Source organism: Phyllobates terribilis, unplaced genomic scaffold, assembly GCF_046119375.1.
Source record: "Phyllobates terribilis strain yellow unplaced genomic scaffold, ASM4611937v1 Scaffold_1__5_contigs__length_1240528914, whole genome shotgun sequence".
NCBI lineage: Eukaryota > Metazoa > Chordata > Amphibia > Anura > Dendrobatidae > Phyllobates > Phyllobates terribilis.
The window spans coordinates 1,041,016,522-1,041,160,700 of NW_027362761.1; the positions used below are offsets into that span (position 1 = coordinate 1,041,016,522).

The 144,179-nt window shown below is 45.2% G+C and overlaps 1 protein-coding gene across 1 annotated transcript; it reads left to right on the forward strand.

Annotated features, from left to right (window-relative positions):
• Window positions 1-4,036: 4,036 nt before the first annotated feature.
• PLRG1 (pleiotropic regulator 1) lies at window positions 4,037-69,021 on the forward strand. The gene is made up of 15 exons (XM_073645199.1): window positions 4,037-4,185; window positions 32,135-32,241; window positions 33,867-34,000; window positions 43,206-43,259; window positions 47,240-47,333; window positions 47,508-47,598; window positions 47,947-48,045; window positions 48,329-48,421; window positions 50,832-50,981; window positions 51,324-51,425; window positions 51,506-51,608; window positions 56,840-56,948; window positions 63,121-63,260; window positions 63,345-63,538; window positions 68,520-69,021. Exons 1-15 carry the CDS (start codon window positions 4,156-4,158, stop codon window positions 68,577-68,579), a joined length of 1,560 nt encoding a protein of 519 aa, XP_073501300.1. The 5' UTR covers window positions 4,037-4,155; the 3' UTR covers window positions 68,580-69,021.
• The last annotated feature ends 75,158 nt before the right edge of the window (window positions 69,022-144,179 follow it).

A 144,179-nucleotide genomic window follows, 5' to 3' on the forward strand; every position in this document is an offset into this window, starting at 1 on the left:
AAAAAAAATGGCGTAATTTAGATTTTTCTCTATTAAACCCATAAAAATGTAATAAAACTGTAATGCTGAGGCCGTGTTCACACGTAGCGTAAATGCTGCGTTCCTTCTGCTGCTTTTCTTTCTGCAGATGTCCGCACCCGACAACGCAGTAACAATGTTCCCAGATTATGGCGTCTTCGCTGCGTTCCTTTTATGCGTTTTCCTCTTTGTTTGATGCGATTTTGGGGCAGATATGAAGCAGAGTTTTTAACGCTTTTTAACAGTATAGAAAAGCTTTGATTCTTATTGTGGGGTTTGGTGCGGATCCTGCAGAAAACAAAAAACAGAGTATTTCTGCAACGTGTGAACACGGCCTTACAGGCACAAAAATGCCAGATGTCGTATTGTGAAGCTACATAAAGATGAGAAAGTTCTGGCGGCTCCAACTGTGAATGAAGGAACAAAAAATAATCCACAACTAGAGATGAGCAGGACGCACAGAGGACGTCGCGCTGCCCTGGATGATCAAAAGCCGCCAGGGACGCTGGATGGTTAGAGATTCACGACCTCCTGTCCAGACACCAGGTAACACTGAACTGGACGCTGGACCAGAGACCCGGGAATCCATCCGCTCATCTGTAGTCCTAACTGTCTGGGATAAAACGGACAGTCCTGGATTTGGGTCTACACCCTGCAGTCTCGGGAATCCATCCGCTCATCTCTAGTCCTAACTGTCTCGGATACTGCGGACAGTCCTGGATTTAGGTCTACACCCTGCATTCTCGGAAATCCATCCGCTCATCTCTAGTCCTAACTGTCTCGGATACTGCGGACAGTCCTGGATTTGGGTCTACATCCTGCAGTCTCGGGAATCCATCCGCTCATCTCTAGTCCTGTCTCGGATACTGCGGACAGTCCTGGATTTAGGTCTACACCCTGCAGTCTCGGAAGTCCATCCGCTCATCTCTAGTCCTAACTGTCTCGGATACTGCGAACAGTCCTGGATTTAGGTCTACACCCTGCAGTCTCGGGTGTCTGCTGAATGCCCCTTATTACCAGCGCCCCTCTGACAACTCCTCCTGCCTGGGGAGAAAGAAATAGTAAATGGGCGTGGTTTGGAGTGTGGCCAGGGGCGTGGCCAAAATTTACAGTGACGCGCTATGCATGATAGGTCCCTCTTTCTGTTCTTCAAAAGTTGGGAGGTACAGTACAGACCAAAAATTTGGACACACCTTCTCATTTAAAGATATTTTTTTGTATTTTCATGACTATGAAAATTGTAAATTCACACTGAAGGCATCAAAACTATGAATTAACACATGTGGAATTATATACTTAACAAAAAAGTGTGAAACAGCTGAAAATATGTCTTATATTCTAGGTTCTTCAAAGTAGCCACCTTTTGCTTTGATGACTGCTTTGTACACTCTTGGCATTCTCTTGATGAGCTTCAACAGGTAGTCACCGGAAATGGTCTTCCAACAATCTTGAAGGAGTTCCCAGAGATGCTTAGCACTTGTTGGCCCTTTTGCCTTCACTCTGCGGTCCAGCTCACCCCAAACCATCTCGATTGGGTTCAGGTCTGGTGACTGTGGAGGGCAGGTCAACTGGCTTAGCACCCCATCACTCTCCTTCTTGGTCAAATAGCCCTTACACAGCCTGGAGGTGTGTTTGGGGTCATTGTCTTGTTGAAAAATAAATGATGGTCCAACTAAACGCAAACCGGATTGAATAGCATGCCGCTGCAAGATGCTGTGGTAGCCATGCTGGTTCAGTATGCCTTCAATTTTGAATAAATCCCCAACAGTGTCACCAGCAAAGCACCCCCACACCATCACACCTCCTCCTCCATGCTTCACGGTGGGAACCAGGCATGTAGAGACCATCCGTTCACCTTTTCTGCGTCGCACAAAGACATGGTGGTTGGAACCAAAGATCTCAAATTTGGACTCATCAGACCAAAGCACAGATTTCCACTGGTTTAATGTCCGTTCCTTGTGTTCTTTAGCCCAAACAAGTCTCTTCTGCTTGTTGCCTGTCCTTAGCAGTGGTTTCCTAGCAGCTATTTTACCATGAAGGCCTGCTGCACAAAGTCTCTGACGCGCCCCTGGGCCTGTGCTGAGTAGCGTTGCGCACGCGGGAGCCTACCCGGAGCCGGATCTGATAGGGGTAGTAGTCTCGTGGCGGTGACCCGGTCCGTGCCCAGGGAGTCAAGCTGAGTGGCAGTATATTAGCAGTAGATGTAGGACGACTATGCCACCCGTTGAATGCAGCTATGGAGCTGCCGCTGCAGGGCAGACCGCTGAGGCCGGTGGAAGGATGGTGCAGCGTGGATGGTATAACCCCCAACGGGAGGGGTATGGCCTCAGGGCAGCCGACGTGGATGATGGGGGTAGCAGGAACCACTCAGAGATGATGCGGTGTAGTTCAGGGTCTTTACTGGTGACAAAGATAGACCCTCCCGGAGTACTGGCTAGCGGTCGGGGCCTGGTCAGTCCTTGAGCAGATGGGATCCCCCTTGGCCAGGCGGAGTTGTAGGCCTCCCCAACTAATTGTACTCTTCTGGCTTCCTTGCTAGAGGCGGGTAAAGGTAGCCCACGTCCCTGAGTGTACCGTGTGGTGCTCACCCGTATGGCCGGTGACTCGGGGCCTTCTAGTGGCTTCCGCTCCACGACGGCGGTGCTGGTCCCACGCGTGTGACCGTGCCTTCGGGTTTCTTGGCCAGAGGACCTGAAATCCCCTGCCGGTCGGTTTCTGCTGCTGGGTCAGGGTTAATCCCCACAGCCTCGGACTCCGGGTCCGGTGGTAACTCTTCAATCAGGGCGAGCTCTTCAGCTGCCAGCCCCTGATTCCTTTTAGCACTGCTCCCACTGAGCTCCTGATCTTTCTTTCCTAAGCTGCTCCTCTTCTTCTCTCTACTCTTCTCCCTAACCCTGCCTCAGCCCCAGCTTTATATAGGGGAAGTTCTTCCCCTCCCAGGACTGGGCAGGAGGTGTGGCATGCATAGGATTCCTGACCAAGAGACCTCCCACCTGCTCTCAGACATAACATTGCTATTACTGTGGAGACCAGACCCCTGGGGTGCCACATCTCCTCTTAACAGTTGTTGAAGAGATGTGTCTGCTGCTAGAACTCTGTGTGGCATTGACCTGGTCTCTAATCTGAGCTGCTGTTAACCTGTGATTTCTGAGGCTGGTGACTGGGATAAACTTATCCTCAGAAGCAGAGGTGACTCTTGGTCTTTCTTTCCTGGGGCGGTCCTCATGTGAGCCAGTTTCTTTGTAGCGCTTGATGGTTTTTGCAACTGCACTTGGGGACACTTTCAAAGTTTGCCCAATTTTTTGCACTGACTGACCTTCATTTCTTAAAGTAATGATGGCCACTCGTTTTTCTTTACTTAGCTGCTTTTTTCTTGCCATAATACAAATTCTAACAGTCTATTCAGTAGGACTATCAGCTGTGTATCCACCAGACTTCTGCACAACACAACTGATGGTCCCAACCCCATTTATAAGGCAAGAAATCCCACTTATTAAACCTGACAGGGCACACCTGTGAAGTGAAAGCCATTTCCGGTGACTACCTCTTGAAGCTCATCAAGAGAATGCCAAGAGTGTGCAAAGCAGTCATCAAAGCAAAAGGTGGCTACTTTGAAGAACCTAGAATAGAAGACATATTTTCAGTTGTTTCACACTTTTTTGTTAAGTATATAATTCCACATGTGTTAATTCATAGTTTTGATGCCTTCAGTGTGAATGTACAATTTTCATAGTCAAGAAAATACAGAAAAATCTTTAAATGAGAAAGTGTGTCCAAACTTTTGGTCAGTACTGTATGTATCTGTACTATCCAATGTAAAAACACCCACGTTGGTTAACAAATGTTACAAACTTACATGTACAGTCTAATAAAAACCGGTATATTTCACATCCTCCATTTTTCGAGAACGCAACTAAAATGTAAGAAATAAATGAGCCTGTCTGCTGGCACGACGTGTAAGTGCTGGACCGGCGTTGTGCACAGTCCTCCCAGCCGCACGGTGTCGCTACACGAGACACTCACACCTCAAGCCTTGCTCGTTCCGCGCTTTCCGGCTTGGCTGCGTCACTTCCGGTCAGGTTTGTGTTGGAGGAGCGAAGCATCTTTCCATCTGAGCGCTGGTGGCCGCCAGGCGGGATGTCTCAGCGGGAATGGGGCTTAGTGGCGGTAAGTTCAGGGGTATAGATAAAGGAGGGCTGTGTGCGGGGGTGTCAGCACAGCCTGCGCCTCCATACTGGGAGCAGCTGCCTGTCCATGGTGGTGCAAGTGGCTGCAACGTGTCCTCGCTGGTAATGTCACCCAGGAGATGTGCGGTGTCTCCGCCTGTGCCAGGCTGCACGTCCCAGCACCTGATCACATGTGCTACAGGGGCCCAAGAGTCTGTGTCATTCCTCTCCATGTCTAGGACTTATCAGTCAGTATAAGGCTGTACCCACTGCAATCACCTGGAGCAGGCACACGTCTGACGTCTGTGCATCCTGTGTGCCACGCTGTGGTATATGGCAGCCTCCACAGTGAGATGCACTGGCAGACGTGCTTGTAAAGGGGAGTGTGATGAGTGCGGCGCCTACTGTGTATAGAGGCGTCTCGGACTGGCATCTGATAGCAGCTGGCACGTTGGGAATCATTATCTCATGGTGTAAGCGCCGTCCGAAAGCAGCTCATCTCTCATTAATAGAAAATTGCACCCATTACAGGTCATGTTTAAAGGGAAAACCTAAAGGAGATCAGTGCCAGCTTTGCTGGGCATGCACATCGGACTCCCCCCTATAGTAAGTTAGCTCTGCCATGTGGTACGCAGCAGACATCCTTGTGACATACTGCAGTGCTGTGATCTGGGGATTTTCCAGAAATAATCCCAATTAAAACTTGTCTGCCAGTGTTGTGGTTACTAAATTAATGTGCGGTTGCATTTACGCCAAGGCCACCACAGATAGATCTATCTATCTATTATATACACACATACGAACTATACAGCTGCACTCTGCAATCTGTACATAGTAATTAGGGTATGTGCACACGATCCGGAGCCACTGTGGGTTTGACGCTGGGGACTTATGCAGCGTCAAACCCACAGCGGCCAGATGTTACAGCATAGTGGATGGGATTTGTACAAATCCCATGTCCACTATGCGTCTCTGTGCACCCGCGGAAACTGACATGTGGCACGTCTTTCCGGACCGCAGCATGTAAGTTTCTCCTGCAAGTCCGCATTTGGACTTTCCCCATAGACATAATCTCTTTTTGGAAAGTCCATAAGTTTAAAAGAAAAAAGGGGAGCTCATTTGCATATCTGCGCGCGGCTCCTCCACAGCGTCAGGGCCGCAGGCTGGAGATACGTCTGCACATACCCTTTGAGTTTAGGATCCATCAGTACGAGGTCACTGTGGATGACTTATGGTTTTTCTACAAAAGTGTTATCTAAATATCTCATGTTTTTTGTTTAACAGTATAGCAATAGTGAAATCCATGTATGCATTAATATCTCTGTGCTGATACATAGGCCTCATTTCATACGCCAGTCTTAGTAGGGGCATGCAGCAATAAGATCCCCCAAATTCTTTGAGGGGCACATGCCACTTAATGAAGTTGGTGCTTCTTACTCACGAAATATCCAGTCAAAGACTGGAGTAACATTTGTGGTGTAAGAAACACCAGCACTTTTGCTGAATTGGACGGGTAGATGTAACAGTGCCCCTCCCTGCCTCCAAAGCTCCGCCCACTCTGGTCAAGCTTCTTCAAATTGGCGTAAAAACGCCACAAATCGCAGGAATTTTGCACAGCTCCGCCTTGCGTGAAAATTGTACTTCTATTCAAAGTGTTTTATGTCAGTTTTCTGGCTTAAACACTGATGAATTGGCCCATTGTGTGTATATATACTATGGCAATTATCAGACAAGACCGTATTGTGCAACAACACTTTGGCTTCGTGAATTACCGATTTTATTTTTGTTCCCAATGTTTGGGAGCTCTACCCTGTCTTTTGGACTTTCGTATTCAATCATCCTAAGGGGTCAAGAATGTGGATGTTTGCACCCACAGTTTATTGGATTGCTGCTTTTACTTTTTTCTTGTTTTTTATATCTAGTCTGTATGAATTTGAAGTGCACTTGTCAGCTTGATTGTGCTTAGTAAACCACATACACTGCCAAGTGGGCGCCGTTACACTGAGTATAATGATACCTTTGTTGATGAAATCCATCCAGTGGTTCTTTTATAATCTTTATTTTCATTCTGTCATAATGATATGCATGTGCTCTGGTGCTCTCATTATCTATTCATGTATGCCTATCTCTGCCTTGTGACAGGTCCCTGTGCTTTCAGTGACCTGCCTACTATTTTACATTCTGACTTTGTAATTTCTGTGTCACATTGAAATTTACACTCCCCAAGATGGCCGCCAGCGCATGCACAGTAGCATCTCTCGTTTGCCGAGAGATGCTACTGCGCGGGCGCCATTTTGCTTTTGGAAAAAGAATTTGGGTGCAGCAATATGGCACCGCAAATGCGTAGTAGCATCTCAGCAATTGAGAAATTCTACTGCACAAGTGCGGGTGGCGGGGGCCATATTTCTGCAGGTAAATTTCTTTTTCCTACAGCAACATGGCACTGCTAGCTTTTCTTTACTACTGCGCACACGCGGATAGAGGAAAAAGAAATTTGCCTACAGCAACAGGGCTGTGGAGTCGGAGTCGGTGCTCATTTTGGTGTCTGTATAAAATGGACCGACTCCGACTCCTAAAATATATAATAAATTGGGTAAAGTAGTTCAATGCAGGATGTGCTGAATATTTTTTCATAGGAATTTGGGTAAGTTATGAAATGTTCTATTCCTGATCTAAGGCTACATTCACACACAGCGTTTTTGCTGCGTTTTTTGAGGATACATTTTTCAGCTGCAAAAGCAGATCAGCTTTTTAAAAAACCGCATCACCTGAAAGGTTTTCGAGCTCATAGATAATGTTTTCAATAGCAAAAGCAGATTAGAAAAACGCCGCACAAACTGACATTCTCATTCTTTGTGAGGATCCGTTTTTGAGCCCAAAAACGGATCCTCACAAAACGATATGTCTGAATGTCATATCTTGAAATCCATTGACTTTGCTGTGATGCCCAGAGTCACTGCATTTTACTGCAAAAAATGGATCCGAAAAAACGCTGTGTGTGAATCATGGCCGTAGCCAGCGGGGGGCAGGGGAGGCAGCTGCCCCCCTCTAGAAGCAGGGGCACGCACCTATCAAAACTCACTTGTATGCTGCGGTGCTCCCGTCCTGCACCAGCTCCAAACTGCAGGTGGCAATCTCCCCTCCTCTGTCCTGTCTTCTGCTGTCTTCACCAGAGAGAGGAGGGGTGCCTGCCCTGCACAGGATCCAATTCCTGGGCCCCGAGCTGGAGAAAGTGAAAGTACTACTGCTCATCTCTGTCACAGGAAGGTAACTAATGCTAATATTGTAGGTGATTATTATGTGCTCTCTGTACAATGTGTGAACTATATGTGCGATATGTGCAATGTACTATTTGCTGTCTGTAGCTGTCATCTGTCTATCTATCCCTCCATGTATTCATCTATCTATCTATCTATCTATCTATCTATCTATCTATCTATCTATCCTTTCATCTATCCCTCCAGCTATTCTTCCATATGGCTATCTATCATCTATCTATCCATATATTTATCCATCCCTCTATCTATCTATCTATCTCTCCATCCCTCTATTTACCTATCCATCCCTCTATTAATCTTATCTATTCCTCCATCTATCCCACTATCTATCCCTCTATGACTTTATCTATCTATTTAAATATAAGCAGTATATGTGGGAGGTAGAGTCGGTGTAAGAGAAATTGAGGAGTCGGCGTCGCAGGTTTGGCTTACCGCCTCCACAGCCCTGTACAGCAATATGGCCCCTGCGCAGTAGCATTTCTCGATTGGGAGACATGCCCTGGAGGAGGCTTGGGCATTGAGCATGTGGCATGACATTTTTGCTTGAGATTGAAGGGTTCCTTTTAAGGGAATTTTTCACCAGATTTTTCCTACCCCATCTGAGAGCAGAATCATATAGGAACAAATGCTCGAATTCCAGTGATATATCACTTACTAGGCTGGCTGCTGCAGTTTTGATAAAATCTCTATTTTATTTGCTGCAGATCTACCAGTTCTCTGGAAGACTGCAGCAGGTTTACTAGTCCTCTATTGATGATTTGCTGCTGATTAAAACAGTGATTTTATTGAAACTACAGCAAGCAGCCCTGTAAGTGACACATCACTGGAATCAGCGTCTGTCTCTATATCATGCTGCTCTGATACCCTTTAATCTTTGCTATGCAAACCCAAGAATATCAGGAGTCCAATGATAAGCTGCAGACTTTCCTCACTCGTCAGTTGCTGATTGACAGCTTTCTCCATATTACAGTGCATAGGCAGAAATGTAGCTGCAGCTGAAAGGCTTGTTGAGGCATGAACTCAACAAAACCTCTAAAGGTGTCCAGTGTTATGTAGCACAAAGACATTAGCGGCAGAACCTTAATTTTGAAATTTCAAGTCATAGAGACATGTCTACTGTTTATTTGATAGGTGGGCGACACATTGTTGAGACACTGTGAAAATGGAAATATCAGAAACACTGTTTTCCTAGACTACAGTCAGTCTCCTAAAGGCCCCGTCACACATAATGAGATCGCTAGCGAGATCGTTATTACGTCACGGTTTTGGGATCGCTGGGGAGCTGTCAAACATGCAGAACTTCCCAACGATTTCGGCCGCCCCAGTGATCTAACTAACGATCTCGGCGGTCGTTGGGACTCTTTCACACGGCAGCTATTTCAACGATCCACACCTTGATAGTGACTGTACTGTGTCACAAAGGCGTGCATAAAATTACGCAAAATCAGGACTCAGTCGAATGAACGGATATCAACAGCCCGGAGAATTCTGCTGGGATCTGCAATCCAGCACAAGGTCAGAAACAAAGGATGGAATCGCTATTCTGTTGCCTTCTTTATGCAAGGCGGAAAATGAGAATGCTGTAGCGACCACCAATCGGGAACGAGGGGCGCGGAAAAGTCCAATTTATGCACGCCTACGTGTTTCAGTTCTGAATCGCTAACGAGGTCGTTGATAAGGTGTCAAATACAGCGATGCACACTGCCCAGCGGGAGCGCAACGACCCAGGAATGGTCCAGGAAGCTTTGTAACGATAAGCGATCTCACAGCAGGGGCCTGATCATTGCTGCCTGTCAGACATAACGAGATCGCTAGCAAGATCGCTATTGCGTCACAAAAACCGTGACTTATCAACGATCTCGCTAGCGATCTCGTTATGTGTGACGGGGCCTTTAGACTTCCTGTTGAGTGAGTCTTCAACCCCAGAAGTGAGCAGTGCTTAGCTGATTGCTACTGCCTTGTATCAATCATTGAGGTCTCACCAGTAGGACCCCCACCAACCAAAGCTTACTGAAGATTGGGGGGAGCTGTCCTCATGGATCCGACTTGTTTATTCACCACATCCCAAAGATGCTCAGTGGGCTTGAGATTTTGGGAATTTGTTTGCCAAGTCAATATCTTGATCTTTGTCATGTTCCTCAAACCATTCCAGATTGAATTTTTCAGTTTGGCTGGGTCATTATCCTGCTGAATGAGGCCACTGCCATCAGGGAAAACCCAAGAGAAAAACAAAACGAGAAAATACACTGCAGTGAATAAATAGTAGTGCATGAAAATAATATAGGTTACTTGGATAACATATTTTTGATCAAAAAAACGTAAGCCACCCCAACGTGTAACGGTGACCCTATTTGAGACGATCCTAACGTCTAGTATTAAAATCTTAGCACGTGTCTAATGACGTTTGTGTGAATGAGGTTTTTACTGTCCCGAAAAGGGTCACCGTAACGTGGTGTGATGACTTTTACGGGTTTTTTTGATCAAAAATATAGGTTACTTGGTTAACATATTGTTTTCATGCACTGTTGCTATTTATTTACTGCAGGGTATTTGCTCATTTTGTTTTTCTCTTGGCTTTTGTCTGTTCATTGCTTTTGCTCACTGCCATTAGAGCTCTATTTTGGGATTCTGGGGTGCCAGCGGTCATATCACCAGAGATCAGAAACGTATCACTTATCCTGTGGATAGGTAATACTTTATGTATATGGGAATAACCTTTCAAAGGGATAGTACAGTCATATGATATTAATGCCTCATCTTTAGCCAGTTCAGAACCTTGCTATTTTGCCCTATTCCGTCCCTCATGACAGCACACCAGGAGGTAGTACTTCTCATCCTCTAGGGACAGGACACAAAAGAGATTAAAAGCCCCCTCCACCTCACTCTCAGTGTTTTTCCTGTCCCTAGCATGACAGACGCAGAGAGGACACACAAGGATTATCTAGAGGGAGCTCAGGGAGATCGGACGGGATCCATCCTTTCCCTTCCTCCTTTGAATAGGCTCGGGGCTGGTGCCTTGCTGGGAAGGGTCCCTCAGTCTGGGTCAGTAGAGCGGGAAGTAGCTCCTGGCTTTTGCCTCTTGCCTCTGTGAAGGGCTCTCTGCCACACACTGCAGCTTCCCTCAGGTGCACATCCGGTTACATGGGCGGTGATTACAGGGGACGCAGGACACTTTGTCGGCGCGGTGTGCGTTCCAGAGTGCAACACGCTTCCGGTTTCAAGGGGAAGACGCAGAATGATCTGCCAGTGCAGGGGATTATGGACGGTGGTGCTGGGGCGTATACCAGAAGACAAGCTAGGACACTATAAAAGCCTATTGTGGATGGGATTCTGGTGTGCACAGTCTGACCATGGATCTTAATCCTACATGTTCAGAGGGTCTGGTTCTTCCTCCAGGAACAAAACCAGAAGATGTGCGACATGTAACACTAAACTACCAGAGACACATAAAAGAAGCAGTTGTGTGTTGAGTGTATCATGAAAATCCTAAAGGCAGAACAGACCTCCATTTATGGCATACATGAGATCCATGATTAGAGAGGAGATGCAAAGCACTGTCTAGTTCCCCCTCAGGCGATTCAAGGCATGTCCTGTCATAAGAGCCAGATGGGAAATGGAGGGGTCATCGTCAGAAGAAGAGTGTTCCTATTATTCTGACCAAGATCTGGAGAATGAGGATACACCTCAGATCCCCTCAGAGGAAAGGAAGAAGTATTATTTCTTATCTGAGGACACTGATGAGCTATTACGTCTGTATGGAGCACTGAAGATTGAGGAGACGCAGGTGGCTCACTCAGTACAAGATGAGATGTTTGGAGGGCTGAGAACTCGGAGGAACAGTTTTTCCAGTTAACATATCAAAGGCATAATAATGCAAGAGTAGGAATATGCAGAAAAAAGGCTGGTTATCCCCAGAGATTTCAAAATCTGTCCCCCCTTTGAACCAGAGAAGGTTGAGGTTTGGGAAGAAATGCCTAAAATTGACATCTCAATTGCCAGAGTGGCAAGAAAAGACTTCGGTCCATTTGAAGACTCTTCCTGTCTCCGTGATTCAATGGATATGAAAGCAGAGGGGTTGCTAAGAAGGGCCTGGGAGGCCTCATCCACTATCATTAGGGCTAATATAGCCGCCACCACAGTTGATTTGCAGCCAGAAGCAATGTCCTTTCTAACTCGGATATGCGGGCCATCTGGTTAAAAACTTGATCAGGAAATGGCCATTCAAAAAGCAAGCTATGCTCAATCCTCTTTTCAGGGTTACAGGTGTTCAGCCCCATGCTAGACGAGATCCTAGAGAGGGCTTCCGACAGCAAAAAAGGTTTTCAGAGGAAATGCCTAGGAAGATACCCTTCCTTTCGTAGGTCCCATCTGTCCCAGAGACAAGAATTTAAAGGGAAAGGTAAACCAGGAAGATGGATTTACCCAAAGGAGGTAAAGGTAGAGGTGCCCCCATTCAGTTTTGGTCCAAACGTGGGAAGACCTTGCCGGCAGGGTAGTTGGGGGGAGGCTTCTGTTCTTTCTGGAAGGATGGCATGTCATCACACAAAACCAGTGAAATCTGCTGGTTGTAGGAGATGGGTGCAAGATAGAATTTATTCAGCTCCCTCCAGAAAAAGTTTGCCTAACCGTAACTCAGTCTCCAACCTCCCTACAAAGACTCTCAAGGGATATCAGGGATCTGATATCATCCGGAGTGATCATTCTGATACTTCACTCGGAGGTTTACCAAGGCCACTATTTCAGTCTCCTGAGAGGCAGATCTTAATGTGTAAGGGTCTGTTGGTTCTATTGGTCACGACGATGCAGGAAACCGGTGACTTCTGTTATTTATACAAAAATCTGGAAGCAGTTTTGCTTGCATTACGAGGAAACCATTATCCACTTCTCCTGCCCAAACATCCCTAAAATCCTGGATTTCTTACAGCTGGGATTCGAAAAGGGCTTAAGACCAAGCACGCTAAGCGTCCAGAGCTCAGCGAGCTCTAAATGTCTTTTTTGACTATCCGCTAAAGGAATCAGCTGACTAAGACCCACAGTTAGGAAATCAGTGCCCCGTGGGATCTAAACTTGGTACTAAATGCTCTATGCAAGTCTCCTTTTGAACCTCAGGAGGACGTTAACATCAAGTTGCTTTTCATGAAGACTAGTTTCTTGGTAGCGGTCACTTCAGCAAAAAGAGTTGGGGAAATCCAAGCCTCATCAGTGAGCGATCCTTATCGTCGGATACTGGAAGATTGCATTATTCTTAAACTTGACCCAATGTTTCTTCCAAAGGTGGTGTCCAGTGCAAACTTGAACCAGGAGATTATTCTACCCTCCTTTTGCCAGCATCCAAAAAATTAGAAGGAAAAAATGTTTCCTTCACTTAGATGTAAGACAGACAGTTCTACGTTGCGTGGAAGGTTGGAGGCAAGATTGAAACCTCTTTGTCCAGTTCTCAGGGAACAAAGACAAGAAGTCCTCAAAGCAACATCGGCAGATGATCACATCCACCATTTCCCTGGCATACGAATCAGAAGGGAGAGCACCGCCAGAGAGTGCTAGGGTGCATTCAACATGAGCGATCACCGCTTCTTGGACTGAAAGGGCAGGAGCCTCTGTAGACTAGATTTGTAGAGCCGCAACCTGGTCTAGCCTAAATACCGTCTGTAAAGACTACAAGCAGGACATATTATCTGGATAACAGTTGGCCTATGGAAGGAAAGTGGTCCCGCCCTAAAATCCATTCATTTGGTATTTCTCCTGGTGCTGTCATGAGGGACGTCCTTAAAAGTAGGAATTAGTCCTACTGGTAATTGCATTTCCAGGAGTTCATCATGACAGCACCCTTACATTCCCTCCCCTGAATTCCTTGTACTTATGTGCAGTTAACATTTGTGTGAGAGAATTCAATAAAATTAAGTTGCATCTATCCTGGTGTGATTGGTAAAACACTGAGGGTATGGTGGAGGGGGCTTTTAACTTCTCTTGTGTTTCTTGTCCCCTGAGGATGGGAAGGACTACCTCCTGTTGTGCTGTCATGATGGACTCCTGGTAATACAATTACTGGTAGGACTAATTTCTACTTAATTTATTGTACAGTTGCACACATCTGTTTTTCAACAGACATGCGACTAGAAACTGATTTAGACAATGGAGGTGACTTTTTGTTTTAACATGTTAACTTTTTTTTTTTTTTTTATTGCTTTTGTACCCTGTAAGGGTATGTTCACATGGTCGGTATTGGCAGTGCTTTGAACACAGTACTTTATGCTGCGTCCATAGCGCTGCACGCAGGTGAATCCGCATGTGTTCATTGAACCATGCGGATTCACCGCATCATATACATTACACTGATATAATTTCTCTTGCGAAGACTAGCGTCTCCACAAGAAAAATTGACATGCTGCGGTCTGGAAAGACGTGCCACATGTCAGTGTCCGCGGGTGATCTGCAGGACCACTGAGACGCATAGTGGGCATGGAATTTCTTGAAATCCCTTCCACTATGCTCTAACATCTGGCCTCTGCGGATTGCACACAGTACAAGTGCGCTGCTTGTAATCCGCAGCAATTACTGATCGTGTGCACGTACCCTAACTGGGGCGGGTATATTGGTCCCAGTTTCAGTGGAAACTCAGCCTCTTGGCTGCATAATAGAGCTAACTACTAATCTGTATACACAAACACTTGTTCAGCATTGTGTATAGAGCAGTCAGGAAGGTAGAGAGTGTAACAAACTCTGCCTTCACTGTGGGGAATCTGTCTGTGTCTTACATCTGCTCCCTATCACTGCCGTGGTCACAGCAGCTCCCTGGCTTGCTTGCTCGCGGCAGCTCCCCTGGCTTGCTTGCTCGCGGCTAGAATGCTTCAGCCCCCTCTCAAACACTAGTAATTTTTAATACTTGGGACAAATGCCATGGTTAGATAGACAATGCTCTTAAAAACCTTCTGCCTACATATTTGGGTTGTTCTCCATAAGATCTTAACTTAAAAGTTGGCTTATAATGTCACCTGATAGGACTCCTAGGCATTTGCAGTCATTATCTACCTTCACATAGAGTGATAATGCCTCTTAATCCTGCGATCTTAGCCTAGAGTGCATGAATTGAGAGAATGCGATATTATAAACAGCAGTGGAACAGGAAACACATGGTTGCAAATGGCATAAACATAATTTCCCTGGAATGTTCTAAATATGAATTCTGTGGAAAACATGACTGTAAATGCCGCAGAGTATTGTTATTGCTGGCTCCTAATTAGTAACACTTGAATAGTAGTATATTTGTACTTCTTTATTTTCCCAACAGGAACACTATTTGTTTCCTTTATTTAAAAATTCCTGACAACCATTTCATCCTATCATATTGTCTCTAGTTCATATCTTAGATCTACTGCATTTCCTAGCTTGAAGATTATTTGTGTATTCACTTCATGTCCTGCGTCATTCTCTTTTTATTCATTCTGTGTATGTAGAGAACTTGCCCTCTATGGTGATCAATGAGAAAATCCTGCCTGAGGGAGACCAGTAACGCTAGTTGCGGTTTGTTATATTGTTGCTCCCTCCTTAAGCATTCATATAGTAATTCAGATCATGTTCACTTCTAATGTCTGGTGCTGCAGAAATTCTTATATATAGCTCGCCAACTATGATTATGTAAAGACACAAATCTGGTGCTGATGGCACATGGATGTACCTTCACTGTACGGCATGGAGGTCTGTGGAGAGGTTGCATATATGGGGGCAAATACTGTAGTTGATCTGGTTTATCTCTCATCTAGGAAAACCATGAGAGGCTCTTTTTCCCTATTCGCCTCATATTTTTATATTATGGGTAGAATTACAGTGAAATGGGGGAGAAATATTTATTTTCCGACTATAAGACGCACCTACGATTTAGAGGAGGAAAATAGAAAAAAAAAAACTGAAGCAAAAAAATGTGGTCATGATGCCCTGGGAGTCTGCTGCTGACACTGTTATATGGGTAATGTAACCCAATTTTGTACTAATATCCCCTATCATGTTATATGTGAGTCCCATCCCCATCCTGGTATGCATGACGCCCCTCATTCCCCATCATGCTGCACATAAAAAATAAAGGATTCTACTCACCTTCCTTCCCTCTGGTCCTGCTCTGCGTCCTCTTCGGCTGCTAGCAGCTGATCTCATCTTGTGAGCAGCGCATGACGTCACTGCCATGCGCCCTCACATGGTGAGATGAGCTGCCGGAATAGTCACTGCCGGACTGTGAGCATGGGGAGTAGTGACTGTTCATTCTCCTTAACGGCACACACGCTGTAGCCGCAGCCGACTGCTCCCGCAGCCGCTTGGCAATCGCGTGCGCCTGCTATTAAAGAGGATGAATATTCACTACTCCCCATTCCTATGGGAGTGGGGAGTAGTGAATATTCATTCTCTTTCATAGCGGGCACACGTGATCGCCGAGCCACTGCAGGAAGCTCGTGGCTGCGGCTACTGTGTGCGCGCTATTAAGGAGAATGAATATTCAGTGCTCCACATGCCCATGGGCATGTGAAGCATTGAATATTCATTTTCTTTAGCAGCAGGCACAGTGTTGGCTGCAGCAGGCGGCTCCTGCCTCCTGTGCCACGCTACTCCGCCGTAGCCGCTCCCCCCACACACCCTACCATCCACAGCAACAGTATAGTACATTCGGACTATAAGATTCACCCCCCACTTGCCTCCAAAATTTTGGAGGGAAAAAGTGCATCTTTAGGCTATGTGCCCACGATGCAGAAATGAAGCAGAAAATTTCTGCATCTCCCTGGTAGAAAAAACGCATGCAGATTGTGCATGCGTTTTTCCTGCAGAATACATGCGGATTCACATGCGTATCCACATGTTCCGCATGCGGACTGACAAGCACTTTCCAGGCGATAGCATCACTTGGAAAGTGCTTGACAACTCTAGGTCACACTGTATAAATTCATGCAACAGGCATGGATTTATACAGTGTGACCGTAAAAATAAAAAAAATAAAGCTATACTTACCTCCGATGCCGCCGCGTGTGCTTTCTCGCTCCTTCCTGGCTTGCCGGCATCTCACGAGACAGGCTGCGGTCACATGACCGCGACGTCATCTCAGGTCCTGGAAGGAGAAGCGCTGCATGGTCCGCCGGAGAGGTGAATATAAACTTTATTTATTATTTTATTCTTTTTTTTACAGGTACAATGGTACCCAGGTCTGGATGAGAGTCTTCTCTCCTCCAGAACTGGGTACCATCCGCACATTGAAACGCATATTATCCGCTTGTACAAATGTACAGACACGGATTCTATGCGTCTCAATGCAAGTCAATGGCGGCGCTTCCGCAAAATTAATGAACATGCTGCGGATTTATGAGTTCTGCAGAAACGCTGCGGAAAAATCCGCAGCATGTGCATTGACATTGCGGAATGCCATTGGGGACCATGGGGTGCGGATTACCACATGCGCATGAAAAACGCATCGTGTGCACGCAGCATTATAGTTCGAAAAATACGGTACATGTCTTATAGTAATACTGTACTCTTCCCTCATCCTTCCTGGATACAGTGGCTTGCGAAAGGATGCACACCCTTGGCATTTTTCATGTTTTGTTACCTAACAACCTGGAATTTCACTGAATTTTTTCAGGGTATGTATCACTTCTTGTAAAGAACATGCCTAAAATTCTTTACATTTGGTTTTCTTTTTTATTGTGAAGCAAACAACAAATAGGACAAAATGACTGAAAACTTCAGTGTGCATAACTATTCACCCCCTAAAGTCAGTACTTTGTAGAGCCTCCTTTTGTGGCAATTACAGCTGCAAGCCGCTTTGGATAAGTCTCTGAGTTTTCCACATCTTGCCACTTGGATTTTTGCACATTGCTCAAGACAAAACTGCTCCAGCTCCATCAAGTTAGATGGTTTCCTCTGGAGAACAGCAATCTTCAAGTCTGACCACAGATTCATAATTGGATAAAGGTCTGGGCTTTGACTAGGCCACTACAGATCATTTACACGTTTCCCCTTAAACCACTTGAATGTTGCTTTAGCGTTATGCTTTGGGTCATTGTCTTGTTGGAAGATGAACCTCCGACCCAGTCTGAAATCACTGACAGACTGAAACAGGTTTCTCTCAAGAATATCTCTGTATTTCGCACGATCTATCTTCACCTCGACTTGGATGATTTTCCCTGTCCCTGCTGGTATTCTTGGGGTGATGAGCTGTGTTGGTTTGATGCCAGACATGGCGTTTAGCTTGGTGGTCAAAAAGTTAAATTTTGGTCTCATCTGACCACAGCATCTCCCAGCGTCTCCCACATGTATTTTGGCAAACTCAAAACGAGCCTTACAATTTTTTTTCTGCCCCCTCTTTCATAAAGGCCACCTCTATGGAGTGTACGGCTTATTGTGGTCGTAGAGACAAATACTCCAGTCCCTGCTTGGGAACTCTGCAGCTCCTTCAGGGTTATCTTTGGTCTCTGTGCTGCCTCTCTGAGTAATGCCTCCCTGGCTGGGGCTGAGCATTTTGGTTGGCTGCCCTTTCTTGGCAGGTTTGTTGTGGTACCATGTTCTGCCATTTGATGATAATGGATTTGATGGTGCTCCGGGAGATCATCAGATATTGGGATATTTTTTTATAACCCAACTCTGACTTGTACTTCTCAACAACTTTGTCCCTGACTTGTTTGGATATCTCCTTCGTCTTCATGGTGTTGTTTGGTTAGTGGTGCTTCTTGCTTAATGGTGTTGCAGCCTCTGTGGCCTTTCAGAAAAGGTGTATATATACTGACAGTCCATGTGACACTTAGATTGCACACAGGAGGACTTCCTTTCACTAAGCATGTGACTTATGAAGGTGATTACTAGAGGCTTCAAAGCAAAAGGGGTGAATACATATGCGCATGCCAATTTTTAGTTATTTGGTCCCATAAATTTAATTGATGCCTATATTTTTCTCACTTCACTTCACCAACTTAAACTATTTAGTGCTGATGCATCACACACAAATCAGATTACAAAAATATTTAAACACAAGGTGTAATGTAACAAAGTAGGTAAAAAGCCAAGGGTGGTGAATGCTTTCTCAAGCCACTGTACCCACCCCCCATCCTTTATTATTCATCTGTGGCGGTTTTCTTGAGGCCTCATGAGGGACTTAGATTAGGACAGTGACAAATACATTCATCGTAGGATTTATTTTATCCTTTTCCCCCAGGTACATATTGCACACTAAGGGGTTCATGATTCTCTAGGGCAGCCCCCTGATTTGCTATGCATGATAATGCTCTATGGCGCCCATGTTTTGAACTCTGTATATGCGCCAACACGATGACCTATATTGGCTGATGTGGATGACATACGCATATGACTTGGCGCAAGCGGCGGGGTATGCCATCTGATTAGCCACAGGCTGCCATTTTACCGGCTGACGCCCTGGGAGGCTAGACATCTATGCCGGGGAGGACATCTGATTGACTGGCAGCAGCCATCTAGGCGGTGCCCATGTGCACAGATACAGACAATAGAGACAACAGTTTCCAGCCAACTTTTTGCCATATGTCAATATACTCCACTACATTCTTGTGACATTTTTCATCTAGTCCTTTACCTCTTGTGCCTCCAATTTACTTTTGAGAGCATATTTAAATGCGCTCTTTTTAAGACAGACCTGCTCTAATCCAAGCATCATGACTCCAAGAAGCCACTTATCATGGACTACCCCTTAATGCCTCTTGATGAACGAGCATTAAGAAAGGGCAAACACGTCAAAGTTGTGGTATACAACCTGTACCTGGTCTGTGCCTTTTATTAATTCCGTTTACCACATATTGGTTTAATAGTTAACTGTATATCCCTGCAAGAGTCTGGTTTAGCACCAGCAGCACTTTCCTGTATGCACAGACACTTTATTACTCAGTATAAGTTATTTAGTTGTATAAGCACATATAACATTTACTCAGGGATGTAGATATGCTAATTGGCCTTTTTCTGCACCAGAATGGTCATCTTATCACCCAGATTTCTGGATGTCCTGTCTTCCTTATAATGGCCTTTTCATCTATACCAGGGGTTTGTGGATCCAGGACTCCCTAAGGTCAGGTATGGCAAAGCGAAGGTGAGTGAGGGTGGCAAAACTTACGTGCTTTATCTAGGGTGCCAACTTCCACAGTCAGGGCTGTTGATAGGGGGAATTATCTAGGAAAAGTATCTAACCTGTATCAGTCCTGTTCTTGTTTGGCTTATCAACAGATATCAAAACAATTTGGGCCACTATACATAATATTTTGTGAATTATAAGACGCGCACTTTTTTCCCCCCAAATTTGGGAGGAAAAGGGGTGTGCGTCTTATAATACGAGCTTACGGTTTTACCTGGGGGGTGCAGCGTTTGTGGCGGCTGTGGTGGTGGCGGGGCGATGCTGCGGCCCCGTCCTCAGAAGCCGGCAGTGAGCGAAGGAAAGGTTCCCTATCCCGTACATAGCGCTGTGATTCGGTAAAATGGCCGCTGGAGCATATGCCTACCGAGATCTCGTCTCCCGAGATCTCGATCTGTGTATGCTCCGGGGGCCATTTGCCACCACGGGGGCCCGCAGCATCGCCCCGCTACCGCCGCAGCCGCCACCAACCTCCGCTCCCCGCCGGCTTCTGAGGGCGGAGCCGCAGCATCGCCCCATCTCCATCGAGGACCGCAGCATGGTCCTGCAGCCGCCACCAACCTCTGCTCACCGCCGACTTCTGAGGATGGGCCCCGCAGCATCTCCCGGCTCCTGTCTCAGCCGCCAATCTCCAGTATGTTTGACCCCCCCTCTCCACCACAGCTGCCTCCCAGGTGAAAAGGATTATAAGGCGCACCATTTTATTTAAAAAAAAAAAAAAAAAACATTTTCCTGTTTTGCACTCCAAAATTTGGGGTGTATCTTATAATCCGCAAAATTATACTATATGTTGTTTTTCGGGAACTGCTTACGGTTTTCCTTTTTAATTATTAATAAAGTAAGCAATTAAAGGATTTTTACACTTTCACTAAACTATTATCCCCTGACTAGGCGTTAAAAAAAAAAAAAAAAAAAAAAAAAGCCACTGAGCTTTACTTGCCTTCCTGGGACCCTCGATGTGTACTCAGCCCTGTCTTCGTCAGTTTGTCGGCATTGCTGACATCACATTGACATTTTCTGTAGGAAATTGCTGAGCTCAACGACTCTGCCATGGTAGATGGCGCAAGCTGCTGAGCACGGTGATTGGCTGGAGCGCTGTCAACATGTTGTCAGTGCTGCAGACATACAGCCACTGTCAGCGATGGAGACTAAGCTCTGGACCTGGGGAGAATAAATAAAGCTCTTTTTTTTTTTTTGCATTTTATTTACACAACTGCACCTGGGGACAAAAGTTTACTGAAACCAGAAAATCTTTTTAAAGGGATTGTCCACTACTTTGTCATTGATGCCCTATCCGTAGCAATCTCTGATGCCACATCAGCAATCTCCCGTCCAGAGTTCACAGATGTCTTGAGGGCGAAACTTTTCATCTTTTTACTCCTAATGTTGAAGAATAGATTAGCGGTACTCATTATGTGAAGAAAAACCGTATTCCTTTATTCGAGTCCTGTAAAAAAAAACATGGTAGCATCAGGAAAACCCGCTGAAGCATACACAGTGAGGCGAGAGGAAGCGCAATGAGGCGTGAAACGGCTGTTGTCTGTTTGCTGCACCTTATCTCTCCCTGATGCTAGGTTGTGTGTTTTTACAGGACTTGAATAAAGGAATACTGTTTTACTTAACATGGTGAGTGCCACTAATCTATTCTAATGATTTACCTGCAAACTTTTTCTGCTTGGGACTTTTTAGCAGAGCACCCCCCATTCTAATGGTCTCCATACACAGAGGACTACAATCACAAGTTTCCCATCTGAATTTTCATTGATAGTGCTGAGCCTATTCCTCCCTGCTTCTTTGAATTTGAAGGATTGAAATTCAACATGCCTAATCTTTCTTTCCTTTGACATTAATCGGGAGGCTCGTATGCATAAGATGGTTTCCCAGTCCCCCTAAAATTGGTGGTTTCTGTCAACATTTCTCCTAAGTGTATCTATTCCATCATAACCTGCCCAATTTGCCATTCTGTTGTAAGTTATGATCAAACATACCGGCCCATGTTGTCTTCTGACCTACAACTAAAATGAAAAGTTACTTGCTGAAAAAGACCTTAAAGGGAACCTGTCATGTCGCTTCTATAAGGGTTTTTTGCCCGCGATGCGTTTTTCAAGTGTTTTTGCTTCGGAATTTTTGCAGCGTAAACGCTTGGGAAACGCTTGGTAATCCTTCTCCCATAGTCACCAATGTAAATCCGCAATTTCAATGCCCATGCTGCGGAATTTTCCGCAGCGTTTTTGATGTCCATTATTTGTGCGTTTACGCATGCGGAATTGCCATCTACAATGCAGTAGAAACCGCAAGGCAATTCCGCATGTGCAAAACGCGCGAAAAACGCATGTCAAATTCCGCACGCGTTTTTCCGGGCAAGGACAATCAGAAATGAAGCGGAAAATTTTCCGCTTCATTTCTGCATTGTGGGCACCAGGGCTGTGAAGTCGGAGTCGTGGAGTCGGAGTTAGTTTTGGTTGGAGTCGGAGTCGGTAGAAATGTTCCGACTCAAGCTTTAAAAAAAAAAATGTATTAATATTTCATAATTGAACTTTCATATGAATTTTATAAATGTTACTCAAATATATATGTTCTATCAAACTATGAACAACAGTGATAAGCAGTTCTGCTGGAGATAGAGACATTTCTTACTTCTTGTGTGTCACTGTTCTCCACTGCCCTTATCTAATCTTATACTTGGTTAACCTCATGCTGCCCCAACCCCCCTACTCACAATTTATGAAACTGAAAGTGAAAATGTGTTGCAAATTCTTAGTAGTAAAGCTCCTCCTCTAGACTAGATGTTTACTAGGTGTGCGTCTTCCAAGCATCTCACAGCTGCTACTCAGAAGAGGAAGACTGTAAGAAGTATTATCCTTTCAACAAACTTTGCATCAGTTAACTGTGAGTACATGAGGAATAACAGTATTACTGACCACTATATCAGTTGTACGACCTGGCAATAATTTTGAACAATTGTTTTTAGGAAAAACAATTGTCATTTGGATTGTGAATGCAGAATTAAAAACCTGAGAATGTCAAAGAAGCGTCACATTAAATCAGCTGTATTTAAACATTTCACCATCACTCAAGATAGGAAACATTATGTCTGTCAGTGTATGACAAATGATCCTGATGAAAACAAATGCTGTGAAGCCAAGATCAGTGCATATTCAGGCAAAGATAAAAATGCTCCTACCAGAGCTTCTAAATCTAAAGAGACATTTACAGCGCTTTCATCCAGAAGTACTGAAAGCAGTGGATGAGAAAGACTGCATCCAAACCAATGAACCAGTGCCCAGCTCTTCCAGCCAAACAAAGGAGCAGAGAACTTTGCAGCCATCAGTTGCAAGATATTTTGTCAGTGACAAAGTTACTGTGACAATGACAGTAGATACATTTAAAAAACAGATCATAGAGCTTGTTGTAAAGGATAGTGTGCCTATTTCATTATTTTCACGACCAGCTTTTATGTGTCTGAATGGGGAAATGGCCCGCAAGCTTGGTGTTTCTCTGGAGAGAGAGAGTATTAGAAAATTAGTTATCGAAGAAGCTTTTAAACAAAAGGAAGAACTTAAAAAAACTCTCAAGGGACGCTTTCTGTTTCTTAAAATGGATGCCTGCACACGTCACAGAGTGAACTATTTTGCCATCAATGTCCGATTTGTTTGTGACAAAAATGAAATAGTTACCAAGATATTGGCAGTAAAAGACACCAAAGCTCATCACACCAGTGAGTTTCTCCAGGTCTTGGTGGAAAAGGTTCTGCAAGACTATGAACTTAAAAAAGAGCAAGTTCTTTCTGTTGTAACTGACAATGCTTCAAATATGATAAGTACTATTAAGCTAATGAATGAGAGTAATGATGGTGACCAGCAGCTAGAAGAACATTCTGGGTCCACAGACACAGAAATGTTTGAAATAGAGGAACACAGTATTGTAACTGAGGAGCAAACTGAAGTTGCTTCAGATGAACAGCAACATGATAGTTTCAACAAGATCATCTAAACTGTCAATCCGTTCTTTCATTCATCACATGCGCTGTGTTATGCATACGCTACAGCTGGCTATAAGAGACAGTCTGCAAGAAGGACATGCTGCTGCACTGATTGGCAAGGTGAGAAAATTGGCTACTGTTGCCAGAACCCATAAAGTTGACTCAATTTTGAAGAGACGTGCTGGAAAAGGGGCAATTATTGATCAAGCCACACGATGGGGCAGTACTTAATGATTCAGCGCTTGGTTGAACTGAAAACCTTTCTTGTAGACATGGCTAACCCTCAACTGACGCTAAATGAAAGTCAGTGGAATCAGGTGACTGAGCTGGAAAAATTGCTAGAGCACCCATTTACAGTGACTAAAAAATTACAAGCAGAGGACTTAGCTCCAGGTATTTTCTTAAAGGAGTGGAAGAACCTGATGTTTCGCCTGTCCCAAAGAGGAGGGTTAATTGCAAGTGGCATTGCTACATCAATGAAATGGAGAGAGGAGCTACTATTACAAAATAACATTATTTTGGCAGCTGTTTATGTAGACCCAATGCATTGGATTCTTCTAGATGATCAACAGCTAACTAAAGGAAAAGAAGCTCTGTTTGAAATAGCAGTAAGGATGAAAGGGTTGCAGAACAGTCAGGAGGAACAAGAAGAATTTGGTCGTCCTGCCACATCTTCCCCCTCATCATCAACTGATGAAGAATTTAATTTCGAAAAATATTTGGATCACAAGGACCGTGCAAAGCGTTCCCGCATAGAAGAAGAGTCATCCCCATCAAAGAACACAGCCAGTACATTTCAGCAGAATTTTTCATGTGCACTAAAAGAAATTGAGAAATTTGACCGTTCATCAAAAATAACAGTGCAACAAGCGATTCCTCTGTATCCAGACATTGTCAGAGATGTTGCCCGAGTGGTTACTGCTTTGCCACCAACCCAAGTTAGTGTAGAGAGGTTGTTCTCTGCTCTCAAAATAATTAGATCAGATTTGAGGGCATCCATGAAGGAGGATCTGACAGAGGCAATACTTTTTCTGAGGACAAATTTATAGATTTCTTCTTATGCATAACAGTGTTTATTGCATATTTACTTACAAGAGTTTATAAAAGTTTATAAAAGTTATTTGCTATATTCTAATTGTATTCTAATAAATATAGTTTTTGTTCTAAGTGGTCTGATTACTTATATGATGGTGAGAAACTGAATAAGCACGATGTTAATATTTTACAACAGTAAATTTATTGTTACGAATTGGCCATTTATGAAGGAGCCGGAGTCTGAGTCGGAACCTGATAAAATTCAGGAGTCGGAGTCGCAACTGTGGCTTACCGACTCCACAGCCCTGGTGGGCACATAGCCTTAAGTGTAACTGTCCCCAGGTTGTTGTTAGTGATGCAATGTGCATTACTAACATGCTTTTTCTATGCAAATCACTGCTACACTCACTTGCTGAAATCACTTTATATACTTATAACTTACTTGCTCGTTCAGTCATAGGGGATTTTCTTTCTATATTTAGTCATCCTGGTTGCCGCCCACTCAATGTGAATCTTGCGCACTTTCAGTCTTTTTCTTCCATTGCCAAGCGCAGGCAATGTGTAATGCGCTTGCACATTGTGAATGGGGTCCCCCTGCGTGCGCAGTGAAGCGGTGTTGCCTTCACGGCTTCATTGTGTGCATGCGCGGGGACTCCATTCACAATGTGCAAGCGCATTACACATTGCCTGCGCTTGGCAATGGAAGAAAAAGACTGAAAGTGCGCAAGATTCACATTGAGTGGGCGGCGACCAGGATGTCTAAATATAGAAAGAAACACCCCTATGACTGAACGAGCAAGTAAGTTATAAGTATATAAAGTGATTTCAGCAAGTGAGTGTAGCAGTGATTTGCATAGAAAAAGCATGTTAGTAATGCACATTGCATCACTAACATGGACCTGGGGACAGTGTAAGTTATAGAAGTGACATGACAGGTTCCCTTTAAATTAAAAAAAAAATTACAGAAAAAAAAAAAGCAGCCGTATTCGCCAATACCTGATCACCATATTAATGCACTGCAGGATGCAGCAGGCCTCCATGATAAAGTCGGAGGAAGCACAGATAGAAAATACCGGCCTTAATATGCTAAAATGTCACTTGGCATTGGCCATATAATCCTTTATGAATATGTACTTATTTTCTGGTTTCTTGTCTCCATCTTCTCATGGATGCCAAGCCGAGCTACATGTTTATGGGGAGATTGGGGGAGATAGCTGCTAGATAAACTCTCATTCACCTACATCTATAATTGTGTGTATGACTGCTTTTACTGTCAGACACCTTTTTATGTGGAGGTGTGGGGATCTCCAAGGACACAGAAGAATTTCCCAGTTTTCATTGCAATATGTGTGGGAGAAGAGAATATTAAAGGGATTATTGAAATCAGTTGCCTATTGCTAGGCTTAGGATATGAATATGAGATTGGACAGTTACACTCGGCACTTTGCTGATCACCTGATCTTAGGTGGCACGGTTCTCATGTGAGTGTTGCGGCCTCCTCAGTGAATACATAGACTTGTAGGTCAGTACATAGTTTCCTGCTCTATATAATTCTTAGGAGCAGTGTAAGGTATTGCAGCGTTGTCCCCTTAAATCAAACCTGTCATGTAAAAAAACAACAACTATTAACATGCAGGGTTAGGCTGTGTGCCCACGTAGCATTTTTCAAGCATATATGCTGCGGAATTTCCGCTGCGTAAACGCTTGAAAAACGCATGTATATCCGCACCCCATGGTCCCCAATGGGATTCCGCAAGTTCTATGCACATGCTGCGGATTTTTCCGCAGCGTTTATGCCGCGTTCAAAAATCCGCAGCATGTCATTTCATTTTGCGTTTCCGCAAGCGGAATTGCCTTTGTCCAATGCATAAAAAACGCAAGGCAATTCCGCATGTGGAAAACGCGTGATAAACGCGCGAAAAATGCGCGATAAACGCGTGCGGAATTCCGCATGCGTTTTTCCGGGAGAGGACTTGCATTTATGCAGCAGAAATTTTCTGCTTCATAAATGCAACGTGGGCACATAGCCTAAGGGTTGATCTGCAGGTTAATAGTGTTATGAAGCCGTGCAGCCGCTGCGCTGAGAGCCCTGCTGCCGGGAGGAAATTAACTTTATTCCTCACAGCAGCCTCAGGCTTTCAGTCATAGGGGTGCGCCCAGCTCGGCTTCAGTCACCACTCAGTACACTCAGTGCCCCAGCACTGACTGACAGCCGGCTCAGGTTAATAGCGATTTTTTTTTTTTTTAACATGTCAGGGTGCCTTTACTTACTATTTATGGTATTACAGTATGAGCCAGCCTGGAAACCGATGTGAACATTGGAGAGGCTGCAGCACTCGCATGAATGACGCTTTTAACAGCGAACACCTGATTCACATCCATACTGAGCTCTATGCTGCACTTCAGCAGGTTTCCTTCTAAATCCCTGAAAAACAGATTCAGCTTGAACCCCTGACAGAACCATTTGCTATAATGTATATGACAGTCCGTCCGTACTCACTCGCCTGTAATCTACCAGGGTTTTCTGGAGGCCCAAAAGAGACTGACCTATCTGGAGCAGAGCCAGAGTACAAAGTGACTCTGTCGTCATTACCACACTAGATGGCTCCATTGAGGTTCCATCTGAATCCTGTGTTTTTGGAGGTTTAGGGCTCTCACTCATCTACATTTATAAAATCGAACCGATGTTCTTTCTGGATAGTCGGACGAGTGTCATGCGAGTGGAACGCGATTTTTATCAAAAAGCATCTGTATGAAATGCGTTTTCAACATTAGCTTTTACATATAGTAATTCTCAGTCATTTAAAGATAGCTTTCTAAGCAAAGAATCTTAAATACATGGATAGAAATATGTGAGTGAGATGTATAATCATTGCTTTGCATGTGTAGCTTACTGTACATGTATTTAAGTAATAAATTAAAGAAAATAATGGCGTGGGCTCCCCCATATTTTTGTTAACCAGCTGAGGGAAAGCAGACAGCTGGGAACGGATATTTATAGTCTGGGATGGGGGTGATAAACATGGATCTTCCCAGGCGATTAATATCTCACAGCTGTATACTTGGCCTTTACTGGTTATCGATAAGGGTGGATCCCACACAAAAAAAAAAAAGACGTGGTGTCCTCCTCCAATTTTTAATAACCAGCAAAGCCTAGGCAGGCATTAATAGGCTAGGAAGGGGCCATGGATAAGACAATCAGCCGTCCCAGCCTTCCATCAGCGCTTAGCCTCCGCACTATCCCTGATGCGGTGGCAAGTGGGGTAATAGTTGTGCGGTTGATATCAGCGATTTTATGGCTGCTGTTCTATGCAGCATTTCTGCCCCTGAAGGAACATGGTCAAACATACTGAGAAAATATAGTGCGCCTCTGTCACTCTTCCCCTCTGTCTATACTTTTACAAAAAAGTAAAATCTTCCATGTATCTGGGGTAGGGATCATTCTGTCATTTCTAGACTACATGCTGTGACTTGCATCCATTAATACTCAGGTGCAGTCCTGTCTCTGCGTCTGCCATGCTGCTGAATATTAATCTCCGCTGTGTGGCACTGGGACTGGCATGCGATCTAGTAGAACACGCTGGTAATGCCGCTGATAGTGTGCAGAATTTAATTAAGCTCTTAGTATTCTGTACCTGCCAGCACACCAACTGAATACATATAAGCCTGTAATAAAATACAGTAATTGGAGCTCCACAGATACTGCCTCATATCTTTCACCTTAAAGAGAACTTTTCAGCAATTTCAAGCTATCAGAACGGGCAGCATGAAACCAGGGCAGAAACCATTATTTCAGAGCACTATATCTAAAGGGACTGTTAGCATAGAATGACTGGTCTAACTAAGTCAATATGCTTAGTGCTTCACGATGGACCCAATCATTTATAGACGCCTTACCACCTGCTTGCTTTCCATCTATCTCTGCCGTTCCCTGGCTCTATGAAGCCAGAACTGTCAATCAAAAAAGGCGTAGGGCTGAGATTGAGGAAAAACACGCAGGTGGGAAGGTGTATTTAAATCATTGTCGTCACCCCCATGAAGCACTGAGCAGCAGGACTTAGCTTGAACAGTCATTCTGTGTTGACAGAGTCCCTATAATTGTGAAATGCTGAAGCTTTTCAAATCTAAACAAGCCAGACATGGGAAGAGTCTGCTCAGTCTCCCTCTAGCTTTTCCCCATGTTGGCTTCATTAAAGGTTGTGCCCACAATCAGGCTATTACAGCGCTTTGGACACAGTGTATTTTCGCTGCGTCCAAAGCGCTGCAACCGATCCCACATGTAAATCTGCATGTGTTCATTGAACACATGCGGAGTTACCGCACCCTATCCATTCTATTGTGGAAATTTCTGCTGCGGAGACTAGTGTCTCCACCAGGGCTGTGAAGTCTGGAAGCCAAACCTCCGACTCCTCAATTTCCATGACACCAACTCCACGACTCCCTCATACATGGCTCATGTTTAAGTGATAAATTTACTGTAGCACAGATTCATCTCAGCTAAAAGTCTAGACCCTTAGATCAGGAATAGGACAGACATTTATAGGACATTTCATAACTTTCCCAAATTCTTAGGAAAAAATATTCCCCACAAACTGCATTGAACTACTGTACCCAATTTATTACATAATTTAGGAGTCGGAGTTGGTCCATTTTATACCGACTCTGACTCCACCAAAATGGGCTCTGACTCCACGACTCCGACTCCACAGCCCTGGTCTCCACAACAGAAATTGGCCTGCTGAGGCTTGTAAAGCTGCGCCGCTGGTGAGTTTACAAAGCGTCAAATAGAAGCACAGTGGGCGTAAGATTTCTATAAATCCATCCACTGTGCTTCTACTGTACAGCGCAGTGGTTTGGATGCAGCGCAGGTGAGCTGTGTCCAAACCGCTGACACTACGGATCATGGGCACATACCCTAACAGTTTTCCCCTTATCTGAGTATATGGAAGATCGAGCTATTAATCAGAGCTGGGTGGGGAAAAGGTAGAGGGGACTGCCCAGTGTACTTCTCTCCCCATGCATAGGTCTTTCCTCGAGCCACCTAGCCCTCAGTTTTGAGGTGATCTCCCAAGGGACATGAAGGCTTAAAGATTAGTGTTATTGTCCAAAATCCCAAAAATAATCCTTTGTGAACCAAAATGTGATCTAATATTTGCATCACACTCTCTGCCTTCTATTCACCATTACTCTTATTCCCTTCCCTCCCGTGCAAATTTTAGTTTTTGCACATCATTTTTTCCTTCTTTTTTTCCCAAAAACATTTTGCGGGACTACGGTACTTACGGTAGTTTTGAATAACTCCATTCAATTTACCTTACCGATAATGGGGGAAAAATTCCAGTGTAATGAAACGTTTGCTGTGTTAATTGAGTGGTAATAATAACCTGGCAATATTATTTTCCAGATTAATGCAATTATGGCGATGGAAAACTTGTGTTTTTTTTTTTTTTAATTAAATAAATTTATTTAAAAAAATGGTTGGTGTTTGAATGTTTCGAGACCTGTAACTTTTCCATTGGTTGAGTTGTGTGAAACCTTTCTTGTTGCATGGTGGGCTAATGTTTATATTGATGCCATTTTGCGGTACATACGATTTTGATTGCCTTTTATAGGGAGGTGTTTTGATCCAAACCCATAATTTTTGGCGATTCAATTTTCCGTCTTTACCCTCAGTGAGAGATCAGAAAAATAGAGAATGAATGGAGCGGTGGTAAGATGTCTGACTTTCTGCTTCATTTTGTAACTGATAAAAGTTCCCATTGGGAATAAATCTTACCCATTTATCGATTTGGTGGGGACCCCATCGGTCAGCAAGTTATCACCTATCTTGTGGATAGGTAATAAGTGGCTTCCATCTGATAACGCTTTTAAACCGTAAGAGGCCCTGTCAGCTCTTAGTAAAAACTCCTAGAATAGCAAAGCTGGCACACCTTACCTCAGAACTGTGCATTGTGCCATTCCTGTGTTATCACTCCTAATGAATGAATTGACAACTGGGTGTTGCCATTTTCCAGGCCATGGTGACTTGAATACAATTTTTGGCCTCCATGTGGCATCATACCCTGCATCACCGGGGAAATGTTAACACCTGTGTATGTATAAATAAATTCATACATTTCTGTTAATAATAACAGAAGAACAATAAAATAGTCATGAGAAGATAAGCTCAGGAATATTATTGTATGGGACATGCAAGTAATTACTTAGAGAACTATGTCAGGAGAGCAGTAGGACATCTTTATAGTAGAATGTATATGACCTGTCAAGAAATCTCACGTTTGCCATTTAAACTAGCAAATATCAGTTATTCTCATGTTATAAAATTTGGTATATCTAGACAGTATAGTTACACAGCGTGGAAATTAGACCGTTTTCAATTGACTTTTCTATCTGCTTTCATTCTCCTTCAAAGACCTCTTTTATGTTTATATAGTGTACAACGCCAGGTGGACCACAAGAGCCTGGCCACATTTGTGCAGTTGCTACAGTCCAGGCTGAGGAGTTAACTCCTAATATACCTGCCACATCCTTCCAGCCCATTGATTGCTAGAAAACAGTTAGCTGCTCATTTCCCTTCTTCTCCCTGCCAGCCCCTGACCTTTTTGTCAGCCTTGCAAATCACAACACCCTCCCAATATTGAGCAGTTCTCATAGTCACTGTTGGTTCGTTCAAAGGCCATGTTATGTCTGTATGCAATTATCAGCGCAAGCGCTGACAAGTCCATTAATGTGGCACAGTAGTATAAGCTCAGCAGTAGGATGAAGCTACTGAACCAGAACTGTCACTTAAGGAGGAGTGCCCGCCCCCAAGAACAGAGAAGTGAAGGAGACTGGAGAGCTGTGTGCTGCTTAGGACACAACTGAATATTTTTCTACAACATAAATTGGCAGAAATTTGTTAAACAGTTTAGAAAACTTTGCAAGGTTTGACATTTGTTTTTATTATAAAGTTTACAATTTATTTTTCTTGCCACTTTTAAAAAGTTGATTGCATTGGGCAAGCAGGGCATGTCTACACGAAGTCTAATTAATTTGCTATATTTTATGCCAGAAATTGGTGTAAATTATAGCGTAAATTTACCCCTTGTCGTAACCAGCAGAATTTTAACTTCTGGTGTATAGATAAAGATATGCTAAATTTATTAAGAGGCTTGTCAGTTACTCAGACAAACCCTTGTAGTACCTGGGCAGGGAGCGAGCGCAGTGCTTACAAGATCTTTTCAATATAGCTTGCATGTGCTGCTCTCTAAATCGCAGTCTACAGAGAGTTCTCCTTTGTTTTCTTGTTATGTTGTAAATAAACTCACTGAAAAACTTCTACCACAATTACAAAAATAGGGTTTCCAAGTATTTGTTCTGAAATGAACTTTTTGAAGACCTTTTGAGCATGTAGATCACAACTGAAGATGATTACAAGTTAGATGCCAGTAGCAACTATTGAGATGCTGGGATGGTCCAGACTCCAGCCTAACATTTGGTCTTATTACATCTTTGATCTGCAGGTTACATATCACTTAATTTTCTTTTGCAGGACGTGCAGAAACACTCGGTCCACACACTGGTGTTCAGATCTCTAAAGAGGACTCATGATATGTTTGTGGCGGACAATGCCAAGCCGATCCCAATAGATGACGAAAGGTAAGATGTATGTCTTATGCTATGTCTGTCATTCTTTGTAATGGGCTTTAAAGAGTAACCGGCATTTTAATTTCATAAATCAGAAAAATAAGCAACTTGTGTATCTTATCAGAGAAACCTGCCTCTTTCTTCTCCAGGACTGATCATTACTTTTCTGAATTCTCAATTCATGAGTAAAATCTGTATTCAGAGAAGACAGATTTTTACACTACTAAGATACGAGCTGACGGTGCTTTTATAATTTTGTATAGAGGGGAGGACAGAGGAGCTGTGTCTCTAGCTCCTCTTCTCTGCTCCTCTGTGTAGAAGGTGGCAGTTGCTACTAATAAGATTCTATTTCAGGAATGTAAAAATCCGTCTTCATTGTATACAGATTTTACCTATGAATTGAGAATTTTGAAAATAAATGATCAGTCCTGGAGGAGAAAGAAGCAGATCTCTAAGATATGTCAGAGTTTCTAATTTTGATGTGAAATATTGATCTCTGAAATAAAAATGTAAAACGATGGTTACTTTTTAAAGCGGTTGTCCACTAGAATAAATAATCCCCCCCATTGATTGAAGCAAAGTATTTTTGTAAATACCTCTTGTTGCCATTCTTGCCTGTGAGTGGCGCTATCGCTGACTGGGCATCACGTGACCCCGGCTGCAGCCTGCTCTGACATCCGCTGAGGTCACGTCAAGTTCTGGGAACCCAGAAGTGTAATCCAGTGATGCGCACCCCCCTGATTTATGAGCTGTGGACGGCGATTCACTGCACGTCACAGCTCAGCATCCAGAGCGCGCTTTCCCTATATCTCTCCTCTGCATTCATTGGCCGCAAGGGCGCGCTGAGTGCTGGGCTGTGACGTGCAGTGAAACGCCGTCCACAGCCCAGTCAATCAGGGGGGTGCGTGTCACTGGGTCATGCCTCTGGATTCCCGGAACTTGACGTGACATCAGTGGATGTGTGAGCAGACTGCAGCCGGGGTCACGTGATGCCCAGTCAGCGATAGCGCAGCTCACAGGCAAGAATGGCAACAAGAGGTATTTACAAAAATACTTCTTTCCAATGTTTCAATCATTGGGGGCATTATTTATTCTAGTGGACAACCACTTTAAGTAAATCTCCAGTTAGATGGAGCTGATGGTCCATAGCTTCTGCAGAATAGATTTTAATGCCAGGAGAGCTGCTGAAGGGATTCACAATTAAGACCCTACCGATTGCATCTGAAGGCTTCCTCACACAGTGGGGAATTCAATTATCTAAGTCCTGCCAGCTTCTAAGATCTAGTAAAATAAATAATGCAGAAAACAGTTAACATTGTACCTGCTGATCAGATTCAGAGAAGGATTTTCAGTACATACGTGTAAGTTAAATAAGGCCATCTTGCCCATAATTAAATCTTGGGCTCGGTAGAAGCATGTCAATCTAGCTCTAAAAAGAGAAAGTTTCATCCTGTCTATATGTACTTCTTATCACAGTAGCTTTGGCATACATGTATCTTGTGCATTTTTTCATTTGATGGACAAACATTTGGAGACCTAAAGTGAATCTTTTGTTTTGCTGCGTTTCAGCCATAGAAAACACATGCAGCGGCAAGGCGGCAGATAATTCTATATACTTTTAATTTTTTCCTTTTTAGCCATAAGTTGAAGATGGCTGTAAAATTACGCACAGAATATGGGCCTGTGTTACACCTGCCCACTGTGAAAGAAAATCGTGAAAAGGGACACGGTGTATTGGGGGATCCATATGAACATTATCCGAGTATCCAAGGTTAGTACAACCCCACTTGTGATTGTTGAGATGAAAGTGTGGATTCTTTGTTTTGTGTAAAATTGCAGTTTGGACACACCTGTTCATGCTATGTTTTTTTTTGTTTTGCTCCAACTGGAATGTGCGTATTTTAGAATCACACTTGAAAATAGAGTAAAGGAACATGTATGAAACAAACCAGAATGTATTTTAAAACTTGGATAATATAAAGTACTCATGCCCCTGTTTTACTCTTGATGACAGCTTGTCTTCTGCAGAGGCCTTGTTGGTACACAATTCTCTACACCAGTGATTTTCAACCTTTTTTGAGCCGCGGCACACTTTTTATACTTAGAAAATCCTGGGGCACACCACCAACCAAAATAGCACAAAATGACACTAAAACAGTCATATTATACATATAGTTAATAATATAGATTCTAAATTTATTTTACTCACTCAGTGTGAAACCTGGGCCTGTTTCGATAAACACAAAAGGGATATCCTGGCAGGAATGGTGGAAAGACACACACGAAGCTCTTCCTCAACAGTTCTCAGTTTCTCCCTGTTTTTAGTTTTTATCGCAGTCAAGCTTGAGAAGCCCAGCTCACATAGATATGTGGTTGAAAATGGGAGCAATGTCAAAATAGCTTTGTTGGCCAGAATGGGGAACTCCTTGGCAACAGATAACCCAAAACTGTCCAAAGGAAGATCAGCAAACTTTAGCTTTAAACCGCGATCTTGCTTCAGTTCAACGAGTTCCTCTTGCTCTTTTAAAGTCATGTCCTTTCCAGCAACGGATAATGAGCTGTATGGGTCCCTAACCCAGTCAAGGCATTCTGTGAAGGCTGAAGAGAAATAGAACGATAACTTCTCCTCAAGAGTTTTCAAATGTCTGCCAATCTCTTTGCACATTGCAGCAGTATTGTCATCATGCAGTTTCTCGGTGAGTGGGAACATCTGAAGGTTGCCACCCTGCACATGTTGTTGCCAGAGCTGCACCTTTAAACGGAATCCGTTCATTTTATCAGTGCTTGTAAGCAGGTTTTCATTTCGACCTTGCATCCGTGTTTTTAGTTCGTTCAGATATTGAAATATATCAGCCAGGTATGCCAGCTTTGCACACCACTCATCACTTGCAAGCAGCTTTGAATAATCGGACCTCTCGTTTGTAAGAAATATTTTAAGTTCCTCTCGCAACTCATACACACGGGCCAGCACTTAGCCGCGTGACAGCCACCTGACCTCCATGTGGAGCAATAAGATTTTATGTTCCGCTCCCATTTCTGTACACAAAGACGCAAATAAGCGACATCTCAAAGGTCGCGTCTTCACAAAGTTCACTATGCGCACAACATCATCCAACACAGGAGCTAGATCTGCTGGTAAGGTCTTTGCAACGAGGGCCTCACGGTGCAAGAAACAGTGGGTAGCAAGAACATCTGGGTTTCTTTCTTTAACACTACTTACAAAGCCTTTGATGCGCCCGACCATGGCTGCGGCTCCATCAGTGCAGACACCTGTGCAGTTTTCCCATGTAAGTCCACTTTTATCAAGATATTCCGATGTGACTTGGAATATTGCCTCTCCTGTTGATTTTTCTGTCAGTGCCTTGCAAAATAGGAAGTTTTCTCTAATGGCTTCACCATCCACAAAACGCACATTGGCCAACAACTGAAAATGTCCACTGATATCCATCGACTCATCAAGTTGCAAGGCAAATTTCTTACTGATGCGCACCTTTTCCAAAACAACTGTTTAAATGTCCGCAGACAAGTCATCAATCCGTCTGGCAATTGTGTTATCAGAGAGAGGCACTTTAGCTATCTCTTTAGCTGCTTCAGGGCCAAGCATCTCATTTACAATAGCTTTACAAGCTGGTAGTATTAATGTTTCTGCCACAGTGTGGGACTTTTTTGATTTAGCTATGAGTTCAGCAACAAGGTAGCTAGCTTTGAGGGCTCTCTCATTTACCTTTGTGCTTTTTCTCAAAAAAGTTGCCCCTTTCTCATTGTTTGTACGTAAGCGTACAAAATACTCCATCGGTTTATTTTGAACGGAAGGGTGTTTCGTTTGGAGATGGCGTTTAAGTTTGCTTGGCACCGTAGCGCTATTGGAAAGCTTCTCACCACACACCAAGCACAGTGGTGTTGGTGCTGTCGCATCCCCAGTGGAAGTAAATCCAAATGAAAGATAGCTTTCACTGTATTGCCTTGAGCTCACCGTCTTGTCTTTTTTTCTTTTGTCGAACTCTCATACTAGGGCCTTCATTTGGGTTAGAATTGTGTCCAGGGTCCTGTTCGGCATTTGCCTTTTCCATTCTCAAATACTTCTCCATCACTGCTGAGATAGTGTGCGCAGCCACACACTAAAATAGAAGAGTATTACATTATCTGCCACACTTAAAGGACCTCTGCTAGGCATATTTCATTCCTGAGGGCTTAAAAAGCAGCTCTCGTGGTGACAAGAAGCTGATTTAAACCCCCCAAGAGTGAACTTCGCGAGAGCTGTATGTGTGTGATAATAACTTATATTACTACGGTCTGCATTTCCTGCTTGAATTGACACTAGTGACCTAGCACTCAGCTTTCTCTATAAGTAGAATAGAGCCGGCTGCCAAGTGCTACGCCACTAGAGTCAATTCAAGCAGGACATGACTGCTGAAGAACGGTACTAATATCATTTATTATTCCATACATACAACTCTCACGGAGTTCACTCTTGGGGGTTTTAAATCCGCTTCTTACCACCACAAGAGCTACTTTTTTAGCCCTCAAGAGTGAAATATGCCTGGCAGAGGTCCTTTCAATAAATTATTTATTTTAAAAAAGTGAAATAAAAAAGGATAACCCCTTCATATATTCAATCCCATGTAACCTCATAAATACAGTCCCACGTATATGAGCACATGATTATCAGCATCATATACTGTGGTGATGTGCACTGTACAGCGCCACAGTATATGGTGCTGATTATTATGTGGCTCATATACTGCAATATAAAGGGGTACAATGAGAAGTACTATGGCCATGAGGCCAGAGTACAAGTGCCAAGTGTTGTGGTCCTGGTGTGCGGCATTGCCGTGGGAGTGCTCGGCCATTTTGCGGGCGGGAGGTTGCAGCCAATCACTGGGCTATATGTTTCTCTCCAGTCAACAGCCGTGTTCCTCCTGGCCTATCAGTGGCAGTGCGTCAGCACTCCTGGTTCCCAACCTTCTGGCTCCAGCATGGCACTTTGAAATGGTATGGGGCACAGAAGCACCTCGGCATCTTCCTCCTCGTGGGATAGTAAACACACCGGGGAGACAGATTCCTGCATCGTGGATTTGGTAGGCTTTTGGCTACTGGGGGCTGATTCTAGACACTCTAACAGTTTTTGAGTCACTGTTTAATGGAGTCTTCTATTTTTTCTTTCTGTCTTTTCTCTTTCACTCATAATGTCGTGAGTCTAGAGAGGACCTTGCATGCCCATTAGTGAAGTCTGCACTTGTCACTTTGTCACCATGCTTGTGTGATTTGTAATAGTAAGTTTTCCACCTGTCAATCTGTGGCCTATTGTACCACCTGTACACCTCCTGCTTCCTTGCTGGCAGCTGCACAGGGGACCTCTGAAAGCTGAGGAGCAGGTGGCCCCTCCTACCTAGGCTTGTGATTTAGCTCAGTCTGTAGCTGAACTAACCAGGGTATCCAGGACACTGGTTACTGTTGTGGTATGATTGCCAGGGACTACTACCACCCCAGGAACTCCCAATAGTCGCTGTGAGTGGGTTGGATCCTGCATCCACCCTGTACCAATTTGGCCGGTCTTGAAAGCGGTCCAGACGGCCACGGGATTCTTCCTCGTCCCGGTCACATTCACAGGGAAGGTGCTCAGATTCATTTTCCCCCTTCTCATGGGATTCTCTCCCCTCAGTAGTTCATAATCTGTCCTGGATCCATATCCGTTGGGAAAACTAAGGGAAATGATGGCTAGTTTGGTGTCGGCTGTGGACGCCTCTCTGGGAGAGACAGCTGTGCCGCCTTCGCCCGTTAACAAAGCTTGTTTCTTTAGGAGGGGTAAGCACGTGGCTAGATCCTTTTCTAACCATGTGGAGTTTACTGAAGTGTTGCAAGAAAGCTTAGGAACATCCAGACGGACTCTTTTCAGAAGCATAGCCGTATGGATGTTTTATATCCCATCCCAGCAGAGCTGCTGGCTGCTTGGTCTACTCCACTTTAGATACTCCGGTATATCGCTTATCTAAGGTGACCACTGTACCTCTTGCCGAGATTGCTACGCTTAAGTATCTCTTGGACAGGCGTATAGAGTCTGTGGCGAGGTCTGGTTTTGAGGCTGCAGGTTTGGCCTTTGTCCAGCCTTTCCTGCTACTTCTGTTTCCAAAGCTGTAACGGCATGGGCCAGAGTTTGTTGGCTGGTTCCAAGGATCTGGGATTAGCTGAGATCGCTGATCAGATTGCACAGACAGGGAAGTATCTCTGTTTAGCATACTTGGATGCGGCGGAGTGCTCTGCTTAGGCAGCAAGTAATTGCGATGCAATTCGCTGCATGCTGTGGCTCAAGGTATAGAGGTCGGACTTGGCTTCAAAGAAATCCTTAGGTCTACCTAAAGGTCTACCTTTCCAAGGGTCTTGCTTATTTCCTCAATGCAGGGCAAGCCGTTCCTTTCGGAGGCGTGGGGCATTGCAGGTCCGTCCCTTTCGCCAGTTTCCTTTACCGAACGAGTCAGGTCAGCAGTTAGACTGAAGGTCTCTCAGAAGCCCAGGAGAGCTACCTTTAGAGCGACACCCACCAGTTGCCCCTCTGTGTCATGAGCTAGGCCCTCTGGGTCCATAGGTTGTGGGAAGGTCCATACTTGGACCAGGCAATAGCAGGGGCTATTGTACGTGTCCCCAAGGGTTTTATTCAAACCTATTTTTATCCCCAAAAAGGCGGCTCACTGCTGCCTATTTTAGATTTAAGGCACCTGAATAGTTGGGTCCGGCTTTGTCACTGCAAGTCGCTCCGGTCAGTGGTCTCATCCATGGAAACCGGTAGAGTTTCTTTCTTCAGTAGATATACAAGATGCTTATCTGCATGTGCCATTCTTTCCGTCCCATCAGCAATTTTCTTTGCTTTTTGGTCGATCAAGATCAAAATCAGTTCAGGGCTCTTCCATTCGGGCTGGCCACAGCACCCATGGTTATTTACAAAGCTCCTGCCCCCGGTTATGGCATTACTATGTTCCAGGGGAATAATTGTCTTTCCCTATCTGGGCAACATTCTTGTCAAAGCGACATCCTTTGCGCAAAATCTAGAGAGCCTATAGATCGTTCTTCAGACCCTGGAGCGTTTCGGTTGGATTGTCAACAGGACAAAGTCTGTTCCATAGTTCCAACACAGCTGCATCCGTTTAGGGGAATGGTGCTCAACACCATTCAGTCATCGATATTTCTTCCAGAGAACAGATTATCTCTTCAGTCTTGAAAATGACCAGTCAGACATTCCCTTCATTTTTGCATGATGGTCCTGGGAAAGATGGTCGGTATGTAAGAGGAGGTACTGTTTGCTTAGTTTCGGTCAATGCCTCTACAGAACATGCTCCTAGCCTCTTGGACAGATAGATACAGTCCCTGGATTGGCCTATTTGTCTTCCCCTTCACTGCCGCCAGTCTCTCAGGTGGTGGGTAACATCACCCGTGTTAAAGGCTTTCTTGCAAAGGATTCTTTAAGTGCTCAGGTAGTAGATGCAATGTCTGCGTTTGTGGCAGACAAGAAAAAATCTTTTGCATTGCCGCATGGTGTGGATCACGATATTAAATCCTTAATCAATTATGATTCCCACCATGTGGTCTACTGCATTGAATGTGGCTCGTGTAATATGCGATATGTTGGATGCACAGCACGTAAACTAAAAAAAAAGGCATTGCAGAGCATATAGCCAACATACATAGTAACATCAGCACGTATTCTGGAGCGGTGAACCATTGTTACAATTTCTATTCCGTGATTTGGAGAAAGTGACATGTCCATCCAGAGGGGGTAACTGGCAAAGACAGCTAGCACTTCGAGAGGCATTCTGGATTTTAAGGCTGTGTGCCCACGATGCATTTTCTAAGCGTTTCCGCAGCGGGAATAACTTTCTCTCCCTTCCGCGCCCCCCCCCCTTTTTCTACCCCACCTTCCCTCCTTTCCATACACATATTCCCCGGAACCTCCCTTTATAGTAAGGAAGGCAGTATGTTACAGTATATGATAGTATGTGCAGTATCTTTGTCGCCCCATTATGTGAACACTGTTTTTAGAAGTAACTACAAGCTAGTATATCCATGGCTACACTGGATAAGAGCAAATAGAATTTTTTGGGCATGGAATCAAGTATCCTACTGAATTATGTATTCCACTACATGAATATCTGTGTTTAATTGTCCATTTTGGGAGATTGTTTATATCTTCCCTCTATTGGTCAGTGCTGCACTGTAGAACACATTGGTATACATATACGCCTCTATGTGCGGCTTTGCTGGCCTCGGGCGGGTCACTGTGCACACATTACTGATCTGGCGGAGGGATCCCCTCCTCCTCCCCCGGGTGCATCATTACACTCCGGGTTGGGGTGCACATGCTGTCAAACCGGCGGAGGGATCCCCTCCTCCGGCTTCCTATGCTCCTTATCAATTACGCAGCCTCACTGGCGTGCGCCTCGCTCTGCGGCGCACGCATCATTAGAGGGCGGTGCCTCCCTGCGCTCCAGCGTGGAACGCATTCATCACTTCTGGCACGGCACGCCGGTTTTTATGCAGGGAGAGTTAAGCCTCTTGTGCTGATATACAGGACATGCGCACTTCGTCTCCTGGGGACAGGGGAGCCTATTGACACATGGATAAGCTCTCTCTTAGGTATAGCATTCCCCCACGCCCCTATCAACAAGGGGAATATTTAAACCTGGCCTTTGGCATAGCTCTTAGAGCCAGCCATCCTGCAGCTGCTTTTATCATGCAGCTCCAGCTTTCATGATTCTATAATACCTACATCGGCCTCCTGGTGTACCAGATACAGTTGGGGAAACGCGTTGAGGCGCTAATATGATACAAGATAAGTCTATCAATTTTCTTTTTGTCAAAATGTCTATCAATATCTCCTGTATACTTTGATTAGAAATGGGAGCAACTCTGTATTAGACCAGGCAGTCACCTTATTACCCTCTTTAGATCACCTGATAGGCATTAACAGGGAGAGACAGGGACAGCCATCGCTGAGTGGGGGCGCCAAATATGCAATTTTAGGGTGCTAACCTCCACGCTAGGCAGGATTTAATTAGTGGCATATCAGGGTTTGTCGAGGCCATCATATCACTTTGGGAGCCTTTATTGTCTTCTAATAAGACAGCAAGATATTTTAATACATGGGATTTTTTGGTGTGTTTTTTTTTTTTTTTTTAGTCAACTAAATAAAATCTACTGTTTTAGAGGGAATATATGTTCACCTATTAGCAGTCCCCTCATACATATTGAATACGTTTCTTCATTCCAATAACAAGGAAAACATTTCATGAACAGGCATGTCTAAACTTTTGTTACTGTACGATAGTCTTCCACAAGAGAATAAATGATACAACTAAGTTTAGCTGATCTGTGACAGGGACAGTGTAGCTAAAGATGTTGTCTGGTTTCCCAAATAATATTGCAAAATGTCTACTAACTAATCCCATTGTTATGGGTGTCCCCATCTTTTCATTTTGGTTGATAACCTGGTTCATGATGTCCCTCAGCCTTCATATGATGTCCCCCAAATAAGCATCACTTCCATCTGAGTTCTCTGCTTCGGCATGTCGCGCCCCTCCATAAACTACAAATCCCAGCATCGTTTTCCAGCATTTGTTCCTCCCACTTCTCCGCCCTGAGTCTGGTTATCAAATTCTGCTCCTCCCCTGCCACTGTCATGTATTGATTTTTTCCAGCCCACTGCTTTAATGCTTTTATTGAATGGTGCCGGCATGCAGGCGCTCTCAGGAAGCAATGGACACATGCTCACTGGCGTGATGTGTGCATAGTACCCAAAACTTAAAGGGGTATTCCCATCTACAAGATCCTGTCCCAAAATGTAGTAGGTGTAGTAATAATATTAGCAAACACCTCCAATATTTAATGTAGTATAGTTTTATTTATTCTGTCTCTTTCATCATGTGCAGGCATTGCAGGACCTTAGGTGTCCATGGTTACAACCACTAGCAACTAGCTAACTGTCACTTTATCAGTGGATGTAACCAGGGATACCTAAGGTCCTGCAATGCCTGCACATGAGGAAAGAGACATAGCAAATCAGAAAGAAATATACTACATTTCTAATTGGAGGTATTTGCTAATATTATTATTATTACACCTACTACATATTGGGATAGGATCTTGGAGATGGGAATACTCCTTTAAGGTAGAGGAGGGCAAGTGACTCCGCCGTGATGGCATTTAGCCAAGATCAGGCTTGAATAATGAACTTAAATGAAGCTAAGCTTCAAAGCTGCAGCATCCCAGATAGGACAGGGAGCGATGAGGAGCAGCTTCTGTTAGGTGATGTGACGTCACTAGAAGATCCTAGAACTACTCAACTTCCAGACAGACATAAGTAATATATGATATTCAAAACTGCTGTCTTGCAGCTGGATTTGAAGGCAATGGCTTTATTATCTCCCTATTGCAAACACTTCCAGATCTCTTCTCATAACAGCATTTAGTGTGGGCCGAACTGACAGTTGTGAGAGGAGAGCTGCAGTTGCAGATGTGTTTATAATTCTACTCAACTGTGCTGTATTCTCCCACACTGACTGCCATGGAGAGAAGATCTGGAAGTATTTGTAATCACACTCAACTCTGTCCAATACTACACAGTAACTGCAGAGATCATGGCTAAGAGCAGGACTGTTTATCATTACATCTTACAGCAGAAAGAATGTTCTTTGGACCATCTGAGGAAGTGTCCTTTTTTCTTGCATGACACCTCCTGCTTATGCTTGGTCAACGTCATGCAGGGGACAAAGTACATGCCCCTAGAGAAGACTGTCTAGTAATGCCCACTTGGACTTAACGTAAATGATTACCTAAACTTTAGACGCTAAGATCTCCACAACCGAGAACAAAAATGAAAAAATAAAAACTGTTTTACTGTGCTCTGCAAGCAATATTCCATGTTGTGGCTAGTTTAACATGTTCAAACTGGTGAAAGGTATTATTTTTATTTCTTAATTTTTTTTTAGGTCTTGAATCTGAATACTTGGTAACTGGAACGCACCCATACCCTTCAGGACCAGGTACAGTGTATGAAACATTTGTGTTATACTAAGTGTCCTTAATGCCATTTATTTGTGGGGTATACATTTTAAACATGTATGTTAAAGGGGCTGTCTAACAACTCTATTCTGTGAGCCAGAACCAAAGACCTGTTATGTAAGAGTAGCTCCCCTGTGGCAGACCCGGCCTGAATTCATCCTGATCATTTACAACAGGCATAGTAGCACTGATCATTACAAGAGAGCTCTGAAAAACAGATGTTTTCTTAGAAACACTTCAGCATTTAAAATAAAAATATACATGACTGCAATTGCGTGGCCCGCTCTGATTCATTCTGCCCGTGGTTCTGGCAGCATGAATCTAGTGACAGACCCCATTTAACCTATTCAGGACCCAGACATTTTTTATCTTTGCGGTTTCAACTCCTCATACTACTCTCTTACGATCCGTAATTTTTATTTTTCTAATGTCGTAGCTTTACAAGGGTTGCTTTTCACTGGGATGAGTGGTAGCTATGAATGGCACAATTTTACTATATAGAAAAGGGGGGCCAGCTCACCGTATGTAGGGATCCATAATGCGCGGATAACACTCTGACTAGCGTGGAACACAAGACAATAAAGTAAGATTCCAGCTTCTGGTTGATTTGTTAAAAAGTATTCCAAATTTATTCAAATGTTAAAAGTTTTTTTATGTTGTACAAACAGGGAGCCGGGAAACACATGGCAACGCGTTTTGAACGCAAGCGGCATTCTTCCTCAAAGCCTGATGATCCACTACTAATTTAACCCTCTTTCATTTGTCCTAACTCTTCCTAACTAACACTTTTCTAATATACTTTTATTACCTGTCCTGCTCATGCAAGCTCAACTCTCTGTGGCTCATATATCCTTCTGTTTTGATCAGAGTTCACTCTTTTCTCTGCCTGAATCCTCCTTTGAAGTGCAGTTCATTGAACTGACTAGCCCTGCAATATTCTGATCATTAGAAAGTATATCACAGGCATAGGCGGATTATAATGAGGGCAATCCGGGCTGCCACCTGGGGCCCCGAACCTCCAGGGGGCCCGGGGCTCCGGGATGTCTATGGCCAGATTGCCCTCATTATATGTGCGGCGTCGCGGCACATACCGGCAGACAGTGGCGGGGGGGGGCCCCCGGACCGCTCCCCCAGCAGCGGCGCACGGCCGCTGCTTCTTCTTCGGCCGAGCCAGCACTGCAGCAGTTAACTTCCCTGTGCTGGCCCGGCCGCGTCACTGCTAGGAGACACGGCCCTGTGCGCGGCCGTGTCTCCTAGCTGTGACGTCACGCAGTGCGCACCCGGCCTGCAGTGCTGCACCGGAAAAGAGCAGGAGGACTGGAGCCGAGCCGGGGGATAGTGTGTGTGTGTGTGTGTGTGTGTGTGTGTGTGTGTGTGTGTGTGTGGGTAGGCAGATATCATTGTGTGATGTCTGTTTATATGTATTTTTGTATTTCAAATGTGTTTATGCGTGTATGTATATGTTTGTGTGTGTGTGCGTGACTGCGTGCGGCCTCCTGCTGACTATAGATGGCGCCGTGCGGCCTCCTGTTGTCTCTGGGGGGGGGGGCGCCGTGCGGCCCCCTGCGGTGTATAGATGGCGCCGTGCGGCCTCCCGCTGTGTATAGATGCCATCGTGCGGCCCCCCCGCTGTGTATAGATGGCGCCGTGCGGCCTCCCGCTGTGTATAGATGGCGCCGTGCGGCCTCCCGCTGCGTATAGATGGCGCCGTGCGGCCTCCTGCTGCGTATAGATAGCGCCGTGCGGCCTCCCGCTGCGTATAGATGGCGCCGTGCGGCCTCCCGCTGCGTATAGATGGCGCCGTGCGGCCTCCCGCTGCGTATAGATGGCGCCGTGCGGCCTCCCGCTTCGTATAGATGGCGCCGTGCGGCCTCCCGCTGCGTATAGATGGCGCCGTGCGGCCTCCCGCTGCGTATAGATGGCGCCGTGCGGCCTCCCGCTGCGTATAGATGGCGCCGTGCGGCCTCCCGCTGCGTATAGATGGCGCCGTGCGGCCTCCCGCTGCGTATAGATGGCGCCGTGCGGCCTCCCGCTGCGTATAGATGGCGCCGTGCGGCCTCCCGCTGCGTATAGATGGCGCCGTGCGGCCTCCCGCTGCGTATAGATGGCGCCGTGCGGCCTCCCGCTGCGTATAGATGGCGCCGTGCGGCCTCCCGCTGCGTATAGATGGCGCCGTGCGGCCTCCCGCTGCGTATAGATGGCGCCGTGCGGCCTCCCGCTGCGTACAGATGGCTACGTGCGGCCTCCCGCTGCGTACAGGTGGCGCCGTGCGGCCTCCCGCTGCGTACAGGTGGCGCCGTGCGGCCTCCCGCTGCGTACAGGTGGCTACGTGCGGCCTCCCGCTGCGTACAGATGGCTACGTGCGGCCTCCCGCTGCGTACAGGTGGCGCCGTGCGGCCTCCCGCTGCGTATAGGTGGCGCCGTGCGGCCTCCCGCTGCGTATAGATGGCAACTTGCGGCCTCCTGCTGTGTATAGATGGCTACGTGTGCTCAATATTGAGTCATACAATTAATGTAAGGCTATGTGCCCACGATGCAGAAATGCTCCAGATTTTTTTTGAGCGTTTCTGCATCTCCCTGGCAGAAAAAACGCATGCGGATTGTACATGCGTTTTTCCTGCCAGGGACATGCGGTTGTGAAGCGTTCTTCACATGCATTTATGCATGCGGGTTATCAAGCGCTTTCCAAGCGATTTTAGCATCACTTGGAAAGTGCTTGACAACTTGGTCACACTATATAAATCCATGCAACAGTGTGACCGTAAAAGAATGGTAAAAAATAAATATATAATTACCTTCTGATGGTCTGCCGACGTCAGCGGTCGCGTGACCCGTCACATGACTAAATGACGTCACGGCAGGTCCTTTTCAGACCATCGCGAGCTGCTGGCAAGCCAGGACGCATCGGATAAAGACACCGGGGGCCATCAGAAGGTAAGTATAATATTTATTTTTTATTTTATTCTTTTTTTACAGGTACTATGGTACCCGGGTCCGGAGGAGAGTCTCCTCTCCTCCACACCTGGGTACCATCCGCTCATTGAAACGCATGGATTCTGCATGTACAGATGCAGTGATGCGGATTCCATGCGTTCCAATGCAAGTCAATGGCGGCGAAAATACAGCTCTTCTGCAAAATAATTGGTAGTGCTGCGTTTTTTTCCGCAATGATAATCCGCAGCGGAAATTTCCGCAGCATGTGCACAGCACATGCTTATTATCATTGGGGAACATGGCAGACCTTCTACCAAGCGTTTTTTAAGTGTTTCTGCAGCGTAATTGCCGCTGCGGAAACGCTTAAAAAACGTATAGTGGGCACACAGCCTAAAAAAAATTATAATAATTAATATTGTGCCAAATTAATTTCACGTGAACTATCACATGACCTATCACAGGGGATCATGTGACATGTCACGTCATACATCAGGTGTGTGTGGGGGGGTGGGCCCCCCACGCCTTCTAAACTGCCCGGGGCCCTTGCTACTCTTAATCCACCCCGCTTGTCTGCTAAAGGCAGGGCACTTCAAAGCAGCATTCAGGCAGAGGAGAGTGCAGACTGATTCTGATGTGTGGTGCTCCCTTGAATAATTGACAATTTTGACCAATTGCATTGTCACGCTGCTGGCCCATACTTTGCACAGTCCCATGCTGCAAGCAGAGACAGCTTTCCTCTGCAGCATGGAAGGAGCTCAGGGACACCAAAGAATCCGCCAGCTTTACAGCAGCTCTTGCAGGTGTGTGCAATTTGCATCGGAGACTGACCACGTCTGAGATTGTAGTTGTGTTAGGTAACCTAGACAGCGAGCTGTAAACCACGACATTAAAAATCCCTCCGTTTTTGAGAATCGATAGAACATTCTTATAAGAGGTCAATTGGAAAGTTGCTTCTTTTTTTTTTTTTCTTTCAACTTTACCCATTTATGATGAGGAGAAAACCTCTTTAATAACCTTTATTTTCTAGGTGTTGCTCTGACAGCTGACACCCAGATCCAAAGGATGCCAAGTGAATCGGCAGCACAATCTTTGGCACTGGCACTTCCACCGTCACAGGCAAGGTAACCACTACTAAACTGGACACTATTCTACATGTTTTTCTATAACGACACATGCCGGGTTGTAGTTCTTTTTAAATTTGTAACACAGATGTGTAGCAGACTTGTGAATATAACGCATGCATATAAAGGATACTCTTGATGTAACAGTAACCTGTATTTTTCATCTATCACCAGAATGGACGCTCATCGCACGGCTCCTGGTATTGGAGATATTTACAGACAGGCTGGACATCCTGAGCGTTCGCAGCCCCCCGGCTTGTCAATGGTGAGATCACTTTGTTATCCTATCCTTTCATAATGAAAGACCGTTTTCATTATTATCCCCACATAGTTTAGTGCCAATATATTACACTCCCATACAATACATGCAGTCTGCTTTTAGAGGTTTAGTTCTGTGGCCCGAAGAAGATTTTAGCCTTGAGAATGTAACTTTCATACATGTCATCGGCTAGTCTCTGATGTCTGCTTCCTCGTGTTATCAGGCCTGCCCCCATCTTTATAATGGTCAAACAGTCCCTCACTCACCTTTTCAAAATGTATCTATTCTTCAGTGATGGGGAGTGCTCACCTCTTCCAATGTCTCTACGCGACAAGTTATATTTTCTTGTTTTAGTCTATGGAGTCCGGTGGAATGAAGAACTCTTCATTAATGGCAAAGAAAGCACCAACCATGCCAAAACCACAGTGGCATCCCCCTTGGAAACTCTACAGAGTGAGTCTTACCTTTTACTCTTTTATATTGATCACATGGCGTCCATCTACATGTTCAGCTTATCTTAACACTGTCCACAGGCTATTTTTCACTGTGCCATAATTTGTGTATCCTGTAGCAGTAGTTGTCTTAATTTGTATTTTTTTTTATCTTCTATATTGTATAGATCTCCTGTGAGTATGCTGGCCTTTTTCCGTAAAGCTTAGTGTTCAGCTCTCCATACCCAGACATAATGTGCTTTTTCGCCCCTTTCTGCATTATAAGTGTCTGTACGTTCTCACAGGTCATCAGTGGTCATCTCGGGTGGGTGCGTTGTATAGCGGTGGAACCTGGGAACCAGTGGTTTGTCACAGGCTCAGCAGATAGAACAATTAAGGTAAGAAGCCTTAGCTAAGGAAGCTTTTCTTTTGTGATTCCGAGTGCTTAAGGGTATAATTTTCAGTGCTCCTGTCGGGTCTTTGTAATTTTCTTCATGCCGGCTTCAGCAGCTTTTCAGCGCAGTGGAGGAAAAACAATTTTCTTTTCCATGTTGGGATAGTTAGAAGCTGAAAGCAATGCAATACCGAGTAAATTGCTGAAATCTAAAGTCCTTTCTGAACCCAAAACTCATCCTTTACATAATTATACGGCATAGTTAGTGCTCTTCTTCCTTCCCTTTTAGGAGATTCGGTCCTTTTCCTTTTTCTTTTCTTCTTGCATGTTACCTGGATATTTTTTTTTTATGCTTAACTTTTTAATGACCAAAACATTTTTTGTTTTTGTGCTTTCCTTTTTTACTCCCTTTGGAGGTTTTTCTACTCATGTGAGGGCTTGTTTTTGGTAGAGCAAGTTGTAGTTTTGATTAACACCACTAACTTACAATATAATGTAATGAAGAACAGTAAAAAAAATTACAAAAATTCACAACCCCCCCCCACACACACACACCCAAAAAAACGCTATTCCATTGTTTTTTGTTTTTTATTTTTAAGGCATTCATGGTGTGGTAAAAATGACCTAGCAACACGATTCTCGAGATCAGTACAATTACAGCAATACCAAATGTGTCCAGTTTTGTTATTATTTTAGTAGTAAAAAAATAATAATCTAGAATTTGTAAAAAAAAAAAAAAAATTAAAAAAATTGGCTTATGTTGCCATATTCTGAGACCCGGAACTTTTATATTTCTGTTGATGACACTATGTGAAGTCTTGTTTTTTGCACTGTAAGATGATTCTTTTATTTGGAAAGTTTTGGGGTACATATGACCTTTTAATTGCTTTTTAGTGCATTTTGTTGGGAAAGTTCAACAACCTAAAAATATGCATTTTTGGCTACCAATATATATATATTTTTCCTTGTTTAACATACTGTGTAAATTTTTATTTTTTTATAGTTAGCATGGTTTTGCCCACGACAGTGCCAAATATGTTTTTTTTTATTTAATTACTATATTTTTAAAGGGGGAAAGGGTGTGATTTAAACTTTTTAAAATATTTGTGTTGTACGGTATATAGTAAAATCCCAGTTTTTGTGTTAAGCCCGGCCTTGTTCCCGAATATCTGCTTTTTGATGCCTGTGTGGTTGTTAAACTGATGTTCGCACTGATTCCATAGTTTTCTATAGTATTGTTCCAGGTTTTCAGGGCATTGCTTTTTATTCTGGACTAGTCCAAGAGCAGGATTTATATAAAAAAAAAACGAAATATTGCCCGCGATGTTGTTGTTTTTTTTTTATCTGCGCATTGATGCCGGATAGGTGCACAACTTTTATCATTTGTGTTCTGCTCAGGCATAAAACAACTTGCTAGACACAAGTGATATATGAGAATGCAGCCAAAGCAACACATTGCTATAATCACAGTATATGTCCCTTTCTGCTGCCTTTTGATATGCGACAGTTTGGACAGACTGTTTGGAGGCCTGGCACCCACTAGTGAGTAATTATTAAATGGTGCTGTTTTCAATATATATTATTTATTTATATCTAATTTTAAATGCCATCAATTACTTTAAAAACATATTAAAGGAAATGATGTTTTCTGTTACCAATCCCTTGTTCCTCTCTCACCAGTGCTTACCCAGTGCCTGCCGTTTTGTGCTTTACACACTAAATAATGACAATAACACCTGCATCATCAGGCACTTTATGTGCGTCAAGGACAGGATCAGGAAGCACAGATCAGTATGTTCCGGGTTAGGGATGGGACAGGATCTGTAGGGGATTGATGAGGACAAGTATCCTTTCTTTCTGAGGCTTTTAGAAAACTATTATATTCCCTTGAACATCCCTTTAAGAGATCTATGGAGCCGGTTTATTTCTGCTCTTGGATAAGCTGCTGTCTTTCCCACATTGATACCAATGAGCTCATGTAAATGTAAAAGAGCAATGTGTGACTGAAAATCGTAAATTCCCATTCCCTCAAATTGCACATGCCGCGCCTGTGGTCACACAACAGGACACCTTCGGGGAAGCTGGAGTTGGGGAAAGTGGTTGTGGCCATTGGTGTCCAGTTTCACGTTCCTGAGCGGTTACTGTACTCTGGCAGGGATCTCTGATGTAATAGACAACACGAGCTACAACCTAGAGACGGTTGTAGCTCGCGTTGTCTAGTACATCAGAGATCCTTTGGTTTCTGCGCCTGTTATTGGACCCAAGAGGAATCTCCTCTTAACATGAAGCACAACTCCAGCGTGATTTTCATGCCATTGTTTTAATAAGGTTCTTGCTTTATGGCGAGTATTTGTGTCATGCAGTATTAATGATGTGCTGCTCTAAGTTTCACTTCATTTCTCCCTTCTCTCGAGATCTGGGATCTGGCAAGTGGTAAATTAAAGCTGTCCTTGACAGGACACATAAGCACTGTCCGGGGAGTGATTGTGAGTGCCAGGAGCCCATATTTGTTTTCTTGTGGTGAGGACAAGCAGGTGAAATGCTGGGATCTGGAATATAATAAGGTATGCCTTACATCCATGTAAAGCTTATCCCAGGGAAAGTCCTGTTCATCAGTTTTGTCTTTTCCAGAATGTTTTTATCCATACGAGTTCTACAAAATGTTCTGTTCTGTTTTCCTTGGCCTTTTTGCTCATTGCTAGCTATTGCACCTGAAAATACCTTGCGTGATCTGTGGAACAGTCTGTGCTGTTAGTTTGTGCTTTTCTTTACAAGTCGCAATGCCATCAGCTTTTAACTCTGCATGATCTCTTATGAAGTGTGTGCAGTACATCCATACAGCCATGGAAGAAATAACACTGAATTAAATACAAGCATGAATATGTCGTTCCTTGTTCCCTGACCAGGTGATAAGGCATTACCACGGTCATTTAAGTGCAGTCTATGGGTTAGATTTGCATCCCACCATTGATGTGCTGGTGACCTGCAGCAGAGATTCCACGTCCCGGGTAAGTAATGACAGTGAGCCCCTGCCATCTGCCACTGACTGAGTCAGTGTAGTTTTATACATGGTCTTTTTTTTTCATAGATCTGGGATATAAGAACAAAAGCTGGTGTACATACACTTGTTGGACACACCAACGCTGTGGCAACAGTACGATGCCAGGCTGCCGAGCCCCAGATTATAACAGGTACACCTCCATGCATATTTAAACCTGTTATTCAAGTGTTAAAGGGATACTGTCACCAGGTTTTTGCTACCTCATATGAGAGCAGCATAATGTAGGCAAAGAGACCCTTATTCCAGTGATGTATCACTCAGTTTACTGGGTGCAGCAGTTCTGACACAATCAGAGCTTTTAGATTAAGAATGAAGCAGAGCTGAGGAAGCTAACCCCGCCCACACCAGGCTCTCTATGTACAATGTCTATAGACAGTGATGTGCTTATCACAGGAGGGGGCGTGTGGGACCAGTGCTCACAGTGCTATGATTAGTTCCTGGTGCTAAAGCAAACAAAACCTCAGAGCTTGATAAAGGGAGACATCACTAAAATTGTGTTTTAACCCCTACATCATGCTATCTTCAGATTACATACCAAAAACCTGCTGACAGTTTCCCTTTAAGAAATATATGGCTACCTTGGGCTGACGTCACATCTCTATTGTGAATTCTGTTTTTCTATTTAGTCATAGGAGCAAAAAAATAGAATTAAGACCGTGATGGCTGCGTCCCATGATGGACAACAGTGCCCATTTGCTCCATTTATTTATAATAGGGTATCTTGGAACCAGCCAAGGGGTGTACGTCAGTTGATTGACAGAAGTTAGTGTTTTTCTTCAAATTTGACTATAATCTCTGATAAAGCCTCGAACAAGTAAAAAAAAAAAAAAGCCCACCTCTCCTGGTTTCTCAAAGAAAATGCTCAATTGCCAGAAGTGACAGGTACACTTTAACCTGTTAACATTCAATTCCTCTGTGGATGTGATCATAGATTTTTCTAGTTCTGTCCATGCAATATTACAACTGTTAAAGGGAGTGTGTTCCTTTTTTGCAAGAACAGTACAGAAATGTTCAGTGTTCAGACATTGTATTGAACAAGTCCCAAGAATGGAGAGATCAATGAGACCCACTCAATAGTTTGGAGATGCCTCGTAGTATGTGAATGGTTCAGTCACCTTTTCCAACTATGCTCCATGCAATTCTGATAAATGTGAGTAAGGCTCTGTTCACACAAGATTCATAGTGGATTTTTTGTTCCTCCAGAGATTTGTTGGATTTATTTGAATTAATTTTGTAAGTTAACCCCTTAAGCCCCGAGGGTGGTTTGCACGTTAATGACCAGGCCAATTTTTACAATTCTGACCACTGTCACTTTATGAAGTAATTACTCTGGAACGCTTCAGCGGATCCCCCTGATTCTGAGATTGTTTTTTCGGGACATATTGTACTTCATGATTGTAGTAAAATTTCTTCGATATCACTTGCGTTTATTTGTGAAAAAAACGGAAATTTGGCGAAATTTTTATGCCCTTAAATCAGAGAGATATGTCACACAAAAGAGTTAATAAATAACATTTCCCACATGTCTACTTTACATCAGCACAATTTTGGAACCAAAATTTTTTTTTGTTAGGGAGCTATAAGGGTTAAAAGTTGACCAGCAATTTCTCATTTTTCCAACAAAATTTACAAAACCATTTTTTTAGGGACCACATCACATTTGAAGTCACTTTGAGAGGTCTTAATGACAGAAAATACCCAAAAGTGACACCATTCTAAAAGCTGCACCCCTCAAGGTGCTGAAAACCACATTCAAGAACTTTATTAACCCTTCAAGTGCTTCACAGGAATTTTTTGAATGTGAAAGAAAAAAATAAACATTTAACTTTTTTAGACCCAATTTTTTTTATTTTCACAGGGGTAACAAGAAAAAATAGACCCCAAAATTTGTTGTGCAATTTCCCCTGGGCATGCAGATACCCAATATGTGGGGAAAAAACACTGTTTGGGCGCACGGCAGGGCTCGGAAGGGAAGGAGCGCCATTTGACTTTTTGATTGTAAAATTTGCTTGAATAATTAGCGGACACCATGTTGTGTTTGGAGAGCCCCTGTGTGCCTAAACATTGGAGCTCCCCCACAAGTGACCCCATTTTGGAAACTAGACCCCCCAAGGCACCTCTCTAGATGCATAGTAAGCACTTGGAACCCCCAGGTGCTTCACAAATTGATTCGTAAAAATTAAAAAGTGAAGAAAAAAAAACACTTTTTCATTTTTATGAATCAATTTGTGAAGCACCTGGGGGTTCCAAGTGCTCACTATGCATCTAGATAGGTGCCTTGGGGGGTCTAGTTTCCAAAATGGGGTCACTTGTGGGGGAGCTCCAATGTTTGGGCACGATGTAGCTCTCCAAACGCAACATGGCGTCCTCTAACAATTTGAGCCGATTTTCCATTCAATTTGTTAGCGGACACCATGTCTCGTTTGGAGAGCCCGTGATGTGCCTAAACAGTGGAGCTCCCCCACAAGTGACCCCATTTTGGAAACTATACCCCTCAAGGATTTTATTAAAGTGTATAGTGAACATTTTGAACCCAGAGGTACGACACAGAATTTGTTTACATTAGGTCATCATATTGAATAAGTTGTCATTAGTCTTGAGCGCAAGTGCTCGCTACTTGAGTTTGCATCGGGTACTCAGGTATGCACCATGTACAGCGTGTGCTCGAGTGACATGCTCGAGTCCCTGCTCCGCATGTTTCACGGTTATTAGACACCCAAAAAAGAACATGCGGGGATCGCTCGTGCATGGCGGGCAATCCCCGTAAAGTTTTTTGGCCGTGAAGCATATGGGGCAGAGACTCGAGCCTGTCACTCAAATACCCACGATACTCAATGCATACCAGAGCACCCGATGCAAACTCAAGTAGCAAGCACTTGCGCTCAACACTAGTCGCCATATCGTCATCTTTTTTTCTTACTTTTGAAAAAAATCCCAACCCCATCACAACCCTAACCCCAGCCCTAACCCTAGCGCAGCCCTAACCCTAGCGCAGCCCTAACCCTAGCGCAACCCTAACCCTAGCGCAGCCCTAACCCTAGCGCAGCCCTAACCCTAGCGCAGCCCTAACCCTAGCGCAGCCCTAACCCTAGCGCAGCCCTAACCCTAGCGCAGCCCTAACCCTAGCGCAGCCCTAACCCTAGCGCAGCCGTTTATTTTTTACGCCATTCCTCGTGCGGTATAAGTGATTAGACAGCCTTATTCTTCGGGTCGGTGTGATTACAGCAATACCAGAATCATATGGGGTTTTTATGACTGACAGCTGTCACACACTAAAAGATGCATTTTTTGTAAAATCTAGTTTTTGCATCGCCATATTTTGAGAGCTATAATTTTTCCAGATTTTGGCAGACAGTCATGTGACGGCTCGTTTTTTGCGGGATGAGTTGACGTTGTTATTGGTGCCATTTTCAGGCACGTGACATTTTTTGATCGCTTTCTATTCCGATTTTTGGGAGGCAGAATAAACAAAAAACAACAATTCAGGAATTGTTTTTTTTTTATTCTGTTCCGCGTGTGGTAAAATTGATAAGGCAGCTTTATTCTTCGGGTCAGTACGTTTACAGCGGTACCACATTTATATCGTTTTTCTATGTTTTGCACTTTTACATAATAAAAGCAATTTTATAGAAAAAAATATTTTTTAGAATAGCTTTAATCTGAGAGCTATAACTTTTTTATTTTTCGGCTGATGGAGCAGTATGTTGGCTTGTTTTTTGCGGGACGAGATGACGTTTTCAGCGGTACCATTTTTATTTATATTTGTCTTTTTGATCGCGTGTTATTCCATTTTTTGTTTGGCGGTATGGTGATAAAGGATTGTTTTTTGCTTCGTTTTTTTTTTTATTATTTTTTACAGTGTTCACTGAAGGGGTTAACTAGTGGGACAGTTTTATAGGTCAGGTTGTTCTGGACGCGGCGATACCAAATATGTGTACTTTTATTGTTTTTTTTTTTGTTTGTTTTTTTTATAATAATATTTATTGATGGGTACATTATATTTTTTATTTTTGGTGGATTATTTTTTTCATTTTTTTTTTTATATTTTTTTTATTTTTTATTTTTTTTCACTTTCTGAAAGTTTATATACTTTATTACTTTGTCCCACTCTGGTACTTTCACTTTTTTTTCCTCTGATCGCCTGCATGGCACAGGAATGCAGCACCATCCCTGTGTCATGCAGGCTGTCAGCGCTGGACAAGGAGAAGATTGTTTGGAGATGCACTGCGCATGTCCAAACAATCTTCCTGCTGTCTGGTGACCCGGATGTTGTCATGACGACATCGGGTCATCATGGCAACACCCGGGAAGCTTTTGCAGACAGCGCTGGAAGCCGGAAGAGGAGGTGAGTATCTGCGATCACCTCCCCTTGCCCCCGCAATGCTGCGATCGACTTCGATCGCAGCATCGCGGGGGTTAATGTGCTGGGAGCTGTGCAGGATCGCTCCCTGCACATAGTATCGGGTGTCAGCTGTGACAATCAGCTGACACTCGGCGGCGATCGCGCCCGCACAGCCTGTGTGCGCGCGCGATCGCCATGACTCGTGTTAGTACGTCAGATGTTAAGGGGTTAATGACCTTTGATAGGATGCTGTGTCTTACATCGATCTTGTTGTCAGAAGTGTGAACGGAGGCTAACTTGCGGGCTTTTATGTCACTTTTTTAGTTTTTTTCTATAAAGGACCTGGTAAAACAGGCCAGTTTTTAATCACTGCTCCGCTAAGTATTCTGCATTTTGTTTTTCTAACCTCCTCGATATTGATTTATCATCTGGTATATTGCTAGTTTTTATAGTATTTGCCAAGGGGACGTTACTCACAGTGTAATAAGCAGAGCAGCCTAAAAAAACACCACCAGAGAATTCTGTGAACCCCTTTGTAAAAACCATAAAAGCAGCACTAAGTAAAAAGGCCCATACCTCTGGCCCCGTATAGTGGATTTACCAAACAACAAAATACAGAATCAATCGGAGACAGTAGGAGTGAAATAAAATATGATAAAATAAAACCTGGCTACTTTTGACTTGGTGATCGGTCCTTTTTAAATTTGTTCATTGCATATAGCTCTACAGAAGCACGCTTTCCATTATTCTTGTCGTCGAAATGACCGAAACCTCAGGAAGTCGAATTAATGTCAATATGGCCCAACAGCAGTCTGCTCTAAACTAAAGCCATGTCACTGGTGTGAACAGAGCCTAGCTGTCAGTCCCGCTTTGTCCGCTCAATCCCTGTTCAGGTGTTTGGCTCTGCCTAATATTCGTGTGTTGTCAATTGGGAGAGTGAGTAAAGCCACTGCCAGACAAGAGAACAAAAACACCGGGCATTTGTGTTCCTTATGATTACATTTTTTTTTCTTCTCCAGGAAGCCATGACACCACAATAAGGCTTTGGGACATGGTGGGTGGAAAGACTCGCGTCACACTGACAAATCATAAGAAGTCGGTCAGATCCGTTGTATTACATCCACGACAGTAAGAGCATTTCCATTATCATCTTCTGTAGTAGTGATTTTATGTGTGTGTATCTATCTGTTTGTCTAGATTAGATATATATAGATGGATCTATATATAGATGTGGTGTCTGTGTGGATATATATATATTATATTTTATTATACACATAAAGCTTAATCTTTTACTTAACTTTGTTTGAAGGGGTTGTCACCTTCCATAAGATCTTGGTCTCAAGGTGTAATTTGTTATGAAAACAAACTGTGCTTTATTCACCTCCCATGGGACCAATTGCTCCTGGTGTCCAGTAATGGCTGCCACGCTGACGTGACAGTGCAGTAGCCAATCAAGGAGCTCAGCGCTTGCCCATGTACAGTCCTGATCAGAGATGCTGAGCTCCCTGATTGGTTGCCAAGCCAATACTTGGCATTGGGAGCAGCAGCAGAGACTGGGCACTGAACCCAGGGACAATAAGTAAAGCTTAGTTTCCTTTTCTCTTCAAACTACCCTTGGCCACCAAGAATTTCTGAAAGAAGACAACCCTTTTAAGTCTTCAAGTAGCTGTGTCGTCTCTAGGTGTCTTTAACCAGTCAGTTCCTAGAGTTTTGTAACATGAGCCCTCTGAGTGTATCTGATGATTCCCATATAGCAGAAGACTCATGTCCACTCCTTAATCCATCAGCATGATTGCTACTGTAGCTAGGCGATTGCTGAAGGCCGCATGGTTGCCATGCTGCTACTTTTGTGAAGCAGTGACCACGAATTTAACGATGTGCTACAATACTTTTGGTTTGGTGTTGCAGTATATAGAAAAGGCGATGAAATGATATCAGGTTCAAGTTCGCTAAAAGGACTTACAATGTTTAAAAAAAGAAAAAAAGTTTTAACCCTTTAAATGTCATTGCATGACCGCTGCATTGTAAAGGTAATAAACAAAGTGGCTGTACATTTTGGCCCCCATGCGATGCAATTAGGAGTTGCCATGGCAGCCAGGGATTACTGAAGACCCCTGTGTTTGCCTTGTTAGTACACCTATGAGGAAGATCAAGCCCCCTAACGGGATTAATGAAAACGTAAAAAAATTTGTGTATATTTATTAATATTAATAATAATACATATACAGGGTGGTCCAAAAGTAGGTGGCCAGAAAATAATAACATTTATTTTGATTTATATCTAAAATTATATTTACTAACACAAGCATAACATTGACAATTACATTTTACTCTGAACAATAATACAAAAGCCCTTAAATTTTATCAGCGCAGGCGCTCAAACTGTTTTCCATTACAATTTGCACAGCTTTGAAGTCGCCTCTTACGCTTCGACAAACTTTTTTGCACAAGTTTCTTTGGGTATTAATTCCTTGAAATGCATCTCTTATGTAATTTTTCAAATCACTGACACTTTTTGGTTTTCGACTATAAACTTTGTCCTTGAGTACTCCCCAAAAGAAAAAATCCATTGGAGTTTCACTTTACACCATGTTTGATAAATCTCCCCCTTCATAACCTTATTACACTTTCTGTTCACCTACTTTTGGACCACCCTGTATATATATTTTTTTACATCACTGCCTGCATAATTACACTAATAATTAAAATATCAAAGTATTTATCCCATATGTTAATTGCCAAAAATTAAATAATTGAAATGTCAGAATCCTGTTTTTGTTAATTCCATCATTTTTTTTAGCTCAAGTAAAGAGATTAAACAAGCAAACCTCCCCCAAAAAATCATATCCAGCTTTTTAGGGAACCCCCCCCCCCCCCACAGAAAACAGCTATGTTGGTAGGATAAAAAAAAAGTTATGAATCTTGAAAGAAGGGGAAAAAAAACAATGGCTGTATCTAATTTGAGGGTTATAGCCTAAGTATTATAAGGTACTGTAAAGTAATCATCATTAGTTCAAGCAGAATGCAAAACTTTCTAAAAGTGAAATTTTGTTGCCCATAGCAACCACATTTTGGTGCAGCTTTCATTTTACAAGACTTGTATTTGTTTCTATGGTCCAAAAAGACCAGCTTGGGTTTCTAGACAGCTTTAATAAATGAAACCCATAGGGGCCAACTCATTAAGACTGGCATTGCACCTGCCAGTTTTAATATAGGGCATACTGGAGTACAATGCACCAGGTTAATTAAGAAGTGCATGCCATGCCATGAATTTGGCGCATTTTCTTAGTGGTGGGTGTCTCACCAGAAATGCCAGCAAATTGCTGAATTTGACGGTGGGCGTAGCGATGCCTCTGTCCCAACTCCTCTTCAGCTCTGCCAAAAGTCGCAACGTTTTTACGCAACTCCCCTTGCTCAAAAATGTTGTGACTTTTAAAAGTGTTTATCAAGGGTTATGTTGTATGTATATGTATATCATGCAGGCTAGTAACGCTTATATTACGGTTGAATATTTAAAGCTTGGTTGGATGCACTGGACACAAGTCTTTTGTACGCTTACAGCGTAAATGGGTGTTCCCATTTGAATCCTGTTCTCGAGATATGAGTTCCACCAGAAGGACCTGCATTTATGTTGAGAACTCGCCTGAATTACTTTTGGGAATAGAGTTGTCCTCACATGCTCTGCTTTCTTCATTCATTTCTGTAAGTGCTCAGTATATTGGGCTTGCGCAGCAATTTTTGAAGTTCCAAAAGAATGGAGTGCAGAGCGCTGAGCATGTGCGGATACCTCTCCATTCTTTGCAGCAAGTCAGGGCCATTGGCAACATAAATGCAGGTCCCAATGGATAGTGGTCTCTCGGACATTTATGGCCAATGATATTTGTTTGCCATAAATGTACCAGATGGAAACACCCCTTCAATGTGGATCTGTCCGTAGCCGGATATCCTTTCCAATATATGCTGTGGGCAGCATATGTTGGAGAGGATGTGGCTTGACACAGTAGTAATACAGCACAGCTTACATACTCATGGTGTTCCAGACTGGTCCATAGCATAGTCCATCTTCCCTCCCTTGTGAATCGCGGATTGATGGTTTTCTTTGTTATACACACTCATGCAGATAAACCTGTTAATCATCGCGTTCTTACCAGGGCTGTGGAGTCGATATCCATTTTGGTGGAGTTGGTATAAAATGATCCGATTCCTAAAATATCTAATAAATAGGGTACAATGCAGGATGTGCTGTAATTTTTTTTTTTAGAAGACTTTCGGAAAGTTATAAAATGTCTTTATAAATGTCTGCTCTATTCCTGATCTTAGGATCTCTGCTTTTAGTTGAGCTGTATCTGTGCTGCACTTTATGTACATGCTCAGTAGTGAGATGAATCTGTGCTGCACTTTATGTACATGCTCAGTAGTGAGATGAATCTGTGCTGCACTTTATGTACATGCTCAGTAGTGCGATGAATCTGTGCTGCACTTTATGTACATGCTCAGTAGTGAGATGAATCTGTGCTGCCCTTTATGTACATGCTCAGTAGTGAGATGAATCTGTGCAGCCCTTTATGTACATGCTCAGTAGTGAGATGAATCTGTGCTGCACTTTATGTACATGCTCAGTAGTGAGATGAATCTGTGCTGCACTTTATGTACATGCTCAGTAGTGAGATGAATCTGTGCTGCCCTTTATGTACACGCTCAGTAGTGAGATGAATCTGTGCTGCACTTTATGTACACGCTCAGTAGTGAGATGAATCTGTGCTGCACTTTATGTACATGCTCAGTAGTGAGATGAATCTGTGCTGCTCTTTATGTACATGCTCAGTAGTGAGATGAATCTGTGCTGCACTTTATGTACATGCTCAGTAGTGAGATGAATCTGTGCTGCCCTTTATGTACACGCTCAGTAGTGAGATGAATCTGTGCTGCCCTTTATGTACACGCTCAGTAGTGAGATGAATCTGTGCTGCCCTTTATGTACATGCTCAGTAGTGAGATGAATCTGTGCTGCACTTTATGTACATGCTCAGTAGTGAGATGAATCTGTGCTCCCCTTTATGTACATGCTCAGTAGTGAGATGAATCTGTGCTCCCCTTTATGTACATGCTCAGTAGTGAGATGAATCTGTGCTGCCCTTTATGTACACGCTCAGTAGTGAGATGAATCTGTGCTGCCCTTTATGTACATGCTCAGTAGTGAGATGAATCTGTGCTGCACTTTATGTACATGCTCAGTAGTGAGATGAATCTGTGCTGTACTTTATGTACATGCTCAGTAGTGAGATGAATCTGTGCTGCATTTTATGTACATGCTCAGTAGTGAGATGAATCTGTGCTGCACTTTATGTACATGCTCAGTAGTGAGATGAATCTGTGCTGCACTTTATGTACACGCTCAGTAGTGAGATGAATCTGTGCTCCCCTTTATGTACACGCTCAGTAGTGAGATGAATCTGTGCTGCATTTTATGTACATGCTCAGTAGTGAGATGAATCTGTGCTGCACTTTATGTACATGCTCAGTAGTGAGATGAATCTGTGCTGCCCTTTATGTACATGCTCAGTAGTGAGATGAATCTGTGCTGCCCTTTATGTACATGCTCAGTAGTGAGATGAATCTGTGCTGCCCTTTATGTACATGCTCAGTAGTGAGATGAATCTGTGCTGCACTTTATGTACACGCTCAGTAGTGAGATGAATCTGTGCTGCATTTTATGTACATGCTCAGTAGTGAGATGAATCTGTGCTGCACTTTATGTACACGCTCAGTAGTGAGATGAATCTGTGCTGCACTTTATGTACATGCTCAGTAGTGAGATGAATCTGTGCTGCACTTTATGTACACGCTCAGTAGTGAGATGAATCTGTGCTGCATTTTATGTACACGCTCAGTAGTGAGATGAATCTGTGCTGCACTTTATGTACACGCTCAGTAGTGAGATGAATCTGTGCTGCACTTTATGTACACGCTCAGTAGTGAGATGAATCTGTGCTGCACTTTATGTACATGCTCAGTAGTGAGATGAATCTGTGCTGCCCTTTATGTACACGCTCAGTAGTGAGATGAATCTGTGCTGCACTTTATGTACATGCTCAGTAGTGAGATGAATCTGTGCTGCACTTTATGTACATGCTCAGTAGTGAGATGAATCTGTGCTGCACTTTATGTACATGCTCAGTAGTGAGATGAATCTGTGCTGCACTTTATGTACATGCTCAGTAGTGAGATGAATCTGTGCTGCACTTTATGTACATGCTCAGTAGTGAGATGAATCTGTGCTGCACTTTATGTACATGCTCAGTAGTGAGGTGAATCTGTGCTCCCCTTTATGTACATGCTCAGTAGTGAGGTGAATCTGTGCTCCCCTTTATGTACATGCTCAGTAGTGAGATGAATCTGTGCTGCCCTTTATGTACATGCTCAGTAGTGAGATGAATCTGTGCTGCACTTTATGTACATGCTCAGTAGTGAGATGAATCTGTGCTGCCCTTTATGTACATGCTCAGTAGTGAGATGAATCTGTGCTGCATTTTATGTACATGCTCAGTAGTGAGATGAATCTGTGCTGCCCTTTATGTACATGCTCAGTAGTGAGATGAATCTGTGCTGCCCTTTATGTACATGCTCAGTAGTGAGATGAATCTGTGCTGCCCTTTATGTACATGCTCAGTAGTGAGATGAATCTGTGCTGCCCTTTATGTACATGCTCAGTAGTGAGATGAATCTGTGCAGCCCTTTATGTACATGCTCAGTAGTGAGATGAATCTGTGCTGCCCTTTATGTACATGCTCAGTAGTGAGATGAATCTGTGCTGCACTTTATGTACATGCTCAGTAGTGAGATGAATCTGTGCTGCACTTTATGTACATGCTCAGTAGTGACCAGTGCTGTGGAGTTGGAGGTTTGGCTTACTGACTCAACAGTCCTGGTTCTTACATCATACAATGCATATAACCCCTGGAAAATGTTTCCCATGGGGAAAAAGGCCGGAGTTAGTTATAACTCTTTGCTTTAGGAAACCCATTAGACTAGTGGTGGCTGGGAAGTGTGACTACAGAACAGAAGAGGGCAGGGAATGGTTGGGTATAGTTATCTTTATGAATACATTTTTCTGCAGGATCTCAGCCAGCTGTATTGAGAGAAAGCGGAAATAGCATTAGATGCAGCGGCGCTCACCGTGTGACACAATAAGTGCTACTCTGCAGTTCTTCACTTGGGGAATAGTCAGCACAAATCATATTGTGTAACTGTATTTTCCAAAATTATCCTCTTTCCTCCATAATCGTTTTTTTTCTTCTAGGTACACATTTGCATCTGGGTCACCAGATAATATTAAGCAGTGGAAATTTCCTGATGGCAGCTTCATCCAGAACCTGTCTGGTCACAATGCTATAATCAACACGTTGGCCGTTAACTCTGATGGAGTGCTGGTGTCCGGAGGTACTACATTTTACTCATTTTCTTATGACAATGGCCTGAATGGTAAGGGTACTGCTTCTGACACTTTCTGATTGTGTCTTTCAGCTGATAATGGAACAATGCACCTATGGGACTGGCGGACAGGGTACAATTTCCAGAGAATTCATGCTGCCGTTCAGCCAGGCTCACTAGACAGTGAATCTGGTATATTTGCATGCAACTTTGACCAATCAGAGAGCAGATTAATCACGGCCGAAGCCGATAAAACTGTTAAAGTCTACAGAGAAGATGATACTGCGGTATGTATCCTTTTATTCTGTGTGAATATAGGAAAACACATGTAGAAAAGTTTTGGTTTTTTTTTTCTTTTTTTTAAATATTTCGGTTGTTGTAATGTAGCAGTACACACGTTGCACCAAAACTTCGGAACACATTATAGTATGTTGTCATTCACATATAGTAGAAAAATTGTGCAATTCTGATTTGTCGGTGTGCTGCAGATCTTCAGATGAAATGTGTGCTCCACACACCAATCCACAGCAGATGTTTCCAGCTAGGCCTGGACATGGTTCTCACATGTGCTTCTTGTAGCCCATTGTCCAAATCCTTTAGATTTCGCTTTTGCCCCCAGTTACTACAATTTAAAAAACTATGGCCTAGAATTAGACCTCATACAGACTTATGATTTGCAGATTGATTTACCCAATTGTGTAACCCCTTCCAGGCCACCAACTCTTCTTTGTCGGCTAGTGGTGTCTCCAGACTGCAGCCTAGGTCTTTTGACATTGCTGGATTAACGCTCCTACTACTTAGCAGGAGCAGGCCAGGTTTTTGGCTGTCAGACACAGCCTGGGGATCCCAATGAGAATTTGAAAGCATTTTTTTCACTGAGCACTGTGTAGTGAATAGAAATCAGGGTTTCTCTTGGAAGAGGTGAGGACATTAGGTGGTGAACAGCAGGTGCCAACGTAGTCTTAACCTATTACTAAGATAATAGTGGCATTTCTCACTACTAAACTAATGTGGGAACCCAGAACTCAAGCCAAAATTTCAATGCAGCTCTGAAACTGTAATGCAGTGTTCCCCAACTCCAGTCCTCAAGAGCCACCAACAGGTCATGTTTTCAGGATTTCCTTAGTATTGTACAGGTGATAATTACATCATCTGCACAGGCAATAATTACATCACCTGTGTAATACTAGGAAAATCCTGAAAACATGACCGGTTGGGGAACACTTCTGTAATGGCTCAGAGGACATCCCCCCTTTTAATACACTTAGAAGAAGGTCACCTTCCGATGGGCATATCATGGAGGACATTGAGTGCCCATGCTGTGCTGCGGATGCAAGTCCTGGCTTAGTTGCAGGTATTAGAACCTGATCTGACAACGTCATTGGCATTTTTGAATCTGTAATTTCAGACTCCTAGATACTCGTCTAAATTTTACTTTTGGGTTTCAATCCTTAATCCGTTTGATGCTGGTATACATGTTGAGACATTTGAGCCTCACACAATAGGGACATTAGTGTTACACAGAGTTATTGTGGTCCTCCCTATTAGTAAAGACTTGGGATTCAGCAGACATGTATTGAATGCCAACATTCATAGATTTTATTTTAGACCAGGTACCCTCATTTTTCTTTCATAATTTTGCCCATTACTTGTCTGCAGGCCTCTAATGAGACTCCGCTCAGCAGTCCTTCTTTTTAATTAGATTTGTGAAGGGCTCCTGTCACTACATAGAAAGATCACATTGAGACGTTTTTTGATATGAGTAGCCAGATAAATTATTGAAGCTGCTGAATAAATGATTTATCTGTAGCATTATGAAAGCCTATTTATGACAGATGGTTCAGTGGGAGTCTACATGACCTTTCAGTTTTTTAGAATATCACGGACCTGGTTAATGTGTCAATTCAACAGAATCATGAACCATTATTGACGGAGGAACAGAACGGTAATGTATATATTAAAAAACGAAATACAACCAGATGGGAACACTTGGTATCAAGGGGTTAGGAAATTCTTTTGAAATTTTGGTCATTTTATTTATAGGTAAAAATATTGTAGCATTGAATAAGAATAACTAGCCAAAGTGTTGACATAAATAGTCCATTTTGCATTTTGAAATCTGAAAATTCATGTGATTTCATTGTTAACTCCTGGTAATTGCATGATTTTGTGTTTTTTCATGGGGGTCACCAGTATGATATAACTGCATGGACTGTACCGCAAAGGTTCTCTACAAGGGGAAAAGAAACTCATCCCAGTTACTGATAATTAGGGCAGGTTCACACCACCGTATAAGAAATCGTTCAGAGTTTCATCCAGAAAAGTGGGATGATTTTTTTTTTTCCATTTGTCACCCGTGTGCTGTCCGTATGCAATCTTTTTTTTTTGCAGCAGCAGCTATTAATCATTTACAGTTTCCTATGATACAGAATTTAATATATCTGTAAAAATCAGATGCTATATACTGTGGCTTCGTAAGTACGTACGTACTGTGGCTTCATACACTTGAATGGGTGACTCTTATCCAATTTACGGATGAATATAGTGCATGCTAGGTTGTTGTTTTTTTGTTTTTTTTTCCACATGCCGATTCAGTCAGTGAAAATAAACGCTCATCTGCACTGCCTCCTTGTATAACATTGGTCCGAGTGCTCTCTGTTTTTTTCGCTGATGGCACTCGGACCAAAAATGCGGTCATGTGCGCGAGCCCATGCCACATTTTTAAGATGAGCATGCCTGTTATTTATTTTAAGAGGCGCATGCTTGTTGTTTATTTTTTAGATGTGCATGCTTGTTATTTATTTTTTAGAGGAGCATGTACAGTACAGACCAAAAGTTTGGACACACCTTCTCATTTAAAGATTTCTCTGTATTTTCATGACTATGAAAATTGTACATTCACACTGAAGGCATCAAAACTATGAATTAACACATGTGGAATTATGTAGTTAATAAAAAAGTGTGAAACAACTGAAAATATGTCTTATATTCTAGGTTCTTCAAAGTAGCCACCTTTTGCTTTGATGACTGCTTTGCACACTCTTGGCATTCTCTTGATGAGCTTCAAGAGGTAGTCACCGGAAATGGTATTCCTACAATCTTGAAGGAGTTCCCAGAGATGCTTAGCACTTGTTGGCCCTTTTGCCTTCACTCTGCGGTCCAGCTCACCCCAAACCATCTCGATTGGGTTCAGGTTTGGTGACTGTGGAGGCCAGGTCATCTGGCGTAGCACCCCATCACTCTCTTTCTTGGTCAAATAGTCCTTACACAGCCGGGAAGTGTGTTTGGGGTCATTGTCCTGTTGAAAAATAAATGATGATCCAACTAAACGCAAACCGGATGGAATAGCATGCCGCTGCAAGATGCTGTGGTAGCCATGCTGGTTCAGTATGCCTTCAATTTTGAATAAATCCCCAACAGTGTCACCAGCAAAGCACCCCCACACCATCACACCACCTCCTCCATGCTTCACGGTGGGAACCAGGCATGTAGAGTCCATCCGTTCACCTTTTCTGCGTCGCACAAAGACACGGTGGTTGGAACCAGAGATCTCAAATTTGGACTCATCAGACCAAAGCACAGATTTCCACTGGTCTAATGTTCATGCATTGTGTTCTTTAGCCCAAACAAGTCTCTTCTGCTTGTTGCCTGTCCTTAGCAGTGGTTTCCTAGCAGCTATTTTACCATGAAGGCCTGCTGCACAAAGTCTCCTCTTAACAGTTGTTGAAGAGATGTGTCTGCTGCTAGAACTCTGTGTGGCATTGACCTGGTCTCTAATCTGAGCTGCTGTTAACCTGCGATTTCTGAGGCTGGTGACTCGGATAAACTTATTCTCAGAAGCAGAGGTGACTCTTGGTCTTCCTTTCCTGGGGCGGTCATCATGTGAGCCAGTTTCTTTGTAGCGCTTGATGGTTTTTGCAACTGCACTTGGGGACACTTTCAAAGTTTGCCCAATTTCTCGGACTGACTGACCTTCATTTCTTAAAGTAATGATGGCCACTTGTTTTTCTTTACTTAGCTGCTTTTTTCTTGCCATAATACAAATTCTAACAGTCTATTCTGTAGGTCTATCAGCTGGGTCTATTACACATTTATAAGGCAAGAAATCCCACTTATTAAACCTGACACGGCACACCTGTGAAGTGAAAACCATTTCCGGTGACTACCTCTTGACGCTCATCAAGAGAATGCCAAGAGTGTGCAAAGCAGTCATCAAAGCAAAAGGTGGCTACTTTGAAGAACCTAGAATATAAGACATATTTTCAGTTGTTTCACACTTTTTTGTTAAGTATATAATTCCACATGTGTTAATTCATAGTTTTGATGCCTTCAGTGTGAATGTACAATTTTCATAGTCATGAAAATACAGAAAAATCTTTAAATGAGAAGGTGTGTCCAAAGTTTTGGTCTGTACTGTTATTTATTTTTTAGATGAGCATGCTTATTTATATTTTAGAGGAGCATGCCTGTTATTTATTTTTAAGAGGAGCATGCTTGTTGCTATTTTTTTGTTTAGAGGAGCATGCCTTTTAGTCAGTTTTGCAAATATTTGGGCAGTCATGTGCCACATAAAGAAATGCCATCAATGAGCTTAATAGATTTACTAATATTTTTGATAATTTCTGGTGCAACTAATGGTTGCTCAGAATTAGTGATTTGCAACTCTCATACACTAGGAAGCTGACAAATGCTTTAATAAATACTCCTCTCAAGTAGTAGAATTGAGGGGTGGAAAATCACAGTTTCCCCAGCAGGCAGAGATGGCATTGGCTGTAGCTGATCATGTAATGCTTTGCTGTTGCACCATGAGATCTATAATACAACATAAAAGAGAAAAAAGTATGGTGAAACTGGAGGCAGACAGGAGGCTGATCTACATGGAAGTGAATACAATATACATAAAAAGTGCTGAGCGTGAGAGCCATCTGATGTATGGTGCAGTGAGGGAGAAGAATGGCTAGAATGCTTCTTTTCCTCTTCATCTTGCAATACATGACGGCCAATTCTTGCAGTATTTGTAACTGTGGAGACACATAAGGTGCATTGGAGCTGTATACTCAAAATAGGAGATTGTCAAGGCTATTCACAGTTGCTTCATGTTGTTCTATGCATTATAGTGATGGCTTTATTGTAGTCTCTTATGTATCTTTTAGATCAGTGGATAAATTGTAAGTGTTAATTGACAAATTCTGGGTATAGAAAATGCCATACCATGTTTAGCTAGTATGATATTGCTGGTAACCTTTTTCCCATGTTTCACTTTTTCAGACTGAAGAAACCCATCCAATCAACTGGAAACCTGAAATTATCAAAAGGAAAAGATTTTAATACGCCACATCTGTAAAATTTTTTTGTTACAATTTGTTTATCACAGTTTGACATAGCATGGATTCTGTTTCAGACATTAAGCCTAACATTGGCCGCGGCCTTTGTCTTTCATCATTGTATTGAAATACATCCTGTTATGTCTATTTCTTCTGCGCTCCCTGGAAGCTGTCACACTTCAGAAAAAAAAAAGAATCCTATTAAAGGCCGAGGCTTCTCAATGTAGGCAACAAACCTCTACGACCCAAGCATGTTGTGAGCCTTATATGTATATATAGGTAGTCCAGTCATTTTTGAGAATTTTGCCCTTAAATACAGAACTTTTGTCTTTTATTAAAAATGGATTTAAATTTTATCTGCAGCCATCAATACTTTTTTTTTTCCCAGAAATTGATATATGGTAGTTATTCTTTTGCCCCAATAAAACCTATGCCTGAGTCTACAACTTGTATTATGCTGGTGAGTTAATGAGCTGTTTGGAAAGAGGAGATGCTGATTTTCTAGCTTATGAAGTGATGTGCTTGTTAAAAAAGAGTGGATAAATGTATCATTTAGTCTGTGTGCCCAAAATTGGGAGCTGTTTAGGTAAGATGTAAGCTATTATCAAGGCAGAAGAGACAATGCTTGGTAGGAACGTGCCAGGATTGTCAGATTACATCTTTAAGTCATAACACAGGAAACAATCAATGATTTCCATTTTTTGGATCCAAAGCTGCGGTGGTAGAAAAATGGCAATGATGTAACCGGGAATGTGGTAAAGCTTTATAACTTTATCTAAATAAAACAGCTTCTTTCTAAAAAAAAAAAAAAACGCTAATTCTGTGCAGTAGTCCAGGAAGGATATTTACAGCTTATGCATTTGAATAGATTAAGTCTGAGGTCTGCGAACCATGAACATCAATGGCAATATCAAAAGTCAAATTATACTTCATCAGCCAAATGAAAGAATGTGGCAGCGGATGCCAGGGAAAGCCGCACAACCAGAACCTTGCAAAACTGGCACATGGTCTTCATTATAGCCATCCTCACACAAAATCTCACTTCTATCATTATACTGTAAGACTTCATATACGTTTTAATGTTTTAGAACCAATCTTATATGAGCCATTATACACCGTAAAGAGACTTTCTCCTTCCCCCATGACGGCACCACGGAGAGAGGGGATCCACCCTTCAAGGACAGGAAACTTACAGATAAAAGGGCGGTGCCTCTCTCCCGCATCAGTTGGTTTCTTGTCCTTGACGGGATCCTACAGTCCGGAGGAGGCATACCTGTGGGGTGCCAGAGGATGGACGTCGTGGGATGCCAGGCCAGGCCCGGCCAGTCCGATCCAGGCAGCGGGAGTCCCCTGCCTCGGCTGGTGCTGTGTCTTGATGCGCCACCGCTGGGGTCAGTGGGCCCTTAGGGTGTGCGGAGGGGGGTCCGGACGAAGAGGCGGGGCCGTCAAGGACTATGCTGGACCCCCCCCTGGTTGCGGAGGTGAGAGCGCGGCGCGGCCCGGCGGCATTTGAACTTCCAGGTCTGCCATGCGGGGCGCCCCTGGATGACGCGGCGCCGCAATGCATGACTGGGTAGCCAGTCTGCGCAGGCGTCCTCCCCCCGCACGTGTGCCGGGCGCCCCTGAATGACTCAACGCCACAAAGCATGACTGGGTAGCCAGTCTGCGCGAGCATCCTGCAGGTGCAGGGGAGGAGGGGGCGTCTGGTCACTACAGGCACTATGGGAGGGACTCGCAGTGCCTTAAAAGACAGCGAAGGACGCCAGTAGTTGCTCATCAGAGCTCTGGCATGCTGTGAAAAAAAAAATATATGTATATGTGACCAGGAGCTACCTGAGGAGCAAGAGCTACATCCTCAGTCGCCACCGCCAACCCAACGAAAGAAGAGACGGGGCACCAGGACCGGAACAGTGGAAGCGGGCGCTCCGGCAGATCGTCGCAGCGCAGCAAGGACTCCACCTCATCATCTTCCAGGAGGACTCCGTCTACAAAGATGGCTCCACCTCCTGAACCGGTACCCGCTCTTCCGTCTGGTTGGTAAGTGAGCTTCGTGAAAGTCCACTTTGTAACTAGGGGCCCTTGCTCTCTCTCTTTTGTCTCCTATAGGGAAAAAAGAGTTCAGGGAAAACAAAAAATAGGACTTGTGCACTATGCACTGAAACCTTGCCCACTACTTGGGATAAGAGACTCTGCAGCTCCTGCATTGAGCAGACTATTTGCGAGGGAACCCCGAGATTTGCCTCTGAACTTAGAGACCTAATTAAATCGCAGGTCGAAAACACCATTAAATCTTTTCAGGGGGCAAAAGGTTAAGGAAAACTTAAAACATATCCCCCGAGTCCAGGTCTAGCAGTTCTGAGGATGGCGGAGATTCGAACACTTCCACCTCTTCCTCGTCTACAGATAGAGGAGAACGGAGCTGTTTCCCTATCGAGGAAACAGCCTCCTCAAGGCTGTCAGGTCTACCATGGGATTAACAGATCCCCGACCCAAAAAATCCATACAAGACGTGATGTTCAGTGGTCTAGAACAAAAAAAGAGGAGATCTTTTCCACTCAACGAACATGTTCACTCGCTGATTAAGAAAGAGTGGAAAAGACCCCTAAACGAAAGTACCCGTTTGAGGACCCAGCATGTTCCTTTTGGGAGAAAGCTCCAAAACTGGATGTCACCATAGCCAAGGCCTCAAAGAAATACTCCCTTCCATTTGAAGACATGGGCGTCTTAAAAGACCCCATGGATAAAAAGGCAGACACCTTCCTAAAGAGTTCCTGGGAAGCCGCTGGGGGGGGGGTTAAAACCTGCGGTAGCTGCCACGTGTACGGCCAGGTCACTAATGGTCTGGCTGGATCAGCTTGAATCACAACTGAGGCAAAAAACATTGAGAGACACAATCCTTGAATCTATCCCGATAATGAAAGGGGCAGCAGCCTTCCTGGCTTACGCCTCGGCGGACTCCGTCAGGTTAGGTGCTAGAGCAGCAGGGCTTGCTAACGCGGCTAGACGAGCCCTCTGGCTCAAATGTTGGCCCGGGGATCTGCAGACTAAATCTAGGTTGTGCTCCATCCCCTGTGAGGGCGAGTTTCTATTTGGGCCCGCCCTTGATGACATCTTGGATAAGGCAGTGGACAATAAGAAACGGTTCCCTATCCTGTCTAACACTACTTACAGGAAACCTTTTCGGAGTAGAAGGTTTATACGTAGGAAGCCCCCTAAAGAACAGGATAGGTGGGAAGACAGGAGAAGGAAGACCAAGGGATTCCTATTTAACAAGCCCTCCAGTGATAACAGAAAGCCCCCCCCCCCCCAGTGAAGATTTGCCCCGGTGGGGGGAAGGCTATCACGTTTTCTCCCAGCCTGGGAGCTATTATCCAACAGCTCATGGATTCTGAGCCTAATACAATTGGGCCTGAAACTCCAGTTCCTCAAATTCCCTCAGCAAAACTTTGTTATAACCCCCGAAAGATCTTCAAACGAGGAGCAACTGGCCTTGGAGCAGGAAATCCAGGGACTGGTAGGGAAGGCAGTCCTTCAGGAGGTCCCGGGGGGAGGGGGGGAGGAAGGGCATGGTCTTCTATTCTCCATTATTCCTGAGAAAAAAAACAGATGGGACATACAGGACGATTGTGAATCTAAAAAAACTGAACAAACTGTTGAAGGTGGAAGCCTTCAAAATGGAAACAATAAAATCTTCAGTAAAAATGCTGTTTCCCGGTTGTTTCATGGCCGTCCTGGACTTAAAAGACGCTTATTATCACGTCCCGATACACAAAGACTACCGGAGGTTCCTCAGGGTAGCAGTTCCTATGGGTGGAGTGGTCAAACACTACCAATATACAGCCCTCCCATTCGGCATCGCCATAGCCCCAAGGGTCTTCACCAAAGTTGTTGCAGAGGTGATGGCTCATCTAAGGGAACAGAACACCCTGGTCGTCCCATACCTAGATGACTTCCTGATAATAGGCAGCTCCCTCCTAGACTGCAAATCCCATCTGAAAAAGGTCATGGATTCCTTTACTCGCTTAGGATGGCTTTTGAATCTGGAAAAGTCCAAAACAGAACCATGCCAAATACAGGAATATCTAGGCATCGTGCTGGATTCAAAAGGTCAGGAGTGTTGTCTCCCCGAAGGGAAAATTCAAAAAATCTTAGACCAGATATCATTGTCAAAGTCCCACCCGTCTATGTCCCTTTGGAAAGCCATGTCCCTTCTAGGTTCCCTGACAGCATGCTTTCCGGTCATCCAATGGGCTCAAATACATACCAGAACCCTTCAGTGGGAAATCCTAGAGGCAGAAAAAGCCCTAAAAGGGCGTTTAGAAGGGCTATTAACGCTATCTGCAAAAACCACACTTTCCCTAGAGTGGTGGGGGAACATAGACAATATAGCCCGGGGTATTCCTTGGACAATCCCAACACCGCAAATCTTGACCACAGATGCAAGTCCCGGGGGCTGGGGGGCTCACCTCAACAACCTGGTAGCTCAGGGGGTCTGGACAGAACGCCTAAAACTAATGTCCTCAAACATGAAGGAGCTCCTAGCAGTAGAGCGGGCACTCTGGGAATTCATGCATGCACTACAAGGACATCACGTGATGGTCTTTTCAGACAACCGAGTAGTAGTGGCGTACCTGAACCACCAGGGGGGTACACGGTCCCATTCCCTAATGCAGACGACAGAGATCATCTTTCGCTTAGCCGAGGAGAACTTACAATCCCTATCCGCTCTACACATAAAAGGGATAGAAAATCGCACCGCAGACTGAGTTGGACACAGCTGGAACAGGATGAGTGGGAATTAAGTCAGGTCGTTTTTCGGCAGATTGTACAAAGGTGGGGCCGGCCCTCCATAGATCTGTTCGCCAACAATCAGAACAAAAAAACACGCTTTTTGCTCCCTAGATCCCAAAAGGGAACCCCGTAGCCGTGGATGCCTTCATGATCCCATGGAATTACCCTCTAGCTTACGCTTTTCCTCCGACCGATCTGATTCCAGCTGTTCTGAGGAAAATCAGAGAAGAGGAAGCGAGGGTAATCTTGATAGCCCCCTTTTGGCCAAAGAGGGCATGGTTTTCATGGCTGAGGAGGTTATCAATCTCCGACCCATGGGTTCTTCCGGAGCTCCCGGACCTTCTTTCTCAGGGTCCGGACCTCCATCCTCAGGCGTCAAGCTTATACTCCCTGACAGAAGTTATGTCGCTTATCCATGTTATGTAAATAAAAGCTTATAACCTGACGTTAAATTCATCCATTGGTTTTATAAATTACTCTTTTGAAAGCTGAAACCCTCCCAAATTTGGTTTCGGTTAAGAAAATAAATTGGCATCAATGCTGAAATATTGATCATTTAATGAACACAGAATGGTCACATTTTGGCAAGACAAAAGTTTTGTCGCCCACAGAAAGTAATGTGATATTCAAACAAATAATTATCTTAAAATACAAATACAGTTATATGAAAAAGTTTGGGCACCCCTATTAATCTTAAGCTTAAGGTTTTATAAAAATTGGTGTTTTTGCAACAGCTATTTCAGTTTGATATATGTAATAACTGTTGGACACAGTAATGTTTCTGCCTTGAAATGAGGTTTATTGTACTAACAGAAAATGTGCAATCTGCATTCAAACAAAATTTGACAGGTGCATAAGTATGGGCACCTCACCAGAAAAGTGACATTAATATTTAGTAGATCCTCCTTTTGCAAAAATAACAGCCTCTAGTCGCTTCCTGTAGCTTTTAATGATTTCCTGGATCCTGGATGAAGGTATTTTTGACCATTCCTCTTTACAAAACAATTCCAGTTCAGTTAAGTTTGATGGTCGCCGAGCATGGACAGCCCTCTTCAAATGATCCCACAGATGTTCAATGATATTCAGGTCTGGGGACTGGGATGGCCATTCCAGAACATTGTAATTGTTCCTCTGCATGAATGCCTGAGTAGATTTGGAGCGGTGTTTTGGATCATTGTCTTGCTGAAAGATCCATCCCCTGCGTAACTTCAACTTTGTCACTGATTCTTGAACATTATTGTCAAGAATCTGCTGATACTGAGTGGAATCCATGCGTCCCTCAACTTTAACAAGATTCCCGGTGCCGGCATTGGCCACACAGCCCCAAAGCATGATGAAACCTCCACCAAATTTTACTGTGGGTAGCAAGTGTTTTTCTTGGAATGCTGTGTTTTTTTGCCACCAACGCCTTTTTGTATGACCAAACAACTCAATCTTGGTTTCATCAGTCTACAGGACCTTCTTCCAAAAAGAAATTGGCTTCTCCAAATGTGCTTTTGCATACCTCAGCCGACTGTTTGTGGCGTGCTTGCAGAAACGGCTTCTTTCGCATCATTCTCCCATACAGCTTCTCCTTGTGCAAAGTGCGTTGTATAGTTGACCGATGCACAGTGACACCATCTGCAGCAAGTTGATGCTGCAGCTCTCTGGAGGTGGTCTGAGGATTGTCCTTGACTGATCTCACCATTCTTCTTCTCTGCCTTTCTGATGTTTTTCTTGGCCTGCCACTTCTGGCCTTAACAAGAACTGTCCCTGTGTTCTTCCATTTCCTTACTATGTTCCTCACAGTGGAAACTGACAGGTTAAATCTCTGAGACAGCTTTTTGTATCCTTCCCCTGAACAACTATGTTGAATAATCTTTGTTTTCAGATCATTGGACAGTTGTTTTGAGGAGCCCATGATGCCACTCTTCAAAGATGATTCAAACAGGAGAGCAACTTGCAAGTGGCCACTTTTAGTAGTTTTTGTCATGATTGCATACACCTGGCTATGAAGTTCAAAGCTCAATGAGGTTACAAAACCAAAAAAAGTGCTTTAGTAAGTCAGTAAAAAGTAGGTAGGAGTATTTAAAACAAGAAAATGATAAGGGTGCCCATACTTATGCACCTGTCAAATTTTGTTTGAATGCAGATTGCACATTTTCTGTTAGTACAATAAACCTCATTTCAAGGCTGAAACATTACTGTGTCCAACAGTTATTACATATATCAAACTGAAATAGCTGTTGCAAAAACACCAATTTTTATAAAACATTAAGCTTAAGATTAATAGGGGTGCCCAAACTTTTTCATATAACTGTATATGTTGCATAACATTGGTGAATGAAGTTGTGGTGCTATTAGTCATATTTAATGTTTTGTGTGACTTCCATGAGCTTGAAGGACTGCATCCATGCGGTTCAACAATGATTCATACAATTTATTAATGAAGTCATCAGGAATAGCAAATAATGCAGTCTTACATGCCTCCCAGAGTTCATCTAGATTCTTTGGTTTTGTCTTCCAAGCTTCCTCTTTCTTCCTACATCAAACATGCTCAATGATGTTCATGTTTGGTGACTGGGCTGGCCAGTCCTTGAGCACCTTGATCTTTTTTGCCTGGAGGAACTTTGTAGAGATGTAAGTATGAGATGGAGCACCATCCTGCTGCAGAATTTGACCCCTTTTATGATTTGTAATGTAAGAGGTAGCTAATACTTCTTGATATTTTAGGCTATTGATATTGCCTTCCACCTTGCAAATGTTTCGCACACCCCATACTGAATGTAACCCCCGACCATGATCTTTCCACCACCAAATCTAACTGTTTTTTGGGTGTATTTTGGATCCATACTTGCTCCAGAAGGTCTGCAGTATTTGCGGTGGCTGTGATGTAATTCTACTGAAGATTCATCAGAGAAATCCACCTTCTGCCACTTTTCCAGCGTCCATCTGTTTAGCAAGCTGTGGGACTTTGCAAATGCCACACGCTTTTTTTATTTGCCTTTTGTTTAGTGCTGGCTTCTGGGCACTGATTCGACCATGGAGGCCATTTCGAGACAGAATCCTACAAACTGTTCTAGTTGACACAGGGACTTGAGGTGACTAGGCCTGTTGGAGCTCTGCTGCAGTGGAAGAGGGGCTTGCTTTGGATTTTCTAACCAACAAACGTTCCTCTTGAGCAGTTGTTTTGGGGGGTCTGCCGGACCTGGGCTTGTCAAACACATCTCCAGTCTCTTCAAATCTTTTTTTTAACTCTTTGTACTTGACGCTAAGACACATTAAAGGTGCCAGCCACCTCTGCAGTGGATCCGATCTTCAGCCTCTTGAAAATCAAGGCTTTGGTCGCAGGGTGGATTTTTGGCATGTTGTCAGAGGTCAAGTTGCAGTTCAAGTGAAGGTCTGGGGTGCTGGGTTTCTTTTTATACACACCCACTAATTAACTGATCATTTACTGAGCACTGGTGAGGATGTAAACTAGGATTGGGTGCATTATATGACCAGGCAACAAAACTTTTGTCTTGCCAAAATCTGACCATTCTGTGTTCATTAAATGATCAATATTTCAACATTGATGCCAATTTATTTTCTTAACCTAAACCAAATCTGGGAGGGTTTCAGCTTTCAAGAGTAATTTATAAAACCAATGGATGAATTTAACGTCAGGTCATAAGCTTTCATTTACATAACATGGATAAGCGACATAACTTCTGTCAGGGAGTGTACACTTGACAGCCTGGAATTTGAGAGGGCTCTTCTGAAAGACAAAGGTTTCTCCCCAAATCATATCACCATACTACTTCAAAGTAGAAAACCAGTCACCACCAAACTGTACGGGAAAACCTGGAAGAAATTCCTTTCAGTCTCAGGTTCCTGGTTAGGTGGGGAGGTTCCATTGACAGCCATCCTGGAATTTTTACAGAGGGGGTTGGAGCAGGGCCTGGCCACAAGTACCTTAAAAGTTCAAGTTGCGGCCCTGGGAGCGCTCTATAATTTTGACCTGGCTAGGGATAGATGGGTATCTAGGTTTATTATGGCATCAGCTAGATCCCGACCCATCCCATCCCGAAATACTACACCCTGGGATTTAAACTTGGTCCTTTCAGCTTTAACGGAGGCCCCTTTTGAACCCCTGTCAGAAGCATCCCTAAAATTTCTGTCCCTAAAGACAGCACTCTTTGTAGCTCTCATATCCGCACTTGGGGTTAGTGATATTCAGGCTCTATCGGCAGGCTCCCCCTTCACACAAATCTTGGAGGATAGGGTTATTCTGAAAACCGACCCTGCCTATCTACCAAAAGTGGCATCAAGATTTCACAGGTCCCAGGAAATCACCCTTCCTTCTTTCTGCCCTAACCCTAGGAACACGAAAGAGAAGGTCTTGCATACACTAGACGTCCGAAGGTACCTAATCCAATATCTAGAGGCGACACAAGAGTGTAGGCAGTATAGTTCTCTTTGTTTGCTTTCAGGGCCCTCGTAAGGGGAAGAAAGCTTCTAAGAGCACGCTGGCCAGATGGGTAAGGGAGGCCATCACACTATCTTACTCCTCACGGGGAGAAGCTGGCCCGGAGAAACTGAAGGCCCACTCAACAAGAGCGGTGGCAGCCTCCTGGGCGGAGAAGGCCGGTGCTACGATAGAACAGATATGTAGAGCGGCAACCTGGTCTTCCCCCTCTACCCTCTTTAATCACTACCGGCCAGACTTAACCTCTTCTTCGGACCTTACTTTCGGGAGAAGGGTTCTGGAAGCTGTGGTCCTCCTCCCCCTAATGAGTCACTTCTCTGTAATTCTCTCCGTGGTGTCGTCATGGGGGAAGGAGAAAGACGTAATTACTTACCGGTAACGGGATTTCTCAGAGCCCATGACGGCACCCGTACATTCCCTCCCTTCACGTGTGGGTGCGCACACTTATTAGTTACTTGTTGTAGCCACGTGGTGTGTCTGACGAGGTCTTAAATTGTAAAATTTCATGTAACTAACCTGGTGGTCCTCTCATGCTCTGTAAACAACTGATGCGGGAGAGAGGCACCGCCCTTTTATCTGTAGGTTTCCTGTCCTTGAAGGGCGGATCCCCTTTCTCGGTGGTGCCGTCATGGGCTCTGAGAAATCCCGTTACCGGTAAGTAACTGCGTCTTTTTTGCATAGACATTAGATCCTTCGGGCCACTATTAATGTATTGTTTTCACCATTTTGCTTTTGTCTTGCATTTGCCCCGTACAAAGAGAGAGAGAAATGGACATGAGCTTGCAGCATTAGATAACACACGATTGACATTTGATAGGCAAGCAGAGGACAAATGTTTTTAATAGATGAGAAAAACCCGAAAGTCCACAGCTCTTGTATTGGTTTCTGTTGACCTCCAAGCAGTAGGACAAATATAAGGACTTTTCCGTGTCAGGTTATCAGTGTTTCTGCAACCTCCTTGTGGGATGCTGAATGGTTTTCATGACAGCGAGTAGATTTAAAAGGGCTCTCAGGTCTTCCTGCTTTATATGACTTTTAGGCTCTTGACAGTTTTGCATTGACAGACATAGGAAACTGCAGTATGGGCAGCATGGTGGGTCAGTGGTTAGCACTGTTGCTTTAGAGTGCTTGGTTCCTGGGTTTAAAGAGCTTGTCCACTACTTATACTTTGATGCCCTATCCATGGCCAATCAGCTGTTATAGGTGTCGGCATCCGGAAGTACAGGGTGGGCCATTTATATGGATACGCCTAAATTAAATTGGAATGGCTGGTGATATAAACTTCCTGTTTGTGGCACATTAGTATATGGGAGGGGGAAAACTTTTCCAGATGGGTGGTGACCATGGTGGTCATTTTGAAGTCGGCCATTTTGGATTCAACTTTATTTTTTTCAATAGGAAGAGGGTCATGTGACACATCAGACTTATTGAGAATTTCATAAGAAAAACAATGGTGTGCTTGGTTTTAACGTAACTTTATGCTTTTTTTTACAAGTTTATGACCACTTATAAAATGTGTTCAAAGTGCTGCCCGTTGTGTTGGATTGTCAATGCAACACTCTTCTCCCACTCTTGACACACTGATAGCAACACCACAGAAGAAATGCTAGCACAGGCTTCCAGTATCCGTTGTTTCAGATGCTGCACATCTCGTATCTTGATTGTATGGTGTGGTATATGGGGTACAAAGATAGTGGGGCAATTCTTCATCAGTGGAAACCTCAATGCCCATGGATATCTGAAATTGCTACATGATGTGTTGCCCTCTTTATGCACTAAAGATAGCACGTTTCCTGAGTTTTTCCAATAAGATGGTGCACCACCACATTATGGGTGTCAGGTCCGAGCATTCCTACATGAACAGTTTCCTAGAAAGTGGATTGGTCGTCGTGGGACAGTTGAATGGCCACCAAGGTCTCCTGATCTGATCCCTTAGACTATTATCTTTTGGGTTCTTCTGAAGGCAGTTGTCTATGCTGTGAAGATACAAGATGTGCAGCATCTGAAACAACGGATACTTGAAGCCTGTGCTAGCATTTCTTCTGCGGTGTTGCTATCAGTGTGTCAAGAGTGGGAGAAGAGGGTTGAATTGACAATCCAACACAATGGGCAGCACTTTGAACACATTTTATAAGTGGTCATAAACTTGTAAAAAACTCATGAAATAATAGTTACATTGAAACCAAGCACACCATTGTTTTTCTCATGAAATTCTCAATAAGTTTGATGTCACATGACCCTCTTCCCATTGAAAAAAATAAAGTTGGATCCAAAATGGCCGACTTCAAAATGGCCACCATAGTCACCACCCATCTGGAATAGTTTTCCCCCTCCCATATACTAATGTGCCACAATCAGGAAGTGGATATCACCAACCATTCCCATTTAATTTAGGTGTATCCATATAAATGGCCCACCCTGTACTTACTTGCTGAGGTTTTGGTCATTTAGTTGTAGTGGCTGCCGCGGGGTACTACACATCTGCCTCCCACTGTATTGAATAGGAGATGGATGTGTAGTACCCCGTGGCGGCCACTACAACTAGACAGCCTAGCAAGTAAGTATTTCTGGTCGGCGTCTGCCAACACAGGTGACAGCTGATTGGCCAGGGTCCAGCACTTTTGCCGATCGGACTTTTATGCCCTATCATACGGATAGGAGATCAATGTATAAGTAGTGGACGACCTCTTTAAATCCTACCTGAGACAATACTTTCAAGGGGTTTTACTTTTCAATTCAGTTGATTACCTATTGGTTTACGGTTCTCACTACACCCTTAGATGAATTCTTCAAGGGTTTCCAAAATTAGGTCACTTTTGGGGGAGGTTTATGCTATCTTGGCATCTCAGGTTATCTCCTAATGTGACATGGCGTCTGCAATGTATTTTAGGAAAAATTGTGCTCCAAAAGTCAAATAGCGCTCCTCCCCTTTCGTTTGCCCAAACAGTTTGTTGAGCTCATATCTTCGTACTCAGGAGAAATTGCACAACAAACTGTAGTACATTTTCTCCTTTTACTCTTGTGAAAATGAAAATTTTGTGGTTAAAGCTACATTTCATGTAAAATTCATGGCATTTCATTTTGACTGCCCAATATTATAAAATTCTGTGAATCAGAATTCTGTGTGGGGTCACTTTTCTGGGATTTTGCTTTTTTGGCACTTCAGAGTCTCTGCAAATGTGACACGGTGTTTGCAATTTATTCCAGCCAAATTTGCACTACAAAAAACAATTTCGACCACGTAACGGGCATCAGTGTACTCAGAAGAAATTGTGCATGCAATTGTGTGGTTTATTTTCTCCTGTTAACCACCTTGTGAAAAATGAGACATCCTGGGCTTAAGCAATATTGCTGTGGAAAAAAACCTGAGTTTTAATTTTCACTGCCCAGTGTTATAAAATTGTACAAATCACCTTTTTGATTTAAAATGCTCACTAGAAGGGGATGTAGTTTCTAAAATAGGGCCACATGTGGGGTTTTTTGGCACATCAGAGCATTACCAAGGGCGACAAGATGTCTGCAATCTGTTTCAGCACAAATTGTGCTCCAAAAAACAAGTGGTGCTCTATCTTATATGAACCATGATGAGTGCCCAAACAGTATTTTCTGACCACAGGTGGGGTATCTGTGTATTCAGGAGAAATTAGACCCCACAATCTATTGTACAATTTAGCTCTTTACTCTCGTGGAATTGTGAATTTTTGGGCTAAAGCAACATTTTTGTGGCAAAAAAAGTAATATTTAATTTTCATGACTCAATATTGTAAAATTCTGTTAAGCACTTGTAAGATGGTCATCACAACCGTCTATGAATTTCTTGATGGGTGTAGTTTCCCAAATGTGGTCCCTCGTGGGGGGGTTTCTGTTGTTTTGGTACCTCGGGGGTTCTGCAAAAGCAACATGGCATCTACAATCTATTCCAGCCAAATTTGCGCTCCAGAAATCTCATGGTTCTACCTGTTTTCCAAGCCCTTCACTCTGACCAAATAATGGTTTCCAACTACATGTAGACTTATCTGTGCATCCAGTAGAAATTTTGTAACAAATTGAGGGGGCAGTTTTCTCAGTTTACCCTTGTGAAAATGAAAAATTTGGGGCTAAAGCAACATTAAACAGTAAAAATAAAAGTTACTATGTTGTTTTGAATATGATAAGGGGTACAGATTATAAAATGGGGTCTTGTTTGTAGGTTTTCTGACTTAAAGACCTCTCAAAATCACTTTAAAAGTGAAGTGGTCTCTAAAAATATAGCTTTTGTAAATTTCATTGAAAAAATGAAAAACTGCTGCTAAACTTTCAACCTTTGTCTTAACAAAAAAGAAAGCTCTTTCTAGAAAGATGCTTATGTAAAGTGGACATGTGGTGTGTTACTTATTAGTTATTTTGTGTGATATGACTTATCTATTTTAAAGGCCTAAAACATCAAAATTTGAAAATTGCATGTTTTTTGAAATTTTTGTCACCTTTTATATATGATTTGCATTTATGGAGATATCAACCTAAATTTACTACTACCATGATGTACCTTGTGCCACAAAATCTCAAAATTCCAGATATGTGGCAGCGTTCCAGAGTTTTTACCATATGTCAGATTTGAATAATTCGGCATGGTCGGGAAGGTGAAAACAGGCTTCAGTGTTAAGGGGTTAATGATTGACTTTTTAAATTGCTTAATGGAAAACCAACATTTAAAATTCTTTTAATATTGAAATAGTTGCTTAAAGTGAATCTGTCAGAACGATCAAATCCCCAAGTCCACTTATTCATTCCGGTTGCGGCGCTGCCTGGGAAATGTTGGTCAAGGAGGGGAATAGAGCAGTGGAGGCAGAGGCTGGGAAATGCTCTGATCACACCCACAGCACTTAACCCTTATTTGCATATGAATTGAAACTGATTTTCCCCTTCTCCCATGAGGGCACTACCTGAGAGAGGGTATCCAGCAATCAAGGACAGGAAACCTACTGAATAAAAGGGCGGTACCTCTCCTCCGCATCAGTTTGGTTTCCTGTCATTGAGGGAACCTAGCAGTGAGCTGTACATTTGGACTTGCCCTGGTCTGGAGGATGTCCGTGGATCCAGGTTGCCATCCCATCTGGAGATGCCACTGCCGGCCAGGAGGTCGGGGTTTGCAGCACCGTGCAGGAGGAGACCTCTTTGCCAAGTCTCCTGTCGACACAATGTTCCAGGTCTGCACCTGCCAGGGTCTGCTGGTTGGCGTGCTGAGTGCGCCGGAGACATGCTGCCGGGTTTGCGCACTGGTCGTGCTAGTGGATAATCCAGCGCGCCTTGGTGACTAAGCGCACCGGAAAGCAATTGCCATCCGGTCTGCATACGTGAGGTGCGCTAATGGAGATGTCCGGCGTGCCCTGATGACGCAGCACACCGGAAAGTGAGCGGTGACCCAGGTCTGAGCATGCGCAGGGCCGGCCGAGGCTCCCTGCACACAGCGCGCCGGTATAGCAAGTCTTACCCCGGTATTCTGGGGGAGGGGCTGGATCGGATGTGTGGTTGTGGTGTCCTTCTGGTATGTAGTGGAAGGATGGCCACAGGATAGTGGAGATCTGCAGTTTTTCATCCTGATAATGGATGTACTTGAGGAACAGCAACAGCCACCATAGCAGCGTCATCGTCAGGGACGCAGCAGTGGCAGCCAAACGAGTAACAGCAAGACCAGCCAGAGGAACAGGGCAAGTCGTGAGTCCACCACCTCCAGGGTAGAACGATCATGTGAACTAATCCAGCCTCCATCTCAGGTACCCTAGACTGAACAGCAGAGTGGTGATTGATCTTCGTGAAAGATCACCATGTTAAATAGGTCCCTTTCTCTCTATTCTTTACTAGGAAAGGTCCAAGAAGTGTAGCTCCAACCTAGAAAATGTGCACTGTGCGGGGATAACCTACCCAGCATGTATATGAAAAGACTGCCCTGATTGTATTCAGAAGACCATCTCTGAAGAAACCCCCAACTTTGCCATGGATTTAAAATCCATTATTAAGGCAGAAATTAAATACTCCCTTAAATCTCTGATTCAGCAGGAAAGGGGTAAAAAGGAGAAAACCCAAATGGCAGGCAGCTGATTCAGAGGATAGAGGCTAATCAGACTCTTCTTCTTCCTCGGATACTGATACAGTGGAAGACACGGGTAAATTGATAAAAGCGGTCAGAACAACCATGGGCATATCGCATACTAAAACCCCTAGAACAGTCTAGGACATTATGTTCGGGGGTTTGGAACAAAAAAAAGAGACGCACATTCCCTGTTGATGAGAAAATTAAAATGCTCATTATAGGGAATGGAAAAAGCCTGAGATAAAGGGGCCACTGCCATCATCATCTAAAAGGAGGTATCCATTTGATGAAGAAGTGGCCATGTAGAACAAAACCCCTAAGACTGACATGGTGGTGGCAAAGTCTTCCAAAAAGTCTACCTTGCCCTACGAAGATCTGGGCACACTTAAGGATCCTCTGGATAAAAGCATGACATGGGAGTTCTCAGCCGGGGCATTAAAACCAGCAGTTGCTGCAACCTGCACGGCCAGATCGATGATGATTTGGTTGCAGCAATTAGAGGATCAGGTTAAGAACAACATCCCTAAGGATAAGATCCTCGTCAATCTCCCATTAATTCAGGGAGCTGCTGCCTTCCTCACGGATGCTTCGGCGGACTCGGTGAGATTGGCTGCCAGGTCGACAGATATATTGAATGCTGCCCGTAGAGCACTATGCTCAAGAGGGGGGATGTCCAGTCCAAGACCAAGCTATGCTTGATTCCATGCGGGGGAGAGTTTTTCTTCGGACGAGCACTAGGTGATAAACTAGACAAAGTGGCAGACAGGAAGAAAGGATTTCCCAGTGTGTCCATGCCACAGTTTAGGAATTCCTTTAGTAAAAGAAGATATAACCGAAACCAATCCACAAGGAGAGAACGGGAAATAGAAGGAGAGGAAACCAAAAAGTGGAGGCTTCTAGTGATGAGCGAGTATGTTTTGTTAACCCTTTCACCGAGTATACTCGGGTGAGCACCAAATATTTACAGCGTGCTCTGTGATTTGTTTGAATCACTACCATGTGCATGATTTGCGACTGACAGCTTTAATACATGTGAGGAATGTCTGCTTCTTACACATTTCTCACATGTATTAAAGCTGTCAAACAGTTGCAAATCATGCACACGGGAGCGATTCAAACATATCATCGAGCACGCTGTAAATACTCTGTGCTCGCCCGAGTGTACTCAGCGAAAGGGTTAACAAAACATACTTGCTCATCACTACAGGCTTCATGTTCGGTGGCCCTTCCTCTGAGGATAGAAAGCCTTCCAAGTGACAGCCTTCCCCAGGTAGCAGGAAGACTGTCCCACTTTCTGCCTGCCTGTGAGAAGATTTCATCTAACACCTGGATTCTGGGAATAATACGATCAGTGCTAAAACTGGAGTTCAAATCTGTTCTCCCGTACACCTTCAGAATATCATCTCACAGGGAACAATTCGCTCTGGAGACAGAAGCGTTAAATCTGATGCAGAACCAAGTCCTGACGGAGGTGCCAGTACAGGAGCAAGGGGAGGGATTATATTCTCCCCTATTCATAATAATAAAAAAAAAATGGCACCTTCACAACCATAGTGAACCGGAAAGGGCTGAACAAATTTCTTGTCTACAGACCCTTCAAGATGGAGTCTATAAAGTTGGTCATAAAGATGCTGTTTCCAGAATGTTATGAGTCTGCTAGGCCTGAAGGATGACTATTACCATGTCCCAATCCATGTGGAAGATCAAAAATTCTTGAGTGGCCTTATATGTAAACAAATACGGCACTTCCAGTACAAAGCTCTACCCTTTGTCCTATTTATGGCTCCGCTCCGAGGGTATTTACAAAAATCATTCTGGAAGTTGCAGTGCATCTTTGGGAACAGAATACCCTAATAAAACTGTATTTGGATGATTTTCTAGTGGTCAACAGGTCAATAGAGCACTGCAGTTGTCAACTAATAAGATTCAGAACCAGCCTGACCAAGCTGGGATAGCTGCTAAACTTGGAAAAGTCAAAACTGGAACCGTGGAGGGTTCAGCCTTTCTTGGGGCTTATCTTAAAGACAAGAGAGCAGACTTGTCTACTGCCAGAAGAAAAAAATAACAAAGTCATGGCCTTAGTCCCAGCAGCAGTAAAAAAAAAAAAAAAAAAAAACAGTTATACGCTTAGAAGGGCAATGTCACTACTAGAGACAATGACTTCCTTTATTCCAGCAGTCCAATGGGCCCAGATGCAGATGCACTCCAGACATTTGCAGCAGGACATTCTAAAAGGAGAAAAAAGACTCAAGGGATGCTTAGAAGGAAAGATGACCCTTTCCCCGGTGACTGTCTCTTGTTCATATCAGATCAGGGATATAATGGGCAGCATGGTGGCTCAGTGGTTAGCACTGCAGCCTTGCAACACTGGGATCCTGAGTTCAAATCCCACCAAAGACAACATCTGCAAAGAGTTTGTATGTTCTCCCCGTGTTTGCGTGGGTTTCCTCCAGGTTCTCAGGTTTCCTCCCACACTCCAAAAACATACTGATAGGGTATCTAGATTGTGAGCTCCAATGGGGACAGTGCCTATAATGTCTGTAAAGCGCTGTGGAATTAATGGTGCTTTATAAGTGAGTAAAATAAATTCAATAAAAAAGAAATAATCACGACAGATGCGAGCTCAGATGGATGGGGGAGCATATCTGAGGGATTGTGTAGTCCAGGGAGTCTGCTCAAAGACTGAGAGGGGTTATTCCTCAAATATGAAAGAGTTGTTGGCAGAAAGAAATGCAGTGATAAATTTCCTTTCCCTCCTGCAAGACCATCATGTTCGCATCATGTCAGAGAACCGGACAACCGCTTACATCAACCATCAAGGGGGCACGAGATCCCACTCCCTAATGTTGGTGACAGAAGTGATCTTTCGGTTTGCAGAGCAACATCAGTTGATACTGACAGCACTTCACATAAAAGGGAAGGAAAACGAAAGAGCAGACTTCCGGAGTCGCAACACTCTAGAGTGGAACGGGAGCTAAATCCATCAATATTCCAACAGATTGTGGATCGGTGGGGACAGCCAGATAAAGGTCTGTTTGCAAACAAGCAAAATTGGAAAACAGAAAACGTCTGCTCCCTGAATCCAAGAGCGAGACCCTATGCAGTGGATGCGCAGCAGATTCCCTGGGACTTCAACCTGGTCTACGCCTCATTGACGTTGCTTCCTACAGTACTGAGGAAAGTCAGGGAGGAGCAAGCAAGGATTATTCTGATTGCTCCATCCTGGCCCAAGAGATCATGTTTCGCATGGATAAGGATGATGCCAATCCATGGATTCTACCAGATGTTCTGGATATCCTCAGTCAGTGTTCAGTTTTCCATCCAAAAAGGTCGGGCCTTCATTTGACGGCCTGGAGTTTGAAATTATTATTATTTATTATTATAGCGCCATTTATTCCATGGCACTTTACATGTGAAAAAGGGGTATACATACAAGAACAATTACAATAATCTTGAACACAATGTGACAGAGACTGGTACAGGAGGAGCAAGGACCCTGCCCGCAAGGGCTCACAATCTACAAGGGATGGGTGAGGATACAGTAGGTGAGGGAAGAGCTGGTCGTGCAGCGGTGGTTACTGCAGGTTGTAGGCTTGTCGGAAGAGGTGGGTCTTCAGGCTTCTTTTGAAGGTTTCCACGGTCGACGAGAGTCTGATGTTTGGGTAGAGAGTTCCAGAGTAGGGGAGAAGCACGGGAGAAATCTTGTATTCGATTGTGGGAGGAGGAGATAAGAGGGGAGTAGAGAAGGAGATCTTGTGAGGATCGGAGGTTGCGTGCGGCTATGTAACGGGAGACTAGATCGGAGATATATGAAGGAGACAGGTTGTGAATGGCTTTGTATGCCATGGTTAGGGTTTTGAACTGGAGTCTCTGAGCAATGGGGAGCCAGTGAAGAGATTGACAGAGAGGAGAGGCCGGGGAATAGCGGGGGTACAGGTGGATTAGTTGGGCAGCAGAGTTTAGGATGGATTGGAGGGGTGCGAGAGTGTTGGAAGGGAGGCCACAGAGCAGGAGGTTGCAGTAGTCAAGGCTGGAGATGATGAGGGCATGTACTAGTGTTTTTGCAGATTCATGGTTGAGGAATGTGCGGATTCGGGAGATATTTTTGAGTTGGAGTCGGCAGGAAGTGGAAAGAGCTTGGATATGTGGTTCAGAGGAGAGTTCAGAGTCCAGGGTTACCCCAAGGCAGCGAGCTTGAGGGACTGGGGAGAGTGGACAGCCATTGACGTTGATAGGTCAGTTGGGGGGAGGTGAATGAGATGGCGGAAAGATGATGAATTCTGTTTTGTCCATGTTAAGTCTTAGAAATCTAGCAGAGAAGAAGGATGAAATAGCGGACAGACATTGTGGGATTTTAGTTAGTAAGGAGGTGATATCGGGTCCAGAGAGGTAGATCTGTGTGTCATCAGCGTAGAGGTGATAATGAAAGCCATGAGACTCTATGAGCTGTCCCAGGCCTAAGGAGTAGATGGAGAAGAGTAGGGGTCCTAGAACTGAACCTTGGGGGACACCGACAGATAGGGGGCGAGATGAGGAGGTGGTGTGTGAGTGGGAGACACTGAATGTCCTGTCTGTTAGGTATGAGGAGATCCAGGATAGGGCCAAGCCTGTGATGCCGAGAGATGAGAGAGTTTGTAGTAAGAGGGAATGGTCCACTGTGTCGAAGGCAGATGACAGATCTAGGAGGAGGAGGACAGAGTAGTTTCGCTTAGATTTGGCGGTTAGTAGGTCGTTGGTGACTTTAGTGCAGTTTCAGTAGAATGGTGCAGTCGGAAACCAGATTGTAGGCGGTCAAAGAGGGAGCAGGAGGAGAGGTGGGAGGACAGCTCAGAATAGACGTGTGGGGAGATAGCTAGTCAGAGAGGATGGGTCAAGGGAGGGATTTTTGAGGATGGGTGTGATTGAGGCATGTTTGAAGCATGAGGGGAAGACACCAGTTGTTAGTGACAGGTTGAAGAGGTGGGCTAGGGGTGGGATGAAGATAGTGGTAAGGTTTGCGATGAGGTGGGAAGGGATTGGGTCAAGTTTACAGGTGGTGAGGTGTGATTTGGAGAGTAAAGAGGAAAGTTGATCTTCCGTAATGGTGGAGAAGGTGGTTTTGGAGGAGAAGGGTTGAGTAGGTGTAGGGAGGGGCTGTGGGGGCTTTAGGCAAAAGCTTTATCTGATGGTGTCAATCTTCTGCTTGAAGAATGAGGCAAAGTCTTCGGCTGAAATAAGAGGAGAGGGAGGAGGCACTGGGGGACGGAGGAGAGAATTGAAGGTGTTGAATAGGTGAAATGGCGTTATTGATCTGGAAAGGGTTTTCCTGAACTTAGTCTCTACTCTGCTGAAAAGCAGAAAACCAGTAACTACTAGGTAGAACATATGGTAGAACGTGGGCAAAGTTCTTGGCTAGTTCGGGGCAATCCTTGAAAGGTAAAATACCAATAAGTGCCATATTGAAATTCCTCCAGAAGGGTATAAAAATGAGCTCATCTACTAGCACTTTTAAAGTGCAGGTGTTGGTCCTAGGGGCCTTATAGAACTATAATTTGGCGGCTGATAGGTGGATTATTATATTCATCAAGGCGTGTGACAGATCCTGGCCAATTCCTACCCCAAGAATACCTCCCTGGGATCTAAATCTGGTCAAGGAAGCATTAACTAAAGCCCCTTTTGAACCTCTAAAGGGATTACCAGTTAAGGCACTTACCTTAAAAACAGTGATATTGCTAGCACTGAAGTCGGCCCGTAGAATCCGCACCATACAGGTAACATAGTAACATAGTTTGTAAAGCCGAATAAAGACTTGCGTCCATCAAGTTCGACCTGTTAATTTTGTAATTCCTAAAGTTGATCCAGAGGAGGGCAAAAACCCCAAATGATTTAGCCAATCTTCACCTGTGGAAAAATTCCCTTCCGACTCTGAAACCAGCAGTCAGAATAAATCCCTGTATCAACATACTATTTTATTCTATTTCTAAGTATATGCTGAAATCTGCCTGGTATCTAGAAATGCATCCAGTCCCCGCTTGAACTGGTTTAGTGAATCCGACATTACCGTCTCCTCACTCAGTGAATTCCATATTCTCACTGCTCTTACCGTAAAGAACCCCTTCCTATGCTGGTGCTGAAACCTTTTCTCTTCTAGTTTTAGTGAATGCCCTCTTGTTACCGTAATATCCCTCCTTTTGAACAAATCCCTGGCAAGGTCTCTATACTGTCCCCTAACATATTTGTACACATTTATTATGTCCCCCCTCAACCTTCTCTTTTCCAGGCTGAATAGTCCTAGTTTTGCCAACCTCTCTGGGTATTGCAGTCCCTCCATTCCCTTTATTAATTTTGTTATCAGTTAACCACCCATTTACGCAGGTCACTGAGGATAGAGTTCTATTAAGACCAGACCCAGCCTATCTTCAGAAAGTAGCCTCCAAATTCCATAGAAACCAGGAAATTGTTCTCCGTTCCTTTTTTAATAAACCTAAAAATGCAGAGGAGCAGATCACACTCTAGATGTTAGACGAGTCATGGTAGAGTATTTGGCTGTAACAAAACAGTGGAGGAAGAATGACGCCTTGTTCGTTTCCTTCTAAGGGGTTAGGAAAGGCATCAAGGTGACAAAGAGACGCCATTCTAGGTAGATGCATCAGGGATGCCATTAGCTTAGCCTACTCCTCTAGTAATGTGTCAGTTCCTCAGAACTTGAAGGCTCATTCCACCAGGACTGTGGCAACTTCCTAGGCTGAGAAAGCTGAAGTGTCTATCAACAAGACATGTAAGACAGTGACATGGTCATCTCCTTCCACCTTCTATAAACATTATCGACTTGATCTGTCTTCCTTTGCTGATCTATCCTTTTCGGAGAAAAGTGTGACAGGCAGTGATCCCTCCTTAAGGTGTTTGTTCTATATTAATCTCTCAGGTGATGCTGTCATGTGAGAAGGGGAAAAATCTTAGTTACTTACCGGTAATGGGATTTTACAGAGCCCATGACAGCACCCTTTTATTCCCACCCTTTTATCACTGGTTGGTGTGCATTATGTTATGAGGTGTATAGTAAGAAACGATTGGTTGGTGATAGTAGTATTAATAACTGTCTGGAGGTCCTCTCATGCTCTGAAACCCAACTGATGCCGAGGAGAGGTACTGCCCTTTTATTCAGTAGTTTTCCTGTCCTTGATGGGCGGAAACCCTCTCTCAGGATTTTACAGAGCCCATGACAACACCACCTGTTACCGGTAAGTAACGAAGATTTTTTTCAGCCAAGGAGCAACAGATTGCATCAGTAAATGTATGGATGACATTGTCTTTCAGAGAGCTACATAACCACATTAACAGTTTGTGATGTGGAGTCGTTCTGAATTACCTTTTAGAAAGCTGCATCTTTGGGCCATTTTCCATGTAGGCAGTAACAATAATTACAAAACTGAGCTAAGAAGTTCAGCATAAATTCCCCCAATCCAAAAGTTACTGTTGCCCCGTGTTTGTTAAAGGGGTAAGAATTATTTCAGCATTAGAAGACATAGCGTAGTGAGCTCATAATCCCCCCTCTCTCTTAGACCTGTAGTATCGTTTTTCTGATTCGCCATGGATACCTAAGGTCCTGCGATGCCTGTACATGAGGAAAAAGAAAAACTATACATTTCTAATTGGAGATATTTGCTATTATTATTATTACATCTAATACATATTGGGATAGGATCTTGGAGATGGGAATAAACCTTTAAGTATATTCTATGAAATCTAAGCCGGAAATCTGCTTTCCTTAATCAGACTTCTTTTTATCCTATTAGGGGATGGGTTTTGGTAGTACTCCACTTCCTTTCCTTGTACTGTACTTTGGTCTGGAATCCATAGCTGGATTTTTACAGCCAGAATGCTGTGAGTCTCCTATATTTTGCAGAACTTGTACATTGGTGGTCACCTTACCAGCAGCCAGATTGCTTAGACTTTACCAGAGAATAAGAGGTGATCGCTATTAATTATTATTATTTTTTTTTAATATCTGCTCATCAGGTAAAGAGAAGATAAAAATTGTTTGCGTATCCACAAGCTTCAGGGGTTCTGAAAAGCAGTATGTTATTCCAACCTCTGACTAACCTCCCTCATCCAGTAACATGATGAAATAATTCTTGCTATTTTGCATTAAAAAATTAAAGCCCAAAGCTCTGCCACTTTTATGCTGGCTGTAGTGACTACATGAAAACCAAAGTATAATTTATTATCTGCTTATTGCATCAAGCTATCAATGTTCTCAGAGCTATAAACTTTCTTTGTAACATGACATCATGTAATGTAGGAAGCTTTTCATATATATGGTTACAATATTCCCGTACTTCATACATTACGTATCTACATCTGGTTCATGCCTTGGTCTTGGCAATGATTACTTCTTGTGATTTAAAGGGGTTTTCCGTGCTGAAAAGAAAAGTCTGTATGAGTAAAGACTGCCAAATTGTGACAGTCATTCACACACTGTCACGATTCAACTTTATTCACAGCATGAGTGGGCGGTCATGTGGCTACATGCATGTGATTTGCATACTTGTGGTCACATGCCAACTAGATTCTCAGTACCCCATTAGTGACTGACAACTCTTTTTTCAGCATATATTCCCAATCAAATAAGATATATGGAGCATCTTTTTTGGGGGGTTATATAGCTGTTCTTCTATTATTTGTCCTCGAAATTTATGAAAAAATTGACAATTGGGTGTTTCCTTGATAGGGCGTTGATCCAGGGAACTAGTGTGATTGTCGTATGGAGTCGGGAAGGAATGTTTTTCCCCAATGTGGAGCTTAGTGTTTGCCACATGTTTTTTTTTTGCCTTCCTCTGGATCAACATGTTAGGCTATGGGTTGAACTAGATGCACTTAGTCTTCCTTCTACCTTAAAAAAAACAAAAAAACCTGTTACTATGTTTCTATTCCTCTAGTCAAAAGAGTGTGCCCGGCACAGTCTGACAGAGGTAGCCCTGATTAGACAGTGCAACATCCCCCTCAACTGTTATAATTCAGAATGTTCTAGGAGGAGTAAACGAGCACAACACAAAGTTCTAATTTTGTTACAGGTGCATCTCACTAAATTAGAATATCATCAAAAAGTTAAATTTATTTCAGTTCTTCAATACAAAAAGTAAAACTCATATTATATAGAGTCATTACAAACAGAGTGATCTATTTCAAGTGTTTATTTCTTTTAATGTTGATGATTATGGCTTACAGACAATGAAAACACAAAAGTCATTATCTCAGTAAATTAGAATACTTTATAACAACAGCTTGAAAAATGTTTTTAAAATCCGAAATGTTGGCCTACTGAGATATATGTTCAGTAAATGCACTCAACTCTTGGTTGGGGCTCCTTTTGCTTCAATTACTGCATCAATGCGGCGTGGCATGGAGGCGATCAGCCTGTGGCACTGCTGAGGTGTTATGGAAGCCCAGGTTGCTTTCATAGCAGCCTTCAGCTCATCTGCATTGTTGGGTTTGGTGTCTCTCATCTTCCTCTTGACAATACCCCATAGAATCTCTATGGGGTTATGGTCAGGTGAGTTTGCTGGCCAATCAAGCACAGTGATACTTTTTTCTTTAAACCAGGTATTGGTACTTTTGGCAGTGTGGACAGGCGCCAAGTCCTGCTGGAGAATGAAATTTCCATCTCCAAAAAGCTTGTCAGCACAGGGAAACATGAAGTGCTCTAAAATTTCCTGGTAGACGGCTGCGCTGATTTTGGTCTTGATAAAACACAGTGGACCTACACCCGTAGATGACATGGCTCCCCAAACCATCACTGATTGTGGAAACTTCACACTATACCTCAAGCAGCTTGGATTGTGGCCTCTCCACTCTTCCTCCAGACTCTGGGACCTTAATTTCCAAATGAAATGCAAAATTTACTTTGCATTTACTTAGTGTGTCAATGACTGCCTTCTGGACATCTGTCAAGTCAGCAGTCTTCCCCGTGATTGTGGAGTCTATAATCATTAACAGAAATAAACACTTGAAATAGATCACTCTGTTTGTAATGACTCTATATAATATGAGTTTCACTTTTTATATTGAAGAACTGAAATAAATTAAGTTTTTGGTGATATTCTAATTTAATGAGATGCACTTGTATATTATGAGAAATCGGTGGTGGAAATATAGCTATTAGTGTTGAGCGAACATGCTCGACACTGCTCGGTACTCGCCCGAGCATCACGCTACTCGGGATGTTCGGCGAGCACCGAGCATTTCCGGGTTACTCGGGCGGGAGCTCGGGTCTCCGCCCTGCATGTTTGGCGCTCTTTACAGAGCCAATGAACATGCAGGGATTGCCAGCCAGTCACTGTAATGCTGCAGCCATGTTGGTTGTGGGCATTACAGTGATTGGCTGGCCGCACAGCGTCACCTCGAGTATTTAAAACGGGGCGCCGCCATCTTGGACACAGTCGCTCCGGATTAGACAGTGTAGGGACAGCGCTGCTGATTTAGGGAGAGATATAAACTGCAAAATAGTTAGTGTAGGGTCTGTCAGAACAAACAGTCCTTTTCAGGACTAATATCCATCCCAGATACCAGGCAGGCAGGCTGTATGGGAGACACAGTGGTTATACCAGCAAACACTGCATTACAGTCCTGTGTGCTCCTGTTGCTGAAATTGCTGGACTTAGCACCAGGTGTCGGGGGCCAGGAAAAATCCTTTTTTTTCATCTAAATCCTCCTTTTTTTTTCCTCCTTCACACTGTACAAATACCCGGCTTATTAACCTTTTGTGTGTCTCTGATTTTTCAGACACAAATATAACTGTTGAAAATAGTCTGGTGTAGGCTAGAGAAACAGAAGTGTTGTTTTGCACTTCCACGGTTCAAACCTCTGTATTATCCATTTTGGGCCATTTGTATCTAAAAAAAAAAAACAGTTTGAGTGTGTCGCTCACTGTTCAGCCGCAAATATCTCTATTTAAAAAAGTGTGGTATACCCCAGTAAACAATAACTGTGGTTTTGCCATCCCATGGTAAAAAATCTCTATTATTCAGCTTTTGGTAGTTTTTTCCGTAAAGAAAAACAGTAGTGTCTCCTGACTGTTGTGACGCAAAAATATATCTGTTGAAAATAGTCTTGTGTAGGCCCGACATCCCAGTGTGGTTTCGCAGTTCCACGGGTCAAATCGCTGTACTTTCCAGTTTTGGGCCTTTGGTATCTAAAAAAAAAAAGCAGTTTGAGTGTGTCGCTCACTGTTCAGCCACAAATATCTCTATTTAAAAAAGTGTGGTATACCCCAGTAAACAATAACTGTGGTTTTCCTCTTCCACGGTTCTAATCTACTCTTTATTACCCTTTTTCCATTGATAGTGCAAGTGTAAGCTATTTTACTTCCTTTACAATGGGCAAGGCGCGTGGCAAGGGATGTGGAAGTGGACGTTCTGGTGATGGTTCGTGCAGAGGACGGGGCCGTGGCCAAGGTGAAAATGTGCCACAACCAACAGCCACATCTTCTCACTCCCACTTCTTGACCGAATTACTAGGGAAGCACAGAACAGCACCAGTATTGAGAACTGATCAGTGTGAGCAGGTTATTAATTGGATAGCAGATAATACTTCCAGTTACCTGGGCACCACCACCTCCGGTCTGTCTTCCACACGGTCAACTCTTAGTAGCCGTGAGTCTCGACCGCATACTCCTCCTCACCCTGATGCTCCTTCCTCCCACCATGCCGAGTGTCGTCAGACAGCAAGTGATCCCACACTTGGACACTCTGAAGAGCTGTTCACTGGTCCATTTCCATATTTGGGCCCCTCGCCTGATACGCTTGAAGTGGTGGAAGAGGAGATCCCATGTTGCGATGCCCAAATATTTGAACAGCCACGGCCACAGGAAGTCGACGTTGGCAATCTGTCACAAGAGGTGGACAATGACGAGACACAATTGCCAGGAAGTGAGGAGGAGGATCGTGGTGCGCAAGTGGAAGAGGAGGAGGTGGTGGATGATCTAGTAACTGACCCAACGTGGAAGGAGGACATGGGGAGGGAGGCAGAGTACCCCAACAGGCAGGAAGAAGCAGTGTGGTGGCCGCAGACAGAAGGCAGGCAACCGTTCCCCGTAACACAAACACGAGGGACGTTGCCAGTACAAGCGGTAGATCTTCCAGAGTCTGGAATTTTTTTAAAGACTCTGCTGATAACCCCAAAAAGGCCATATGTTCCACCTGCCATGCCAGCATCAGCAGGGGTGACAAAACTACCAGCCTGACCACCACCAGCATGATCAGGCACATGGCAGCAAAGCACCCGACTTTGTGGGGCGAAACCCAGGGTCCACGACCAGTGTCAGCTTGTGTCACCACTGCTTCTTCCACTGTTGTGCGTGCAATAGAACCCCCTGTTGTGTGTGCAAGGCAATCCCCTGTCCATACTGCATGTAAAGATGCCCCCTCCTCTCAGTCTTCACTTGTTATGGCAGTTTCTCAAGAAACAGCATCCACGTCCCACCGCAGCGTTCAATTGTCCATATCCCAGACCTTTGAATGAAAGCGGAAATTCGCAGCTAATGCCACACAGGCCACAGTCCTAAATTCGCACATTTCACAACTGCTTGCATTGGAAATGCTGCCTTTTAGGCTGGTGGAGACGGAATCCTTCCGCAATCTTATGGCGGTGGCCGTCCCTCGGTACTCGGTCCCCAGCCGACACTATTTTGCCCGGTGTGCCATCCCCGCACTACACAAGCACGTGTCCCAAAGCATCTGCCGTGCCCTCAACAACGTAGTTACTGGGAGAGTCCACCTGACAACGGACACGTGGACAAGTGCTTGTGGCCAGGGACGGTACATCTCTCTGACGGCACACTGGGTAAACATAGTGGAAGCCAGGACTCAGTCGGACCTTGGGACAGAACACATCCTCCCCACACCGAGGATTGCGGGCCCTATGTCAGTCAGAGTTGCCCCCACACTGTACAGCTCCTGCGCATCCTCCTCCTCCTCATGTTCAGCCTCCATCTCAGATATCACCACATCAGTTACAAGCTGGAAGCATTGCAGTACTGCCTCCGCCAAGCGGCAACAGGCTGTGCTGAAACTCATAAGCTTAGGTGATAAACCTCACACTGCTTGTGAGTTGTGGACAGCTGTGAAAGAGCAGGCAGATCTGTGGCTGAGACCGCTGAACCTACATCCCGGCATGGTCGTGTGTGACAATGGCCGTAACCTGGTGGCGGGTCTGAGGCGAGGTGAGATTACACACGTACCATGCCTGGCTCATGTGCTTAACCTCGTGGTTCAGCGGTTTCTTAAATCGTACCCCGAGTTGCCAGATCTGCTCGTGAAAGTACGCCGCCTGTCAGCTCATTTTCGCAAGTCGGCTACAGCTTCCGCCACCCTTGCTGTGTTGCAGCAGCGTTTGCAGCTTCCGGCACACCGACTGGTGTGTGATGTCCCCACACGTTGGAACTCTACCCTCCACATGTTGCAAAGGATTTGTGAGCAGAAGAGAGCAGTTGTGGAGTACCAGCTGCAACAAGGCCGTCGATATTCAGGTCAGACTCCACACATAAGACCTCAGGAGTGGACCTGGATGTCTGACATATGTACCATCCTGACAAACTTTGAGGAGGCCACCAAGATGGTGAGTGGCGATGACGCCATCATTAGTGTCAGCATCCCACTTGTCTGTCTTTTGCAACGCTCTCTGCAGAGAATTAAAGAGGAGGCATTGCAGCCAGAGTATGATGAGATGGATCAAGAAGCCATAGCGGGCGATTACACAGCCCAGCCTCATCTCATCCCAACGTGCATTGGGGGACAATGAGGGAGAGGAGGAGGAGGAGGAGGAAGAACAGGAGCTGCTATCATGCGTTTTAGACGGTAGTACCTGTACAAGTGTCATACCGTCGGTTCAGTGTGGGTGGCCTGAGGACAGGGGGGAGGAGGAAGAGGAGGAGAGCATGGTCAGTCGTCATCTTGGTGAGGTCACGGAAATCTTGCCCGTTACCAGTCTGGCACGCATGGCTGACTTTGTTACGCTGCCTTAACTGTGACCCTCGCGTTGTCAAAATGTTGGGTGACAGTCATTACTGGTTGGTGACACTTGTAGACCCCCGCTACAAGGAGAATTTTCACTCTCTTATTCCTGAGGTGGAGAGGTCTACAAAAATGGGGCAATACTAGAAGGCCCTTGCTGCAGAACTCTTAAAAAAATTCCCATCTGAACACGCTAGCGGCAGAGGTCACAGTTCGTTGCCCAACCAAGGCGTACAGGCGAGAGAGATGCAACTCCAATCCATCAGAGGCAGCGGAACACTGTCAACGTTCTGGGACAGTTTTCTGACACCCGCCCAGCTTACAGGCCCTGAGGCACGGGGTACTCTCACAAGGAGTGGAAAGTTTCAAAAGATGGTGAGGGAGTACCTTGCCGATCGTACCAGTGTCCTCCGTGATTCCTCTGTGCCTTTTAATTATTGGGTATCCAAGCTGGACACTTGGAATGAACTCGCTCTGTGCGCCTTGGAGGTCCTGGCCTGCCCTGCCACTAGCGTGTTATCGGAGCGTGTTTTTAGTGCCGCTGGGGGAATTATAACTGATAAGCACACTCGCCTGTCAACTGACAATGCTGACAAGCTGACCCTTATCAAAATGAACAAGGGCTGGATTGGGTCAGACTTCTCATCACCACCAAATGACAGCAGAGTAACATAAAGTCAAATCCACTGTGTTATTTCGGGAGGTGTATTCACATGCACCGCTTCACACCCACACATGGGTATACGCTTCCTCGTTTCGGCTGTTTAATCTTTTTCTCCTCCTCCTCAGCCTCCACCACCACTATACCACCAGGGTGCCAGCATTGCAAGTTCCTCCGTCCTTATTTTTGGCAGCTTTTGCTTGCAAGGCATAAGCAAATACTATGGGACACCCACTCCCCAATAATGGAACTTATGTTTGTAATATGCTGTACTGCATGGCTCTTGTAAGGGGCATTGCAAGTTGCTCCGTCCTAATTTTTGGCAGCTTTTGCTGGGAAAGCATAAGCCAATACTATGGGACACCCACTCCCCAATAATGGGACTTATGTTTGTAATATGCTGTACTGCATGGCTCTTGTAAGGGGCATTGCAAGTTGCACCGTCCTAATTTTTGGCAGCTTTTGCTTGGAAAGCATAAGCAAATATTATGGGACACCCACTTCCCAATAATGGGACTTATGTTTGTAATATGCTGTACTGCATGGCTCTTGTAAGGGGCATTGCAAGTTGCTCCGTCCTAATTTTTGGCAGCTTTTGCTTGGAAAGCATAAGTAAATACTATGGGACACCCACTCCCCAATAATGGGACTTATGTTTGTAATATGCTGTACTGCATGTGATGCGCCCCCTGGGCCGTGTGTACACGTATGTGGGATACCCGGTGCCGGGTCTCTGGGATCTGTAGTCTCCGTGGCGGTGACCCGGTCCCGTGGCTCAGGCTGGTCAAACCAGTGGCAGTCTTTCTTAGGTTTTGAGGTTAATTGTCCGACTGCGTCACCCGTGGATTGCGGTCATGGAGTACCACCGCTGCGAGGCAGACCGCTGAGGCTGGTGTTGTGTGCGCAGCATAGAATGGGATAACTCCCCTCGGGAGGAGTATAGCCTCAGGGCAGTGAGTGTGGATGATGGGGGTGATGGTGCACGAGCGCAGCAGGAATGACTCAGAGTCTTTGCAGTGCAGTTCAGGGTCTATACTGATGATTATAAGGTAGACCCTCCCGGGAGTACTGGCTAGCATAAGTGGCCTGGTCAGTCTGTGAGCAAGCAGGAGTTCCCCTGGCCAGGTGGAGTTGTAGGCCTCCCCGTCTGTCTGCACTCTTCCTGGCTACCTTGCTGTAAGCGGGTAGACGTAGCCCACGTCCCTGAGTGTACCGTATAGTGCTCACCCATATGGCTGGTGACTTGGGGCCTTCTGTTAGCCTCCGCTCCACGACGGCGGTGCTGGTCCCTTGCTTGTGACTGAGCCTCCGGGCTTCTATGGCCAGAGGACCTGAAATCCCCTGCCGGCTGGTTTCTGCTGCTGGATATATAAGTCCTCACAGCTTCGGACTCCTGTGTCCGGTTCCTATTGTCTTCTGCCAGGGCGAGCTCTGCTCAGCTTCCAGCCCCTGGTCTTTAGCTCCTAGCTCCTACAGAGCTCCTTGCTGTTACTTTCCCTTGCTCTCACTCTGACTCTGACTGTTCTCTGACTCACTCAACCCCGCCCCAGATCCAGTTTATAAGGGCAGAATTCTCCCCTCCCAGGATTGGGGCAGGAGGATGTTGCATGTTTAAGGGATCCTGACCAGGAAACCTCCCACTTGCTCTCCGACGTAATATCTCTCTTACTGTGGTGACCAGACCCCTGGGATGCCACACATGGCTCTTGTAAGGGGCATTTCAGTTCCTCATAATTTTTGGAAAGCCTTCCATTCACTGCTTAGGCCAACAGTGCACGGGAGACTAAGTTGCTATAAATGGAAAAAAAGGTTTAGTTAACGCCCTCTGACCTCCATGTCATTTCCAAGGGGCATTGGAGTGGCTCGAAATTTTTGGTAGGCATTGCACTCACTGTATGCCCTATAACTGTGTAGCCGAACCGCTCCTTTTGTTACAGAAACATATCCTACAAGACATATCTGGTTGACTGGCCTGATATTGATGTGAATGGTTCCTGTTCCTCCTGCTCTTTCTCCTTTGCCACTACCTCATCCATCATTTATCACCTGAAGCTTTGTTTTAACGGGAGTCATAGAACTTGGATAGTAGCAGGAAAACATCCAGCAATCCTCGGAGGAGGTAGGATATGCACCAAAACGCTGACCACCTCAGGCCTAGCTGCTACTACATACATGCGCTTGCATTACAACAAAACAAAGCAGATGCTAACTTCTATCATCCTCATCATGCTCCTCACCTTGGCACTCTCAACTCCCCTGATGGAGAAGCCAGGGCCCACCGGAGGAGTCTGATAGTCCGGTGGGCTCGGCAAATGCTGCCCTAAAGCAGGCCAGGCTAAGAAAAGTGTGGGAAAGGTTACCGGTACAAATAGGGGTGGCTGGGGACCGAGTATGGACACCCGGCCACCCCCTGGAGGCTGGGGAGCAAGCGGGGACACCTGGCCACCAGGCGGCTGGGGACTGAGTATGGATACCAGGCCGCCGACACAGCCATGGCGTGGTGGCCAGATTCCGCCTCCACATGCCTAAAAGGCCCAATTTCAAGTGCAAGCAAGCAGTATGGTATTGCAGCCTGGGGGTGGGTGGCAGGCTGCATACTTGCACTTGCATTGCAAGGAATGGGAGAGGTACAATTGAACACTGCCCTGGGACAAGGACTTGAACGGGGATAGTTGCAAGTCTGCAAGGACAGGTGCAGGGTGGGAGGCATCTTCGCATGTACCATGAACAGGGGTTTGGCATGCACACACTACAGCGGAATAGGCTGTCCTTCACACTAAATGCACTGGGGAGGGCACAGGTAATGTTTTGGTATGCGCACTTAATCTTCTGTATAAGGCACACCAGGACAAATATGGGCGGCTGGGGACTGAGTATGGATACCTCGCTGCCGAAGCAGCCATGAGGTAGTGGCCAGCTTCGGCCTCCTCCAAACTAAAAGGCTCCATTTCAAGTGCAAGCTAGCAGTATGGAATTGCAGTCTGGGGGTGGGTGGGTGGCAGGCTGCACACTTACAATTGCATTAAAAGAAAACATAGCAGATGCTAACTTCTGTCATCATCATCATGCTCCTCACCTTGGCACTCTCAACTCCACCGATGGAGAAGTCAGGGCCCACCGGAGGAGTCTGGTTCTCTGGTGGGCTCGTCCAATGCTTCCTAAAGCAGGCCGGGCTAAGAAAAGTGTGTGGGGGGATGTTCCAAGGAGAAATAGGGGCGGCTGGGGACCGTTTATGGACACCCGGCTGCCCCCAGGCGGCTGGGGACCGTGTGTGGACACCCGGCCACGGAGCGGCTGGGGACCGAGTATGGACACCCGGCCGCCGGGCGGCTGGGGACTGAGTATGGATTCCAGGCCGCCAACACAGCCATGACGTGGTGGCCAGATTCCGCCTCCACATGCCTAAAAGGCCCAATTTCAAGTTCAAGCAAGCAAGCAGTTTGGTATTTCAGCCTGGGGGTGGGTGGGTGGCAGGCTGCATACTTGAGCTTGTATTGCAAGGAATGGGGGAGGTACAATTGAACACTGCCCTGGGACTAGAACTTGCATGGGGATAGTTGCAAGTCTGCATCTTCTGATGCGGTAAGGATCACTTATGATGGGCACACTTTTAGACAGTGACCTGGGAGTCAGAGATGCTTCCAGGGGTCTTCCCCATGCTGTTCCCTTGTCTTTTAAGCACTTTATGCATGTGTCACACAGCACATGGCCAGATAAGGTTGTAAAATGTTAAAATGACATTTCCCGGTGAATGCATCTGTCATAGTTGAAAGCAATACAAAAGTGCAAAAACGCATAAAAAATGCTACTTGTGAGCATAGCCAAAGGTGTGGAGGAGTATTTTTGTTTTTGGTCATTTATTTTAATTTATACACAAGTCTTTACCCTGGAAAGGATGTTCCTTAACATATTTCACAGGAAAAAAGTTTCACTTTCGTTTTTGAACGTTTTATTGTGAGCCTATAAAAGTGGCTTAATACCTCTGACCACGTTGTTGACAGCAGTGACCTGGGGGTCAGAAATGCTTCCTGGGGCGATCCCCATGCTGTCCCCATGTCATTTGAGCACTGTCACTATCGTTTTTGGCACTTGTTAGGCTTTTAAAAGACTGCCGGGGGTGCCACCGCAAAAATGCTCGAGTCTCCCGTAGACTAACATTGGGCTCGTTGCTCGGGTCGAGCACCCGAGTATCACGGCGAGCTCGGCCCGAGCTTCGAGCTCCCGAGCATTTTAGTGCTCGCTCAACACTAATAGCTATGGCTGCAAACGGGAGCGTGGCAACAGAGGGGAGCAAGATGCCATGCGTAGAGAGAGCTACACATGTCTCTTCCTTCCGGACACTGATCAGTACAAGAGCAAAAGCTGAATAGGGCCTGCAAGTTGAAATTGTGGGGATGATATGAAGACAACTTTACACCCGATAGCAAGGTACACATGAATGAAATTAATGTAGGGTGCAAAACCACGGAGGAACACATATGGAATCAAGGAGTAAAGAAACGTGTGAAACAAACCAGAATATGCATTATACTTTAGATTCATTAAAGTACCATCCTTTTTATGCTGATAACCGCTTTATACCCTATCTCCACCAACCACCTAAAGTAGCAGAAACATCTCAACATCAACTTTCCAGAGGAGACTGTGACAAGCAGCAGGCCTTTATGGTCGAATTGCTGAAAAGAACTATTGAGGACTGATAACCTCAAGAAAAGACTTCTTTGGGCCAAACTACACAAGTACTCGATATTAGATTGGTGGAAATTTCTACTGTGGCCCCTTGAATCAAAATTGAAGAATTCTGGTACCAATCGCCATACTTGTGATGCCCACTATGAAGCATGGAGGGTTGGTGAGGGAGTGCTTTGCTGGTGACACTATTGATGATTTATTTTAAATTCAAGGCACCCTTACCCAGCATGGTTACCACAGCATTCTACAATGACATGACATCCTGACTGGTTTCCACTTAATGAGACCATCATTTTATTGCAATCTCTAGGCTATGTAAAGGATATGTGACTAAGAAGGAGAGGGATGGAGTTGGAGTTGGACCAGAGTGACTGTAAAGCAGCCAAGTGCTCAGCACTAGAGATGAGCAAACCTGAACTTAATAGTTCGGTGTTCATACCGGACAGTTAGTGTCCGGTGCTAAATGCCAGACATGGACGAGATTTTTTTCAGCAAAGTTGGATCCCCATTGTTTTCAATGGGGTTCTAGTTCAAGTTCGGGTACAGTTATGGCATCCGAACTGAACTTTGGAATAAAGTTCGGGTCGGGTGCCAAACCCAAACTTCCACGGGTCCACTCATCCTTACCCAGCACGTCTGTGAACTCCTTCAACACTGTTGGAAAGCCATTGGAGATGACTGCCTAATTAAACTGCTTGAGAAAATGCTAAGGTGGTGATTTCATATGTGCCCCTTTGTGATTTTGCCTTCAGTGTGAATCTACAATGTGTACATTCCAATAGGAAAAGGAAAGCCATTACATGAACAGGTGTGTCCAAGCTTTTGACTGGTACTATATATGCAGCAGAAGTGTGTGCAGCAGCGCTGTGCTTGTATATCTACTGTTCGGGCAGTAGAGCTGTGTGTTCATCTCTGCATACAGAAATGCTATGTGTATGTGTGCATAGCAGAGGTGATTTTTTTTATGATGCATTCAAACACTAACAGGAGCTTACTATTAACTATTACCTCCCTATTCTAACTGAAAAGTACGAAAATTAACTATTCACTGTCCACTTATTTAAAAATGAAAACTCAACTAAGAGCGCAAGATCATGAGACTAAGAAATTTAATACATTTGTTGACAATAGCAACAATTATGACTCCCTTCAATTCTTTTTTAATTCTTGTTCAAAAAATAAAAGTTGCAACCTGCTCCACATTTCTATTGAACCGGTTTCAATAAATATTTGAAATAAGTTAAGTCTAAGGGTTCATTGACTGGTCAGTCCATAGATATATAAAATCTGAAAAATCAAATGTCTTGTGAAACACATCGGGTTTAGAACCTGAAGATTTAGTGAGAGATCAAGTTCTTTATTGAGAACAACTATTCATCTTTGCCTGACATCTGATTCTTCTCAGTTAGGGCTCATGCAGACGTCCGTGGGTCTTGGTCCAATCATGGACCGCAATGCTCAGACTGGTTGCTGGTCTTCCAACCAGAGAATCACAGCTTCATATATTTCTATGAGGCTGTCCCGTTCAGGTCGGGAGATGCGCAACCAGTCCATGATCGGACGAGATCCATGAACATATGCATGATCTCTTAGGGCTCTTTCAGACGTAAGTGATTTTTCTCGTACACAAAAAAACTGTCTGCCTTTCATTAGTTTTTATTAGATTTTCAGCAGTGTTACCATCAGAGTTTTATTAGTTCTCTTATGGAACAAAAAACTTTATCCAGCTTCTATCAAATAGTCCATGAAAACGGACAGCACACACAACATCCGAGTGATGTCCCATTTTATTCACTGACCCATAGGCGAGTTTCATCCATCACTCAGATCAAAAGCGGATAAGTCTCTAACAAATTTTACATGTACATGTGAACAGGCCCATAGACTATAATAGGTACACGGATAGAAATTGCACGTGACATGGTGACATCTGAACAAGCTCTTCTTAGCCCTTAGGGAAAGCCATAAATAATAAAATTTCAGTTTGCTAAAAAAAAATAGTTCACAAAAAAAACTTTACAATTTCTAGTGTGCATCAGATATTGTATAGAGTGAGTTAGGGCTCCTACATCCAAAGATTTGATGCCTCAATAAGCCTTATTTCTCTACTAAACTGTATCTACAATAGGTCTGGGTCTAGTGCAGAGAAAATTGTGTTGCATGGAATGAAGAACCTTATAGATACAAGAGAAAATAAGATAAAGTGGATTTGTGTGCATTGAGTGTGTGTAAATTCAGGACAAAAAAAAATAGCTATGAACAGAGACTTATCTTGGATATAGGAAAACATCTAAAATTATACATTATGATCCAGTGGATCAGAAGATTGTACTTGATATAAACCCTGAGTTTCTTACTGTGGCTTATTGGAATGCATTCATTTAGTGACTGTATCTCCTGAAGTCCTCGCAGGACTTAATGTGTTAGTAAGTGTAACCTGAACTAGACTTTATATGTGAACAGAAGGCTTGATGGCTCTGTAAATAAAATTTCCTTTTCTTTATTGCGGATGTGCCTGGATTTTCATCTGTCTTGCCATATCCTGGATATCCTTGCCATCTCTCAATGATCTTTCCACACAAAACACTATGTTACTGGATACTTTTTCCCCTCTGCTTCTGTAAAGATACAGGCTGAGTACATACAGATGCAGAAGAAGAGATTGGGATTCATTTACCAACCTGACAATCACAGTTTATAGATCATAAAAAGACATAATCCGGCTCCAATCTCTGGAAACTACTGATGTTTGAAAGACTGTGATGCTTCTCTCCTGAGATGGATGCATTGGGTTCTGCGTGCAGCAATTATGTTGTAGCCAAACTAATTACTATAATACAAGCAATGGTGAACAGCAGATAAAACGCCCATGACAGGCGCTGATCGACGATATACTCTATCAGCACTTGTTTAGTTGCATTCTTTTTACCATAATTGTGAGTTCTTTTGTAAATAACCATTGCTCATCAAATTGATTTGTTTTCCCTGTTTCCCTTAAGAGTAAAAGGCAGATTACATCGGGGATGTGCTGATAAGAAATTATGTTTTCTATGGCATTTTAAAAAATATGAACAGCAATTGTGTGAATAGTCTTTCGCCGTTCTTTAGCTGGAAATATTTTGACTTTGTAATGATTATGAAAGATTTCAGGGGGATTATCTCGTTGTGTAAAAGGCCTTTAAATTTCAGTCTGCAACCACAGATTATCCACTTAGCATGACTAAGATTATCACAATGGGCAGAAGAGAATTCTCACAATGCGAGCTCAAAAACAACGTGTTTTTCACAAAAAATATTTCATGTACGGCCCGACATACTCAATACTAAGGACATGTTTGGTATCCCATAAATGTATCAACCATGCAAAGCAACATGATAGACCTTAGTTTCCGAGACTATTGTGAACATATTAATGGCCAGATTCACATCGTGGATTATATGTGCCCCCTACGATGCACTTATAATTAATATAAGGGTTTACATACAAGGCAGGATGGTTGCTCGTGACCTCACAGTAGTGTTCAAAATAATAGCAGTGTGTTGAAAAACATGAGTTAAAGCACAAAATCTTTATACTAGTTTTTATTTCCATGCATTGGGAACATTGCACACTGTTTTCTAATTCAAAACATGAAAAGTGAATGTATATAATTTTTAGCTACTTCATACAAAAAATAACAAAAAATGAACATTGGGCTGTTCTAAAAAAAATAGTGTCTGTATTTGTCTTTACAAACTCACAATATGTACTTTTTTTGAGGATTTAGCATTCCTGTGAATCACTAACCTAATATTTAGTTGTACACGCACAGTTTTTTAGAACTGCTTCATATCTATGTTGCATAGAGTCAACCAACTTCTGGCACCTGTCAACTGTTATTCCAGCCCAGGATGCTTTGACGACATCCCACAATTTTTTGGCATTTGTTGGCGTTGCCTCAGAAACGGCATTTTTGATGTCACCCCACAAGTGTTCTATCGGATTAAGGTCCAGGATTGGGAACCAAGATTTTGCTCGTTTACTAGTGTGTTTAGGGTCGTTTTCGTGTTGAAACACCCATTTCAAGGGCATGTCCTCTTCAGCGTAAGGCAACATGACCTCTTAAAGTATTTTAATATATGCAAACTGGTCCATGATCCTTGGTATGCGGTAAATAGGTCCGGCACCATAGTAATAGAAACATGCCCATATCATGATGCTTGCACCACCATGTTTCACTGTCTTCAGAGTACTGTGACTTGAATGCAGAGTTTGGGGGTCGTCTGATGAACGGTCTGTGGCACTTGGACCCAAAAAGAACAATTTTACTGTGATCAGTACACAAAATGTTTCTCCATTTCTCTTTAGGCCAGTTGATGTGTTCTTTGGCAAATTGTATCTGCTTCAGTACATGTCTTTTTTAACAGTGGGACTTTGCGGCGACTTCTTGCTAAGAGATTAGATTCACACAGGCGTCTTCTAACTGTCACAGTACTTACAGGTACCTTGAGACTGTCTTTGATCATCCTGGAGCTGATCATTGGCTGAACCTTTGCCATTCTGGCTATTTTTAGATCCATTCCAATGGTAGTCTTCTGTTTTCTTCCATGTCTCTCTTTTTTCTTTCCATTTTAAAGCATTGGAGATCATTTAACTAAACAGCCTATCATTGTCTGCACTTCTTTAGAAGTTTTACACTCTCCAATCAACTTTTTAATTAAAGTATGCTGTTCTTCTGAACAATGTCTCAAATGACCCATATTTCTCAGGCTTTCAAGGAGAAATGCATATACAACATGTGCTGGCTTCACCCTTAAATAAAGGCCACCTGATTCACACCTGATTCTTCAGAGAATGATTGACCCCACTAATTGAACCCCACACTGCTATTATTTTGAACACACCCCCTTTCAATTAATTATTCAAATACACAGACTCAAAAACATGCAGATCATGAATGCTGAGTCTGGTGGTTTTCTTAGAATTTACTGCACCAACTGGTAAATTGTTTGACATGTGGTAATATAATTTATACCAAAAACAGTGATTAATCTGGTTAGTCATATTGGACTGCTATTATTTTGAACACTACTGTACATGTTAAGCTTCCACTATTGGAATATCGTTCTTGTTTTTTTTCTAATAATGCTACATCACAGTTTGATTTATATACCCAAGTGACGTCTGGGATTGTCATCTAGCACTGGTATAGCAGGGATTAGATGTGATTACTTTTTCACATTGCTGTATATTGGTATTCTAGAAATAGGATGCAATCTTGGAATTCCCCTTTTTTGCACTTATTTAAATGCAACCTGACATCAGGATTTACCCCTAGAAAGTATTAAGAGCGCTTTATCAACCTTCTAATACACTCTTTAATGCTGCCGGCATTATCCATAAATCTCAGGACTGCTGTCAATCAATTCTGCTGTGTGGTGGGAGTACGCCCACAGCAATGTATCTGACATCTCATCTTGTGTGGGAGGCGGAGAAGAGGGATGATGACTTCTCCTCCCTGCTCTTCCCACACGCCCCAGAAAGTTAATCCTATGACCACAGGCAGGGAGAGCAGAGATGATCAAACATCATTTTTACACACTTAAATTTAGAGTTCAGGGATAATACAGGCATCATTAAAGAGGATAAACCATAAAGAGACCAATCAGTTCACTCGATCAAACGTAATTGATTATCTTGCTGGGTGCGGTGCACAGACAAAAGCTCTGGGCCGATTCCAAAAGGAAAAGCAGGCACATATAGGATAGGATAGCTCTATTTTTGTCTCCTCACTGCTGTGATGTTTTAAATATTTTGGAACAAAGATTGGATTTTTACAAGGATCACTATGGTGCATCGGATAGCTTTGGATGTGCTGCTGTTTTTGGACCTAGTGGCAGGCGCTGCCGAGTAGCACATACTCATCAATGGTGCATGGGAATTCTACTGTATAAAATTCAATTTACTTTACTTGCTCTAAAGTAGAAAAGATAAAAAAAAGTTTAAAACACTTAGTCTACATGTTACCACCATATATTAATCATAGTGCTGTAATAGTGTAAGTAAACCACTTAAAAAGGTATGTCCCAGAATAACACATCCGAGCCGAAAGTACAGTCCATAACTTACGTCAACCAATCATTGTCACCATACTAGTATTATATACAGCAAAAAAAATAATGTAATACTTAATAAAGTAAGGACCTTATGATATAAGGTTATGTTATGTTAATAATATAAGAAATCAGTTCTATAATTCAGTACATCCAGGGCTCCAATCTCCACACGTAATAGCCAGAAAGCCCCATGGGGCAACAAAAGAGTGGACCAATCCCCTCCCCTTGGAGGACGAGATCTTTATTCGACGTCATCATACTCCTGCTGTTTTATCTTTTTTTTTTAATGATAATGACATGAATATTCGGTTTACTTCCAAACTAAAATAAGAGTCCACTCCTTTCTTGGATGTGTTATTAACAGGGAATGTCTTTGTTGCCACGATTGTCACACAGCTATATAGGAAACCTATTGCAGGTAGTAAGTTATTACATGCCACGAGTTGTCTCCACGGCACTAAACACCTGCCAGTAGGTGAGTTCACCCGGGCAATGATGGGCTTGCTCGGATGATTCTACATATCAAATACAATGTACATATATTAGACATAGACTTCAACGAGGTTATACTCGGGTATATCTAAATAGAGCAGTATTCATTACATCTGCTAGTACGAGATGTGAAACAAAAATAGCTACCTGCTTCACTTGCATCTGTCTTCTATATCACCTGTTACTTTTTCTACTTTGTATACTATTGATTATCCTCAAATAGTCGCACTAACTAAAAACAATCTACCTATGTTATAACAGGACAGGAAATTGTGTAAGATTCTTGATGCAGGAGTTAGATATGTGGTGAAGAAATCTAGATTATTAGCTAACATACTGTCTCCTAGCTTTTATCAAAATTGCAATATGCCAGTATTTAAAGGGCATGGCTTTCTAGAAAATGTTATATTACATGGGGTATTTCATGTTGTGCTTTATGAAAATACATTGGGAAATCGAACTATTTTGCATCTAATACTGCTAATTTACCTAGTAAGTCATTCATTAATTGCATTACCACTAGTGTTGAGCGATGCCTTCCGATATCGGGAAATATCGGATCGGATTGGATCGGACCGATACCGAAAAAGTATCGGATATCGCCGATTCCGATACCGGAAACCAATGCAAGTCAATGGGACAGAAATATCGGAATGAAAATAAACCCTTTCTTTCCTTGTAGGTTAATTCTACATGAAGGAAAACAACTAAGAATAATGTAGAATGTATTGGGGGAGGTGGGGGAGACAATAAAGGCATAGAGGTTTAGCCCAATCAAATGGAATAGCAGGAATTAATTTTTTTTTTTTAAGACGTTCTGAGTTACGGAAATATTGACTATGTTAAGTATTTTTATATTTTGTCAGATATTTATGTTTCACTACTTCCATGCTCTTCACCTTCTTTTTTACTTCTCCCACACTTTCTCCTTCATCATCCTCAGCATCTTTTTCATCCACTTCTTCTTCACCTTCTTCATCTTCTTCTTCTTCACCTTCTTCGTATTATTCTTTTTTTTTACATTCTTCATATTCTACTTCTTCATCTTCTTCATCTTCTTCTTCATCATATTCTTATTTGTGGCAGGCATTCCTGTAGTTATCTATAAAAGGTTGGACATTACACCTTTCGTTCTGCCCGTCACAAAAGATTTACAACAGGATTTGTCCGCGTTCAGTTTGGCCTGCAGTAGCAGGTCTTTTCCAGGGGCACCACGAGGAGGAACGGACTCACCCCCATACACTGCTTAGTCATCTTCTGCTTATAATTTAGATATTATCTTTTGCTCTGATTTTTAGTCTTATGCTTAATGTTCTTCCGCTTTTTGTTCTGCAGCTTCTTGTATTTCTGCTTCTTGGTTTTCTGTCTCTTGTTCTTCTGTATCTTGGTGCTTGTCTTCTCTTCTTTGTCCTCTTGGTCAACTTCTTCAGGGTCATCTTCTTGGTCTTCTTCGGGGTGGTCTTCAGGGTCGTTGTCTTCGGAGGTCCTCGTCTTCGGGGTCCTCGTCTTCTTCGGGTTGGTCTTCTGGGTCCTCGTCTTCGGGGTCCTCGTCTTCTTCGGGGTGGTCTTCAGGGTCCTCGTCTTCTTCGGGGTGGTCTTCAGGGTCCTCGTCTTCTTCGGGGTGGTCTTCAGGGTCGTCGTCTTCGGGGTCCTCGTCTTCTTAGGGTTGGTCTTCAGGGTCCTCATCTTCAGGGTCCTCGTCAGAGAGATCTAGAGGGATTACCAAGAACCATTTCAAAAAGCTTGAACTTGGAAATGTAGCAGAAGGTACAAGAAAGCTGAGGAACTACCGAGGACCAGCTGACGGTACTGGAACCCGGATGGGTAGCAGAAGGTACAAGAGCCAATGGAAGTGCCGAAGACCAGCTGACGGTACTGGAACTCGGTTACTAAGCATGGGGTACCTGTGCCAGAAAGCACTACCAAGGACCAGCAGACATTGGTGGAACTTGGATACCGAGAAGGAGGCACCTAATCCAAAGGCACTGCCGAGAACCAGCTGACGGTACTGGAACCCGGATGGGTAGCAGAAGGTACCCATGTAAAAAAAAGTTCAAGGCCGTGAGCCGGCCGCAGTTACCAAAACCCACAGTCCTACAGGGGGTGCTTGTCCTATTGGCACTATGGAACCAGCCTTCATTGCCAGATCCCGCAGCCCACATAGGAGTCACCTAAACTGCAGGCACCATAGAGTCGGCTAACCCGACCGCAACATGACAGGACAACGCATTGGAGGCAAAGTGACGTTGACACTACCCGGAAACAGCTGGCGTGCTGGAACCAGGCTGGGCAGGAGGGAGTACCCGTGCCAAAGTCACTGCCGAGAACCGGCTGACGGTACTGGAACCCGGATGGGTAGTAGAAGGTACAAGAGCAAATGGAACTACCGAGAACCAGCTGGCGGTGCTGGAACCCAGGGTAAATACTAAAAACAGAGTGGAGCCAGAGGTGTAATTGGAGCAAGTTTTAAATCCGTAGTACAGTGGATGTGGACAAAGCAGGAGAATTTGCCGGACACACAGCTGGGGATCAGCTGACGTTACTGAACCCCAATAACACTGGAGCAAGCGTTGACTGTGCAGACGGCACTTCTGAGCAGCAACTAGCGGTATTGGAGCCCAGGGTAAATACTAAAAACAGAGGAGCCAGAGGTGTGTTTGAAGGAGGTTTTAAATCCGTAGTACAGTGGATGTGGACAAAGCAGGAGAATTTGCCGGACACACAGCTGGGGATCAGCTGACGTTACTGGAGCAAGCGTTGACTGTGCAGACGGCACTTCTGAGCAGCAACTAGCGGTATTGGAGCCCAGGGTAAATACTAAAAACAGAGGAGCCAGAGGTGTATTTGGAGGAGGTTTTAAATCCATAGTACAGTGGATGTGGACAAAGCAGGAGAATTTGCCGGACACACAGCTGGGGATCAGCTGACGTTACTGAACCCCAATAACACTGGAGCAAGCGTTGACTGTGCAGATGGCACTTCTGAGCAGCAACTAACGGTATTGGAGCCCAGGGTAAATACTAAAAACAGAGGAGCCAGAGGTGTATTTGGAGGAGGTTTTAAATCCGTAGTACAGTGGATGTGGACAAAGCAGGAGAATTTGCCGGACACACAGCTGGGGATCAGCTGACGTTACTGAACCCCAATAACACTGGAGCAAGCGTTGACTGTGCAGACGGCACTTCTGAGCAGCAACTAGCGGTATTGGAGCCCAGGGTAAATACTAAAAACAGAGGAGCCAGAGGTGTATTTGGAGGAGGCTTTAAATCCGTAGTACAGTGGATGTGGACAAAGCAGGAGAATTTGCCGGACACACAGCTGGGGATCAGCTGACGTTACTGAACCCCAATAACATGGCAGCAAGTGTTGACTGTGCAGACGGCACTTCCGAGCGCCAACTGGCGGTGTTGGAGCTCAGGGATAATACTGAAAACAGAGGAGCCAGAGGTGTAATTGGAGCAACTTTCAAATCTGTAGTAGTGAGAATGTGGACAGAGCAGGAGAAATTGCCGTCCGCACAGCAGGGGAACAGCTGACGTTACTGAACCCCAATAACACGGCAGCAAGTGTTGACTGTGCAGACGGCACTTCCAAGCGCCAACTGGCGGTGTTGGAGCTCAGGGATAATACTGAAAACAGAGGAGCCAGAGGTGTAATTGGAGCAACTTTAAAATCTGTAGTAGTGAGAATGTGGACAGAGCAGGAGAAATTGCCGTCCGCACAGCAGGGGAACAGCTGACGTTACTGAACCCCAATAACACGGCAGCAAGTGTTGACTGTGCAGACGGCACTTCCGAGCGCCAACTGGCGGTGTTGGAGCTCAGGGATAATACTGAAAACAGAAGAGCCAGAGGTGTAATTGGAGCAACTTTAAAATCTGTAGTAGTGAGAATGTGGACAGAGCAGGAGAAATTGCCGTCCGCACAGCAGGGGAACAGCTGACGTTACTGAACCCCAATAACACGGCAGCAAGTGTTGACTGTGCAGACGGCACTTCCAAGTGCCAACTGGCGGTGTTGGAGCTCAGGGATTACAGTTCAGGTGGTAGAAACATGAGCACAACAGGAGACCTGGATACTGTTGCCAACCAATTATTTATTCTGGAAGAGGACTGGCAAATTCATGAGAGATCCAGGCCTTGTTCATTTTGAGAAAAGTAAGCCGGTCAACGTTATCGGAGGATAGTCGCATGCGACGGTCTGTTAGTACACCACCTGCGGCACTAAAGACGCGTTCCGATAATACAATAGCAGCAGGGCAAGCTAGCACCTCCAATGCATACTGACTAAGCTCTGGCCATGTATCCAGCTTACAGACCCAAAACTTGAAGGGAGAAGAGCCGTCTGGGAGTACACTAAGAGGGCAAGACATGTAGTCTGTCACCATCTGACGGAAACGTTGCCTCCTGCTGACTGGAGCCGTCTGTGATGGTGTAGACATTTGTGGCGGCGGGGACACAAAACTTTGCCACATTTCGGCCATACTGGTCTTGCCTTGTGCTGAGGCGCTGCTTCTGCTCCCTCTTTGTGCAGAGCTTACTCCACTGCCTCGACGCACTGAGCTGCTTTGTAAAGCACTAGCAGCACTGCTCTCGGTTGGAATGGAGAACATGATGGAATGCACCAGTGCGTCTTGGTACTCCCGCATTTTACGCTCCCGGTTCAACGGTGTTGTGAGGCTTTGTAAGTTGTCCCGGTAGCGAGGATCTAGGAGGGTGGACACCCAATAATCAGCCGTGTTGAGAATGTGGGCGATGCGGCGGTCGTTTCTCAGGCACTGCAGCATGAAATCAACCATGTGCTGCAGACTGCCAACTGGCCAAGAAACGCTGTCCCCTGCTTGAGGCGTGATCTCTGCCTGCTCTGCATCACCCCACCCTCGCTCTAGATACTGACTACTAGAGCATTGTGTACCTCCCTCCTCTGGACAGATGTCTTCCTCATCCATTGACTCCTCCTCATCCTCCTCACAAAGTGTCCCCTGCCTAGGCCTTTGTGAGGAACCACATTGCGCAGACTGTAGAGAAGCAGATGGCATTTGTGACTCCTCATCCTCCACATCTTCCAAAACCTCGTCCCTTAGTGCTTGCAGTGTTTTTTCAAGCAGGCAGATAAGGGGGATAGTCATGCTGACTAGTGCATCATCTGCACTCGCCATCCGCGTGGAATAATCGAAGGCACGCAAAACGTGGCAAATGTCCTTCATAGAGGCCCACTCAGTGGTGGTGAAGTGTGAACGGCGCGCACTGCGACTTGTTTGCGCCTGCTGCAGCTGGTACTCCATTACTGCTGCCTGCTGCTCACACAACCTCTCCAACATATGTAACGTTGAATTCCACCTGGTGGGTAGGTCACATATGATGCGATGTTCCGGAAGACGTAATCGGCGCTGCAGAGCTGCAATGCGTGATCTTGCATTGCTGGAACGCCGCAAGTGAGCGCACTCTATGCAGACCTTGTGAAGCAGTGCATCAAGATCCGGATAGTCCCTCAAAAAACTCTGCACGACCAAGTTGAGCACATGTGCCAGACATGGGATGTGAGTGAGGTTGCCTAGGCCCAGAGCTGCCACCAGATTTCGGCCATTGTCACACACTACCATGCCTGGCTGGAGATTCGCTGGCACAAACCACACGTCGCTCTGCTGCTTGATGGCATTCCAGAGCTCCTGCGCTGTGTGGCTTCGATTCCCCAAAGAAATTAATTTTAATACGGCCTGTTGACGTTTGGCCACGGCTGTGCTCATATTGGTCACCATAACAGGTAACCGGGTCGATGTGGAGGTAGACCGTGACGGCTCCTGCAGCGCTGATTCAGAGGAACTGGAGTATGAGGAGGAGTCAATGTGTACAGACTGGATTCCTGCAATCCTTGGAGTTGGCAGAACACGTACAGCGCCACTCTCAAGATCTGTACCCGGCTCCACAACATTTACCCAATGGGCAGTGAGGGAAAGGTATCGTTCCTGTCCATGCTTACTGGTCCACGCATCTGTGGTCAGGTGGACCTTGCTACTGACGGCGTTTTGTAGCGCATGTTTAATTTTTCCCTCCACATGATGTTGCAGGGCAGGGACGGCTTGCCTGCTGAAATAAAATCGGCTGGGCACGTTGTATTGTGGGACTGCCAATGCCATAAAGTTACGGAATGTGTCAGTCTCCACCAGCCTGAATGATAGCATTTCAAGGGCCAGTAGTTTAGCAATGCCAGCATTCAGAGCCTGTGCTCGGGGGTGGTTTGCCGAGTATGGGCGCCTTTTCTCCCATGCCTGTGCTATCGATGGCTGTAGACTGGCCTGGGAGTGTGAGGATGACTGGGAAAGTGGTGCTGTGGGTGGAATTACACTGTGTCTCTGTACAACAGTGCCAGAGATTCTTCCATGGCGATCCTGTGAGGAAGCCGAACCAGCTGTGTGTGAGCTGGAGGAAGAGGCTACAACACGAGCTGAAGAGGTGGTAGGTGGCGCTGTAGGTTGGCCTAGGTCTTCAGTGTGTTTTTGTAACTCCACCACGTGCTTGGTCCGCACATGTTTCCACATATTTGTGGTATTGAGGTTGCTGACACTTTTCCCTCTTTTCACCTTCTGATTACACAGCTTGCATTTGACAAAGCAAATGTCATCTGCAACTGTGTCAAAAAAGGACCAGGCACTGCAAGTCTTGGGAGCGCCCGCTTTGGATTTTGGAAGAGTCATGCTCCTAATGGGTGCCGAAGTGGAGGCTACAGGCAACCAAGTCTGCCCCCTCCCTCTCCCTCCTTTTTGGGCTGTTCGGGGAATCTCTTCCTCAGAGCTGCTCCCACCACCTTCCTGTCCCTCACGCCATGATGGGTCAAGGACCTCATCATCTACACCACCCTCTTCAAACAACTGCTTCTCCTGGGTAGTCTCGACAGCACAGTATGCACCAGAAAGTGGCACCTGAGTCTCATCATCAGATGCGTACTGAGGTGTGCTGCTGACCATAGGCACTGGCCCACCCGTCTCTTCAGATTCAGAGAGACAAAACGGTTGCGCATCACTGCATACTACCTCTTCTTCAAATTCTCGAATTCTGCTTGGCTGGCCCCCTCTTTCCAAGCCAAGAGATTCAGAGAACAGAAGTAGAGATGGCTCCTGTCCAGGGCTCTCTGACTGCCTGGGCAATTTGGCAGGTGGTGAAGAGACAGATGGGTGCTCTTCAGTGCTCAGGACCTGAGAGGATCTGGAACTAATTGAAGTCGATGCGTTAGCTGCCATCCATCCGACAACGGCTTCAATTTGGTCCTCGCGCAGCAGTGGGGTACGGCTAGCTCCTACAAAGCTGCGCATAAAGGACTGTTCCCTGGTAAAACTGGGGGATGCTGAGTCACTGGTGCCCGCAGCAGGCACAGAATCCCCACGTCCTCTCCCTGCAGGCACAGAATCCTCACGTCCTCTCCCTGCAGAAACTCCACGCCCACGCCCACGACCACATGCCTTACTCCCTGCCTTCTTCATCTTGGTAGACTGATAAAGATAGGCAGAAAAGTACTAAGGGCTTAGTGTGCTTATTCCTGAACAGCTGCTAACAGGTATAAGAAACACTAATTTTATAAAGTGTGGACTAGACTTTAATATGAGCTAATGTGGCCTACACAACTGTAAAGTGGAGTGTTTGGTGAACTTTATTTAGGTTTTTTTTGTCACAAAAAGACACTGGATGTGCCTAAAGATGTAATAACGATAGTATCACAAACTTTTTGTAGCTATTACAATGTAGGAAGGTAACCTACAATGCAATAGATGAGGCTGCAAAAAATAGGCTAATACTAATCTGGCTGGGGCTGCAGGGCCCAATGCTGCAGAAAGGCTCCTCTAACTACTCCTATATAGTGTGTTTGGAACCAATTTAACTGAATACGGATGGAACCACCACACTAATAGGAGAAATCAGGAAAAATTATGAATTGGCAAAAAAGGACAATGTATGAGGCAGTGACACACACTGAGTGCACTACAACCAGACGGGGTTGAAGCACACACTACAGGGTGAGCTGCACTCACACACCAGACCTTGCAGACAGCGGTGAACAGTACAGATGCAGAGCACTGTGCACTAGCGCTGCAAGACCAAAAAAATTTCTCTATCTACTCCTATATAGTGTGTTTGGAACCACCACACTAATAGGAGATATCAGGAAAAATTATGAATTGGCAAAAAAGGACAATGTATGAGGCAGTGACACACACTGAGTGCACTACAACCAGACGTGGTTGAAGCACACACTACAGGGTGAGCTGCACTCACACACAGAGACCTTGCAGAAAGCGGTGAACAGCACAGAGAACTGTGCACTAGCACTGCAAGGCACAGCAATTTATAAAGTAGCTTGGGTAAAGCAGAATAGACCAAATAGGTAGCTAAAACTGTCCCTCAGAACAACAGCGTCCTATCCCTAACTGAATTCACAGCAGAGTGAGCTCAAAATGGCGGCGGCGGCTTTTATGGTGCATCATGACATCATTTCAGCAGCCAATCACAGCCATGCCATTAGTTAAGATGCCTACATGCCTAACAGGATGTGCCCACACTTCTTAGGATCCTCATTGGCTGAATAAAATGAAAATGGCTCATTGCATTATGGGAACTTCCGATTCCGGTATACGATATTGCAAAAGTATCGGAATTAAGTATCGGAATTCCGATACCGCGAATATCGGCCGATACTCGATATTTCAGTATCGGAATGCTCAACACTAATTACCACTCATGTCATTTATTTAGTAATCTGTAAATCATGTATATTGCAACACATTGGCTGCCACACTTGAAAATCCATATTTCGAAGCATATCAATGGAGCGACGCTTGATCCAAATAAAACTAAATGTTCTTTTTAGAGAACGTTTGGCTTGATATATAGAATGGATTTATTATATTATTATTAACATATTATAAAATATCATACTTACTTTATTTAGTGTTACATTATTCTTTTCTTTCTTTGCTGTATATTATGCTAGTATAGTGCCGATGATCTGTTGACATAAGTTATGGGCTGTACTATGCAGTGACTCAGATTTCTGTCACTCTAGGACATAACTATTCACATGATTTACATATAATGTCACTGTGCTATGATTAAGGGACATATACAGCTCGAAATGCATAGGCCAAGTATTTCAAACCTTTTTATCTTATTTTAGAGAAAGTACAATCAATGGAATTTTAACCCCTTACCACTGAAGCCTGTTTTCACCTGTATGAGCCGGCCAAATTTTACAATTCTGAGGTTATTATAAGGTAATAATTCTGGAACGCTTCAACCGATCCCACTGATTCTGAGATTGTTTTTTTCATGACATATTGTACTTCATGATAGTGGTAAAATTAGGTTGATATGATTTTTTTTTTAAAAATGGGTAATTTGATGAAAATTATGAAAAATATTTATGCCCTTAATGGCTCGCTCACACTGGCGTATAATAGGAAAACATCGCATTGGACTCTGACCAATGTTATTCAATGAGGCAGTGCTCATCTGCATATTTTCATGTCTAATCAGCGCCAGGAAACAATCGCCACATGCTGCGACTGACGGCGTATATCCGACAAGACTTGCTAATGCAAATCAATGTGAGCGCACACGGACCATCCATCTGACGTCCGATTTTTACTCACACATCTCAAAGGAACCATGAAATTTCATCAGTCAAGTACAGTAAATTCACAGCCAGAACCCTCAGAATAGATAAAATAGATACAGTTGAAACCAGAAGTTTACATACACTATATAAAAAGACACATATGCATGTTTTTCTCAATACCTGCCATGAAATTAAAATAAACCTTTCCATGCCAGAATAATGAGAGAGAGAGAATGTTTTAAGGCATTTTTATTACTTACTGCAAAGTCAAAAGTTTACATACATTTCATTACATTTGGTACCATTGCCCTTAAACTGAATGACTTTGATAAAATGTTTGGGATATCCTTCCACAAGCTTCTCACAATAGTTGGTCAAAATTTGGGCCCGTTCCTCCTGACAAAACTGGTGTAATTCCTCAAGTGGTGTAGTTTCCAAATTGGGTTAAATTGTGGGGGATTTCTGCTGTTTTGCAAGTTAGGGGCTTTTCAATTGTGCCATGGCATCCGCAATCAATTCCAGCCAAAATGGCGCTCCAAAAATCAAGTAGCTCTTTCTTCCTCCTGAGCCTTTTTGTGTGCCCAAACAGTAGTTTGCGACCACATATAGGGTATCGTCGTCCTCAAGAGAAATTGTACAACAAATTGTGCTGTACAATTTTTTCCAGCTACTCTTGTGAAAATGAAAAATTGGGGACTAAAGCAACATTTTTGTGCAAAAAATGTAAGTTTTCATTTTCACAGCCCAATGTTCTATAATTCCATGAAAAACCTCCAGGTTCAAGATGCTCACTGCACCCATAGATTAATTCTTTGAGCGTGTAGTTTCCAAAATGGTGTCAGATAAGGGGGGTTTCTGCTGTTTTGGCAAGGCAGGGGCTCTTCAATTGCAACATGACGTTCGCAATCTATTACAGGGAAAATGGTGCTCCATAATTCAAATGGTGCCCATTCCCTTCCGAGGCCTGCCATGCACCCAAACAGTAGTTTGTGACCACATATGGGGTATCATCGTAATAAGAAGAAATTGCACAACAAATAGCACAGTGCATTTTCTCCCTCTACTTTTGGGAAAATTAAAAGTTTGTGGCTTGAGCAACAATTTTGTAGGAAAAATGTATTTTTTTCATTTTCACATCACAATGTTATAATGTTATACTTCTGTGAAGCAGAAGTGGGTCCTAGATGCTCACAATTCCCATACATGAATTGCTTGTGGACTGTTGTTTCCAAAATGGGGTCACTTGTGTGAGGTTTCTGCTGTTTTGGCATGATAGAGGTGCTTCAAATTCAATATGGCATCCACAATCTATTCCAGTAGTTTCTGACCACATTTGGGATATTGCCGTATTCAGGAGAAATGGCACAACAAATTGTGAGGTCCATTTTATTCTGTTACTCTTGTGAAGATGAAAATGTTAGGGATAAAGCAACATTTTTGCAGAGAAAATTAAATTTTTAATTTTCACGTCCCAATGTTATAGAATTCTGTGACGCACCCGTGAGTCCAAGATGATCACCACACACCTTGTTGTTGAGTTCCTTAAGGGAGTGTAGTTTCCAAAATAAGGTGTTTTTTGGGAGTTTTACTGTTTTGGTACCTTTGGGATATGGTGTCCGCAATTTGTTCCAGTCAAAGTAGTGCTCCAAAATTCAAATAGCGCTCTTTCCTTTCCGACCCCTGTCGTACGCCCAAACAGATTTCCCCTACATATGGGGTATCATCTTGCCATCAAATTGTATGGTCCATTTTCTCCTGTTAACCTTGTGAAAATAAAACATTTGGAGCTAAAGCAACTTTTTTTGTAGAAAATAACACATTTTTCATTCTTTGCTTCAACTTTGTTTTAATTCTTTTGAAGCACTTGAAAGGTTAACAAACTTCCTAAATGTGGTTTTGAATAATTTGAAGGGTGCAGTTTTTAAAATGGGGTCACTTTTGGGGGTTTGACATATAAGCCTCCAAAAGTCATTTCAAATGTGACATGGTCCCTAATACAATAGGTTTTGTGAATTTTGTTGGAAAAATGAAAAATTGTTGCTAAACTTTTAACCCTTCTATATTTCTAACAAAAAAAATGTTTAAAAAATAATGCTGATGTAAAGTAGACAGGTGGCAAATGTTAGTCATATTAATAAAAATAATTAATAAATAGCTGTTTTAGGCCTCGCTCACATTCTCGTATAAAAAATCTGTCTGATTCCAATCCTGAAAAGTTGGACGAGTGGAATTCGTATGGTAATTAACAAACTATGAGGAAAACAATGGCTTGGGAGGGGTATATTGATAATGTATTTACAAAATGGGGAGAACCCCAAAAGAGACCCCTCTCTAGCAAGCCATAAAACTTAGCTTTTATTTCAGATTTGATTAAAAACGCCTAGGTGTATATAAAACTTTGTCCCTAATCTGCCTTTAGTATTTAATAGTGGTTTTCGTATTTCTACACACACTTCGTGGCACCCCGGGGTGACTTCATTCAAACGGCAGAATAGCACAAACTGTACTCATAGCACAGTCCTCCCAACATATTTCACCGCATGTGCGGCATCATCAGGGGATGGGACACTGGGTTTTTTTTGCCACAATTTACTAATAGTGATGAGCGAGCCTGCTCGCCACTGCTCGGTACTCGCTTGAGCATCACTGTGCTCAACATGCTCGGCACTTGGCAAGTATTTCTGGGTTGATCGGATGGGAGCACGGGTCCCCGCCCTGCATGTTTGGCGCTCTTTAGAGAGGCAATGAACATTCAGGGATTGCCTGTCATGCACTGTAATGCCGTAGCCAGCCATGTTGGTTGTGGCATTACAGTGATTGGCTGGCCGCATAGCGTCATCGGGTCTATATAAGACCAGGTGCCCCTATGCTCGTCACAGTCTAACCCGGAAAGAGGCAGAGTAAGGAGAGCTGCTGCTGAGTGAGGGAGAGATTTGCTTGTTTATTAGTTAGTATAGGTATTTGACAACATATCTATATATACATCTGAACTAACAGTCCTTCTGAGGACTAATGAGGCTGAATATATTCAGTGGTGATAACAGGAGTTAGGCAGGCAAGCAGGGTTTGTGGCAGTGTATACAGCACAAGAGGGTCCATTGCACGTTCTGTCTGCCGCTACTCTTACAGATATCCATAGACATAGCCCCAGATATGAGGGGCCAGTGCTAATTTTTTTTTATCTTAATCCTGATTATTTGCTTAAACTGCAATCCAGAGTATACCATTTTAGTGCTCCATTTGCTTGTTAGCACTGCAGAATACAGCCAGATCTTTTCCATCATCAGTAGTGTTGAGCGAGCACTAAAATGCTCGGGTGCTCGAAGCTCGGGCCAAGCTCGCCGTGATACTCGGGTGCTCGACCCGAGCAACGAGCCCAATGTTAGTCTATGGGAGACCCGAGCATTTTTGCGGCGGCACCCCCGGCAGTCTGTAGAAAGCCTAACAAGTGCCCAAAACGATAGTGACAGTGCTCAAATGACATGGGGACAGCATGGGACAGCAGGAAGCATTTCTGACCCCCAGGTCACTGCTGTCAACAACGTGGTCAGAGGTATTAGGCCACTTTTAAGGGCTCACAATAAAACGTTCAAAAATGAAACTGAAACTGCTTTCCTGTGAAATATGTTAAGGAAGTTCCTTTCCAGGGTAAAGACTTGTGTATAAGGTAAAATAAATAACCCCCCCCAAAAAATACTCCTCCACACCTTGGGTTATGTTCACAATTAGCATTTTTTATGCTTTTTTGCACTTTGTATTGCTTTCAACCGTGACAAATGCATTCACCGGGAAATGTCATTTTAACATTTTACAAGCTTATCTGGCCATGTGCTGTGTGACACATTCATACAGTGCTGAAAAAACATGGGAACAGCATGGGGAAGACCCCTGGAAGCATATCTGACACCCACGTCACTGCCTAAAAGTGTGCCCATCAGAAGTCATCCTTGCCGCATCAGAAGATGCAGACTTGCAACTATCCCCGTGCAAGTTCTTGTCCCAGGGCAGTGTTCAATTGTACCTCCCCCATTCCTTGCAATGCTAGCGCAAATATGCAGCCAACCACCCACCCCCAGGCTGCAATACCATACTGCTTGCTTGCACTTGAAATTGGGCCTTTTAGGCATGTGGAGGTGGAATCTGGCCACCACGTCATGGCTGCGTTGGCGGCCTGGTATCCATAATCAGTCCCCAGCCGCCCGGCGGCCGGGTGTCCACACTCGGTCCCCAGCCGCCCGGGGCCGGGTGTCGACACACGGTCCCCAGCCGCCTGGGGGCAGCCGGGTGTCCATAAATGGTCCCCAGCCACCCCTATTTCTCCTTGGAACATCCCCCCACACTTTTCTTAGCCCGGCTTGCTTTAAGGCAGCATTGGACGAGCCCACCAGAGAACCAGACTCCTCCGGTGGGCCCTGGCTTCTCCATCAGGGGAGTTGACAGTGCCAAGGTGAGGACCATGATGATGATACAAGTTAGCATCTGCTTTGTTTTCTTGGAATGCAAGCGTAAGTGTGCCGCCTGCCACCCACCCACCCCCAGGCTGCAATGCCATACTGCTAGCTTGTACTTGAAATGGGGCCTTTTAGTTTGGAGGAGGCCGAAGCTGGCCACTACCTCATGGCTGCTTCGGCAGCGAGGTATCCATACTCAGTCCCCAGCCGCCCCTATTTGTCCCGGGGTGCCTTATACATAAGATTAAGCGCGCATACCAAAACATTACCTGTGCCCTCCCCAGTGCATTTAGTGTGAAGGACAGTCTATTCCGCTGTAGTGTGTGCATGCCAAACCCCTGTTCATGGTACATGCGAAGATGCCTCCCACCCTTCACCTGTCGTTGCAGACTTGCAACTATCCCCGTTCAAGTCCTTGTCCCAGGGCAGTGTTCAATTGTACCTCTCCCATTCCTTGCAATGCAGGTGCAAGTATGCAGCCTGCCACCCACCCACCCACCCTCAGGCTGCAATACCATACTGCTTGCTTGCTTGCACTTGAAATTGGGCCTTTTAGGCATGTGGAGGCGGAATCTGGCCACAACGTCATGGCTGCGTTGGCCGCCTGGAATCCATTCTCAGTCCACAGCCGCCCGGCGGCCGGGTGTCCACACTCGGTCCCCAGCTGCCAGGGGGCGGCCGGGTGTCCATACTCGGTCCCCAGCCACCCCGCGGCCGGGTGTCCACACACGGTCCCCAGCTGCCTGGGGGCAGCCGGGTGTCCATAAACGGTCCCCAGCCGCCCCTATTTCTCCTTGGAACATCCCCCCACACACTTTTTAGCCCGGCCTGCTTTAGGGCAGCATTGGACGAGCCCACCAGAGAACCAGACTCCTCCGGTGGGCCCTGGCTTCTCCATCAGGGGAGTTTACAGTGCCAAGGTGAGGACCATGATGATGATGATACAAGTTAGCACCTGCTTTGTTTTCTTGGAATGCAAGTGCATGTATGTAGTAGCGGCTAGGCCTGAGGTGGTCAGCGTTTTGTCGCATATCCTACCTCCTCCGAGGATTTCTGGATGTTTTCCTGCTACTATCCCAGTTCTATGACTCCCGTTAAAACAAAGCTTCAGGTGATAAATGATGGATGAGGTAGTGGCAAAGGAGAATGAGCAGGAGGAACAGGGACCATTCACATCAATATCAGGCCAGTCAACCACATATGTCTGGATTCCCAGGCGTCTGTCTCCGTGGTGTCGGCGCTACCCCGGATTCTGCTCCCCTGCACTTCCGGGTTTGCGCCGACGTCATGACGGTCGTTCTGGGGGCGGGACGGTTTGAGGATCCCCGCGCATGTGCCGCTCACGCCTTCCGATTGGCGGCCATTTCCTTCCGGTCACAAACGTGCACATGTGACCTTGTGTGGGGGGATATTTAAAAAGACGCCGGCTCCTTTTACTGTGACGCCTCTTGATAAAGCGAATTTGCGAAACGCACGTCGAGGCCCGCAGGTCCCACACCGGTCTGCTCCTGCCTTGTCCCCTGGCCCCCTCCTTGAGCGTCCCTTGGTGACTTCATTGGTGAGTGTATCTGACATTATGGATTATATCCACTCTGGCCCCATTAGGGGGATTAATGGGATATGCATCCACCATTACTTGAAGTACTGATATCCTTTTGCATATACCTCCCCTATCCTGTCATTTATTAGCACATGCTATTTAGGGTCGCTCTTCCCTCTCTCCCCCCCCCCCTTTTCCACACTATCCTGCTACATTGGTTAGCTGTGGGTAAATGCTACGTACTTCCGTGGTTCTGTATCGTCTCCCTATCTGTATTTATTCACTATATATGTAATATGATGTATTTATACTTCTACTAATAAAGTCTTTTCTATATGCTGTACACTCAGTTTTTTCTTGTGTTTTTATACCTATCTTGAGTTGGCAATCTTTTGTGCGACTATGGGGTGCGAGTTGTGGCTCTTCCGCACTCCATCCTCGTGATTTTCATTATGCTGGCCGAAGTGTTTATCAACCACATATGTCTTGTAGGATATGTTTCTGTAACAAAAGGAGCGGTTCGGCTACACAGTTATAGGGCATACAGTGAGTGCAATGCCTAGCAAAAATTTTGAGGCACTCCAATGCCCCTTGGAAATGACATGGAGATCAGAGGGCCTTAACTAAATCGTTTTTTCCACTTATAGCAACTGGGTCTCCTGTACACTGTTGGCCTAAGCAGTGAATGGAAGGCTTTCCAAAAATTATGAGGAACTGCAATGCCCCTTGAAACAGACGTGGATTACAGCATACTAAAAACCTTCTACCCATTATTGGGGAGTGGGATTCCCTTAGTTTTCGCCTTTGCATTGAAAAGCAAAAGCTGAATAAAATTAGGAGGAAATGCAATGCCCGTTAGAAGAGTCGTGGAGGTTAGAGGTAATTAAAAACATTTCAATGCCCCTTGGAAGAGCTGTGAAGTTCAGAGTGGCTTAAGAAGACGCTTTTAATGCCCCTTTGAAGAGACATGGAGGTCACAGTAGCTTAACAAGATGGTTTTAATGCCCCTCGGAAAAGACGTGGAGGTCACAGTAGCTTAACAAGACGGTTTGAATGCCCCTTGGAAGAGACGTGGAGGTCACATTAGCTTAACAAGACGGTTTTAATGCCCCTCGGAAAAGTGGTGGAGGTCGCAGTAGCTTAGCAAGATGCTATTAATGCCCCTTCCAAGAGCCATACAGTACAGCATATTACAAACATTATTCCCATTATTGGGGAGTGTGTCTCCCATAGTGTTTGCTTATGCCTTCCAAGCAAAAGCTGCCAAAAATTAGGAGGAAATGCAGTTCCCGTTCGAAGCGTCGTGGAGGTTAGAGTTAATTAAAAACAACATTTCAATGCCCCTTGGAAAAGCTGTGGAGTTCAGAGTGGTGACTGTTTGAATGCCCCTTGGAAAAGTGGTGGAGGTTGCAGTAGCTTAACAAGATACTTTTAATGCCCCTTTCAAGAGCCATACAGTACAGCATATTACAAACATTATTCCCATTATTGGGGAGTGTGTCTCCCATAGTGTTTGCTTATGCCTTCCAAGCAAAAGCTGCCAAAAATTAGGAGGAAATGCAATTCCCGTTCGAAGCGTCGTGGAGGTTAGAGTTAATTAAAAACAACATTTCAATGCCCCTTGGAAAAGCTGTGGAGTTCAGAGTGGTGACGGTTTGAATGCCCCTTGGAAAAGTGGTGGAGGTTGCAGTAGCTTAACAAGATACTTTTAATGCCCCTTCCAAGATCCATACAGTACAGCATCTTAAAAATATTATTCCCATTATTGGGGAGTGGGTCTCCCACAGTCTTTGCTTATGCCTTCCAAGCAAAAGCTGACAAAAATAAGGACGGAGGAACTTTCAATAATGGCAACAAGGACCACGGTCACCCTGGTGGTATAGTGGTGGTGGAGGCTGAGGATAAGGAGAAGAACATAAAACAGCCGAAATGAGGAAGCATATTCCCATGTGTGGGTGTGAAGCGGTGCATGTGAATACACCTCCCGAAATAAAACAGTGGTTTTGACTTTGTTACTCTGCTGTCATTTGTTGGTGATGAGAAGTCTGGCCCAATCCAGCCCTTGTTCATTCTGATAAGGGTCAGCTTGTCAGCATTGTCAGTTGACAAGCGAGTGCGCTTATCAGTTATAATTCCCCCAGCGGCACTAAAAACACGCTCCGATAACACGCTAGCGGCAGGGCAGGCCAGGACCTCCAAAGCATACAGAGCGAGTTCATTCCAAGTGTCCACCTTGGATACCCAATAATTAAAAGGCACAGAGGAATCACTGAGGACGCTGGTACGGTCGGCAAGGTACTCCCTCACCATCTTTTGAAACTTTCCACTCCTTGTGAGAGTACCCCGCGCCTCAGAGCCTGTAAGCTGGACGGGTCTCAGAAAACTGTCCCAGAACGTTGACAGTGTTCCCCTGCCTTTGCTGGACTGGAGTTGCCTCTCTCTCGCTTGTACGCCTTGGTTGGTCAACGAACTGTGACCTCTGCCGCTAGCGTGTTCAGATGGGAATTTTTTTAACAGTTCTGCAGCAAGGGCCTTCTGGTACTGCCCCATTTTTGTAGACCTCTCCACCTCAGGAATAAGAGAGTGAAAGTTCTCCTTGTAGCGGGGGTCTAGAAGTGTAACCAACCAGTAATGACTGTCACCCAACATTTTGACAATGCGAGGGTCACGGTTAAGGCAGCGTAACATAAAGTCAGCCATGCGTGCCAGACTGGTAACTGGCAAGACTTCCGTGTCCTTACCAAGATGACGACTGACCATGCTCTGCTCCTCCTCCTCCTCCCCCCTGTCCTCAGGCCACCCACGCTGAACTGACGGTATGACAGTTGTACAGGTACTACCGTCTACAGCGCATGATACAAGCTCCTGTTCTTCTTCCTCCTTCTTCCTCTCCTCCTCTCCCTCATTGTCCCCCAATGCACGTTGGGATGAGATGAGGCTGGGCTGTGTGTAATCGACCGCTACGGCTTCTTCATCCATCTCATCATACTCTGGCTGCAATGCCTCCTCTTTAATTCTCTGCAGAGAGCGTTGCAAAAGACAGACAAGTGGAATGCTAACGCTAATGATGGCGTCATCGCCACTCACCATCTTGGTGGACTCCTCAAAGTTTGTCAAGATGGTACATCTGTCTGGCATCCAGGTCACTCCTGAGGTCTTATGTGTGGAGTCTGACCTGAATATCGACGGCCTTGTTGCAGCTGTTACTCCACAACTGCTCTCTTCTGCTCACAAATCCTTTGCAACATGTGGAGGGTAGAGTTCCAACGTGTGGGGACATCACACACCAGTCGGTGTGCCGGAAGCTGCAAACGCTGCTGCAACACAGCAAGGGCGGCGGAAGCTGAAGCCGACTTGCGAAAATGAGCTGACAGGCGGCGTACTTTGACGAGCAGATCTGGCAACTCGGGGTACTCTTTAAGAAACCACTGAACCACGAGGTTAAGCACATGAGCCAGCCATGGTACGTGTGTGATCTCGCCTCACCTCAGAGCCACCACCAGGTTACGGCCATTGTCACACACGACCATGCCTGGATGGAGGTTCAGCGGTCTCAGCCACAGATCTGCCTGCTCTTTCACAGCTGTTCACAACTCACAAGCAGTGTGAGGTTTCTCACCTAAGCTTATGAGTTTCAGCACAGCCTGTTACCGCTTGGCAGAGTCAGTACTGCAGTGCTTCCAGCTTGTAACTGATGTGGTGATATCTGAGATGGAGGCTGAACATGAGGAGGAGGAGGATGATGTGCAGGAGCTGTACACTGTTGGGGCAACTCTGATTGACATAGGGCCCGCAATCCTCAGTGTGGGGAGGATGTGATCCATCCCAAGGTCCGACTGGGTCCCGGCTTCCACTATGTTTACCCAGTGTGCCATCAGGGAGATGTACAGTCCCTGGCCACAAGCACTTGTCCACATGTCCGTTGTCAGGTGGACTCTCCCAGTAACTGCATTGTTGAGGGCACGGCAGATGTTTTGGGACACGTGCTTGTGTAGTGCGGGGATGGCACACCGGGCAAAATAGTGTCGGCTGGGGACCGAGTACCAAGGGACGGCCACCGCCATAAGGTTGCGGAAGGATTCCGTCTCCACCAGCCTAAAAGGCAGCATTTCCAACGCAAGCAGTCGTGAAATGTGCGAATTTAGGACTGTGGCCTGTGGGGCGTTAGCTGCGAATTTCCACTTTCGTTCAAAGGTCTGGGATATGGACAATTGAACGCTGCGGTGGGACGTGGACGTTGATGCTGTTTCTTGAGAAACTGCCATAACAATTGAAGACTGAGAGGAGGGGGCATCTTTGCATGCAGTATGGACAGGGGATTGCTTTGCACACACAACAGGGGGTTCTAATGCACGTACAACAGCGGAAGAAGCAGTGGTGACACCTGCTGACACTGGTCGTGGACCCTGGGGCTCGCCCCACAAAGTCGGGTGCTTTGCTGCCATGTGCCTGATCATGCTGGTGGTGGTCAGGCTGGTAGTTTTGTCACCCCTGCTGATGCTGGCATGGCAGGTGGCACAAATGGCCTTTTTGGGGTTATCAGCAGAGTCTTTAAAAAAATTCCAGACTCTGGAAGACCTACCGCTTGTACTGGCAACGTCCCTCGTGTTGGTGTTTCGGGGAAATGTTGCCCGCCTTCTGTGTGCGGCCACCACACTGCTTCTTCCTGCCTGTTGGGGCACTCTGCCTCCCTCACCCTGTGTGCTGCTGGCCTCTCTCTGCATGTCCTCCTGCCACGTTGGGTCAGTTACTAGATCATCCACCACCTCTTCCTCTTCCACTTGTGCACCACGATCCTCCTCCTCACTTCCTGGCAATTGTGTCTCGTCATCGTCCACCTCTTGTGACAAATTGCCAGCGTCGACTTCCTGTGGTCGTGGCTGTTCAAATATTTGGGCATCGCTACATGGGATCTCCTCTTCCACCACTTCAAGTGGAGCAGGCGAGGGGCACAAATCTGGAAATGGACCAGTGAACAGCTCTTCAGAGTGTCCAAGTGTGGGATCAGTTGCTGTCTGATGACACTCGGCATGGTGGGAGGAAGGAGCATCAGGGTGAGGAGGAGTATGCGGCCGAGACTCACGGCTACTAAGAGTTGATCGTGTGGAAGACAGACTGGAGGTGGTGGTGCCCAGGTAACTTAAAGTATTATCTGCTATCCAATTAATAACCTGTTCACACTGATCAGTTCGCAATACTGGTGTTGTTTCTGTGCTTCCCTAGTAATTCGGTCAAGAAGTGGGAGCGAGAAGATGTGGCTGTTGGTTGTGGCACATTTTCACCGTGGCCACGGCCCCGTCCTCTGCACGCACCATCACCAGAACGTCCAGTTCCACGTCACGCGCCTTGCCCATTGTAAAGAAAGTAAAATAGCTTACACTCGTACTATCAATGCAAATAGGGTAATAAAAAGTAGATTAGAACCGTGGAAGAGGAAAACCACAGTTCTATTTCTCTGGCCTACACCCGACTCTTTTAAACAATCTGAACAATCAGGGAGAAACTATTACTCTTTTTCTTTACGAAAAAAATACCAAAAGCTGAATAATAGAGACTTTTTACCGTGGAATGTCAAAACCACAGTTATTGTTTACTGGGGTATACCTGAAAATTTTAAATAGATATATTTGCGGCTGAACAGTGAGCGACACACTCAAACTGATTTTTTTTTGTAAAAATGGCCCAAAAGTGGATAATACAGAGATTTGACCCGTGGATCTGCAAAACCACACTTGTATTTCTTGGGCCTACACCAGACTATTTTCAACAGATAAATTTGTGTCTGAACAATCAGGAGAAACTAGTGTTGAGCGAACATGCTCGACACTGCTCGGTACTCGCCCGAGCATCACGCTACTCGGGATGTTCGGCGAGCACCGAGCATTTCCGGGTTACTCGGGCGGGAGCTCGGGTCTCCGCCCTGCATGTTTGGTGCTCTTTTACAGAGCCAATGAACATGCAGAGATTGCCAGCCAGTCACTGTAATGCCGCAGCCATGTTGTTTGTGGGCATTACAGTGATTGGCTGGCCGCACAGCGTCACCTCCCAGACGATCAGCCCGTCATGATTGGTGTGTGTGGGTGTCTGTGCGTGTGTCTGCGAGTGTGTGCGGTGTCTGTGTGATGTGTGCGGGTGTGCGCGGTGTCTGTGCCATGTCTGCGAGTGTGTGCGATGTCTGCGAGTGTGTGCGGTGTCTGTGCGATGTCTGCGAGTGTGTGCGGTGTCTGTGCGATGTGTGCGGGTGTGTGCGTGCAGGCAGACATAGGCCGATGTGACACTACTACTCCCATCGGCCTATGTCTGTCCCCGGTCCACTCGTGCCAGCAGGATCAGCTCGATGGGAGCAGTAGTTCCCATCAGCCTGATCCTGCTATATAAATTGCCTTACTGTGTCCCCAATAAATGTTAAATACATGTCATTGGTGGCCAGTGGTTACCTACAATAAATTAGTTCATACATTACCTGTCCCCGCCGATCGCCACCTAAAATAAAGTAAAAAATAAAAAACTACAGCTATACTCACCTAGACACCTAATTCCCTGAAGCCCTCGATCTCCTGTAATAAAATATAAAATAATAAACCACAACCTTATCCTTACCCCTCCGTAGTAGTCCACGAGTGTCCCACGATGATCTCCAGTTTAGAGCTGCCACATAGAATGTGACCGCTCTGAACCGCTGCCGCCGCTAGAATGATGGGGCCGTAAAGCAGCCCCGTCATTGCATGAGCGGGTTCGCCGGAGTTCAGGCAGCGCTGCTCCGGTTAGCTCCTTTACGGCACTGATGTGCCGTGGGAATTTCTCACGATACAGCAGGGCCGTAAAGGAGCTAACGTGAGAAATTCCCACGGCACATCAGTGCCGTAAAGGAGGTCTCCGGAGCTGCGCTGACTGAATGCACTCCGGTGACCTCAGTCAGTGGCTCCCGCTGCCGGGAGCGGACCTGTTCCCGGCAGCGTGAGCTTACAGCAGCCATGCACAGCTGTCACCATCTCCAGATGTGACAGCTGTGCATGGGAGATCAGCGCAGGAACGTGGACAGGTAACTATTTTTTTTTAGTAAACTAAGAATTAAATAAAATTGTGTGTTTTATTTCAAATAAATTATTTTTTTCTGGGTGTAGTGTGTGTTTTTTCTTTTTAACACTTTGTAGGTTAGTAATGGGGGTGTCTTATAGACGCCCATCATTACTAACCTGGGCTTCATAGCAACTGGCGCTGACATGAACCCCAACCCTATTACCCCCTGCCACCGCACCAGGGCAGCATGGAAGAGCGAGGCTAAGTGCCAGAGTTGGCGCATCCTATGGATGCGCCATTTCTGGGGCGGCTGACGGCTGGTGTTTCTAGCCTGGGAGGGGGCCAATATTCATGGCACCCTTCCTGGGCTATTAATATCAGCCCCCAGCTGTCTGCCTAGCCTTTGCTAGCTATTAAATAGGGGGTACCCCATGTCATTTTTTTTGGGGGGGTCCCCCATTTTAATAGCTAGTAAAGGCTAGGTATTCAGCTGGGGGCTGATATTAGTAGCCTGGGAAGCTCCGTGGGTTTTACCCCCTTCCCAGGCTTCAAACATCTCCCCCAGCCGTCTGCTTAACCTCCGCTAGAGCCTAAAATTATGGGGAATCCCCACGCCAATTTTTTTTTAAATAAATCCTTTATTTTAACACTAAATGACATTTGAGGAGTTAATAAAGATGCAGTCCCTAAATTATTATTTATTTTTTAATTAATTTTTCCCAAAAATTTTGACGTGGGCTTTGCCATATTTTTGTATGCCAGCCAGGTACAGCATCCAGCTTCTATGAACGCGCCATTTTCCGGGGTGGCTGCGGACTGCAATTTGCACCGGGGGGTGGGGGGGCAGAAAGCTTGGGCCTCCCTGCGCTGCAGATTCCATCCCCCAGCTGCCTAGTTGTACCTGGCTGGACACACAAATAGGGAGAAGCCCCACGTATTTTTTTTTTTAAATTATTTCAGGAAATTCATGAAATAATTAAAAAAAAATTGATGTGGGGCTTCGCCCTATATTTGTGTCCAGCCAGGTACAGCAGGCAGGAACGGGCTGCCCCCAACCACCAGCTGCCTATTTGTACCTGGCCGGACACAACAATATAGGGAAGCCCTTTTTTTAAAAAATTATTTCATGAATTTCATGAAATAATTTAAAAAAAAAATACGTGGGGCTTCGCCCTATTTTTGTGTCCAGCCAGGTACAACTGGGCAGCTGGGGGCTGGAATCCGCAGCGCAGGGAGGCCCAAGCTTTCTGGGCCCCACCCGCTGCAAATTGCAGTCCGCTGCCACCCCGGAAAATGGCGCGTTCATAGAAGCGCCATCTTCTGGCGCTGTACCCAACTCATCCAGGGCCCTGGTGCGGTGGCTCACTGGGTAATAAAGGGGTTAAGGCCAGCTTGGCATTATCAGCTGGCCCTAAGCCCGAAATTCATGGGGTCACGCCAATATTAGACATGACCACCATGAATTTCTAGTAAAGTATTTAAAAAAAACACAACACCCAGAAAAAAGTCCTTTAATTGAAATAAACACACAATTCTTTATTGTTCTAAATTAAACTATACTTACCATCACGCTCATTCCAGCTGAAGCCAACGATCTCCTGCAATAAAAGAAAAATAATAAAGCAACCTCATCCTTACCTTTCCATGGTTCCCACGACAGCTTCAGCTCTGCTACATCGAGATGACAGGCTGGACCGCAGCAGAACACAGCCATCCAGCCTGTCATCCCGCAGACACTGAGAAGCGCAGGCTTGCTTGCGCTCCTCAGTGTCTCTCTGTGACGGCATCCAGATGAGCCGAGTTCATGTCCAATGAACTCGGCTCACCTCATGCACGTCACTGACAGCGTGGGAAAATTCTCCTGCACTCAGCGCTTCAGCGTGAGAATTTTCCCACGCTGTCAGTGACGTGAATGAGGTGAGGTCATGTCCAATGAACTCAGCTCACCTCATGCACGTCACTGACAGCGTGGGAAAATTCTCACGCTGAAGCGCTGAGTGCAGGAGAATTCTCCCACGCTGTCAGTGACATGCATGAGGTGAGCTGAGTACATTGGACATGAACTCGGCTCATCTGGATGCCGTCACAGAGAGACACTGAGGAGCGCAAGCAAGCCTGCGCTTCTCAGTGTCTGCGGGATGACAGGCTGGATGGCAGCGTTCTGCTGCGGTCCAGCCAGTCATCTCGATGTAGCAGAGCTGGAGCTGTCCTGGGAACCATGGAAAGGTAAGGATGAGGTTGCTTTATTATTTTTCTTTTATTGCAGGAGATCGTTGGCTTCAGCTGGAATGGGCGTGATGGTAAGTATAGTTTAATTTAGAACAATAAAGAATTGTGTGTTTATTTCAATTAAAGGACTTTATTCTGGGTGTTTGTGTTTTTTTTTTTTAACTTTGACTATGGGGTTAGTAATGGGGGTGTCTTATAGACGCCTCTCCATTACTAACCTGGGCTTGATGTCAGCTGGCATTATAAGCTGACATCAACCCCAACCCTATTACCCCACTGCCACCGCTACAGGGCAGTGGGAAGAGCGAGGCTAAGTGCCAGAATTGGCGCATCCTATGGATGCGCCATTTCTGGGGCGGCTGACGGCTGGTGTTTCTAGCCTGGGAGGGGGCCAATATTCATAGCACCCTTCCTGGGCTATTAATATCAGCCCCCAGCTGTCTGCCTAGCCTTTGCTAGCTATTAAATCAGGGGGGACCCCACGTCATTTTTTTGAGGGGGTCCCCCATTTTAATAGCTAGTAAAGGCTAGGTATTCAGCTGGGGGCTGATATTTGTAGCCTGGGAAGCTCCGTGGGTATTACCCCCTTCCCAGGCTTAAAACATCTGCCCCAGCCGTCTGCTTAACCTCCGCTAGAGACTAAAATTAAGGGGAACCCCACGCCAATTTTTTTTTTAATAAATCCTTTATTTTAACACTAAATGACAAGTACAGTAATCAACACTGTCACTGTACTTCATATATATGTGACTGACATGTTTCTATCTATATAATCTATGTGTGATTCTCTATTCCTTCTATTCTAAATTGTCGGGTACAGATGCTGAATTGCCGGCCGGCTTTTTTAAAGAGACGGTGCATGAAAACACTATTATATTTTTAAATAAATCCTTTACACTAAATGACAAGTACAGTAAGCAACACTGTCACTGTACTTCATATATATGTGACTGACATGTTTCTATCTATCTAATCTATGTGTGAAGCTCTATTCTTTCTGTTGTAAATTGTCGGGTACCGGTGTATGCCGCTGATGAATTGCCGGCTTTTCGCGTAATACATTCTACAGTATTCTTAGTTGTTTTACTTCATGTAGAATTAACCTACAAGGAAAGAAAGGGTTTATTTTCATTCCGATATTTGTGTCCCATTGACTTGCATTGGTTTCCTGTATCGGAATCGGCGATATCCGATACTTTTTGGGTATCGGTCCGATCCAATCCGATACGATATTTCCTGATATCGGAAGGTATCGCTCAACACTATCCTTAACATATTTCACAGGAAAGCACTTTCACTTTCGTTTTTGAACGTTTTATTTTGAGCCTGTAAAAGTGTATTAATACCTCTGACCACGTTGTTGACAGCAGTGACCTGGGGGTCAGAAATGCTTCCAGGGGCGATCCTCATGCTGTACCCATGTCATTTGAGCACTGTCACTATTGTTTTGGGCACTTTTTAGGCTTTCTACAGACTGCCGGGGGAGCCGCCGCAAAAATGTTCGGGTCTCCCATAGACTAACATTGGGCTCGTTGCTCGGGTCGAGCACCCGAGTATCACAGTGAGCTCGGCCCGAGCTTCGAGCACCCGGGCATTTTAGTGCTCGCTCAACACTAGTGGTAACCATGCTGGGTAAGGGTGCCTTGAATTTAAAATAAATCATCAATAGTGTCACCAGCAAAGCACTCCCTCACCAACCCTCCATGCTTCATAGTGGGCATCACAAGTATGATGATTGGTACCAGAATTCTTAAATTTTGATTCAAGGGGCCACAGTAGAAATTTCCACCAATCTAATATCGAGTACTTGTGTAGTTTGGCCCAAAGAAGTCTTTTCTTGTGGTTATCAGTCCTCAATAGTTCTTTTCAGCAATTCGACCATAAAGGCCTGCTGCTTGTCACAGTCTCCTCTGGAAAGTTGATGTTGAGATGTTTCTGCTACTTTAGGTGGTTGGTGGAGATAGGGTATAAAGCGGTTATCAGCATAAAAAGGAGGGTACTTTAATGAATCTAAAGTATAATACATATGTTGACAGCAGTGACCTGGGGGTCAGAAATGCTTCCAGGGGCGATCCCCATACTGTCCCCATGTCATTTGAGCACTGTCACTATCGTTTTGGGCACTTGTTAGGCTTTTAAAAGACTGCCGGGGGAGCCGCCGCAAAAATGCTCGAGTCTCCCATAGACTAACATTGGGCTCGTTGCTCGGGTCGAGCACCCGAGTATCACGGCGAGCTCGGCCCGAGCTTCGAGCACCCGAGCATTTTAGTGCTCGCTCAACACTAGAAACTACTACTGGTTTTCTTTATGGCAAAAAATGGCAAAAGCAGGATAATACAGAGATTTGACCCGTGGAACTGCAAAACCACACTTGTATTTCTTGGGCCTACACCAGACTATTTTCAACAGATATATTTGTGTCTAAAAAATCAGGGAGACACTATTAGTTTTTTTTTAAGGCAAAAAATGCCGAAAGCAGAATAATAGAGATTTTTTACCGTGGAACTGCAAAACTACACTTCTATTTCTCTAGCCTACACCAGACTATTTTCAACAGATATATTTGTGTCTGAAAAATCAGAGACACACTTTTTTTTGGGGGGGATGGGGGGGACACCAAAAGGTTAATAAGACGGGTATTTGTACAGTGTGAAGGAGGGAAAAAAAAGAGGATTTAGATGAAAAAAAAAGGATTTTTCCTGGCCCCCGAGACCTGGAGCTAAGTCCAGAAATTTCAGCAACAGGAGCACACAGGACTGTAATGCAGCGTTTGCTGGTATAACCACTGTGTCTCCTATACAGCCTGCCTACCTGCCTGATATCTGGGATGGATATTAGCCCTGAGAAGGACTGTTTGTTTGATCTGGCAGCCTTTACAGACCCTACACTAACTATGTCGCAGGATATATCTCTTCCTAAATCAGCAGCACTGTCCCTACACTGTCTGATCCGGAGCGACTGTGTCCAAGATGGCGGCGCCCGGTTTTAAATACTCGAGGTGACGCTGTGCGGCCAGCCAATCACTGTAATGCCCACAAACAACATGGCTGCGGCATTACAGTGACTGGCTGGCAATCCCTGTGACGCGCCCCCTGGGCCATGTTCAAGGGGATACCCGGAGCCGGATCTGTATGGGGGTAGTAGTCCTTGTGGCGGTGACCCGGTCCGTGCCCAGGGTGTCAAACTAAGTGGCGGTCTATGGCAGTAGATGTTGTTAAGTGTCGACTACGCCACCCGTTGAGTGCGGCTTTGAAGCCGCCGCTGCAGAGCAGTCCGCTGAGGCCAGTGGTATAGGTGCAGCAGTGATGGTATAACCCCCAACGGGAGGGGTATGGCCTCAGGGCAGCAGGTGTGGATGATGGGGGTTGTGATGGTGCAGAAGAAGACTCAGAGTCGGGAGATGCAGTTCAGGGTTTTTACTTACTGGTGTCCTTTTAGTCACTCTGGCCTTGAGTGACCACCCGAGCCGTGCTGCGTCCACCAGGTCCTGGACTCGGCCAACCCCCAGGCAATTCCGGAGCGTGGTCCTGAGCTCCTTTCTGACTCTACCTTCCTCTGGCCGTTCCCACCAGGGATCCACTTTTGGCCGGCTCCCTCGGGTCTCTTGGTGGTCAAGCCTCCTCTGGGCTCCCTGACCCTATACTTGGTGTGCCTTTCTAGTGGATTTGGTGAGGGTCGCGGCAGATCCTGACCACGACCTCCGGTTCCTGGCTAAGGTTTACTTCTGCCTCTGCCAGCTTGGGATCCGGTACCCTTGTCCGCCAACCCTTCACCCTTCTGTCCTTATTCTGGGATCTTGGGGTTCTTTCTGACTCGTTCTCTCTGGGTCCTTCTGACTCCTCTCTCTCTCTTCTGCTTCACTGCAGGCTCAGCCCTGGAGCTGGGCCCAGCCGGAGCCACAGCTCCCTGTCAGCCCTCCTGGCTGAGCTCCTCTGCTCTGCTTCTCCTCAGGCTGAACTCACCCTGATCTAAGATGGTGCCCACCTTTTATACTCCCTCTTTGTGTGAGCCCAGGTGACCAGCACCCAATGAGCTCCTAGCTTTACCCAAACTGCTCCCCCTATCTGCCCCTACACTACTGGGATGTTCCACCCCCCCTCCCACTCCAGCCAGGGACAGACGCTGTCGTACCTGCACATATACTGGTGGGAGTACCGTAGTTCTGTCCCCCGGAAATGGGATGTATGTAGTGCATGCAGCCTACTAGCTCAGTTCCACACTCCATCCTTACCCGGGAGTGGAATACCACACCTCTGGCTTGAGGTGTAATACCCCTGTAGCAGCCGAATCTTCAGGGTGCTACATTCCCCCCTGGTAAACCACAGCACGTCCTCGGGCTGTAAAAGAATAAAAACATCCACAAACATACAAATTTTTTCAAAAACATCATAAACATATAAAACATTATATATATCATCAGCAGCAATAAACTCTTCATATAAAAACTTTTCATTGTAAACATTCTTGTTCCTCCGGCCACGGTGCAACTTGTGACCGGGTAAAGTGCAACAGTCTCTTCTGGAAAAAACAACAGTTTCCTATAAAACCGGTAGGGGGCGCCTTAGAGGGCGCAACTATATACAAGGGGAGGTATGGCCGCTCTCAGTCCTCGGCCAGTGGGGAAAAGGAATGGCTGTTCACAGTCCTCAGCCTATGGGGAGATGGGACACACTGGAACAGTTCACACTTGTCCCAACGGGGACTATATCTTACTGGCAACAGTTATTGTACCTTCACAGGTAACTATTTACAGTTTCAGTTCACCTCTTAATGGTGACGATGCCCTCCTGCTCCTTCCTGAGGGTAGGCTTCAGACCCATCCGGGTCCTCTTGACCTTCCTCACACCGCAACTCCTCTTCCGTCAGGCGATGTACATGAAGGGCATAGGGTCCTTTGGCACACTGGTGCCGGGTAAAGGTGACCTCGTCACCCAGGTACAGGTCACGACCACGGTGTCCCTCCGGTAGGTGAGACTCGACATCTCTTCTGGTCACGAAGACGTCGCCGGGGGTGTGATGATCTCTGATGAAGCCCCAACCGTGCTGCAATTGGAATTTAATTACAGTCCCGGTGGCACGGGGACCGTGGGCTGCACGGGGGTTCCTTCGGGTCCGGCTTTTCTGCTCTGCACTCCGGATTTGCAGCCGCTCCTCGCGGACCCGTCTCTCTTTCCTCTCTCTGTCAAAGACCTCCAACTGCTGCCGGCAGCACTCTGCACGCTGGGCTGCGGCCGCCCGGGTCTCTTGGGTGAACCCGATGAGGTCTTCTCCAGTGGGGTCCCACGCGAACTGCGCCTCCTCCAACGAGAGTGGGGTGATCTTGGCGGGCGCCGGAGCCGGGATCAGGGGCTCATCCAGAGGCCGTTCCCTCCGGAGTCGGGGATGGACGTATTTAGGTGGCCATACTAAGAGCAGCCCGTCCGAGGTGGTGTGTTGTGCGAAGTAGTCTTCGCCCAGACGGGGTGCTGTGGAGGCAGAGGGCGCTGTGGTGCTTGCGGCGCCCAGGGGCTCCTGGCCTTGCGTCCAGGACGAAGGTAGCCTGAAGACAAAGGGCGCTTTAGTAGCAGCGGCGCCCGGGTCTACCAGACCTTGCGACCAGGCCGGTGGAAGGATGGTGGTAGAGGGCGCTGTGAAGACGGCGGCGCCCGGGGGTACTTGGCCCTGCGACCAGGCCGATTGCGCTTCCTGTTTGGTCGCACTCTGATTTGAGGCGCGTGACGTCACGGGGAGCGCGGCCGCGGCTCCTGCCGCGTGAGGCCTAGTTTGGAGCGGTGGCGGTGCAGCGACGGGCGCAGTGAACGGGATTTCGGGCTCTGCGACGGGGAGCTGGGGCAAGTTCTCGGCCTCCGGGTACGGGGTGTAGACGTCCCCATTACCTGCCTCCGTTACTTCAGCTCCCTCCACGGCGCCGTCTCCGGCCTTTGTCCCTCCTGCTCTTCCTTCAGGGGCAGGCGTGCTCCTCGCTGCTGGCGGTGTCTTTTGCTGGCGGTTTCCAGCCTGCTGGGCCATCTCCTTGCTCCACGCGGCCAGTACGTCTCGCTGCACTCGGGCCATTCTCTGAGCCAAGCCCTCCAGTGCGGTCCGTGCATGCTCCCGATCTCTGGGGAGCTGCGCCAGGATCTCCACCAGGCCTTCTGGGGTTGTCGCTTGCAACAGGCTCCTGACCACTGGGTCGGTGCTGCCTGCCTCCCCCTCCATCTCCGGGTACGACTCCTCCAGACTCCTCCAAGCTGCTCCCATCTTCACTCTTTTGTTCTTGGTCCGCCCACACTGAGGGTGGTCCCGGGGCAACTTGGTGATTGTCAGTCCCAGGGGCAGTCCCCTCACGCTGATGGACATCTCAAGCATCACAGTCTCTGCTGGTGGGGGCGGTCTTCGTTTTTGGCGCCATTCTTGGTCCTGGCCCACGATGGGAGGTGGCCTCTTGCCACCCTCTGGAACGCCCATAATGGCGTCCGCTCTGCCAAGGCGGGAAATCTTTTCTGATGGCGGGAATCGTCTCCCAGTGGCGGGAAACTCCGTGGATGGCGGGAAAAGACTGCAGATGGCGGGCAAACGGCGGGAACCGATCCGAGATGGCGTCCGATGGCGGGGACCCTCCGGAATCGGCGGGAGACTTCTTTTTGAGGTAAATGCGAACTTTTCTTCAGGCACGCAGTACCCGGTGGTTGCGGGCACGTGATCCTGCCGACTACGCCAAAAGTTGATGCGCCCCCTGGGCCATGTTCAAGGGCATACCCGGAGCCGGATCTGTATGGGGGTAGTAGTCCTTGTGGCGGTGACCCGGTCCGTGCCCAGGGTGTCAAACTAAGTGGCGGTCTATGGCAGTAGATGTTGTTAAGTGTCGACTACGCCACCCGTTGAGTGCGGCTTTGAAGCCGCCGCTGCAGAGCAGTCCGCTGAGGCCGGTGGTATAGGTGCAGCAGTGATGGTATAACCCCCAACGGGAGGGGTATGGCCTCAGGGCAGCAGGTGTAGATGATGGGGGTTGTGATGGTGCAGAAGAAGACTCAGAGTTGGGAGATGCAGTTCAGGGTTTTTACTTACTGGTGTCCTTTTAGTCACTCTGGCCTTGAGTGACCACCCGAGCCGTGCTGCGTCCACCAGGTCCTGGACTCGGCCAACCCCCAGGCAATTCCGGAGCGTGGTCCTGAGCTCCTTTCTGACTCTACCTTCCTCTGGCCGTTCCCACCAGGGATCCACTTTTGGCCGGCTCCCTCGGGTCTCTTGGTGGTCAAGCCTCCTCTGGGCTCCCTGACCCTATACTTGGTGTGCCTTTCTAGTGGATTTGGTGAGGGTCGCGGCAGATCCTGACCACGACCTCCGGTTCCTGGCTAAGGTTTACTTCTGCCTCTGCCAGCTTGGGATCCGGTACCCTTGTCCGCCAACCCTTCACCCTTCTGTCCTTATTCTGGGATCTTGGGGTTCTTTCTGACTCGTTTTCTCTGGGTCCTTCTGACTCCTCTCTCTCTCTTCTGCTTCACTGCAGGCTCAGCCCTGGAGCTGGGCCCAGCCGGAGCCACAGCTCCCTGTCAGCCCTCCTGGCTGAGCTCCTCTGCTCTGCTTCTCCTCAGGCTGAACTCACCCTGATCTAAGATGGTGCCCACCTTTTATACTCCCTCTATGTGTGAGCCCAGGTGACCAGCACCCAATGAGCTCCTAGCTTTACCCAAACTGCTCCCCTATCTGCCCCTACACTACTGGGATGTTCCACCCCCCCTCCCACTCCAGCCAGGGACAGACGCTGTCGTACCTGCACATATACTGGTGGGAGTACCGTAGTTCTGTCCCCCGGAAATGGGATGTATGTAGTGCATGCAGCCTACTAGCTCAGTTCCACACTCCATCCTTACCCGGGAGTGGAATACCACACCTCTGGCTTGAGGTGTAATACCCCTGTAGCAGCCGAATCTTCAGGGTGCTACATTCCCCCCTGGTAAACCACAGCACGTCCTCGGGCTGTAAAAGAATAAAAACATCCACAAACATACAAATTTTTTCAAAAACATCATAAACATATAAAACATTATATATATCATCAGCAGCAATAAACTCTTCATATAAAAACTTTTCATTGTAAACATTCTTGTTCCTCCGGCCACGGTGCAACTTGTGACCGGGTAAAGTGCAACAGTCTCTTCTGGAAAAAACAACAGTTTCCTATAAAACCGGTAGGGGGCGCCTTAGAGGGCGCAACTATATACAAGGGGAGGTATGGCCGCTCTCAGTCCTCGGCCAGTGGGGAAAAGGAATGGCTGTTCACAGTCCTCAGCCTATGGGGAGATGGGACACACTGGAACAGTTCACACTTGTCCCAACGGGGACTATATCTTACTGGCAACAGTTATTGTACCTTCACAGGTAACTATTTACAGTTTCAGTTCACCTCTTAATGGTGACGATGCCCTCCTGCTCCTTCCTGAGGGTAGGCTTCAGACCCATCCGGGTCCTCTTGACCTTCCTCACACCGCAACTCCTCTTCCGTCAGGCGATGTACATGAAGGGCATAGGGTCCTTTGGCACACTGGTGCCGGGTAAAGGTGACCTCGTCACCCAGGTACAGGTCACGACCACGGTGTCCCTCCGGTAGGTGAGACTCGACATCTCTTCTGGTCACGAAGACGTCGCCGGGGGTGTGATGATCTCTGATGAAGCCCCAACCGTGCTGCAATTGGAATTTAATTACAGTCCCGGTGGCACGGGGACCGTGGGCTGCACGGGGGTTCCTTCGGGTCCGGCTTTTCTGCTCTGCACTCCGGATTTGCAGCCGCTCCTCGCGGACCCGTCTCTCTTTCCTCTCTCTGTCAAAGACCTCCAACTGCTGCCGGCAGCACTCTGCACGCTGGGCTGCGGCCGCCCGGGTCTCTTGGGTGAACCCGATGAGGTCTTCTCCAGTGGGGTCCCACGCGAACTGCGCCTCCTCCAACGAGAGTGGGGTGATCTTGGCGGGCGCCGGAGCCGGGATCAGGGGCTCATCCAGAGGCCGTTCCCTCCGGAGTCGGGGATGGACGTATTTAGGTGGCCATACTAAGAGCAGCCCGTCCGAGGTGGTGTGTTGTGCGAAGTAGTCTTCGCCCAGACGGGGTGCTGTGGAGGCAGAGGGCGCTGTGGTGCTTGCGGCGCCCAGGGGCTCCTGGCCTTGCGTCCAGGACGAAGGTAGCCTGAAGACAAAGGGCGCTTTAGTAGCAGCGGTGCCCGGGTCTACCAGACCTTGCGACCAGGCCGGTGGAAGGATGGTGGTAGAGGGCGCTGTGAAGACGGCGGCGCCCGGGGGTACTTGGCCCTGCGACCAGGCCGATTGCGCTTCCTGTTTGGTCGCACTCTGATTTGAGGCGCGTGACGTCACGGGGAGCGCGGCCGCGGCTCCTGCCGCGTGAGGCCTAGTTTGGAGCGGTGGCGGTGCAGCGACGGGCGCAGTGAACGGGATTTCGGGCTCTGCGACGGGGAGCTGGGGCAAGTTCTCGGCCTCCGGGTACGGGGTGTAGACGTCCCCATTACCTGCCTCCGTTACTTCAGCTCCCT

What these genes read in the sequence shown, in the direction of transcription:
- PLRG1 (XM_073645199.1), top strand. Translation starts at nt 4,156, where the DNA reads ATGTCTCAGCGGGAATGGGGCTTAGTGGCG. An exon ending in ATCCCAATAGATGACGAAAG is followed by an intron (nt 32,242 to 33,866) that starts GTAAGATGTATG and finishes TTTCCTTTTTAG; the next exon opens with CCATAAGTTGAAGATGGCTG. An exon ending in CAGCAGATAGAACAATTAAG is followed by an intron (nt 48,422 to 50,831) that starts GTAAGAAGCCTT and finishes CCTTCTCTCGAG; the next exon opens with ATCTGGGATCTGGCAAGTGG.